At 45.5% G+C, this 144,179-nt stretch overlaps 4 protein-coding genes across 4 annotated transcripts; 2 read left to right on the top strand and 2 right to left on the bottom strand.

Moving 5' to 3' along the window:
• Window positions 1–33,616: 33,616 nt before the first annotated feature.
• Window positions 33,617–34,429, bottom strand: LOC148814355 (class A basic helix-loop-helix protein 9). The gene has a single exon (XM_088907245.1). The coding sequence runs from the start codon at window positions 34,427–34,429 to the stop codon at window positions 33,617–33,619; it is 813 nt and encodes a 270-aa protein (XP_088763371.1).
• Window positions 34,430–55,369: 20,940 nt separating this feature from the next.
• nufip2 (nuclear FMR1 interacting protein 2) lies at window positions 55,370–65,646 on the top strand. Its single transcript, XM_088906791.1, has 4 exons — window positions 55,370–55,669; window positions 60,573–62,168; window positions 62,961–62,993; window positions 63,806–65,646. The coding sequence occupies exons 1-4, from the start codon at window positions 55,522–55,524 to the stop codon at window positions 63,856–63,858; spliced, it is 1,830 nt and encodes a 609-aa protein (XP_088762917.1). The 5' UTR covers window positions 55,370–55,521; the 3' UTR covers window positions 63,859–65,646.
• Window positions 63,994–69,697, top strand: LOC148814353 (uncharacterized). The gene is made up of 2 exons (XM_088906793.1): window positions 63,994–64,183; window positions 68,680–69,697. The coding sequence occupies exons 1-2, from the start codon at window positions 64,087–64,089 to the stop codon at window positions 69,066–69,068; spliced, it is 486 nt and encodes a 161-aa protein (XP_088762919.1). The 5' UTR covers window positions 63,994–64,086; the 3' UTR covers window positions 69,069–69,697.
• A 3,706-nt stretch (window positions 69,698–73,403) lies between these two features.
• nlk2 (nemo-like kinase, type 2) lies at window positions 73,404–129,413 on the bottom strand. The gene is made up of 11 exons (XM_088906792.1): window positions 128,812–129,413; window positions 104,070–104,199; window positions 102,384–102,439; window positions 93,294–93,400; window positions 92,432–92,517; window positions 90,160–90,369; window positions 88,843–88,944; window positions 80,461–80,547; window positions 78,442–78,640; window positions 76,874–76,967; window positions 73,404–75,472 (listed from the first exon to the last, which is right to left on the bottom strand). The coding sequence occupies exons 1-11, from the start codon at window positions 129,267–129,269 to the stop codon at window positions 75,418–75,420; spliced, it is 1,584 nt and encodes a 527-aa protein (XP_088762918.1). The 5' UTR covers window positions 129,270–129,413; the 3' UTR covers window positions 73,404–75,417.
• Between the last annotated feature and the right edge of the window lie 14,766 nt (window positions 129,414–144,179).

Below are 144,179 nucleotides of genomic sequence, written 5' to 3'. Positions count from 1 at the left end.
AGTTGTGAAAGCTTGGTGTCAGTTTCATATTGAGTTGGATCTAAACCTTAGTGGATCTAAACCAAATCCCACTGGTGGGGACTGCTGCCTTTTTGCATATTTTATTACTTTCTGTGACTTTCTTCAGTGGGTGAAGGTGGGTGCTGACCACCAAGATAGTTATTTTGCTGAAGGTCTCGGGGAAGGGCTGGTATTGATCACGATCACTGGAAACTAATGGACTAATTGCCTGCCTGCAGACAGAATAGTTCAGCAGATGGAGCTACAGGATCCCCAGAGCTTTCATGAGGCAACTCAATCAATGCGCTATGATTTTCAAAGCGCAGCCAGCACATCCACTGGGCTGAGCCCAGGAGAACTCCCAGTACAATGCAAGCGACAACAGCCGAGGCAATTTACCTGCAGTTAAAGTGCAATTAGTAGGAACAAGCATCTGCAGACATGCTCAGCAGCTTGCAAATTAGCTGCAGCGCATACTGGGTGTTCAAAGATAGCAAGAGTGTGTACGTACCTAAACATAGATCTGTACAGAGTTTTGCTTGGGTATAATTAGAAGCAAAGAAAAGATGGTGATCTGGATGTTATACATAAATTGGTAATACTTGAAAAAGACTAAAAACACAGCTATAACTCCCTCATAAACACTACACAACACAATATAACCACATGCAAAAATTCCTCACAACCATTTGTTCAAGTGGCATGCTACCTGTATTATTTCAGATGGTTTACAACAAGACTTACTTTCAGCCTAAAGAGTAAAAATCCAGTGATGAAAGAAACCGTTATAAACATTTAGGTACTGACATGGACTTTCTTCTGATGCAGCCCAGTAACACTGATCCTGATGTGTGATTTGTTTTTGTGCTACTCGGTTCTTATGCATGTTGTTCTATTGTGTAGTGTATCTGACAGTTATGACAGTATTCTTTAGCCTCATTGAAGGAAAGTGTTTCTCATCAATCTTGTTGTTTTTTTTCCTCTGAATGTAGCATTATAATCTTGAAGGACCTGATCGCCAGCGCTTGTGCAAAATGTAATTCTGTCAGATCGATATCCTTTCGGTTTTCGCCGCCCAGCTGCGGTGCTCGCGCTTGCAGAGCTGGAGCGGGCTCTCTTGTGAAGAGGCCGCCGTTGTGTCAGCGGTTCTCAGAGATCACCCGGCAGCGAAGGAGCCCTGACAGCTCCCGATGCCGAAAAGTGAATGCAGCCTTCATGGCCCGTGCACTGCTGGCGAGAGCTCGCAGAGCGTGTCAGACACAATTAAAGTGCTGCATCTCCACTCCTGCTCCCTGTTGTGGAGACAGCCAGGCCCGGCCTCATTCTCATCATGTGCCATTAATCACTTTCTCTGGGGTGCCAGTAAAGACTGGGGCAGAAGCCCCCCCACACTGCTGAAATGGACTGGAAACATCCGATCTGATGGGAAGAGAGATGAACAGCCCCTGTGCCGGGAAACAGAAGCTGTTAATGCAGTCAGAACCTCCCTGCGGTGTGGCCTGGCTTCAGAAACTCCGCCACTACCAGCAGCTTTGCATGGCTCCTGCCTCTGTTTTAGACATCATAAATCTTCGGGCTGTATTATATACTGTATGGTACACAGTATATTACTTTGTAAAGCTAACTTTACATTTTCGGATTTCCCCTTCTCAGGATTTCTGATCGTAGTCTGTGTTGTCATGTGTGAGTATAACTCAAGCCTGCTGGAGGGAATCCCAGCACCTTTGGGACCAGTGGGGAGTGTGTATAAGTAGATTGGTAGCTGTTGCTTCTTGGCTCGCAGGGGTGAAGATGCAGTAAGCAGGCCCTGTGTCCTGTCTTATTCACTTGGCCACAAGGAGCTCATTGACTCATCCAGCCATAACTTACTGTTCTCTAGCACCCAAGGGAATCTGCTCCAACAGCATGCCAGGGCAGCATGCTCCAGACACCTGCTACCCTTGGTGCACAGAGGCGCTTCCTGTTCTCAGCCCTAACTCCAGTGTAGTGGGTCGTCCCTGTTTCTATCCTGCTATGTGGTCCATGTGACCGTGAGAATCAGATTGGCAAAGTCTTAGACCTAGCTGTGTGCATCTCGTAGATGGAAAAATAGAAGTTACTTGAATAAAATGAGCGCCTCTGTCATGTATGTAACATAGGGCACCTGCTTGGGCTGGTGATATGGCTTTGGTCATTAAAAATCTCACATGGGCCTCACAGAGGGTGTTTCAGAATAGACTGTACATGTGCTTGTGTTCAGGGAGGAAGCCGTGACAAGGAATAAATTGAATTCCAAACACTTGTCCCTTCAAACAATATATCCATTTTGTCATATTTACCATTTGTGTGGTTGGGGGTTGTTTCAAAATTCCAAAACGAAAAAATCGTTTCATGTTGTCAGGTGGGAAAGATCAAAAACTCAGCTTATACAGTACGTTCTGCCAGTACAGAGCTCTGTAGAACATCTGAAGGCAGCATTTCTAAAGCGAGCACAGACCATAGCAACACAGAGCCTAGGGAAATACTTCTGCATCATTGCGCTAGAGGAGAAATGTCTCAATTGCATTATTGTCAGAAAAAAAAAACAGATTTTTCTCACAACCGTGAAGTGAAGAAAAATTGCATTTATAAAAGGCTGCTGTATTAGCCAAAATAAAAACAAATGCTCTGTAATATATTGCAAGTCTGTCTTGTGAGATATGGAAATTGCTAACTCAGTCTCTACTGTACCTGTCCAAAAGGAGAAAAAAAAACCGTTTCTTTGTTGCATACAAAGGTAGACGTGATGAAAAGAGATTTTGGAGAGGTTTTAGCTGAGGAGATAGAAATGACACCGCAGTGCAGTGGACATGTCCAAGCAATCCTGTGATGTTGTGAAGATGTAGAGTCTACTGTATACACACCCATGGACTCGGCACCACAAATCAATGGTTAGCAGTGCACGTTGCCTAGTAGACTTGCAGAACTTTCCAGTGATCAAATCATACCCGTGAAGAGCAGATCTGTGCACAGTTAAGGGTTTTATTATTTTATATGCACATTTACCTGCTAACTTGATCGAGTTAAATGGAGCAGTTTTCCATGTCGGTGTCTTTTCACACTTCTTAATGAACTGCCTGCACATCGGTTATGTTCAGCTGATGTGCGCGCTATGCTCGGTCACACAAAACATATAATGAGGCTTTGATGGGAGACCGTGGCACAGAAGGTCAAGATGCATTGCCAGGAAAAAGCAATACTGTGCCTCAAACATCATACCTGTATCGTGAAAGTACTGTTGGATTGTGTACAGCCATGCACAGCACTAAAAGGCATTTGCTTAAATGTATAATGATTTGGCTTAATTCAATTTCATAGGCATGCACTGCATTCTTCTTGGGTGCTCCTGCTAACTGCAGAGCATGGATAACAGAGACACCACATACTGTAGCCCTGCCACACTTCTCCACACCCATCTAGCTCGTGTGGTAATGAGTAGCTAATTGATCTGAGGGTCTCATTCCAGACCTTTCTTGAGGGAAGCCAGGGTATGGTTGGCTTCATCATCACGGTTTGATAGGTTGTGTCATAGTCCTGCAACCCTTGTGTAAAGAAACGCCTCCTGTTCTCAGGTTTAGATGCACTGCCCTGTAGTTTCCACTTGTTTCACTGGTCATTATGAAGAAGTCAGGGTAGGATCATGCTTTAAGCTGGGGAGTGGACCTGGTTCTTCTTCTCCGGAGAGATCCCAGAGCTACAATGTGTTTTATTTTGTGTTGTGGTGACTGGGATATTGCTTACAGTTTGAATTGATGTCTTGCTAGTGCTTTGTACACTTTCAGCGCATCATCTCTTGCTTTCAGTTTTTGCAAGTCTCATAGAGGCTTCTGAAGCAGAAGCTTGCCGCTGTGCATTGAGACTCCTGTCTACTGCTAAACGAGAGGTCGAAGAGGCACCATTTAAAACGTTTTTCTGTTTTTTTTTTCTCTTGCAAAACTTTGTGCTGGCAGCCTCTGCCCAGGTCGTCTTCTCAGTATAACAATTTTGGTTGTACAGCAATTTGTAAGTTATCGCATCTCTGTGCTGCTGGACAGCTTTTCCTGACTTGGCATGTTTTGCTCAGGGTCAGTGTTTTTTGTTACGGGCAGTACCAGATCAGATTCAGACATGAAGCTCAGGAGTGGGTGAACTGCAGAATGGCAGCAGTGTGGAGCAGTGGTCAGGGGTCTGGACCTGTAACTGGTAGGTTCTGGGTTCAACAATCCCAGGTGAGACACTGCTGTTGTACACTTCAGCAAGGTGCTTCACTAAATTGCTTGAATAAAATATCATGCTGTGCTGTATAAATGGGTACATATGTAAATAGCTTTAAATAAAAGCCTCAGCCAAATAAATGAATGTCACACTACAGGATGTTTACTCTAAAGATCTGTCTCTTTGCAAGGATAATTTTGATTTTTTTTTATCTGTTCAGTGTCTATAACTTGCCATGCTGTTCCTTAGATGTTCCAGGGCTTTTTTTTCTGTGATCGGAGAAATACTCATTGATTTGGTTTCTTTTCAATGGGGTTGTGGAGGAGCCTAAGAGGATAACTTGAACTAAAGAAATATGGTCAGAGTGAGTTACTGTAACAATGCCAGGCCTCCATGGGATGGTGAGAAGGACTGTATTAAGATCAGATGAAATATGTTTTTCCTTCTTATTAATTTCCACTGAGCAATGATTTGTGAGCTGTAAGGGAAATAAAATGTGAGTCTCTGCTGATGCCGAAATGCTGCATCTAATTACTGTACTGTGAATAGTCTACTGCCCTCTCAGCAACGCAGCGCAGAAACTGCCTCTAGCAAGAAGAGTTGGTTCCTCTCAGATATTTAGAAGTAATAACACAACCATCTAACAACGTACTTTTACAAACCCCGTCCGTGCATTCAGACAGCCCCGAGGACTGTGGAGAGAGATGACATGGAATGAAGATACCTTTGTTAGGCACAGTTTTCAACCACAGTACAGGACAGTGGATAGTTTTGAGGTATAAATTTAGAGGGTAGTTGTGCAAACCTTTAGCCTGGTGGCATTCTGAACAGCCACTCTGACTTCGGATTCAGCTGGATTTCGAGAACCTGATTAAAAACAGTTTGCTTAATAAAAAAGAGAGTGAAAGTAGAGCTCGGATGTCTGGCTGTATCTGGTTTTCAAATAAGCATTTGGGATTAACTGTGTATTAAAAAGTTCTTAACCCACAGTTTTAATAGTCCCAGAATCCTTTGGGCATTGCACACCCTGCCGAAAGAGAGACCTGGCCCCGATGGTCCGACAAGTGTTTCTGGGTTGGCTGACCGAGTTAACCCCGTCCTGCCGAAGGCCAGCTCTCACACCAGGCCGCAGCCACAGTGACTGCACAGTCATCCGGTTAGCTGCTGCATGTCATCAGGTACATCAGACAAGAACCTGGCTCCGTTCTTCTGGCCCAGAAACCGTCCCGTGTGCTAGAGCTGTTTTCTCACATGAAGCACAAGGTCGGCCATTCTATACACCACGGCAAAAAACAAAGCTCTGTGCTGAAATAGGAGCTGGCTGTTGTGTAATGAACGCCAGTGTGCCCAAACTCTGTGAGGTGTTCTTTCACGGTCCATTCCCCGGTTTGAAAAGGTGGTTGTCTTTGATTTTTAGCGCAGTATTAACAAATTCTTTTTCCTTTTGCGAAGGGTTTAGTTAGTGGATTCGGCGATGGGCCTTGTCTCGTGTAGGAGGCATGCCAGCTGTTTGGTGCCCGTGTGCTCTGGCACCTGATGGCCAGGTGACCACGAGATGAGAAAGTGACAGGGCTTTCAGAGAGCTTAGGGGCATAAAGGCACGTATGTCCAGGTTCAGGGACAGCTTCTTCCCACAAGCTCTCAGATTACTGAACTCTACCCCTTTCTGAACTCTTTCTGAACTCTTTCTATGTTATTTAACTTGTTGTTGCTGCTGCTGCTGTTCTGTGTTTATGTTTTTGGTGTTTCCTTAATGTCTTTGTATTGTTTGTATTGGAGCATGCATGCAAATACGCATTTCACTGCACGTGTGCACATGACAAATAAACTGAACTGACTGACCTGAACTGACTGAGATGCTTTGGAAAGTTTCTCAGCCTGGAGGGGGGGAGTGTCTCTTCACTGACCTGTCCCTGTCCACCCTTGTCACCCCAGTCCACAGGGCTCAGCGATGAGTGAGGAAATACACTGCTGATCTGTAATGTAGGATTTGAAATGATTCCGCCCGTTTCTTCCATCTCTGTATCTACTGACGAAATTTGAGTGCAGCTGTAATTTATACATACAGCCCTGTATGGATAGACTGGCAGCAGAGCCCACCTGATGAAAGCTCCCCACTCTCTTACATCAGCAGGCAGTCCTTTTCAATTTACTGCAAACCTCACAGGCAACTGAACCGACATCAAATGGCTTTCAAGAGTAAATCTCCATTCAGGGATATTTTTCAGGTACAAATATAACGAAATATAGTTCTGTCCCCACAAAATGATCAAATTTAGACTTAAACTCATTGATGTATTGGTTAAATGGATACAGCTGTGGAATGAATTCGGAATGGGAAACAACACACAGTGTTTAGGACCAGTGTTATTGTAACAGGGTTATTTTCCAGCTCTTCACCCACTGAGACTGACTATCAGAACATTTGCATTCAGACAGGAGCTGGATTCAGTAAAATAGCTCCTGTTCACCAGCGTAATTGCACAGAGTATACTGTAGCTGGTGAAGTTTTATGAATCTTGTTTTTTTTTTCCTTTTTCAAGAAAAGGAGAAGACGATGTGATTCAAACAGCAGCAGATTGATGCTTTCCTCACACCACGAAGACTTTACAGGTGGAACAGAACACACAACAGTACAATCACCATGTGGTTTCTAAACCACTATGGGACATTATATAGGCTCTAGATTTATTATTTGTATATTTTCCAAACACTGTTTCTAAAAAACTAAACCTCCCAGAGGCACATTTTCTGTTACTCTTCAGGAAAAAAATAAAGGAATGGCATTCTAAGGAGCTCAGATTTACAAGCATGAGCTATTGTGGAACATTGTTTTTTTTATTTTTAATGTTTGATTATTTAAAAAAATAGAGGACTGAACAGACAGAAGGCTTTGATACATTTGTTGATCTGTGTGAATACAACCTGTACTGTCATGGTATTGTATCCCTGTACATCACACCTTCTTCCCAGCAGTTTGTCTGTTTTAGTTGAGAAAGAAATGTCTAGGTATTAATTTTTCAAGTCTCTGTGCAAATTAGTTTTACCACAGCAAATTCTTACAGCCCAAACTCCAACCTAACCTGAGCTACAACTCTTTAAAGGCTTGCTTTATAATTGGGGCTTGGGTTAGGGTTAGAGTTGGGGTTAAGGTTAAACTAGCTACAGTAGGTAAAGAGTTTAAGAGTGTGTTTATAGGCTTGTTAGAGCTAATACAGTACTTGGTTATATAGGTGCTATTAGGATCTCAGTGTTAATATGGGGTTTGTGTAAGTGTAAATGTAAGTTACTGTATACATTTCTCAGTTTTCTCTTGCAAGAAAACGTAATACTTTTCTCCGTTTTTCCTCGTACCTGTTGGAAGCTTTCTGCAGATAATAAAGTGAGCTGTTTAATATTTAACGCGATGGATAATTTGTACAAATAGCCACTTAGCTTCAGCATATTTGTTTTCTCAGTGATTTCTCAGTATGACATTTTCATCACTGCAGTCACTCAGGCAAGGTCGTTTTATTTGTTTGGCATACATAATAGTTACATGCAGCCAATAAAAGGGATCTGAGGAACTTTTTAGTCTTTAAAAAATTCCAGTGCTTTCTAAGGAGTGCGCTGGCTAAAGACTATTCTTCCTTTTTTCGAATGCAGTAAAATGTTCAGTACGTGGACTGGCGTGGTCTTGAGTTAGATTCAGGCTTTGGGTGCCCTTCTGTTTCTCCCCTTGTGGACCTGCAGTGGCTCCCCTTTTAAATCCTTCAATAACCCACCCTGGCGAATGTGGACTATACAAGAGAGTGAGCTATTATACAGTAGGAGGCCCTTCTGGATGAAAGAAGCATTCGAAGAATAATAAAGAACTTTGTAAGTAATTATGTGATTTAATATTCATTCCACCAAACTAACTTTTAATTTCAAACAGTTAATTAACATCTCCAGGGTTTAATCATAACCTTATCTGCATCAGCTTTAGTGCAGTAAGGAACAGAAAGACTGTAGATCTTACCTCTCCCTGCGTGCACACACACACACTCAGACACACTCAGACACACAAACACACTCAGACACACAAACACACTCACACACACACACACTCAGACACACTTTTCACAGTTCCTCCTTGCAATCGATTGTGGTATGAACTGATGCCTTTTTGAACAGTACAAATCAAACATACATCAGAGTCCAGGTGACTGAGCTTGCCTTTTGAAGTGAGATATTTTAATATTTCCACCAGAACAAAGCAAACAAAACATGGAAAGAAAAATTCAGAAGGGAGACTGTGGTGTAATACTCATACCCATGATGGATATAAACTGCAACAGCTTTGTTGAACTAGAAGGGTGGCTTATCACCATAAATTATTTGAGAACTCACGAATGGAACCAGGTGTAGCATTACTTGTGCTGTTGTTTTTATTATTTTAATAGAAGTGCTATGAAATAATTTGTTGTTTACCTCTAGAAACCCATTAAACTTGTCAGACCCCTTATTTGCATTTACCTCCCAGTCAGTGAGATTTCTATTTGCATGCTAAGAGAGGTCTTCTACAGGATCGTGCATACCTGTTTGTTTCTATAAAATCAACATCTCTATGAATATTTATAAGTCACAGTCTGCTGGTGACTCCCTGCAGAATAGAAATGGCTAAAAAATGGCTGTAGTTTGAAAGTGGATTCACACATATGTAAATGCTGTAGTCATACTAGATTAATTGCATTGATATGCTGGAGGAAGAGGAATGGGTTCTGTGAAAGGAGAGGCTGAAGAACGATGTAAAAGGACTCTTGACTGGATGCAGTGCAGAGGGCATTGGGCATTGGGCACTGTCCACTGTGCATCAGCCTGGCAAGGCGGTCATGCCAGGCCCTGGGTGACCCTCTGCACTGGGCATTGCTAAAGGCACTGCCCCAGGCAATATGCCACACTCTGCCCCTGGTGGGGAGTGCTGAACTGATTGATTGGCAGCAGTCAATCACCCTGCCAGTTCTCCCACCTGCTGTGGCATCCTTTCAGAAAGGGGCGGAGTCTCCCTGAGTGGCAGTGCGCAGTTGACTTCCGCCAGTCGGGGTAGTGATTAGCGCGCTGACAGCAGGAGTGGCACCGACTCTCGTGTACTCGGGTGCAGCTGGCGACTCCAGACTGGGTGGGGGTCGCAAAAGTGAGTCACTCAGACAGGCTCAGAGCTTTGTTGCCATCGCACGGCGGCATAGGAAATTGTGAGGCTACGGTGAGGCCGTGTTTGGGGAAAAACAGAAAGACAAATTTAGCTGGGAGGCCAACTCTTGTCTCCTCTCCTGTCAGTTTCCGTTGGGACACACAGGGCGCCCATCGCGCGGCCAGAGGCCCTGCCAGCCCGTGGCAGTGGGAGCGCGCCTTTCCACTCCCAGAGGCCGGCGCCCGTCCCTGGGGGTCCGGCACCGATACACACGCTCTGAGCAAACCCAAGCCCTGCCCCCTCAGTGGCCGGCTGCTGTTTTTCATGCTCTCCCTGCCTTGGCGCACGGCAGAGCCTGTTTCTCGTCCTTTTCACACATCAGTGCAGTCGCTCCTCCGCTGACAGCCCTTTTCACGCCTTCCGTCTTTTCCTTTTGCAGTGCACAGCCAAAGGCGTGCGAGTTCTTTTTGTATGTTCTCTTATGCCGCTGGAAGGCAACACTGCATTCAAGGTCAGCTGTTCTAAAAATCGGATTTTTCGTGCAGTGATCAGGACGCTGCTGAAAAAAACTGCAATGAAAATGACATTAATGTCATTTGAACTGATGCAGTGCAGTATACAATGGCACATGTAATCATAATAAAATAATAATAATACTTCCTTACTCTTATATAGCTCCTTTCCGGACAATCCACTCAAACTGCTTTACAGGTAATGGGGACCCCTGTGCAGCCCCACCTGAATGATGTGACAGCAGCCATAGTGCACCAGTACTCTCCCCACACACCAGCTCTCAGTGGGGAGGAGAGCGGAGTGATGAAGCCAGTTCAGAGATGGGGATTATTAGGAGGCCATGACTGGTAAAGGCCAGGGGGAAATTTGGCCAGGAGACCGGGGTTACACCCCTACTCTTTTTGAGACAAGACCACAGCAAGTCAGGACCTTGGTTTTATCTCATTCGTAGGACAACACCTTTTTTCCACAGTATAGCGTCCCCGTCACTATATTGGGGGATTAGGACCCACACACACCGCAGGGTGAGCGCCCCCTGCTGGCCCCTCTAACACCTCTTCCAGCAGCAGCCATCGTTCTTCCCAGGAGGTCTCCCATCCAGGTACTGGCCAGGCTCACACCTGCTGAGCTTTGGTGGGTCGTCAGTTGTGAGTTGCAGGGTGACATGGCTGCTGACATGCATACATAATCTGTATAATTATAGAATACATCATATATATTGATGATATATGCACATAGATTTAGTCTCACATATGTCAGTTTTTCTGAACCCAATTCAGGAATGTTTTTGTATGTCAGCAGTAATAGAACTGTCCTGACCATTTTTCACGGCTGATTGTTATCTTCTCAGTCACACCTGCTCAAAGAAAGCACGGTAAGTGACCCAGCTACTCTCCCTGCGGCAGACTCTGCTGTTTGTCCATTTTGCTGCTTTTTCAGGAGGTGTGACAATTTAACAAACATCTTGTTCAGCCGTGAAGTGAGAAATAGCTCTGCTAGTCGTCGCTTTCCAGCAAATGTCAGTCCTTTGCTGCATTGTTTAAAAAACACAGGTAGTATTTGTAAGGGACCCTCTGGGGCTGATCCTAATGAAAACCCCAAGGAGTGCTGAGCTAAAGTGCAGTCACTTCTGCGTTTCCTCAAATGCCACATGATTTATTGCTTTGCAACAAAAACTCGAGGTTCTGCAAATCAAGAAACATCCTATGCAGAATTATGTTTCTCTCAGGCTAGACATCAGTGCCTTTTTCTTCCAATGTATACTTCACCACTTCACTTTCAGTAACCGCTTATCCAGTTCAGGATCCCAGTGTCCTGCATGCCCTGATCGGCATGCCAGTCCATCACAGGGCACACACACAGATACACACACCAGGGCCAGTTTTACTGAAGCCACTTAACTTACCAACTCAACTGTCTTTGATCAGTGGGACAAAATTGAGCCATCTGCAGCACACAAACTCTGGGGTCCGATAGCACCCCAGAAATTGAACCCAGAGCCCCAGTGCTGCACCACCCTAAGGTATGCTTGATCAGAGCAACTCTTGTGTGTATATACATATAGTGCTTAGCATAAATAGACCTGTGTTCAATTACTCTTATCTGTGCTGTAGTTCAAAAAAGGAGTCAAGGGTACCTGGGACAGGAAGCAATATCTCCCAGCACCAACAGAATGGCTGCAGTCCTGGGGGACACTGCTCTTTTTCACTTGGTTCCCACTGTGCATGAATTGACCTTGCCCTGTGAAGGCTTTTCTGCGTGTCTTCCATACCTTGATGACTGTGGACTGTGATAACAGAGTCACAATTTCGAATAACGGCCACCCATCATTTCTGGCTGGATGCCTCATGAGCGCCCCCAATGACTGTCTCAGGAGCATGTTGGCCCACTCGCTGTCTTTTTCATGACTCTTTATTTTAAATCGGGACATACAGCAGTGATTTGAGGATTATGAGGACTGCGTCATATCACGATTATGAATGTTCACTGCGGTAAATCATATTACAAGATTGAAATCGCCATGAAAGGCTTACCGCAGTAGACTCTTAAGAGGGGAAGTTTCACCCCTTGGGCAGCTGTGTTCTGAAGACAGGAGACCAACACGTCTGTGAGGTCAGAGACAATCAATGTCATGTCCCTCCTTAACAAGATATTGGCATCTGTGCCGGAATAAATCACTTTTATAGCCCTGCCAAAGTCAATTGCCAGTCTCATTCAGAACTATGAGATCACCGCACCCCTAACAGTGCAATCCATTGAGTCGAACTAATGAAAAAATAATTCATGTAATTAACAGAACAGCCTTTTCTCGGAAGATAAATAAGGGGACAGTAGGTGGCAGGTGGAATTTTTCACATGGGCCTTTTTTTATGTTTTTGAAAGCAAAAGACCCCTTCCAAAACAAGCTAACCCCAAGAGCAGAACAGTATCTGCTTTCCTTTCTTGTTCATTTACAAGTTTCCAGTGTTTAACTTTTTTTTGCCAGAAACGTACTGTATCGGTGGCTTCTTCAGTTGTTTACAACTCCGGACACAGTAGGTTTATTTTTTGTATTCCCTGCGAAAGCGGTATACCTCAGTAAAACTACTGTGTACTACAGTAAAAGCACCGTGAATGTTAAAAGAATGGTTCAGCATAAGTTTGGTAAAACAAAGGGAGGTTTGAGCAATTAATTAAGTCTGCAAGTTAAACACATAATAGACTTTTGTGATTTTCCTTATGTAGAAAGAGATGATTTGTCAGTCCCTTATAATGAATTTTAATTGGGTTCATTTTCAGAAGAAGAGAACAACAAAGAAATAATGATCTTGATCTCATGGAAAAAAGCATTGGCAGGTGACCTTGAGTTAAGTCTGTTACTTTGAAAATGAATCCATTTGTGCAGACAGGGTGAGTTTAATAGGTACTACAGAGTTTCTGCCATAATAACCTCATTGCTCCCTCATCTCCCTGATAAAAAGCAAGAAATGGATTTAATAAACAGAGTGACACATCCAGCATTTTAAGTTAAGAAACCCTTTTGTTATCACAGCACAGAAAAGGTCTTTCAGTTGCAATGATTTGGATAAAAGCAAAGGGCATTGTGGGACTTGTCGGCAGCCCTGGATGGAGATCTAACAGAAGATAATCACTTGTGGTTATAATGACCACCGTGCTGAGTGTTAACAAGAGGTCAGCGCACATTTAAGGAATGAAAAAAGATAAGAGTGAGAAATCCAGAGATTGCTGAGCAATAATGCAGGCAGAAATTAAGTTCTTTACTGGTGAAAGTCAGAATGGGCTTGAGCAGTGCTCTCAAAGAGATCTGTCATGACTGTACTACTCCTGCAGCACATACAATACCTTCCACTAGACCGAGAAATCTCCTCGACAATCTGATCGCATAAATTAAAGATTATCTCAATTCCGGAGAACATTTACTTTGTAATGTTCCAGGCGGTCAGTCGTGAGAATGAATGTGTAGTGCAACATTCGATCGGTCAGCCAGTTGATCAGATGTTATTGTTTAGAGGGACGTTGTACTGTACTGCCCCATTTCCCAATTTGTTCAGTCCGGGGTTCCTGCGTAATTATACAGCGTGAGAGAAAGAGCAGGATCCTTTCACGTTGGGGTTGCACCTCTCAACTCTTTGGATCGTATCCAGAGTATCCCAAACGCTGGACTCTGATCGGTTGCGACTTTATTTCCAGCAGACTGGTTAATTGTAATACAAGCTCTCACCTATATGGGTTTCAATTTAGAGACTCGATGGGGAAATGAGAAAAACAAAGCATGAAAAAGGTCAAGATGAAAGCGGCGTGGTTTTGCTGCCAATGTTTGACATGTACCTCAGAAATATTGCTCCATACAGTAGCCTGTGAGTGGCAAATTTATGGAGAGGCATCTGTTTTCACAGGAGCAGACAGCTCTGATAGGCTTGTCGGTGCATTGTTTATTGCCTTGGAATGAAAATCAGGGCTGAGTACAGTGATCTACAGCAAAGTGTTAGTAGCAAGCTGCATTTGTGGTGACCTGTGACCTTTGCAATTCTCCTACCAGCCTGAATGGAGAGTATTGTGCTTACAGATGTTAGTTTGAAAATGAATCCATTTGTGCAGACAGAGGGATTAGGTTTTATACAGTTGATGCACCATCCTGATCAGAATTTCTGTGTAAGGAGGAGTTGAGGACTTTGAGGAAGGGTGATGCAATGGTGGGCATTTCATCTAGACTAAGGAAAAGCACAGAAGACCAGGTTATCAATATCTGTCCCGTTTCTTTCTAATCATAATCCGACCTTGCAGTGGTCCAAACCAGTCTTACTGCTTTGTTGGAGGGTTTGACAATGGGACAGATTCTGAATTCTGTACGTTATAAAACAGGCAAATTGTATTGGATTTGGTCTCAAATTAAAAGCCCCAGCTGTGTGAGGGGTGTCGGTGGAATTCACAAACAGAAAAATTCGAGAAGAGGAAGTCATGGGGTTCACTCTAAAACAGTTTAAAATTGTTTCTTCTCTGCTGTGCAGCACCACTGTGAAGATTTCCAGAAAGATCAATAAGTTCCCGTGAATCTGTGGGGGCCGAGGAAGAATTACGACTGGCTTGCAAAACACCCCACAAATTACCCCACTTATTTGACAAGACTTGCAATGGATGTTTAATATTCCCGAGCAGTATTATGTGTTTGCATTTAAATGACTCTTTAAGCCCAGACCAATCTGTTTTTGCAAAATTTGACCTTTTTAAGACCCCCAATTTCACCACGCGGTCAAGATCCTGAAATTGCGGCAAATGGCTTTGAAATTCCAATGCTAATGAAAATGTTTCCACTGTAATTAAATTTTAACAATCTGATCAATGTCCCTGATTGTGAGTCTGATAGGGAAACCTCAAGGGCAAATTAGAGCAGCTTCCAGAATCTCTTAGCCTCAGGTATTAATTAATGTAAAGATTAGCTGTCTCGCAGTGATATCAGAGGGGTCCAATAACGCTTTCAAACACAGTATTTTACTCCTACGTTGGTCTCAATCCCGGAGGCCTTGACTGATTCTTTGGCTGCCTGTCTGCCAAGAAACTTTGTGATTGCCTGCAATTTAAAGGACCTCTAAGCTAAATTTGCTCTTGCTGTTGTTAATTCTTGCAAACTTTTCACCTGCAAAGCAAAAGCTATCCAGCCTGATGGTGTGAATGTAAATGTGCCCAGCCCCTCTGTCGTACTTTTCTTTTGACATCTGTCTGCAGCTGCTGTCTGACAGATGTCACGTTGTGAAGGACTCTGGTCTTGAAGGTGTAGCATTTCATTTTATTTCAAGGTGGCAGCTTGGAGTAAGGATTAGGAATCCAGACTGGGTTGAGGGTTCAAATCCCACATGCTGTACCACTGAGCAAGGCGTGTGGCGCCAGGAAAGGCACTGCTGTATGTAAATCAGTCTCCAGTTGGTCTTTATAAATGTGGATCTGTTCTCTCTTGTCTTACCTGGTAAAATATAGGAAGCAGAACTAATGAAACATGGCTTTCCTCAGCACGTTCAGCAGGTTAAGCAAGAGTGTTTCTTGCTGTTCTTACTTTTTGTCCTCCGTGTTTTTCCACCCCGACAGTCTTTTTAGGGAACACTGTGTTCGGCAAAGCTCCGTACAGTAGCATATATCTGTTGGGATATTCGGAAAAATGGACCTTCGCCTGGGCAGTGGGGAGCGGGACATCTGAAAAACTGCCCGTTTTCACACGTGTCGATTTGGAAAATCCAGATGTGCCCTGAATGACATAGCCACGTTGGCGCACATGATTAATCCTCACCTTAGCGCAGGAGTAAGCGGATTACCGTGCTTAAGCAGATTCCTGATTCTGCGCCACACTCTGTAGGGATATACGCTAATGCCATGTGAAAATCACATGCTTTAAGTGCGACCTTTGTCAATTTAGATGGTATCTCATGCCAGCACCTTGTGAAGCTTATGGCTGATTTCACTTGGAGAGCTTTAGTAGTGCCATCATTCTGCCGTCTCAACAAATCCCACCCAGTGAGCCGAAGGCGTGGCCATCAGGACAGAGGCATGGCAGTGTAACAGATACCGCACGTAAGAAAGGCAATAAAGCGATGTTGGGCATCGCTGGGATTTTCCAGCCTTCGCTTTTTTGATCAGTACATTAGCTGCTGCCGGAATTGAGCCAGCGGTCACCCGTCTCAGACAGATACTGAAAAAGGAAAAAAAAATATGTCCTGTAATTTCATATCTAAATAAGACAGGCTTGCTACCCAGGCGCTCTTTCACACAGCTTAAAATAAAACAGCATTTGGATGTGTATCGTGAGTGTTTATATTCAAGACCCAGCTCCATGACCAAAATGCAGAGTGAATACTGGCTCTCGGGTCTTTGTTCCTTGGCAGCTCGAATGATTCTCACCCATGCAGCTTGTGCTCTAGGGTTGTGGAAACCCAGTTCTGCTCACTGTCTTGTGTTCGGCATTCGTAAATAGAAGGTCTGAAGACATAAAACCGATTTACATTGCAGTTTGATTGCTTCTTCAGCTGCGCGCGGCTCTCATTATCTCGGCGTTGCGTCCTTGCTGCCTTGGACAAATAAAATAGATGAGTTTGTGTGTTTGCCGCGCGGGCCTGCAGGATGCAGCGGGGAAATTGCAGTAGGTGTTTTCTGTCCGATCTCCTCGTTCGGCGGTGTAGCTCTGACCCTCAAGTTCATAATGAAAAGCGTGTTCGCTGCCCCAGCCCTTGTTGAGTACTGTATGTACAGCCGCTGTGGATCTGTCCTGTCGGAAGGGCATGTGTGCATGTGTAGACATGCCCAGGGGTGCACTGCTTTTAGAAAGGTGGAGCTTTCATCTACGTTCTGTTTCTGCAGCACAGAGAGATACAGTGACTTGGGGATGTTTTTGGATGCGTCCAGAGAGCTTGCAGCATCTGCCTTTTCCCTAGTCCAGCTGTCAGAGTGTAACAAGAGAGGCAGAATCCTGTATCAGTGTGTACCAGCGTTTGTTTCTGAGTCATGCTGCCACAGGGATGGGGAGAAGGGGGTTGTTGTGTTCTCTATTCAAATGAGAGGCTGGGCCTGTCTGCTCCACTGACTAATGATCTCATTCTGAGTCTCTTCAATGAAACATTATTTAAGCTTCGGCCCCTGAAACATTGTCTCATGGCTGCTGCTTCAGACTGAAGCTCTTTTCGTGTGTGGGAGGGCATCAACCTTTAAAAGGCAGGCTGTGTTGCTGAAGCCCGAGTGCTGAGCTCATGCATGAATAAACCCAACTATGAGGATCTCTGCCCCTGACGGGAGCTGAGATTTTATTACAGCCGTTTAGAATTCTGTCTCTGGGAGAAATTTACTGTGCGGCACACTTGTGGCTCTGATTGCACTGCGTTTCCACAGCTTTGTGCTCTTCGATGGGCCAAATTAGCGGATGGCTGCAAACATTTAAAAGGACATCAGACAGCTCTAATGTACTCCTTTCTAATGTTGGTCACATACCCTAGAAGCCCAACTATTGCACAGTATAAAGTGAATGCGGAATCAGGTCAGAAGCCTACTGTATATTCTAACTGCTTGTTAGCCTGACTTGACTTATAGTGTTCTGCATCACTAATTAATAATCACAAGTGTTATAGTAACACATCTCTGTTTAGGGCTTCTGGGTTGGGTTTCACACTACAAGACTACAAGTACAGCCTTAGAAGGGCAAGTGTTCCTCTGATTGTCCATTGCACAGTGGGTAGCTGAGAGTAATTGCCCGTAAATGATGATCTTATTAACCTCTTCCTAGATGTGCTGGTACACAAATCATCCATTTGTTCTGAGAACACAGTTTAAATTCTCCATCCGTCTTTGTCAAACGCAGTAACTGACCTCATCAGTCAAACGCACGTCGAGGCAAACTCAAGTCGCCCAGAGAGGCAAGCCCCTTCCCGAAATACCAGCAGTGCGAGTCTCTCTTTTATCCCAAACCTCTGGAAGTTTAAAGGGCCTATCTGTCAATGTGATGTGAGCTGGTCACGCTGTGGGAAAGAGTTTTGACTTCTCCATCTGTGGCTTGCTTCTCCATCACCCAGAAAGCAGGGGGAAATGGAAAGAAAAAGGTGGAAACACCTGTGCTTTTCGCTGTGCCGGAGACTAATATACGACTTGCCTGTCACTCACTGACGGAGCCGGGCTCCCTAGAGGATTATCCTCTGAAAACGGCAATTGAGAAAAAGACTCCAGGGGTAAATATCAACAGTGTGTCCAGAAAAATCAAAGAAATTGAACCTCTTATGAGAGGTTGAAAAAGGTGAAGGATTTCATTCAATTGAAATGATAATTAACCATTTTAGCAATTGTTTTGATCTAAAGTAGTGTCAGTGGAAAATGGCATAGAACATGTAGTTTGAACTGGCTGTTAACACTCAGGCAGTGTGAACAGTACCAGACGCCAGCCCCACACAGACACACAAAAATCCATTGTATAGTCCTCTAACTCCAGTGTTATAACATTTAAGCACTGGGTATTGCTGTAGCCAGCACTAATACTTACAGTTGTTAGGAAGTTGGAACCCACTGCTTTCTTATATGGTTTAATCAAGAATACTGTCTTTGGCTCCTCATAACACAGTATACTGTCTGCAACACCTGCAGCTTGAACACTCTCTGGAATAATTGCCTCTAAATTAAAACAGCAAGACCCTCATCTTACCATAGTGCACAGCAGGGCTGGATCCCCTGAGAATGTCTTCACAACACTGTCGCCTCCATTACCTCGGTGTTTATGAGCTTCTGTCTTCCAAGGAGCAGATGCTAGCTGGATGCTGATGCTGTTCTGTCTGGAAAGGAACAGAACGTTCTGTATAACGTGTTGTAATGTATACTATATGAAGATAAATTTAAGTGCTAAAGCCCTTTCTTTTGTTTCAAGCTAGAGAAGGCTTTCCAAAACCCTTCTAGCGGGGCCAGGCGGGGCTGAATGTAACCGAGAAGAGCATAAAAACAAGATACAAAAACACCAGCTTGGCAAGCGAGATCAGCTTTGTGTTTTGTGCCACAGAATGAACAGAGCAGGGCAGCCTTGCTTGCTGATTAAGTGTGGGGCCTCGAGTGAAAGTGAGAAAGACCTGGCACGGAGGTTTGGGCGTCGTTCGTTGCTTTAATTTTAACAACAGGCTCCACAGGGAGTGCAGCAGCTTGGCTTTTTGTAAGGGCGAAGTCGCCGTGCACCCCTGTGCCGCCCTGTCCCCACTGTGGGTGATTAAGCACACGCCACCGCAGAGAGCTGGGAGTCGGCGTGGCAGCTCTCAAACACAAGCACAGGAAGGAAGAACCAAGTTGCTTTTTTTTTGTTTCAAGTGTGCAAGCTGGTGTCGGACTAAGGACATCTGATTTGTTATAATTTACCGCCCTTTCAAATCCGTAGCACGGCACAGGGAGTGCTGTTGGAGCTTTTCCTTCTTTGGCAGAAGGACAGCTGTATGGGAAGTGTCCTGTACAAGTGTGGTCAATCCCCGTGTGCACACCCAGCACTGCTGCAGAGAATGGGCGCATACAGGTTCGAGGCCAAGGTCAGTCATGTTCTGTAAAGCGTCATGCACCCTAAAGGAAATTCCACAAAGCAGGTGGAGAGCTGGCGTCTGATGGCTTCATTGGAAAGTATGAATGCATTGATGTATTGTGATGTCTCACTGTGTTTAGCTGCTAGAAATAACCAATGTGTTGCATCAAACCTATTGCCAGCAGCTCTGTTTTTGTATTCAGTGGGCAGGCTGATAATCAACAACACAGGTAATGGAAATTCTTGTATTAGCATAATGTAAGCTGCTCTATTTCCTTTGAAGATTATGATTAATCATCATAATAATTGCATTAAAGAAGCCATCTGAAAAGTCTAGTTTTGATACAATTATTTTGGATTATCATGGCATCCTGTTTTCTTAAATAATGTGTGCTGCCTACCCGAAATAGTGGTGAGAAAAAAGAGCTCTGCCATGAAAGTTAATGTATCTTTGGCATCAGCTGAGCATATACTGGAAATAACCATGCTAGGGAGTCAGCAGCTTTAAACTGAGGCTGATTGTGTTTTAATGTAATTCAGGAGTTTTTCAGAGTGCTGCTTTACTGCAAGTGGCACTGCAGAGGTGTTATCTGTAGATTTTATTGGGATGTGTCCTGTTTCTATCAGATGAATGCCTGGTGTGCACTTAATCGGAACAGCCTTGTCTCCCTCCTGCCTTTATTAATCAATAGCTGAACCTGTGGTTTCATTTTACTGTAAGAGGGAGCTCAAGGAAGAGGGAGCTAACAGGAGTGCAATTAAAAATAAACACAGCTCTGCAGATGAAACTCGCAGCACGGGTCACAAACTTTGCTGAAGGAGGACGACGATGTCTCCTTGCCGAGATTGAGCCACTCCATCTTAAATTGCGCTGTAATGAACGGTCTGATTGCTTTTCCTAATGAGAAACAGACACAGGGAAATGGATTCTGCTCTGCTACAGAAGAGCAGGTCAAGAGAAAAAAAAATCCAACAGTCTGCATTTTCTATATATAGAATGTTGTTTTGAAGTACCCCACTAACCCAAGAATTACAGGTGTGTAATTGATTAATAAACAACGAAACCTTTGGCATGCCCTGGGTGCAAATTTCTAAAGATCTGAACAAAACTGCTGAAACAGCTTTAAAATGACCAACCAAGTTAAACTTAAACCCTTATTTCCTACTATGCTCAAACCATGGATAAATTGACCACTCTGCAGCAGGTGAATTAGATGGGCAGTTTGCAGCTTGAAAGATTTAGCCCTTAATGTCAGAAAGAAGTTGAAATCTTTGAGAGGGTGTTGCATGCTGTGAGGCCCTTGAGGGTGCTGTGCATTAACCACATAAGTCCAAACAGCATGACTATCATTTTTACTCACTTTGCTTCATTTAAAAGAACAAGCGTGAAGCATCATGCATGGTTTACTATTTTCGGTCGAACAGCTCATTAATAATTGAGAGTGCTATGATTAGGCATGCTTTAATCATGGATTGCTACTAATTGCACTGATTTTAATTAGATGGTTCTTAAAACCATGACTAAGGTGAACGCACAGCAGAGCTCAATTACTTAGCAGTTCAGTTTTAATAAATTCCTACCAATCCAGTTTTGCCACAGTGAGATGATGATGAGTGATTCACCTCATGTGTGCAATCTGTGCTTGACGCTGTACAACACCACGAAGGGCTTTAAGCACATTTCCTCTCCTTGGCTAGCTGAGTTATATAGATCCTTAATGACTGCCTCCCACAGCACGCCCCCACACTTGGAAACACAGGATCTGAATCATAGTTCTAACAGAAAACAACACTGGAGTCCTTCAGATATGTACAGTTTTTTGTTATCTGTTTTTACCATTCCACCTCACTCCCCCACTGCATGCAGATACAAACACACATGTATATCATAGGTGATTAGGCACCAGATATGCAGGCATGGCTTCAAGACCCTGAACTACACAGCTCATAGGAGCCTCAGACCTGCTCCTCTACAGATTTAAATGCACTTCAGAATGGAGTGATGTCACTATAACATTCTCATTGTACTGTGAACTCTGCTACATGTGTGCCTCTCTGCACACAGGAGTGTGGAAATCACACACACACAAACACACATATGCATGCTGGAACTGTATTAACATAATAATAAGGTGAAGTCCCTGGTGATGTTAACTGCTCTTGACTGGGGTTATTTAGCTCTACATTCATCATATTCAAAAGCAGATTTTGACAATGACAGCCTGAAAATAAACGATGCAAGGGCTGGTTTTCTTCTTTCCCTGCATTCGGGACCTCAACGTGTGCAATAAATACATCTGTGGTGGTATACGCCTATCCTGGAGTTAACCAGGGGTTCAAAAACACATTGATCTAATCGGCCACAACTTTCTCCTTTTCTCATTTTACTCTTTTCCTTATGTTTCTCATATTCTCTTTCCTCCTAATCAAATAATTCATTTGTTCAAGGAGCAATCCTTTGTAAAGATGCAAGTTACCAGTTGTGGGGAAATGTATTGTTTTTCCAGAGTTCTCTAAGGAAAATTCCAGAACGGAACAGAACTGGCCGCCCCATCCGATTCTGCCCCCCCCAGATCCCCCAGTTAGATACCCCAGAGAGAAAAGGGGGACGAGCAGGGGCAGAGCAGCATGCTGCTTCTCCTGGTTTGTGTGCTTGCGTATTTGAAAACAACTCTCCATTTCTTCATTATTAAAAATGAAATTCTTCAGTGCTAGATTATTTCAGTTCTCTGAAGTACTGTTTGTGTTCTTGGGGTGTTCCCTGGCTTGATCTTGATAGCACCCTCCAGTCCCCTCGTACTCTTCTGTGCTCGGGACTAAAGAGATTCAGTCCCTTTGGCCTGCGTCGATCGGACAATTCTTACAAGGCCATGAATGAACTTTTTCACACTCTGGTTTGGGCTCCAATGATACATTTCATTTCTGTCGACTCTCTTCAATGAATGGGTTTGCTAAACCTGAACGAAATGATTGATGGAGATGCTCATCAGTGCTTTTTTTCAGTATCCCTGCTAATGAGTTCTTTATGGGATTTCCGTTTTTCAGAATGCCAATTAGTCAACTAATCCCTATGGTAAAAGTAAATGAACGTACCATATATGTCAACAGCTAATCTGTCCTTCTCTGGATGGATCCACAGTGCCTTCCAACTCATCCCAGACACCTTTCTCACACCGTTGGGATGCCTCAGTGGTCCTGCTGCTCATTGTTTTGTGCTTCATTTGGCCTTATTTGTATCACCTAGCAATTTCCTTTTTTGTGTTTTTTTTAAGAAAATGCACTCATCCATCAAAGAAAGCAAAGATCATTGTCCATTCCAAGACTTCCTGCAGGAGATAGAATAAAGCATGCAATTTCAGTCAGCAGTTAATGTCTAATGTAGAAAGAATAACCTTTTGTCCCGGTGGTCAGGACTGTGACAAAGTGGCCACAAGAAAGGTATTGAACGGCAAATTAACTCAATTTCCTCCTGGTGTTTGTATCTTGACGAGGCAATTTGTGAAAGACAGACTCCTGTATTTTTAATAAGCACCGAAACCTTTTGAACATTGAGCATTTTGTTTCCATTTTATGATTTCATCCATAGCAACCCTCTGTTAACTTAGCTAACTATCGGTCATTTTTCAGTGCCTTGAACTAGGCCAGGGCTGTCCAGTCCCGGTCCTGGATGTGTGTGTCTGCAGGTTGTCGAGGTCTCTTTAAAGCAGCAGGGACTACAGAGCTGGGAGGAGCTGGTAAATTGGTCCAGTGAAGCCAGTAACCAATTGCTTTGGCTCATTAAGAGCTGAGTTGGAAGGGAAAGATGCAGACACACTGCGCCCCTGGCTAAGGCCTGAACAGACATAGGTGATCATGTGCTCAAGAGGGGAAGTGTCATTTGGACACAGGTTGCCAAACGGTCTAAACCAGGATCCCCAGCTAATCCAGCTGTGCATTTTAAGGGACAAGTAAAGATTAATTCCACACTAAAACAACCTTGGCTGGAGATCCTTCTTCAGGTGTGCATGTTCTTTTGTATTGATATACGTGAATATCAGTACTACATCTGACTAATAGATTTGCTTAATTAATACATTACATCTCACTCACAACACACTTACATTTATAAAACGCCAGTAAAAGGCTGATGTGAAGTGCTCCACATGTTCTGTCAGCAGTAGATCATCTTTAAACAGCCGGCAGGACTGACAGTAACAGATTGCATTGACACAGGTTATTTATCTCGATGGTATTAATGAGCTCTCATTATTAATATGTTCAGTGGGAGCAGGACATTAATATCTGTATCATAGAATTATTGATCTGTTTTACCAGATGAAATAATATAATGAATTCATTCTTGTCATATCATATAGATATCCAAGATATTGTAGACATCCTTCAAGTCAGTGACGTTTCGCAAAGCAATTTTTTTGAAGTATTGTCGTTCCTCCTAATCAAATAATACATTTATTCCAGGAACAATCCTTTGTAAGTTGCAAGTTGCCAGTTGTGAGACAATGTATTTTTTTTCCCTGGGCTCTCTGAGGAGTGCCGAAGGGACAGAATTCTGTCACGATGGCGGAAAGGGCTCACACCGCTGGGAAAGCTGCTGGTTCACTCCACAGATCGCTTCTGATCTTGCGGTTTTGGGATCCTAGCTGGAGAGCAGTGCTCATACTTGCAGGCCAGCGGGGAGACATCATGAAGAATGATGTAGAAAGGTGAACTCTTCTGATCAGTCGTGGCAGTGCTGCTCTGTAGTTCCGCAGATAAAGCTTGCTTGCTTTCGAAGACACGCTCTTTGGCTTTACAGAAAGGCGAACTCTTTCATTTTCTCTGAGGAACGACAGCAGGTACGTCCTGGCTTTGTGACGCTCCTGAGGGGCACAGCTGGCAAAGGTGCTCGCTCTGTGGCCCAGGCATGGCAGGGTTCGAGCCTGGTTATCACCATCACCGGCGGGGACTGAGATTCCTGAAAGGGTCGCACACAATCATCGGTGCGCCCGCTGGGAGAGGGCTGAGATCAGACAGAGATTAGGGCTCCTCTCAGCTAAGAGGACTCCTCTGAGATGCCAGTTACTTGCAAAATGGCAGTGACGCGCCAGCTTTTCAAAGTGATCTTGGGAGGTCATCTTAAAATGCATTCAGAATAACAAAAGTTGACTGTAGAGTCCAGGAAACAGTGTAGTAGTTATTTAGCATTGTGTCACTGCAGTCCTATGCTAATCTCCTACACATGAACGTAGTACAAGTGGCTTCACCCCTGCTTTAGTAACTGGACGATCAAGACCATTGGGGTGCTTGAGCACACACAGTGACCCTGGATTTGGCCCCTATGTGTCAGCATGAAACACACTGCAAGGAGCTTCGGAGGAGCTCATCCGGGCGTCTCAGCCTCTCCTGAGCAGCGCTGCCGAGTCTGAAACAACTGGCGACTCCAGATGAGAGTAAAAAAAAAAACATCCTGTCAGAAAAACTCACGCAGGGAAGGGAAACCCAGTAGAGCCCTTCAGCGAGCAGTTCTGGGCAATAAAAGGTCAGCACCACCAGCTCAAATGTCAGCACTGCCTGTCTTGCTAATGTAAAAAAAAAAATCAAACGGCGAGCCTGCAGTGTCAAGGGTTTAAGTAAATTCGCCCATCCAAATCCCTGACAGCTCTAAAGAGCGCAAATTGTCAGGTACAGGAAAAAGGAAAATTGCCGACAGAAGGAGCAGGGAGTGATGGGGATCTGCAGAGTCTCAGCCTGGGTTTTGTTCTCTGCCAGGAAGTACCTGTTTAATAGTCCAGATGAAATCTCCTCCAATCCCACCAGTACTGCTCAGACGTCAGGCCCGTCTTCACCCTCCCCCCCCCCATCCCCAACGGGCACGAAGCAAGAGCATGCTGACCTCAGCACACACCGGGCTCCCTGCGGCCTGCAGGGGAGCTCAGCTCTCCCGGAGGAAAGATGCATCAGAAAGGACAGGCCTCTCTCTCTCGAGACTCCTCGCCTTCGCTGGCGGTATTCCCGGGACCCCCTAGCTCCTGAGCTCCTGCTTCTCTTCACCTGGAAGGTCACCAGTCCCAGAGAAGACGGGCCCTCAGACCCGCGAGTGAGGGAGGAACTCTGCTGCTGCGGTACGTTCAAGCGTCACACGTCCGAGGGCTCTTTCTGCGGCCTGTCTCCAGACCTATCTTTCAGGAGTCGTACTCTATATTGCTGAGAAACTTCTGCCCCCTCCCAGCTGGAGTGGGAGAAAGGCAATAGAGTCGGTTGGTAAACTAAACGAAGAGCACTCCTGCTCACAATTTTCACAATTCCACTTTCACTCGTTTTCTTTTTTGGGTGGTCCAACAACTTGAGGTGAGCGCAGAGGCGACAACTGAGAGAGCGGCCGCGCATCTTCTGTGCTTCTTCTGGGGACACCCGGGGGGTATTTCTGAGGACCCCTCTTCTGGAGAACGGTGGAGGGAATGTTATTTCTGGTGTATTTGTTTTTAAAACTGCGCCATTGGCACTTTGTCTGTGTGAAGGCCTTGGTAGTGTTAGCAAGAAGAAGGATGCCTTCAACCCTTGGAGACGTAGGGAAGGAAATGTCACTGTGTTTATTATGCGACCACTTCAAGATCGTAAAATAATTCCAATGTGTTGTATTTACAGCCTGGCTCCCTGAGCTACTAGACTGCTTGTTTGATAAAAAAAAAACGAAACCGGTCTTGATTTCATAATCCTCCGCTCTCGCGTGCTCTTGAAGAAGCTGAGAGTCATGGCCCGAGACTGTAAAACCTACACTTCTCATGTTTGTCCGCCCCTTCAAGATAAACGAGGGTATTTTATCATCTTCAGAAGCCTGGTCCTGTGTGTCCACGGCTTTGCTGGTTTTATCCAGACGGGGGGGGGGGGTTGAAGCTGGGGTGAAAAATGACCCCCCATCCTCAGCTGTCAAGATCCGGCCGAAGAAAGAAGACTTTTTCCTCCGAGTTCTGTCCCCTAACTAGTCATAAATCACTGAGGTTACCGAGACAAGGGGCAGGGATAACTGCTGATCTGTCACGGGAGGTAAATGACAGGAGTGACTTTGAGCATCGCTGGAAAGGACGGACTCAGAGGGCGCCTGCGAGCCAGCCTTAATAAAAGACAAGCAGGCCGTCTTCCCAGCGTCCTGCCTCCAGATCCTAAGCCGAAATGCCGCGAAGAAAAAGATACCCCCGAAAAGGTGGAAGCATAGAAAAAAATGCCCGCTAAGCATCGGCCCGTAAAATATCATTTCCTATATTTTCGGTCAATAAACCTGCTGCTCTGAGATGGATTGATCCAGCCGTTCCTCTAGGAGCGGATGTGCTCTGAGTCTGTCTCTCGGCTCACTGTTCTCAGCAGGAGGCTCAGAAGACCAACACTGCCCTCTGGTGGTTCGGTGAGAGAATAGACGAGTTTCCTAAACCTTTAGGCAGGTACTTGTATAGAGAAAATAGAGACCGTTGGAGAAGTCCACCCCATGCTTCTGATCTGGAAAGTCTTAAATTACAGGAGAGCCCATCTTGGTTAGGTGCTTCAGTCTCATTCAGACCAGTCCAGTTCATTGTGTCGTGCTAGTGGGGTCTGCGGTCTGTGTGGGTCCTGATGTCCCAGTATATTGACGAGGACACTTTATTGTAAAAAGGCGCCGTCCTTCTGATTAAATGCAAAACCGAGGTCCTGACTCTCTGTGGTCATTAAAAATCCCAGGGCATTTCTTGAAAAGAGTAGGGGTGTTACCCCGGCATCCTGGCCAGATTTCCCCCTGGCCTTTACCAGTCATGGCCTCCTAATAATCCCAATCTCTGAACTATCTTCATCACTCTGCTCTCCTCCCCACTGAGAGCTGGTGTGTGGGGAGAGTACTGGTGCATCATCCAGGTGGGGCTGCACACTGGTGGTGCTGGAGGGGATCCCCATGACCTGTAAAACGCTTTGAGTGGAGTGTCCAGAAAAGCAGAATTATTATTATTATTATTATGATGATGATGATGATGATTATTACTACTACTAGATTCACTGTCTTGTCTCCTGGACAACACACAAATCTGAGAACACGCCCTCAGGCCTCCTGGCAGTCTTGCACACATTCTGCAGTTTTCAAGAACTGAAATCGCAGCACTTGGGTCCAGAGTTGAAGGCCAGACAGGGGGCGACGGGAAGCTCGCGTGTGTGTGTGTGTGTGTGTGTGTGTGTGTGTGTGTGTGTGTGTGAGTGAGAGTCCTGCAGGTGAGGCCCGTTCTGCCCCTGGAGGGTGAGAACAGGCCAGTGTTCTGGGAGAGCCAGCTGACGTCGTCGTCTTCTCTATGGGCTCTGGGCTGTAGAGGACTGTATGGTCCTGCTCTGTTCGCCCTGTGCAGTTTTGCTTGAAAGGCCAAGTTTTTTCAAAACCATGCCGTTGTACCTGTTGATTGTGATTTTTATGTTTTTTTTAAAGCACTAATTTTCTCATATAGATGATATTTATTACTTTTTTCTGTCTTAACGTGCTCTCTTGCTTGTTAAACGGACAGCTGAAACACTATGAGAAACTGTGTAAGTGTCCATGGCTGAAGCTGATAGTGTTTTCCCTGATTATCAAAGCCTTTTATTCAGAATAATTATTTCTGACTTCCATTGTGCTTATCCGATGTTAAAAGAACCAGGAAAACATATGGTAGTTATTAAAAGCTTTTTTGTTTCGGTGCAAAATTACATTTGCTGCTTCTAATCAAACCTCTGGCTGATTTTGCAACATTATGCTTAACCAGAAACAAATAACTTCATTTATCACGGCCGAGCCTACATTGTTTCGTTGCCAAAATCACGTTTTCGTCGCAATTATGCAGAGAGAAGCAGAAAGTTGGGTTGTTGCGAAAAAAAAAACTTTAAAACTTTTAAAACTTCGTACTGCGCTCAGGATAAGCGCCGGTAACTCGTTGTTTCCGAATGACCCGGGGTCGTGAGACCGGCCGAGAAGCAGCACAATGCTCTCGTTGTTATCCTGTACTTTGTCATCCGTCTGTGAGGCCGTGCTTTGTCGGGAGGTTTTACTACGGTAAACCGCAAGGAACGTGTGAAAGCACCTGTACGCGTTCAGTCATTATGTAATGGACGAGTCACTGATGAATGTCTGTGACCCCGTCTGCAGAAGGTTACTTGGCATCGGTGTTTCCGGTGTGCGGTCTTTATCCCCGCGTTGGCACAAAAGAGGGGCTCCGACGTGCCCCGGCAGCGCTAGAGAGAAGGGGTGACTAACGCCGCGGGCGTGGCTGGGAAGCGCTCATGGTTTGGAAAAGGTGTCGCTAGCCATTCCTTCGCCATTGGTGTTGTGATCATGAGGGTCGTTCTGTAAAGCGCTTTGAGAAGCCACCTTTAAAGGCGCTATATTTAAAATAAAGCTTTTGTTGTGATTATTATTTAAAACTAGGGTGAAAACTTTCCTGTAGGCTTCTGCGTACCTTGGCTGCAAACATACTTCGTCTCAATCCAAGTGCGGAGCTCTTCGAGAAAGTGGTTTGTTTGAACCCGGTGGAGATTCACTGCCCTCTAGTGGAGCAATGCCGTATCTACATCAGACGAGATTGTTACACCGGGTGCAGGAGAGGAAGGTGCTCAGGTTTGCGAGTAACGACATGGGGAGCCCAGCTGCCTGCTACATAGGGAGAAATTTAAAGTAGTCCCCCCCCCCCAAAAAAAAAACCAACAACAACACTGCATGTCTGTGGGAAAGGGGAAGAAAGAGGAACAGATGCAGACAGAACATTCGGACTCCTCACAAGGAGACACTGAAGCTCAGAATCAAACCTGTGATCTTCGAGGGGCGAAGGTTTTAAAGGTTCCGTTCTATCCGAAATTCATCTCGAGAGATACAGAATCTTTTCCGGGTGGCCTAAACGTCTGCTCTTTAGTTGAAACAGTGTGCAGAGCCTTGACAAGCAAGGGGGTTGAAATCTGTTTTTTTTTGGCCTTCTCTGCCAATCCAGTAATTTGTCTATTAAATCAGCATCTCAGTTCCGTTGTCCCAGATCAAATGAGATTGAAAGGGCCTTTTACTTTCTTAAGAAGGCGTAAAAAAACCTCTCCCCCTGGCTGCGGTCTGACTCACAGACAGACAGACAGAGCGGGGGGGCGAGGAGAGAGAGGCGCGTCCCTGCTCGCTGTTTTTTTTTTTTTATTGGGTCGTAAAGCTACGCCGACCGGCAGGGTTTCTCTCTCCGTCCGTCAGTCAGTCTGTCAGTGGGTGAGAGGAGACGCGTGAGTCAGGCAGCGCGGTTCTGATTCACGCTCTGAAGGAGAGAGAGAGCGCTCCGGGTTCCGGGTGAGAGTGGAGAGGAAAGTACACCCCCTCCCTAACTCCCACACACACACACACACCACCTCCCCCACCCCGGTCCTCCCCTGAGTTCCTGGAACAGCATCGCTCCGCTGCTCCTGTTCCTGTCACTGCATCCCTCCTGGGGGGGGGGGGGCGTGAAACCCGCCCACAGGCCCCCGAGCGCGCAGCTTTCGACGGCAGGCCTGTTCCAACGGCCCGAACCGCTGCCCGGGTCCTGGCACGGCACTTCAAACACGACTCGCGCCGTCCAGGGGGGAATTCTGGGGCTGGGCAGCCAATCTGCCCCTCCTGCGCCAAAAACAGAACGACTGTTAATGTCACGACGGCAGGCATCCCCCCTGGAAGAGCGTCGTCAGAAAGTACAGCTCATTCACGCGGGTGTTGCAGTGCTTTTTTGCTTTTGTCTACTGGTGGAGAAAGATGGTGTCAGCAGCAGGTTTAGTGTCGGGCATTTCAATTTCATGCTTCTTCGTTGGGCTTTTTGTGCTGCCACACTGAAGGCGGTGCTTGTGACGGCTGTTTCTTCTCAGTAGCCCTCTTCAATATCATTTCATTCGCTTTTCTGGGGGGGTTGTTTTTCACGTCTGTCTGTTTCCAGGCCAGCCCAGTGTGTCCTATCTTGTCAGTCCATTTCCTTCCTGTTTGTCGGCTTGCTCTTTGTTTGAGGCAGGCCAGGGTTTTCTCTAAACCACTCAGGGGTAAAGTTTTAATAGGGGGAGCATCGCGCACTAGCCAGAGCTGGGAGCCGGGAGCTAAGCGTCTCCCTCGCTGTTTTATCGGGAGCCCGCTGGTTGTCATGGCACCCGGGGCAGTGAAAGACACCGGTCACATGATCCAAGGGACAGGAGGAGGGCGGGACTCAGTCCCCAGGGGGGACCACACACTGTGGATCATTAGGAAGGTGCTGTCCTGGCAGATGATGACCAGGGGCCAAGAGATCGGGGGGCGGAGGAGTAGTAGCACAGCGGCTCACAGCTGGCCTCCTCCTGCGTGCACAGTAGCGCCCTCGTGCTGTTTGCCACTGCTGGAACACACACGCACAGCCAGTCCATCGCTTATTCCTGCCCATGCCTTGATTTTCTGTCCAGGTACAATTGGGATTCGAATGAAGGTGAGGACATGGCAGTGCAAGCAGGGCAGTCTACAGTGCTGTAGGTGCTGTGCTGATTAGGATGCATAAGTGTCAACTGAACGTGAGAAAGGATACGAACAAGAGGAGATGTTTCAGCCCATCTAGGCCATTTTGGGCGTTCGGAATTGACTGATCCATTTCGTCCAGCCGTTTCTTAGACGAAACCAAGATTTCGGCTCCAACAACACGTCTGGTTAGCTTGTTCCAGACCCCCAGAGCCCTTTGTGTAGAGAGGTGCCTGCTGTTGTCAGATTGCACCTCCACAAACCTGCTTGAACACCTTTGTCTGCTGGAAGGATGCCCAGGGCACTGTAAGGCCGACGCGTTGCTGGCGCACACAGTAAAATGTAGCTTCCGTGCACTGAATGAAATGAAGAAAGAGTCTTTCCTCTCCTGGGTCCTGGGCAGCTTTTGTTTTCCCTGGACTCTTTGTGTGCCTGTGCTGTGTTGAGGTCCAGATGAAAATAAAGTCGCTGTGAAGGGGGTGGTTTTGGCCTGATGCACAAGGAACAGACAGAAGTGTCTGAAATGTGTGCAGGTTGTTGACGTCAGCCACCATGCTGAATGCCTGTGTGCTCTTTTTTGAGTGTCAGATTATTAATTACATCATTATCATATCTCGATTCTGTATGGCTAATTCTACCGCTGTGCAGGATCATTCATATGTTCAAATTGCGTTGCAATGAAACTCTTATTTTTGGGAGCCTTCCTTCATGCTCGGCAAGGGGGGAAAATGCAGGGGCGAAAAATTATTTCTTGCAAGCCTGCAATACTTTAGCCACACGTCGCTGTCTTTATAAATCTGTTTCTCTGCTTCTGAGCGCGAAATGTCACTTTTCACCTGTATGACAAGCAAAGGCATGCTCCCAATTTCTCAGAAACTATGAAGAACATAAATGACAAGAATCTGTACTGTAAGAGCATTCCTGAGACCCACTCCCTAAGACACGACTATAAAATAGCTGAAACATAGCTGTGCTCCATCATAAATACAAACCGACTGCGATGCTGACAGCTCCTTCCTGACTGCTTGCAAGGGTCAGGGGTCGAGTGGTGGAAATACTGTATATTTCTTAACGCTGGGATCGGGCCTGCAGGCAGTCCATAGGTGAGCCTTCATGGAGGGATCTTACAGTACTTTATTGTGAGAGGGAAGCACTTTTCACAAGGCAATCCTCCTCTGCTCCTTAGAGCACGGTGCCAGTGGCATTGCCTTTCAAAGCAAAGGAGGAAAGAAGCATTTGAATTGCTTAATTTATGAAGGTATTAATTAAAAGCTGCAAAATGCAAACTCTAGAGGTATTAACATGCTGGTGGGTTAGCTGATTTTGCCAATCTGAAAGGCGTTTTAGTGCCTTTATATGAAAATAAAAGAATGTTATGCACAGTACAACAATGCACCATACTGAAATGTTTTCTTCCTATATTTTTTCATGAGAAGACGTGACAAGAAAAACCTGCCCTTCTGCAGGAAAGAACTCGTCCCCTTCGTAGTGAGTTCCCAGTGCAATAGAGGCTAGCAGGAAGTGTCAGTATTTATTAGGCAGTATCATGCTTTATTATTCACTTTGAAATCTGAAACCTTTACAAGCACCCTAATACTTTGTGAATTTAGCTAAGGGCATAACAAATCAATAACTGAGTTGAACTCTGTTGAAAGTTCTGATCACATTATCTAACTTTCCTTGATTCAAGGTGTAAGGACATTCATTGTATATATCCTTTGACCTTACTATATATACTGTAATACCATACAGTTGTATTAGCCAGTGTCTAGACTGTACTGTCAGTGTACTTTTGTTGTTTGTTATTTCTACAAACAAACGTTTGACCTATCATGACACTGAAACTATGTAATCTTAACAGTTATGCAGAAAATTCAACGGATCATTAATAAAGCATTGATCCCAAGTTGATTTTAAAAGGGAGTGCACTAGTTATTCTGTCCTGTCATATGAGGATACGTCATACATACCTTATCTTTGGCCTCTCACATTATATACATTTCATATAAAACATTATTAAAATCATTCCAGGAAAACTATTATTTGCATAAGTTTAACCGTGTTTACAACGGTTAACCCCAGTAAGCGTTTTCCAAATGGGTATTCCAGATGAAAAGTGAGAAATGTTTTGTTTTCGAAAATATCACATTTATTTCTTTACAAAAGAAAACACATCATCAACACAATCATGCAACAAAAATAAGAATCACAGTTAAAAACAACTGCTACACATCTGAGTTCCTTTGTCTTGGGACTGAGATTTCCAGATCCCACCTTTCCCTTTTCAGTAACTTAGGTGTCAAGCCTCCAGCTGGGTTAGTGCTGCAGGTTGAACTTTAGGGACTGTTCAAAGGCTTGTGCAGTTTCTTACCATGTAGTACAGGCTTTGACTTTTAACAAGCTGATATCATTCATTTCACAGCTTCATAGAACACTTGTGTGCATTGGTACTGCAGAACTTTCACTCTTTGTGTATACAAAGATTCAGTGGATACAGACTGCAAATCTTCGGTTACTTTTTTAAAAAAATGACTGATCGTGAGCGCCTGATTCCTCTTGCTACGACAATCTTAACCGATTTTCTTGTTGGGCTCCTGTTTCATTCATTGCAAGCATAACAAAAGGCGACCGGGCTACCTGTGGAAAATGTCTTAGCCTCTTTTTTTTTTTTCCCCACAGCCTGTGAAAATATGCACCACACATAACAGTCTCTGTCATTTTTGCACTTACATTGAGCAAACAAAGCGCGTGCCGGCGCCCTGGCCGCTGTGTGTGTGCGAGTCTCCTGCGGTCAGTGCATGGGGAGGGACTGCTGGTAGCCGGTGCCTTGCAGGTAGCTGAACTGCCAGGAGAAAGGCAGGGTGGGGGACGCCTCTGCGTAGCTGTCCATGTGGTTGTGGTGGCAGGTGGCCCTTACCCCAAACTGGCAGCCAGTGCCCCCGCCGCTGCTGTAAACGTTGGGGCTCCGGATGTCGTCTCGGGGGCTTCCGAAGTGTCCGTGTTGCAGGTAGAGGGGGGGCTCCGGGGAGTAGCGGGCGTAGTGGGGCGGGGGGGAGCAGGGCGGGCCCAGGTGGCCGGCCGCGTCGGCGTACAGCTGCTCGGGGGACAGCTGGAAGGCCTGGGGGTGCCCCGCCGGCTGCGGGGGAGTGGGGAAGGGCCCCTCCTCCGCCCGGGGGGGCTCGGGCCGGCCGTGGCACTCGGCGTGGCCGCAGGGCCGGCCGGCGGCCGGCTGGGCGCGCAGGAAGACGGACAGCGCGGAGATGCGGTTGATGGCCCGCCGCAGCGTGGCGATCTTGGAGAGCCGCTTGCCGTTGAGGTCGTGCTTGAGGGCCATGCGCAGGGCGTTGAAGGCCTGGTTGTAGTCCAGGATCCTCTTCCTCTCCCGCACGTTGGCGGCCACCCGGCGGGCCTTGGAGCGCACCGGCCGGCTCCTCTTCTTGGCCCTGGCTTCGTCCGGCTCGCTGGGGCAGCAGGAGGAGCTCTCACTGTCCCGGGACGGCTTCCCTGGCGCCCCCCCGGGGGTCTCGCCCTCACGGGCCGGGAGACTCCCCTCCAGCTCCTCTTCGGAAAACTCCGACTCCGTTAGGCTGGCCCGGCTGGTCATGGTGCCGCTCCTCTCTCCTGGACTGGGCTAGACTGGGCTGGGATTTCCTCTTGACCTGCGCCTGCAGTTAGCAGCTCTCTGGGATCATGTGCTCCCAGCAGCCAGGAGCCTTCTCTTCTGTGCCTGTACCGCTGAGTGCTCGCCTCTCCTTCCTTTTAAGATGTGAGCTGCTTTTTAAGGCTGGCCTCTATTGTACCACATGGTACAATTGCCTATAAAGAAAGGTGTACTCTGTGTTTATTAGTGCCCTCCAGGCAAACATGGGAGAACATCAGTTCACTCTTCAGACACGCCCCAAACTTTTTTTTTGCGACATATGAATTCAGGGCACTGTACAGTTTTGCAAATCTCATTTCAGGTGAGTACGTCATGAATGAAGAGTGGTTCGCGCAGCTCTGCTTGCACCAATGTGGAAAAGGGTCCTGGAGGTTTCAGTGGGGCTGAAATATGGTGCCATGAGTGATATGTTGGGTAATATGACTGTGGTGGGAAACTGGCTGCAATATTATTAACTGGACGTTCTTGCCGCTTGTCAAGGGAAAAGACCAGGCAATACTTTAGCAAAATATTAAAAAAGCATCCAGGATACCTAGCAGATACTCAGTGATCAGACCTCCATTAATATAAAAGTGCCTCTTGAATGGAGAAAAATTAGTGGGGGTGCCAAATGTAACCTTTTATGAGCAACCTCTCTGTTCTGGAATGTGTGTAATGGAGAATGGCTGAGACATGAAATACATTACCTGTAACCTTAAGCTTAATTGGCAGTTATTAGCTTGAAAAATGTCTGCTGTTAAAAATGTTAAAAATGGAGGAGTTTAAATGCAAGGATTAAGACAAATCTTAAGAAAAATAAGGATTATGTTTAATTTTGTATGCATAAACTTTTTCAACAATATGGAAAGCCACTGTATAGCTTGTATTGTTTCTGCTATCTGAAAAGGTATTAAAGACCTTCTGGAGCCAGCCGTGGTAGCTCAGACAGCAGGGGTGTCTAGCTCCTGCCCGGAAGATCCCGGGTTCAATCCCAGGTAGGGACAAGCGATGGAGCTTGCTCTAATTCCTTCCAGACAGCTCAGGTCCACTCAGCCTGCTTTCCAAGTGACTACCGGGGGTTAATCCTTCTTGGGGTGATAGGCCGGCCGGACTGTGATGCTGACCACATCACCTCCACCTCCAGTGTCGGATGGTCAAGAAAAATGGTGGTCCTTGCCCTCCATTCCCCATGGGCCTTTATGGCCTGAAAACGGACCTACCTACCTATTATAGACCTTATAGAAATTATAGGCTATATATTATAGAAGTTGTAGGCTCTTATAGATACATACAGTACTATATTTAAAGGGATATTATTGTGTTCCCTCCTGTCATCCATCATCAAGGTTTTTCTTATTGCAAAGTGCAGAACCTGCATCTACAAAACCCGAGTTAATGAAACACATAAACTCCCGTGCTTTCCAGTTGCCTTAAACTGAGTTCAGAAAGTCATCTGAAATGGGAGTTATCTTATTAAACATTTTTTCAGTTCTCTGGTTTCACAAACAAAAACTAGCATGCTTGTTTTATTTCACCTTTGAAACACACATTGCACCAAATTTAAAAAGCACAGCAAATATTTTCAACGATTATGATTTTTAGCCATTCGCACAGTTGAAAAGAAAAAAAGTGAAACTCGAATCTAATCACTTCCTTTTGTTACGAAAGGTCTGGACAGCATCAGTGTCTTCTGAGCTGATCGTGGGAGTCCTGTGAAAAATGGACGTGGGAGACTCATGACAAATTGTAGCTTTATCAGATAACCAAAGTTTTATTAATGTGCTTATACACCTTATACAAAGAGGGGAAAAGAACACTTATCTTGCATGATCTAGACGATAGATTTCTCTACAGCTGCAATTAGCAGCGTCCTATTTGCAGATCACTTCTCTCCTGTAGCTGCTTTGAAGGACAGGATAATTTGGGTGTCTGTTGTTGCAACAGCATCATAAATCAGGCTCAGATCTCCCTCGGGACAAGAACAGACATGGGGCAAGACTTCAAAGGTGGGGAAAAGGAGCAGAAATATTTTACAATTATCACCTGCGATAGCTGTTGGCTTAAGCGATCACCCCTGTGCATTAAATATATTTTTTTTCCCTGTGAATGTGAGCTGGTTTGAAGTGAGCGGAACCATTTGTCCAAATTAATAGATTACCATCCTGGCCAAATAAAAGGAACCTGGCTGAGCGTGATTTACTGGGACCAGGGCTGTTCATGAAAGGGTGCCACTTATCTTTTTTTTTAAGATCTGTCATTTTCTTCCCCTTGGAAATTCTTCCGCAGGCTTTTTTTTTCCCCCCCGTCCTGTGGCTGAGGGGTATCTTTTATTTTCCTGCCTGTCTTTTTCTCTGTTTTTTGGTGTGAAGCTCTTTGTGTTCAGTGCAGCGGGCGGTGCTGGTGTCCGCTGTCCTGGCTCTCTCCCTGCAGAGCACGAGTCTGGCCCTTTCTGCACTCGGACTCCAGCGGGGAATCTGCATCAGCCATCGCAAACTTGAACGGAAAACGAAAATGCTTTGCCAGTACCGTAGTTTCTCTTCCCGGCTTCTCCCAGTGCAGGGCATCGCTGGCTCTGAAGACGGTAATGGAAAATCAGGGGAGTTGGATGGAGTGGAGGTGTAAGAACTGAAGAACTAAAAAAAAAAACAGAAAAGCTTCTCTTTCTTCTCCTTCTTCTAAGGCACTGTCATTAAATCGGGGATTAGTGCTTTCAGGAACGTTTAAAATAGAATTTACAGCTTCACTCCAAAGAACATGGCTTCAAGCCATTTCAGAGAACCCTGCAATCCGAAGGGCTGATGTTAAACCATTATCTAACAATCAGTGCTCTAATCATGCCCATTGTTGTTCCATTACGTGAATAGCGGGTGCAGTGCTCTCCTTTCGGTGGGCTGCAATAAGGCCTAAAATGCCCTGGACACAACATCCCGAGTGGGCTGAGAGGATAGCATACTCCTGATTTTATCAGAGGTGGAGGTGCTATTACCCGGGAGAGAGAAAGAGGGATCTCCCATTGAGGACATTGCTTCCTGCCTGGTTAATAGACTGCTTTCGTTTTTATTACTCAAAGCACCAAGCTGACCATCCAGGCTATTGCAGTGTTCGTTGCAGGCATTTCAATTGAGAAGGTAATACTTGGAATATAATCAATTAAGACTCACGAGGGAACCCGGAGCTGCTGAGGAATTGTCTGGAAAAAAAACAACAACATTTCCTTGTGTTTGACACAATTCCATGCTCATCACCTCCTAGAGATTGAATTGGTCAGCTGAAGCTCTTATCCAGCCAGGGGTGGTCATACAGTCTGCAGGCAGCTTAGCAGAAGGGCTTGCAATGCTTGGTGCTGCAAGCAACATGCAGTGAAATGTGTGCCTTCAAGACACGAGCACATATGTGACATGGAAGCCATGCAGAAGCTTTGCATGACTTTTCAGCTGTGCTCAGGTTCACCTGTATTGAAACTTTATGTGGCCGCAGCACCAGCTCGGGGGTCTTCCTATCTCCTTCTGCTGCAACTGAAACTGTGAAAGATGGTACTTGTTTCAAACAGAATTCTTACTCCTTTCTCAGCTTTAGGGTCTTTTTAAATTTTTGTTCACTGTTACAGCAAAGGGCTATAAACATCACTTCAAGAACGTAAGGGGTCACAAAGTACTGGCTTCAACAGCATGGTTTAGCAGCTTGTTTCAGACTCCCACAACCCTTTGTGTAAAGAAGAGCCTCCTGCTCTCAGGTTTAAATGCACTTAACTACTTATGTTACTGTGTTTGTCTCCTTTTGTTAACACACTGTAATCTCGGCATTTATGCTTGACGGTTTAGCCTCATCATCTTTGTAGTCAAGTGGCTGTACTCTCTCACCGGGACACTGATCATCACCCCTGTGCAGAAGGGTGCACTGTGGCTGTAGGTTCAGGGTTGTGCTGAGTATTCATTGGCTGTAGTTAGAAACCCCTGCAAAGCCTTCAGCAGAGCAGTGATTTTGAATGCAGTGATTTTGAATGATCATAAAAGCATCTCGGTATGAAATTGTTCACTGTGTGTTTAAAAACATTTGGTCTGAGAGACAGTACTAAAGCATTTTGCACTTGAATCTGAAGTGAGAAAGAAAAAATATTTGAAGCCTTAAAATGTGAGGTAGCCTAACCACCACTGTTTTTGTTTGTTGTAGAATTTGCTCTTAAAACATGGTGTTTTTCTAATAACCATAGCAATTAAAATTCACAAGATGTAATTGGTGCTGGAATGTCTCTAGTCTGACAAGTAAATGATGGTGTATTTGAATTTCTCGTTACTTGTTGTACAGGATTAAAAAGTTAGCTGAGACATCAGGCCTTTCGTGATGTTTTTGTTATTGGAAGAACAGCGCAGTGGAATATTAGGAGAACATTACAACATCAGTCTTCCTTTTTGTTCTGCAATTAGAAGATAATTTGTAGGTCGGGTAAAATATACTAGTCCCTGCATTCCGTCATAGCATTTTCACTCTGTAATTTGAAATTAGTTGTACAAACCATAACCTTCACATGCTAATTATGGGTTGCCTCGTGGGCAGGAGGGGCACAGCATAAATGCAGTTTTAAATAAGCAGATCTTTCCCAGAGAGTTACTTGCACGTAGCAGCTGTGTTCCTAGCTAGCCTAACCTGAACACAGTTAGAAACAGAATCACTGCTGGGCCTCATTCAGGACACTAACACTGCTGCCACTTCAGCAGCAGCAAAGGCTGAACCTCAACACTGGAAAATGTGACCTGCCCTCTCCAAATCGTTCTCTTCAAGGGTTAACGCAGCTGTTTTAAAGTTCAAATGTGACCCACCCACCCATCCCACATCAGTATCATGAAGGGTTAATGCAGCCAGTGAACAGTTAGCAGGTGACCCGTTGCCCCAAAGTCTGTTTGTGGGTCACTCTCAAGATTGAGCCATTGATTCTGGCTCTTCATCCTGAGTTAATGGAAGACCATCTCTGCAAAATGGAGACAGAAATATTGGCGAGGGGCCACTTAAAGTTTTCTTTCTAAACTAAACTTTCCACTTAAAATTGAATGTCATCATTTTTTTTTTACATTTTTGTCTCATTGCTGAAAGTTCACATACAGTTATTATCATTTCGGGCATATTTTATACATACTGTATATTTCATAGAATCTCACATTTTCTTTGAAATACAAGAAATGGAAACAAAAGTCATTTTAATTTGCTACAGTGGTGTACCCTAACAGTAAACCATTTAAAAATGCAGGTACTACTAATAACATTAAATTAATATTGTGAGTTAAACTCCAAAATCCCAACTTTGGGAGGTCCAGTGATATATTCCTTGACTGTGCCCTCGTTCAGGGCTTTCAGCTGCTGAGAACAATGGAGTAGCCTGGCACATTCTGTGCGGCTTTTACGCCTACCTGTGCAGGAAACAAACTATGCAACAAGCAAAAGGTTGCTGAGTTGGTTTTTTTTTCTTAATTCCACTTGTATAAATGAAGACCAAGTCATACAATCCTAACAATGGAGTTACACAGGAACTGCTGACGTAGTTTGATTTGGCTCTCTGCCATGTTGGGGCACCTTGATGTCATTAAAGCTGATGTCAGAGGAAAAATATGGTGAGGCATTTATAATCCAGTGGCCCGGAGATCTGTGAAAAGAAAAATTCGAGTTATTATATTTTGCCTTGTTTCTTGTTGTCTTCAGATGTGCTCCTGACAGCCTGATCCCTGCAGAATATTTCTCTAGTGCCCGGGGATGACAAACGAGTTGAAATCTATTGTTATTATTATTATCATATCACTTTCTTGGCCATATACAAATTCTTGCATTAGGAATTTGTCTTTTCGCGTATCCCAGCTTGCTCTCCATGAGACACACAGGCAGGGAGAGAAGCTTGGGGTCAGAGCGCAGGGTCAGCCATTTATACGGCGCCCCTGGAGCAGTTGGGGTGAAGGGCCTTGCTCAGGGGCCCAACGGAGTAGGATTCCTCCGCCGGCTGCGGGATTTGAACCGGCAACCTTCCAGCCACAGGCGCAGATCCTGAGCCACCGCACCGCCGTTAATTATTATTATTATTATTATTATAATTATTATTATAATTATTATTATTATTTATTTATTATTCTTCACTGATAAAAATATTCCAGCAGCCGGTATGCCTGTGTTCCAGGTGGGGACCAGTGGATGCGAACTGGCAACCTTCCAGCCACAGGCGCAGATCCTTAGCCATCGCACCGCCATTAATTATTATTATTATTATTATTATTATTATTATTATTATTGTTTATTCTTCACTGATAAAAATACTCTAGCAGCCGGTATGCCTGTGTTCCAGGTGGGCACCAGCGGATGACCATAACCTTGACCCCGGAGCCCGTGTCCTCCCGCAGTCCGGGCGGGGCCCAGCCGCGGGGAAGCTCTCTGGAATGCAGGGGTAATGGAGGGTGCTGAAAGCTTCGTTCCTTCGGGAGGGGGGCTCGGGCGAGCTGCGGCTGTCTCCCTCGCCGTCTGCTGGCCAGGTAATTGCAGGTTGTGCTACTGGGGCTACAAGCGTGGGAACTGGCGGCCCTTGCCGGAGAGCCGGATTCCTCAGCCATCGCTGGGGGCCAGGCCGAGGGCGCTGGGCGCGCACAGGGAAAGTGGGGGCTGTGGCTTGGGCTCCACACCCCGGTTTTCTGGTCCCGAGGTCCAGCAGTATCTTTTTGATTTCGCTCGGCGTGAGATCTCAGTTATCTAATTGACGCGTGTAAATTTTGCAACTTCATTTTTGTTTTGTTCCCTTTCTTTCCATTTGCGCCCCCAAAAACAACAAGATACAGAGGTGTCTAAAACATTCTAGTGGACATGTACTTATAGATAGATATCTTGCATTCAATTCTCACGTATGTGTATTTTTACTATAGACAGACATAAAGTCATCACCATTCATTTCAATCATATGACAGCCAAAACCACCTATTAAAACAAAGAATAAAAAACATATACCTGTAAGATATACAGGTGGGCTTACTAATTATTACCTATATTCACATAATTACTTTCATATTTCTCTTAAGAATAACCATTTTCATATCTGCAGTGTGGTCACTTTTTACAGTTTTTCAAGAAAGATTCGCCCGTATCAATGGTTTTGTGCTCTGGGTCTGCAGATTTCGAAACAGGAATGAGGGGCAGACTGACCTCCTCTTGTTTGTAGCCATTCTGATGTTCTGACTCTGGGTTTCTCCTAACAGCACACAAGTAACTTTGAAAGCTGCACCGTTTTAGGAGCTGTGAGGATTTATTGTGGCTATATGAATATGCAATCAACATGCGAAAGCGGCAGTTCAAGCAGGACCTCATTTGGGGTTTTAAACTCTCTTTAATAAGAGTCCCACCCCTGCCATGAGGGAGCAACCTCAGACAACGCGCTTTGGCACTTGTTTATAGGAGGAATCGATTTCTTTGGGAGCTCCTGAAGGGAGGCCTTAGGACCCTGTGCACAAGACTCTCCACATTTCCAGTAGCCGCTGCTACAAATTATCTTTATCTCCCGAAACAGCTAACGCTGTGCAATTACAACCGTCTTCAGGGAAACGAGAGTGCTACCGGTGTAATGTGCAGTAATGCTGCCGTAATTGGCACATTGCTGCTACAGTATGTTTCATGTGGTTTTTGCACGGAGAGACGTGGCTTCGGCTGCCCTTCTTTATCTCCAACACAGGAACCCTGCTCCCTGCGCACCTGAGCAGCAGTCCTGTGAGCCCTCTCTACCGTCCAGGTCGGAAACGTATAAATCACCCAGCGAGCACAGTCACACCTCACACCTGTAATTATCACATTGATACTGAGCAGCTTCCTAGATTAATTCATAATGGAAAGGATTTCGCATTACAAGTCCATACCGCAGGATTGAGTAATCGGGCCCAGTGTGCAGACAGCCTACTTGAGAGACCGGTGATTTATAGCTGTGCTTCAGCAGATTTATGGCTTTGCATAGAAAGCTCAAAGTGTGTAGTTAGGAGCATCCTAGCCCATTCTTTTGACAGTTGACAAGACAGTAGTAATTATCAGTCGCCATGAATAAATCAAGGCCTTTATTGCACAGTCAGTGACATCCGTGAAGGAATAACAATTTTTAAAGACCGTGCAACCTTCTTAACAACCCTCGCAGAGATTTGTAAAGCTCTAACCCAAGGCCCAGTAATGAGTGGTTGTTAGCTGGTTGTTATTAGAGGTCTGTGCAATATTTTATAGATACATATTTCCACGGGGTAGTTAGTCTAATAAGTAAGCAAGGAGTCTGAGAGTCCAGTCTGCACCACATGCCTTTCAGTGGTATGTTAATAAGGGCTTTACCAAGAAAAGAAAATTGTTAACACCTCACTGTGGGTAGCAATTAAAGAGCATTTCCCCTCCAGTGTATGACATTTGTGTGACAATTTCTCCACATTTAAGTAATCATACGGAGGAATTTATAAAACCTGTAAAATCAGAGGAATGTACAATATTGTATATCCTGTATAACCAATATATATTATGAACCTTATATGTATATAACTTTTGATACAACTTATTTTATTTACTCAGAAACTGTTTTTTTCTCTAATTGACCCAATGGTTTGTTTAGATTTCTTTTTTTAAATTCAGTATGTAACTTAATTTATGACTCTTGCATCATCCATTTAGGCACATGGTCATGCATTTGTATTGTAAACTCTGAGCAAAAATGGGAAGTACTGTACCTGCCTAACTATTAGTGACAAACTGTAGGCAATTGATAATAATGGGTATGAAATGCCCTGGAAAGAAATTGAGTGCTTATTAAAATGTTTACAATAGGAGAAAATAGATCTAATGTTACCAAGGGACCCATGAATCAAGCAACAACCTACACAGTCCCAAGTGGAAAATATGTGTTATAAAGAGCACGCTAGGTTAACATCATGCTGTTACAGCTGGAACTGTCGTGCTGGCTGCTGGCAGTTTGTCTGATGCCAAGCACAGTACCCCTGTGGCAGACCTTTCTTTAAGGGCTCTGTTTATTCATCTGCCACTAGAGGCCAGTAAAGCGCTCTGTTATTGTAAATAGAAACACTGGGCGATAATGAGTCAATTAAGTTATTGGTGAAGATTTAAAGGGCACATTCTTACATGTTCAGGTGGGTACCTGCGTCAGCATGCGTAGGCTGCAAAGGAACAAGTAGGTTTATTCCATGCTGAAGAAAAGGGAGAAAAAAAACACGTTTCGGCCGTGGACCCTTCTTCAGGTGACACCTGAAGAAGGCCCCACGGCTGAAACTTTGTGTTTTCTTTCTTGTTTTTTTCAGCATGGAATAAACCTATTACTTGTTCCTTTACATTCTTACATGGGTGTGATGAATGGAATGCTGGGGTATATCAAGAGCCTCACAGTGTCGATTAGTGGTTGGGGGCGTTATCAGCCCGGAGAGGCAGTGGTTTAATATTTAAATGTATTATCTGCGGTAGAGTTTCCTGCACCATCCAGTATCATCCATGGTGGCTTTTGACATGTGCAGATTGCTTCAGCCACCTTGTTTAAGAATGGGGTCTGGTACCACCCCTTCGTATCTTAGACGCATTGATCGGCGTCTAAGGAGGAGGCTGTATCCCCCAGTCCTTGTGAAAACCATGTCCTTCAGGAATGTGCAACTGAGCTTTCCTAAACAGTCCCTTAACTGAAAAACGCTTTTGCTACATAGAATTGTTTTAGATTATTTCAACTCTATGCAGATTTTAACCGTTTTAAATGTTTGCTATGCTAAACAGCCCATGTGGGGCTATTTGTGAGAAAACCACCCTTTTCCATTTTGAAATTCTATTTCATATTTTCCTGCTTCACAGAATTACAGTATGAAACTACTGCATCAGTTAGTGGCTAGCGTGGCACTATGAAAATGAGCATTTTCTTTAGCCCTGAACGAAGACTTCATCAAGCACACAATCTGTTTCTTTTTCTCTTAAACTGCAATGGGATTTTATTTCAGAGACGCAGACACACGCAGGCCCGCCGTTTATTAACCACATCCTAGAAGCATTTCCAGAAAAACATGCTGCATGTGGCTACAATTTGTTTAAACAAGGGATTAAGGAATCGTGAAAAAGAAGGAGAGATAAACTGCGGATATCAGTCACTCTAATAAATCTATTAATCTAAGAGGCAGTAAATCCATAAGCAAATTTGTTAAAGCTCGTTTGTTTTTCCTTTATTCCCATACTGACTTGGCAGCAGTGCAGCTCCTCTGGCAGTCGGTGTCCCAGCACGATGCCGTCATCTGCTGGGCCAGAGCCCCGTCCTGTGTGGGGAGGATCCCCTGTGGCACACGCCCTGCCCCCCAGCGCGACACCCCCCCACTGAGTCACGGAGCTGGGGCTGTCTGCTCCCTGCTCCTCCGGCCCATGGAGAGAGAGTGCACAGGCTGACTCACACAGCCGTTACTAAGCGCACTGTTTATTTGTGTGACCCACAGACCTCGCTCTTCCAGAACTGCTGAAGGGGCTTAAAGGAAATTCTTCCTCTGCTGCTTCATCATCATCATCATCATTCTTCTTGGCCAGCACTCTCTTGGCCAGCAGCCATATCACTCTGTAACTCCCAGCTGGCAGCCCACTGGAGCTCAGCAGTGTGAGCCTGGTCAGTACCTGGATGAAAGACCTCCTGGGAAAAACTAAGGTTGCTGCTGGAAGAGGTATTAGTGGGGCCAGCAGGGGGCGCTCACCCTGCGGTCTGTGTGGGTCCTAATGCCCCAGTATAGTGACGGGGACACTATACTGTAAACAGGTGCCGTCCTTTGGATGAGACGTAAAACCGAGGTCCTGACTCTCTGTGGTCATTAAAAATCCCAGGGCGTTTCTCGAAAAGAGTAGGGGTGTTACCCCGGCGTCCTGGCCAAATTTCCCCCTGGCCTTTACCAGTCATGGCCTCCTAATAATCCCCATCTCTGAACTGGCTTCATCACTCTGCTCTCCTCCCCACTGAGAGCTGGTGTGTGGGGAGTGTACTGGTGCATCATCCAGGTGGGGCTGCACACTGGTGGTGGTGGAGGGCATCCCCATTACCTGTAAACTCTATGAGCAGAGTGTCCAGAAAAGCGCTATATAAGTGTAAGCAATTATTATTAATAATTATTCTTCTTCTTATCATTATCTTACGGAGACGGCATGATGACACTCCCATCAGTCCAGGACATTTATGACAGACGGTGCTTGAGGAAAGCTCTAAGCATCATCAAAGACCCCACACACCCAGCTACAGACCGTATGACCCTCTACCATCTGGAAAACAGTACCGGAGCATTTGGACCCAGACTACCAGACTCAGAGACAGATTTTACCCCCACACTCTCAAACTACTAAACTCCCAGCCTCTCTCACCCACGATCTGAACCCTTACGGTGCCTTCTCTCTTTATCACATCCCAAACACACACTGAAGTCTACCTCTACCTCACATGTCAAGAAGTTCACTCCCCATAATTTTCTGTCCTTAATTTTGTTCTGTTGATGTATGATTTTGCTCAGCTGTTTTTGTTTTGCACATTATCTGTTACCTGTTGTTTTTCACATTATCTGTTGTTGTTGTTGTTGTTGTTTTGCACATTGCCTGTTACCTGTTGTTGTTGTTTTGCACATTGCCTGTTACCTGTTGTTGTTGTTGTTTTTCACATGATCTGTTTTTGTTTAGAGAAGGGTTAAAGGATAATGAAAGTTTTTTTTTTAATTGCAACACTTTTTATCGTTAGGCCAATTTGTCACCTCTGACGTTCTCTTCAGATCACGTTTTTCTGGACTGGGTTTTTGCGTTGCCAAACACAATGAGGTCATATTTTACTCATCACTTCTGAGCTCATAACAACCGTCAGCGTTCGTCCCGGCAGATTCCTTTGTGCGGCGACAGCCCCGATCAATTGGCGATGCCCATAGAGATTAAAAGGAAGCTGAAAGAATATGACAGCGAAATAAACTCAAGCAGGGGGGAAAAAAAACGTTGTTGCTGTGGTTTCACCCTGTTTGTCAACACAAGTGCGCGACAGTCCCGACGTGATGCTGACACACAGGCCCATAAATCACCCGGGAATTATCTGCGCTTACATGCGAACTAAGTTAGACCGAGTACCACGCCGGCCATAAAAAATTCGCCTCGGGGCATGGAGCGTTAGTCGACGCTGCGCTCACATTTTAATACTCAAAACGGAGTGTCAAAACATCGGTTGTTAATCATCGGCGCTGGATGACAAACGATGACGCCCACTGAGCTCCAGCCTTTCCCCTCCGACGGCAGCTCTTCGCGGGTTTGCGCGCTCTCTCCGCGGCGATGCAGCCCGGGGTGCGCCGCTCGCCCTGCCCTGGAACCCGTGGGGGGAGGCGCACGGCCGTTCGTGTTGCGAAACGAGCCGGACATCGCGTGTGTTTCTCCTTCTCAAGCGGTCTCCGCGTCGCCTTTTCGCCCACGGCGCGGCCGTGACCCAGCTGCGTGCGGGACGGCCGGGGACCCTGACTGTTTTAGTTTTCGGGATGCGTGTGTGACATTTTACATTACATTTTGCAGCCCGCTCTGCAGCAACATTAATGTTGTTAAACGTCTGTATGAGTGCTGGGAAAACCGTGAACCAGAGAACAAGGTGCAGTGAGTGGTCTGAAGGGATTCAGAAAGGAAATCATTATTCTTAAGTCTAGAGAGGCACTTCACCCACAGAATAGAATTCAGTTAAGAGTGCTAATGGTTTTAGACAGTAGTTTCTTATCGATTGCATTGTTTGGGAGGGTACAGGGTAGCTGTTGTGCCTGTTTTGGGGTAAAATACTGATTGGGGTTGTCCATATGCTGTAGATTACCCCCTTCATTACTGTTCTGGGTCAAAGTCAAGGCACTGTACTTACAAAGGAACAAGTAATTGGTTTATTCCCTGCTGAAAAGAGAAGAAAGGTTTATTCCCTGCTGAAAATAATTCTATTACTTGTTCCTTTGTAGCCTATGCATGCTGACGCAGCTCCCCACCTGAACGACTTCATTGCACTCACAATACCATCCACCCAAAATGGTTTAGGCTGGTGTTTGCAAAAGGTTCATTACCAGACATTACAGTGCGTTCTTTTTATAAGTACTGGGCCATACTGGTTATAATTCTTAACTTGACTGGTCCCGTTCTTTGCCCGTCTGCTCCTACTGTATTCAGTATCCCCATCCACTGTCTCCTCTCCTTGTGCATGTCTCGAGTATTTTGTATTGTTGTTGTTTCCGTTCTGTAAAGCGCTTTGAGAATCCACCTTTAAAGGCGATATACAAGATAAGGTTTTGTTGTATTATTATTATTGTGAAAAATGCAGACCTGTAAAAAGAGCTGGAATAGCTTGTTGTTTTTTTTCTCCCGAGCCAGGAATCTGTGCCTCTCTCAGTGCCCTGTGCCGGGTTGGGTGAGACGCCACATTCCAGCTGAATGAGAAATGCCTGGGACCGGCCCGAGAAGCCCTGCCGTCAGCGCAGAGCGAGCTCAGCGTTCCTGCAGGCCCGTCCAGGTCCTCTTCGTGCTCAGCGCCAGCCCGACATCGCCAGTCCCCAGGCATAACATTACACTGACTCACAGCGTGCAATTAAAACCTGGAGCTTTTCACTCGGGGATGACATGACTAGACCCCTGATCTCCTGTGATTTATGCTCCTGCTGACACCGTGGCAAATGCCTACGTTTGTCAAGAAACAAAAAGTCGCTACATGTCCTGTAGTTACTCCCTGTCAATCCTGGAATGTAAGGAAAAATTTCCCGCGTCCCTCTCTCCCCCCCTCCAGCGCTGTTGATTCCTGCTGTCCGGGACCCCTGAGACTGAGATGGGACAAGAATTATACAGGCGTCAAGGCTCCCATCAGCCCTCACCCAGCTGCCTGTCTGTGATCTTTCTGTTCACCTGTCTGTCCGTCCATCTGTCGTCAGTCTGTATCCATGTGTCTGTCTGAGTAAAGGAAGGTTCTGCGATGGACACAGGGCTCAATTTGTATAAAAGACACCAGGACATTTTTCACCGATCTGTCTGTAACATGCCTTTCCATCTACAGTATCTGTCATCCGTCCGTCTGTGATCTGTCTATATGTCCATACGTCCATCAGACAGTTTAATCATCTGTCTGTATATCCTGGCCGTCTGTCTGAGTAAGGAAAGGTTCTGTGTTCTGTTAAGGTTGTCACACAGGGCTCAGCTGGTTTAAAAGTCATCAGGACATTTTTCAACACTAGTTCTGTCATTTGTTTAGAAAGGTTAACAGCTTTAATAATAATTTTGTACACCTATATAGCACTTTTCTGGAAACTCCACTCAAAGTGCTTTAGTAGTAGTGGACTAGTTTAAAGTGCTATACAGTAATGGGGATCCCCTCCACCACCACCAGTGTGCAGCCCCACCTGGATGATGCACCAGTACTCTCCCCACACACCAGCTCTCAGTGGGGAGGAGAGCAGAGTGATGAAGCCAGTTCAGAGATGGGGATTATTAGGAGGCCATGACTGGTAAAGGCCAATGGGAAATTTGGGCAAGACAACGGGGTAACACCCCTACTCTTTTCGAGAAACACCCTGGGATTTTTAATGACCACAGAGAATCAGGACCTCGGTTTTACGTCTCTTCCTTTTTACAGTATAGTGTCCCCACGCAGACCGCAGGGTGAGCGCCCCCTACTGGCCACACTAACACCTCTTCCAGCAGCAACCTCAGTTCTTTCCTGGAGTCTCACATCCAGGTACTGGCCAGGCTCACACCTGCTGGGCTTCAGTGGCTGCTGGAATTGCTTTCTAAGCAGCTGAAAGAGCTTTATCTGAAACATCTCAACAAATTACTTCTAATCACTTAAACTCTGTGCATAATACAACATAATTTTCTTTTTCAGGCATTTCTTTGTTGGAGTTTAGCAACTACTAGAAGGTCTGCCTGTGCTGGACTGTGAAGAACTAGGGATGTGCTGCTGTATTGCTGTTCCTCAGTCTGTGCGCCCTCAGGTGTGTTCTGCTGCATTTTCAACAAAGGAGCCTCCTGTTAAAAGTCCATAGATGGTTTTATGCCCGTATTGTAATTGTATTATTTAAATGGAATTTTCGTCCTCGCCAATGTAAATATCTGCTTACACAGCACTGCCCTCTAGTGGTCCTTTTAAATACAGTGTATTTAACTGTTGAATGGGAATCTCATCTCCATCACTGGTGCGTTTAGGTTTTAGTGTTAATTAATAATAATTAATTTATATTTGCTTACACTTATATAGCGCTTTTCTGGACACTCCACTCAAAGCGCTTTACAGGTAATGGGGATCCCCTCCAGCACCACCAGTGTGCAGCCCCACCTGGATGATGCACCAGTCCTCTCCCCACACACCGGCTCTCAGTGGGGAGGAGACCAGAGTGATGAAGCCAGTTCAGAGATGGGGATTATTAGGAGGCCATGACTGGTAAAGCCCAGGGGGAAATTTGGCCAGGACGCCGGGGTTACACCCCTACTCTTTTCGAGAAACACCCTGGGATTTTTAATGACCACAGAGAGTCAGGACCTCGGTTTTATGTCTCATCCAAAGGATGGGGCCTGTTTACAGTATAGTGTCCCCGTCACTATACTGGGGCATTAGGACCCACACAGACCGCAGTGTGAGCGCCCCCTGCTGGCCCCACTAACACCTCTTGCAGAAGCAACCTTAGCTTTCCCAGGAGACTCTCACCCAGGTACTGACCAGGCTCACACCTGCTGAGTTCCAGTGAGTTGCCAGTTGTGAGTTGCCGGGTGATATGGCTGCTGGCATAATGAAAAAAGGGTCTGGAGTTTCTGGATTGGAACCCAGCCCCTTACTTCCTGACCGCAGACCAGCACACTACACCACAAGCCACAGCGCCGTTTTCTTATCATATTTCAATTTCTTAGCTATATGTGGAGATTTGGAAAGCCAACGTTAGGACAATGAGAGGAAGCTTAAAAAGCTGCTGGCTTAAGAGAATTTGGACTTGAATTGAAACAATAAAAGACAGCTTTCATTAAAAAAAAATCATTACCAAAAAGATTGGGGAAGAACTGCATTCCAGCTTGTGTGAGAGACAGTCACTTTTCTCAAAGTGCTAATTATCGCCTGTAAATAACAGCGCAGGGAGAGTGGTCAGGGTGAGAGGCCGAGGTCAGCCGAGGGGAAGGCCAGTGATGTCCTGAGGCTGTTCTCAGGCCGCGGAGAAGCAGTTGACTGTTTCCTGGTTGATCGGCGCAGGACAGCAGACGGTAAGGATAGCCCTCTGCGAGTGCAGACACCTCCTGCATGGACTCTTCCTTTCATGTCTGCGTTCCTTCAGTCCCATCCTTGAGGGTCAGAGTTGTTAGCCTCCTTAACGTGTTGCTGATTAGGACCTCAGAAAAAGGGGTCAGATATGTTCAGTTAAGTGAATAATTAACTAATCTGGAACTCAAGTGACACGTGAATCCCAAAAGGCTTCTGGCGTGAACACACACAGTTAAATACTGCACCCACTGGCTCACAGCACCCAGACATTTGACCTGGGCCTGTCCCTGATCTTAACCTGTTGCTACACAAAAGACAGTCTCTTGTAAACTGTGTTACTTGTACACCTTTAGTAGTATTTTGGTCCGTCGTTGAGTTTGTGAGGGGGCTTGTATGATTTAGTACTGCTCCCAACAAGAACTACAAACACAAAATGGGTCTATACCAAAGTTTAAAGGAAAGATCGGTCTGGACTTCACTTGATTTTTCTTCTAATGTAGAAAATACTACTGTGCAGTAAACTGGATTTAATCTGAATAGTGTTGAACTGCCTTTTGTGCTCCTGGAGGGTAATACTGGAGAAATAGAGACCAATACTGGAATCCAGCACTGTTAAGGGCTCAGACAGTATTTGGAACTGGGGTAGTTGCTGGGTTTTGCTAGGATTACTCTTAGAGTTCCATCCATCACTGGAATATTTGTGTGACTGAAGTCAGGGATGTGCAAGGTTGACCGTCAGGAATCTGATACTCAGAGCGCCTCCCAGTGGACAGTTAACTTCCTGTCCCTTGGACCCTGTTTCCTACAAAGGTTAAACGATTAACAGATAAAGGAAAATGGGCGAGAAAGAGTGAAAGTACAAAAGAAGCAATATCATTTGCGAGCAACATTGAGCAGTGAGCTTCAGTGGGCTGTCAGCTGTGCGTTGGTGACCTCAAATTCTCTCTTTTCATTCTAACTTTCAAGCAGATGCTATAGGGTGAGGAGAACAGAGGTAAAGCAGACCTCCCTCTCATGCCCTGCGACTCTTACACCAATGTCTGTCTGTACTGTCATCTTTCCTAAATTCAAGCACCTGTGCAGCGAATCGTGACCCTCTGTGTGATGGAAATCACTTTGTGCAGTTTGCAAGCTGTTGTGGAAAGCTGCAGTGCTAGAAGAAAAGTTCGGTGATGATGGGCTTGACAAACCAAAGGGAAAAAAATCTCACCACTTTCTTGTGTGGAGCAAACGACTCCAATACAGAAATTCTTCACATTTATTCGGTGCATTGAATTATACATTCAGGGCACTGTGGTCCCTGGGGACTGAGAGGAAGTGAGTTTGTATGCAGCAAAACACCAAGCTCAGAAAGGGAGACTGCAAAAACACCAGTGTCCTGCGAGGAGGCCTGGATCTGAATATGTTGTGTGAATGCCAGAATTATTATTTTTTCAAAAACCATGTTAGATGGTTGTGATTTATACATCCTTTTTATTTTATTTTGTAGTTGTTCCTCTTCTTTAATTACAGGCGAAATCAGCTTCTTCTACAGTCCCCAGGATTGTGAAACCGCCAGGAAGGCGGCACGTCAGCAGGTTCCGTAGAAGCGAGGGGGGGCCGCCAAGGAAGCGCAGTTACAACCTTGGCCAGCAGGGGGAGTGTTTCAGTCATGCAACAGTTTTTCCATCCGTCCTTCTGAAATCTGAAATCAATCCTTATTTCTGGGAAAGATTGCAGCTGCTGGAGCTTATCCCTGTTTTGGGTTGTTTTTATTATTAAAAGCAATTATACCTGTCATTTCTGGTGGTTATAATAAAGAGCGTGTGATGTTTTTCCGAGTTAAACTGTATCAGACAGATACAAGGAAACTTCATTCGAAATTTCGTGCACAAATAAAATGTTTAAGAAGTGAATATACGCTAAAGTTACCTATTGTGGTGCAAAGCTAAGTTGAAGTAAGTCAGGTGATACCGGGTGGGGCTGCACATTGGTGATGGTGGAGGGGATCCCCATTACCTGTAAAGCGCTTTGAGTGGAGTGTCCAGAAAAGCGCTATATAAGTGTAAGCAATTATTATTATTATTATTATTATTATTACGATTACTTTCTCATTCTGATATCTATCAAAAATCTTCGTATTACAGCCTCTAGGAGGCAGTAGAGGGCAGCAGAGCTGTTGGACTGCAGGGGACAGGTCCTGTACCTACAGCGGTGATTCATGTGCAGGTGAGACCGTACTCTGGGTGTGATGAATGCGGGCGCCGCGGAGAATGGAGATTGTGCCTAAGGGTTTTTGAAAAGCAAACAGCCAATACGTGCTGTATTCCAGGATGTTCTGTGTGAATCACGATTGTCCCCTCGCCATGGAAAATGCGCTCTCAGTTTCTTTCCTCAAAACGCCTGTGCTGCTCACACAGTATGAACTCGGTGAAGGGTGACTCGTGGCGTGACACAGTATACAGGATTCGGCTGCTACCACTACTTATCTTAGAATGTCTTAGACCCTGCTTATGTGTTGTAACCGCATCCTTATGATTGAACCTGGCTATAATGTACTAAAATTATAGGCAGGCAAGACCCACATTTAAATAAAGCGTGGATTTCCCTCTAAATGATGGCCCTGGCTATGAATGCCATTATTGCACAAGAGCGTCTCCTGCCGTTTGGAAACGCAGCTCTGCGGAACTGGGTGTCGGACTTTACAAAAGGGGCGCCCCTTCTAAAATTGCCCCTACATTCACGGGACGCGCCCCCACTTCCCATTGAAAACGCCGAAGAGTTTGTTCCGGCATAAAGAGGGATCTTTAATTAAGCTTCGCCCGCGGTGCCCCAGCCCGGCATTCCCCGAGCCTGACGACCCCACTCCTGATTGTGTGTGACAAGCAGCAGGTGCGGGCTTGGTTATAATGGGAAAGGGTGTGTGGGTGGTGGCGTCTAAGATGTCTCTACAAATAGCTGTTCCGGCGGACCGGACTAGAGCGGCAACTGCTTCTGCAGGATCGTCGTCCTCGGTATCCCTATACCTTCCTAGCGCTCTTCAGCGGCTTCTTTAACATAGCCCCGAGCACTTGAGGCGTTATTAAACTGTTCGCTCTATATAATCGTGCCTTTTAAGTTTGATTATTGGATCATCGGTTCATAAGGGCCAAGTAATAGGTTTATTCATAAGGGTTACTGCTAATGTAATACCGCCGGACCGGGGCGTATTCGGGACAGATATTTACCAAGGCAAAAATGTTGTATACAAAAACCTGTATACCCTGTACATTTACACACGTGTAACAAACTTTCTCTTACTGGAACTGCAGAAGCACCCTTAAACTGCCGCTTCATTCATCACATTTCACTGGTATATAATCCTTTATTCTACTTGAAGATTGCCTTCAGTAATCTCATTTTGCGCCCTATTCAGAATTGGGGGGTAGCGTCATTTTTTTTAAAGGATGTTTAAAAATGCTGAACTGAACTGTTTTTTTTTTTTGCTGAAACATGCATCTTATTGCTCTTTAAATAAAGCACAGCAGTTTCGCGTAGTTACTTGCTTTCAATTCGCGGCGTCTTACAGCACCTGGGTGTTGTTTGAATCTAAGACTGTTCATATACGTCACAAGAGGAGAGGATGAGCTGTTTTTTTTAAAGATTTTAATAAAAGAGGAATTCTACCTTAAAAGCATTGATAGAGGGATGATTGCGCCCATTCTGCATGTCATTAGCAAACCACCTGACTTCCAAGGAGCTGCCGGTGTTCGCTTAGTCAACCACACGTGCTTAACGACACCCGAGTGATCTCTTTTCGTGGAGGAAAACCAACCTTTCTAAAACTAAACCAGCATCTCTTCTCTGCGCTATGGCAATTAGCCTATATTTTAACTTCGGTCACCTTGTCATCATAGTCCTTAAGTGCTATAGGTTGGAGACTGATTAATATACAAGAACATAATATTTAGAATCCCACGTATGGGTAATAAGTATAAATGCATGCACGCTGAAACACTTGTTTTTCAGGGCTGTTTGGGGGGGGTTGCCCAGCGTGAGCGTCACGCTCATGTGACGAGAGACCGGGTCAGAAGGTGCCGGGTCTTTGTGAATACTGTACAGTAAAAACACGTTTCCGGAGGAGCGGGGCTAGTAAGTGAGTTGTAAGCCGGTCTATAAGAAGACGCCGAGACAGCCTGGGTCCCTTGAGTCACATACACGTGACGACGAGAAGTTTAAAAATGGGTTACCGTGTAACAGGCTGAAGTAACGTTCTGGAAAACTCGCTACAAGGGGTGGAGAGAATGAGAGAGCGAGAGAGAGGGGGGGTTCAGGCAATTAAATTTTACACTTAAAATTGGGTGAAATGCAGGAATGCGGACTGGGTACATAATGCACCCCCTCTCTATCAAGGTATTTAACTGCTACCTGCGTGTATGACTTAAGTGTCGAAGTAAAAAAAAATGTTAAAATGTTAATATGACTCCGCCACCGAGCACTCCAAGACTGAGACGAAGGGGTATTTATTTTATTTAAAAGCACGTACAGTATGCATGTTCGGCGGGGAAGACCATGAGACTGGGGAGGAACGTAAAAGCGAAATAAGCCCGTGCCTGCACACGCTACACGCACGGTTCGCCTGGTGTGTGAGGAGAGCGGTGCCGACGGCGCTACTTCCACCGGCTGACTGCTGACGTTGATCCTCTCGCCGGAGAGCCAGCAGCAGAGACCAAGCGAGGCAGCGCTGGGGTCGCGGCGTCGATTGGGTAGGGCCGCGGTCCTGCACCCCCCCCCCCCCCCCGCACTCTCTCTCGCTCGGTGAGCCCGGTGAGCAGTGCGCACTGGCCGGAGCCGGGGAGTCTCCTGTTACACTTCAATGGAGGAACAGCCCAGCGTGCGGGCACCTCAGCAGCGCTACCACCATGGAGGAGAGAGGAGCCCGAGCCGGCCCAGGAAAACGCTGAAAAATGAGCCGAGCCACTGCCAGCACCACCACCACCAGGAAACGCAGGCGAAGAAAACAGGTCGGGTTTGCTTAGCTAAGGCCAGAAACAGCTGAAGATGGGGAATTATGTGAGCTGGAAGTTGGGTGCATGAGTCTCCACTGTGAGACGGCGGAGGGTGGCTGTCTGTAATATGGAGATTGACCTTGTGCTGCCGGTTAGCAGCGATTCCTGGTCACTTTTTTTAGACGTATCCAAGGAGGGCGGACGCCGCCTGGCCCGCTGGTTTACAGTAAAAGACTCTTTTCTCGAACTGTCTCGGGGTGGGTCGTGCGAAAGGGGCCGTTTTAAATTGAGTAAACCGGGGGTTTTGAGTGCTCGTCTCCCCCCCTTACCGACACAAGCCGGCTCCGCTGGAATGTGCTTTTCCTCAGTTTACTCGGTTGCTATTTCCTGTCCGCCATGTTGGCAGCGAAAATCCCAGCACCGGGCTCTCAAGCCATGACTTTCTACAGCTGTCGGTGCCGTCGTGGCACCCCCGGGGAGTTCAGGGGATTGATTTTTCTCGTTTTGTGCGGTGAAAGTGGGCGCCAGCGCAGTATTTGAGTCCCCGGATTGGTCTCCTCGAGTCTGTGGGCCCTGTTGCTCTCCGCTGTTCCGGAGGCGGCGGCGGCGGCCTCCCATCGGAGAGCCGGTGTTCAACAAAAATGCAGCATAATACCCGCAAAGACGAATCTTCCAAAGATCCGATCAAACCAGTTTCGTGTTTTTAGTGTCCCGGGACGGTGTCCCTTCCGTGCAAGGCCGCGCCGGAGACCCGTCTCCTCTGTCGGCAGCAGAGCGGACTTGACAGCCGTCCGCCCGGAGAGAGGGTGCCCAGTCATTTTCATTTTTCACGTAAAATAGAAAAACGGAACAGTAAATGAAAAATGTGTTTAAAATAAAGCAGCGAGTGACAGATGCGCCTCAATGCTTTTAGATGGTTTTTTTATTTAACTTAGGGAACTGACCCACTTTACGTTTTTGTCCAAAATTGGTAGCACATACTTTTTTTTTTATTTTTGGGACGGTTGTTGTAGTCGATAAGGAAATACCACGGGTCTCAGCTACCCTCTTTCCTCGTATAGCATCTTCATTTTCCTCGGGATATATGCCTATGTACCCATTTTCGTGAGGCTGGTTGTGCTCTTATTAATAGTGGCCATGCTTTTGAGCTGTAGGTACACATATATCATTCATAGGAAGCCGTGTGTGTGTGTGGACACTTTTGGTATTTGGGCGGCGATTATTCTGTTTTAAATAAGCGTTTAGCCGACCAGGGGAAGGAACGTGTTGAGGCGGAAGAACTGCTGCTCGTGCAGTTCGTGTAGATCTCGCGTGCCCGAGAGCCCCGGCAGCCGGGGAAGCGCCACGCGAGGCGCAGCGAGCTCTTCCACGCTTCTGGGCAAAGCCCAGCAACATGTTGCCGAGTCGCCTTCAGTCGCTCACAAAAGCCAAACCGACGCGTCATGGGGATGGGGGCGAAGCGGGGAGGCCGAGAACGCTACGCACCGTGTAGTTTTTTTTAAAAAAACAAAACAACAAGTTGGCATGAGGGCAGGTGTCGAGTTCGTGTGCATCAGTACCACAACTCCTGAACCGCGGCGTGGAGAGGGTCCCACTGCGCCACGCGAACGGCGGGGAGAGTTGATCACATGGGGTTTTACTGGAGCGTTGCGTCTTTTTGTTTTCAAGGAGAACAGTTCTGGCGCCGTCACAGCACAAGATCAGTCAGATTATCATCTTTAGATCGCACATTGTTTTCAAAGACATCACAGGCCCTCTCTCGCTCCTTGAAAGCTGCTTGTGGTGGATAGACTAGGGCCGCTTTAAGCGCAAGCGTGGGGTAGTTGTTCTCATTTCTGCCTTCACCTTAGTCTTGCATTTGGCCTGCTGGGTTGGAGCGACCTGTTCTACAGGGAAATGTAGCGGCTGGCTCACTCTCCTACCACGTCTAACACGTGTAGCGTGCCTGTTAGCTCACTGGACAGCACGGTAATGGAACAACACCACGTTTGCACAGATTCGTATTTCAGTGCTAACTGCCACTAGAAAGATCCCTTGTGTATTGGATGTGACAATCAGGTGAACTGCAGGAGAGATCATTTCTGCATCTTGGAAAGCTTTGATTTAAAGTCTAGAAAGGCTGCGTTTTAGTAACCTTTTTTTATGGCAAGTACACCTGTGTAAGCCTGTGAAAAGCTCGGGTGCGTGTAATAGGCACAGTTAATGCCTTCATGCTGAAAACATAGTGCTCCTTTTACCTCAGTACGGGGTGCCCACTGTCATGGAAATCCTGGAAGAGGTATGGAAAATGAAATGTTAAAAAACATCCATTAAGTTTTGGTGAAAAGTCATGGAATTTTTTTTTTTGAATTGACCCAAGGTGATCACGGCTGTATCATATGAGTGTGTTAGCAAACTTTTAAAAAGAGGCGGCGTGCTGCCCTTGCTAACAGTACACCGTGTCCGTCCCTCTCGCGGGGAATTTCATAGTGAGCCGTAAGCTCGCCTAGCACCCATTTCAGAATGCCGGGTAAATGTGTTTTCAGTGACCTGTGGTTAGCAGATGGAAAAAATACAAGCTATCGCTCCAAACGGTAAAGACCCAGGACGTGCGTGATGTAAATTGTGCGGGAAAAGAAGTTATGGAGAAGTTTTGGGATCTTGCTGGTAAAAACGCGTGGGAGCCCTGCTAGTCGTGCTTGTCAGAGCACCTGCATCGACGGGTGTTAAAAATCCCGATGTCTTTGCCCGTTGCGCACGGGAGATCCTCGCGCGAGCAGTTCAAGCGGCAGTCTTGCCGTCGTCTCGGCTTGCTTCGCCTCCCGTGTGGTTGTCGGCCACAGTGAAATAGCTTCTCGGAGGACGTGTGTGTGTGTGGCAGCTAGGTCTGTATTCCAGACGGAACCCCTCCGATCCTCTTCTGCTTGTGGGGGGCCCCCCGATTCCGCTAGGAGAGGGGACCGGCTTTCCTGAAACTCTTCCTGCTGGGCGTGTTCATGTGGGGGGCAGCAGCATGAGTTGATTTACATCCTGGAAAAAGAAGGGAAATGGTTCACCTGGAACACAAGCACTAAGGGTGGAGGGGAGCTGGCTGAATACTGCCCCTTCCACAGGCTTGCAGTGCAGGCTAGTCTTCATGTTTGTGCTTGGACTGGCTACCGCAGGCCTGGCTGGGCCAGTCTCGTATGGGCGGAGCGGTGGCTCTGTGGCTCGGGATCTGCGCCTGTGACTGGAAGGTTGCCGGTTCAAATCCCGCAGCCGGCAGAGGAATCCTACTCCGTTGGGGCCCCTGAGCAAGGCCCTTAACCCCCAACTGCTCCAGGGGCGCCGTACAATGGGCTCTTACCCCCAGCTCCTCTCCCTGTCTGTGTGTCTCATGGAGAGCAAGCTGGGGTATGCGAAAAGACGAATTCCTAATGCAAGAAATTGTACAGGGCTAATAAAGCAAGATTACATTAACATCTCGCCATGCTGGAGCTGCTGCAGTGGAGAATACAGGAGGATAGACACTTGCATCTTCTACACTGATATTTTAAGGGTCTCTTCTTGCTGTACAAGCTAGGGGTCCGAGGGTTGATGGTGACTCACCGTATGAAACTGACTTTGACTTTTTCTCTGCAGTGGGAGTTATAAATGGGAGCAGACCAAGCAGGTTAAAGACAAGCTCCGAGGATGGGATGGTCTCTCAAGCTTGTTTATTTTGATTGTGTTTGTGGGGTTGTGCAACAGCGTAGCTTACTAGGAGCTCTGTTTGGAGAGCTGCCGGAAAGAGCTATATTTGCCAAAATGTTGCTAAGCTAATATTTGATAACGAACGTGTTATAACAGTTCTGTGGGATGGCAGTGTTAATGTTACCAAGTTTCATTTCTAAAAAATATTGCGCTGAGCATTGACTTGACAGTGTCTCCTACTTAACATGGCTTCTGAACTCGAATTAGATTGTAACGTGCTCGTCTTCTTCCTGTTCCTCCTGTTTGGGGAAAAGAAAATGCTTTTTTGTTTTGCTAAAGCCAGACCAGAAATATAACCGTTCATACATTATCTAAAATTCTTAGAACTTCAGTTTTGATGCAGAAGATATATTAGAAATCTGTGCTTGAATTAGAGGTATACCTGAGCCTGGCTACCGCTTAGTCTCCACATCCAGCATCACTTTGCACACTCCTCACTCCTGCAGGGCCTCGTCCTGTGTGAACGTAGCTGAAGAGTTAGACAGCAGCACCCAAGACCTGACTGAAGCTGACCTTGGTGACCTCCTCATATTCTTTTAATGAGGAAGATGTGCGCGTGACGGCACAGACCTCTGCTCAGACCACTGGGGTTTGTCAGCAGCCTTTAAACTGATGGCCAGCAGCTCTATCACCTTGTGACACACAGCTGACTGCCCACTGAAGCCCAGCAGGTGTGAGCCTGGCCAGTACCTGGATGAAAGACCTCCTGGGAAAAACTAAGGTTGCTGCCGGAAGAGTGTGTTAGTGGGGCCAGTAGGGGGCGCTCACCCTGTGGTCTGTTTGGGTCCTAATGCCCCAGTATAGTGATGGGGACACTATGCTGTAAAAAGGCGCCATCCTTCGGATGAGATGTAAAACCGAGGTCCTGACTCACTGTGGTCATTAAAAATCCCAGGGTGTCTTGAAAAGAGTAGGGGTGTAACCCCAGCATCCTGGCCAGATTTCCTCTGGCCTTTACCAGTCATGGCCTCCTAATAATCCCCATCTCTGAACTGGCCTCATCACTCTGCTCTCCTCCCCACTGAGAGCTGGTGTGTGGGGAGAGTACTGGTGCATCATCCAGGTGGGGCTGCACACTGGTGGGGGTGGAGGGGATCCCCATGACCTGTAAAGCGCTTTGAGTGGAGTGTCCTGAAAAGCGCTATATGATTGTCAGCAACTATTTATTATTATTTACTCTTGGGTTTTCTGTGTGGTTATTTTGTAGGAAATGGCAAAATAAACGGCAGCGCAGCGGAGAGAGAGAAGATCCTGTCTGCCAGCGACTCCGCCGAGCTCCTCGCTCCCGGGAATGGCAGCAGGCAGCTGGTAGACCCTCCCCCCAGACCCCGCCAGGCAGCCAGGGCTGCGGACACTCTCGCGAAAGTGGGGAGCAAAGCCGGCCCTGGTCATAAGACCAGTATGGACAGCAGGAGTGACAGGCCCGCGGACAGAAAGGAGCCGGCGGCGCTCCTGAACGGAGTCGTGGCCCTGAGCTCGGGCTGCGTCGCCAACGGCTACCCCGGCGGCGGCGGCCGGCCGGCGGCGGACAACGACGGCAGCGGGTCGGAGAGCGGCTACACCACGCCCAAGAAGCGCAAGGCCAGGCGCAACAGCGTGAAGGAGCCGCAGGAGCCGGAGCCCGGCCACCCGGACAGGTCCGGGGCCAGGCCCGACGCCCCCCCGAGCCGGGCCAAGCCGGGGGCCGCCGGGCCAGCAGCGGTGGCGGTCCCGGCCGGGCCGGCGGGCGAGCTGCAGAGGAAGAACTCGGACAGCAAGGCGGCCGGGTGTCCCGGCAAGAAATTCGAGGACAAGCCCGGCAAGGTCAAGCTCGCCAGCTCGGTGGCGCCCAGAGAGGACTCGTGGACCCTGTTCAAGCCCCCTCCCGTCTTTCCAGTGGACAACAGCAGCGCTAAGATTGTTCCCAAGATCAGTTATGCAAGCAAAGTCAAGGAGAACCTCAACAAGGAGAGCCAGGCCCCCCCGCCGCCCGCCCGGCTGTCGCACGTCCCCATGTCCGCTGTGAAGACCGTCGCCTCGGCGGCCTTCACCAACGGGCCCGTCTCCGCGGAGGCGGCCTGCTGCTCGCCGGCCGGGGCCCTCCTCGCCACTGCTAGTCCCGAGACGCCCGGCCCCGCGGTGCCGGCGGGCGAGAATGTAGCCTCGTCGCCCGACAGCGACAGCAGCAGCAGCAGCAGCGCCGCCGCCGCCAGCGGGGAGCCCAGGAAACCCGGCCTCTTCGTGTACCCTTTGACCCCTGCGCATATGCAAGCCGCGCTGCCCAGCGCCCGCCCGGTGGACCTGCCCGCCGCGCCCACGCAGCAGAAGGCCCTGGGGGACATCTTCCAGAACCAGTGGGGGCTGTCCTTCATCAACGAGCCCAGCGCGGGGCCCGAGGGGGCGCCGGGCCGGCCCGCGGTGGGGGGCGGGGCGGCCGAGGTGACGTTCCAGGGGCAGTGCGCCGCGCGGGGCGCCGATGCCCCAGGGCTGGATCGCCCGACCTTCCCAAAGGCTTCTGACCTCGACAAACGGACTAGCCCCCATTCCCTCGCCAGTGTTTTCAAAACGTGCCCCCCCGCCCCTGCCGCCGAGGGCGGGGCGCCACTTCAGCCTCTCGTGCCGGACCCCCAAAAGGGCGAGGCGGGGAGCCCAGGTGCAATAGAGTTCGCTTCTGCTAAGGACCTTGGTGCCGAATCGCCTCAGGCCTCCCCAGCCAATCCTGTGTTGACTGCGGCCAAAGAACAGGGCCAGACGAAAGCCTGTGACAGGAGGTGTAGCTGGGGCTCATTTGATCTAAAAGCTGCTGTAATTTATCACACTAAAGGTAATGCATCTCGGGCTTGAGGGCAGTGCAATGTCGTTTTCCACCGGGCAGCGCGGGTGGTGTTTAAAGAGGCCTGCCTGGGCACTGTCGTCCCTTTTCCAGTCTGTAGAGCTGTGCCTCTAGTGGAGTTGAGAAATGAGCCCAGGAAATGTCTGGGGATCATGAGTGTAAGTCGAGGGGGCGGGGGAGCAGTTAAGGTAATCAGTGTTTGGGAAAATTGGAGCTGCGCAGCTCTCTGGAAAGGCTGATGATTCCAGGGAAGTACCTGGCAGTGAGCAGTCTGCCTGCGTCTCCCTGGTGAACGAGTCTGAGAGCCAGCCCTGGGTTCACGCGCATGCAGTCTAGACGCCAGCTCTTCCTGGAGCAGACCTGCCTGACGCTACTGAACCTCAGAGGGTGGATAAGTGCTGAGAGTTTTTTTTGTGGTGGGGGGGGGTTACTTGTTTTTAACTGAGGTGTTAGAAGAAAAATGTGCATCTCATGTACTGATCTGTTTTATCTCTTTAGTTTTTTTTTTTCCTGTGTAACCTTCAACACTGTCCTGTTATGTTCTTTCTCTCCTTATGCATCTGTACAGTGTTTATTTTTAAAGAGTTTTTTTCTTCAATTTTGTAGGCCTGAAACCTAATGAAATGTGCGCTGAGACATGTAGAAAAGACTAAAACCACTGCACTAGTATTGATCTACCAGCAGAAAACATTTTAAGGATTAGTGTCTATCTTGTGTATTCGATGCACGCACGTGTTCAAGTTTGCATTTATTTTTAATGTGACTCTTTATTTTATTTTGCAGAAATGGAATATATTTTGACTTTGCAGAAACAAGGTGAGTACTGTGAAGTGTGAGGGGTTTTGGTTGGGCTCTTTTTGGAGAACCATGCTCAAGTTGCAGAACAGCAGCACAGAATGTGGTTGGAGATCCCTGGGTAGTCAATCAGTCTCCAGGATCAGTCATTAGTAGAAAGAAGTTAACAGACTGGTCTCCTCAATCTTGGAGGAGTTTTAGTCCCTGATACCAAAGGGGTTTTTGTGGCAATAGCTGTACTGAGGTACCCCAGCCTCAGAATGAGATCCTGAAACGTAAGGCTTTGCCAGTGAGTTGGCTTCTTTTTGCACTGTGATACTAAACGTAATCTATCTTGTAAATGCTTCAGGTTCTGCTTTGAGGTTAAGTGAATATTTTAATAGGCAAAAGTAAAATCATGTTAGTTTTTTTTTTAGACGGATAGTACCAGAGGTTTTTTTTTTAACTCAGTTTAGATTTCTCCCTCCAGAATCATTATCCTGGTTAGAGCTGAATTAGGCAAAGGAGTTCTGAGCTTTCCCAGTTATAAACCCAGATGAGTGTGTCTCTGCTGTTATGAGCGTTTAGGTTCTTTTTTTTTTTTAACAGTGTTAAGGAATAAAAATCCATCTTTCTAACCCAACAAAAGAAAAGCAGTCCCTAACAAAACGAGAGCTTTCTGGTGTTCTGGTCATTGGAGTGGTTTTAAACCTGAGAGGTGTCAACTGCATCAAACACAGTGGCCCAATAAGACCAAGGGAAAGTTGTACAAGAGCAGGTTGGATCTGTTTCTTCAATATGCCTTCCGCACTGGGGAAGTAAAACCTGCTTCTCTCTCAATCTCTTCCCCGTAGATCCAAAAAGAGTGGTGGTTTATGACGAATCCAAGGACAGGCCTGACCAGTGAGGCTGCGACAGCCAACGCTTTGTACCTGAACACTGCTGCCCTTGCTGGCTTGGAGGGTCGAACACCTCCACCGCAGTGGGGGGTTGCAAAAAACAAAACAAAATCAATCGTCACTTTTGTAGTGGAACTGAGAGAGGGAGTGCCCTGCAACAGAGACTTCGCTGTGGAATTGAAACGGGGACGAGGGAGAGACTAGGGGGAGACGCGGACCAGCCTCCCCGCGTCTGTATGGGAGCCGCTTTGCGGAGACCTGCTGCGCGCCGGAGAGACTGTCTTGGCTTCCGGTACAGACTAGAATATCTCTGCTCTTGGACGCTGGCCGCAGGTGAGCTGGAAAACAGCTGAGCCTCCTGCACGAGCTTTGGTTGTGACAGCCTGGGACTCGCAGAGCCACCCCTGGGGGAAGTGGGAGGGGGTTTCATGTGACGGGTGAGGCCGGGAGGCTCGATCTCTCTTCCTGAGCCTGCGGTGATGTTGGGACTGAAGCCGATTGCCGATGGGACGCCTCAGCCTTGTTATTTCCTTAAGCTGATCCACACACATGCAAACATGTGCGCTGTATGTATGTGTATATCTGCTTGGTGTGTGCAGTTACGAATTGGGTGTATGTATACATACACGAAAGCTGAGGAAGTTTGCCTTGAAGTTTCTCAACTAAAACAAAAAACCAAGAAATGGCAGGAGACGTCGAGCATCCTGTCTTGCTGCAATTTCAAAAAAAAGCCAGGCCTTGAGAATGAAAAATTGTCTTAAATGTGCTGTGGGAAAAGATCGCTCAGTACAGTACGGACTTTGCTGGACATCTTTCATTAGCGATGCTTCTTTTTTCGGTTTATTTCATTTCGTCCTTGACTGAAATCGGAACCCAGCCAGGACTCGCGGGAGGTGGAGAAAGAGGGGCGCCGGGTCTCCCCCGAGTCCGGCGGCTCTTCTGCTCCCGGTCTCTCTGCGCCAGCACTGCAAGCACAGAGCAGCCTTGTCTCTGCTTGGGACGTCACCAGCGTCTTCACATATTTAAATGGTTGTTTTGTTTTTTTCCTCCTTGTTCAACCCTTGTGAACCTCTCCGCTAAATTAAACCCAGTGTTGAAGTCGTGCGGAACAGGAGACTCCCCTAACAATCCCGTTGAGTTGTTTTAATGAAGTGGAGCGAGCTGGTGACGTTGGCGGACCTGGGCTGCGCGAGTGGGGAGTTGGGGCTTTGGGTTTTTTGGGTTGGGGCGGGTTAGGATCTCTTGTGCCTCTTTGGGTCGGTCGAGGAGCCCTTGCAGGGGGGAGACGGAGCGGCAGCTGGGTTTCTCTCTCTCGAGCTTTCGGTCCGTCTCCGTGCTTTGGCGTTCATTTTTTCCGGGGGTCTTGGAACGTTTTGGAGGCCTTAACTCCGCCGGCTCCCGCTGTGCGTCGCGCCCTTGGGCGGTGACTCCTTCCTGGCTGCCTGCCCTCCTCTTCCTCAGCCGCTCCTGCTCGTGGCTGTGAGCCAATCCGACTGTTAGTGCCGTGAGGGATGAGGGGCGTGTGGAGCCTGAAGTCGTGTCGTTTTAATGGAAATCGGTTCGGAGAATTGTCGAAGCAGCCCCGTTCGTGGCTCGGACATTATTCTTGTGTGCAACTCTTTCCAGATTGTAGCATGTGCAAATGGAGCTGTGAAGTTCCGTTTTTCATTGTCCCCTCTACACTAAAGAAGCGTTTAGTTGAATGGCCACCCGTTGCTTAAGAACACGTACAAGGAGGTAGTTTGAACTAGATAATAACTCTCCTTTCTCCTTGACAGTATTCAGATTCTGCTTCTTTTTTTTGAGCAGGGGCATTTTTAGGTTGTAGATTTTGTTTTTTCCAGTTAAAATGATTTGATTAAAAATGATTAGCACTTTATATAAACTAATTTTTTTCTAATAAATATATATATGTGAAAATATAATGCTGTCCCCTGCTAAGAATGGCTTTGGGTTTTTAAAAAACAAAAAAAAACACAAAAAAAATAAGTCACTCAGGTAGAATTAGGAAAGCCATGATCTGACCAATAGGAAGTTTAATTGCCAAAAATGCTAATTCTAAACCTGCTGATTTTTAACATTAACTTGCCCTAAAAGACTTTTTAATTTTGAATTTTTAAGACATTAAAATCGTCATTGAACTTTCTATATCAATTGAATTAACCTGTAGTGCTGTGTGATACATGATACCAAAAACATATATATCTATTTTGAAATTATATATATCTGTATTTTCGGGGGTTTTTTTTTCCCGTGAAACCTGCGATGCGCCCGTCTCGTAGTGTGAGGTCAGGAGATGTTGAGATTTCCGGAGGCGAGGAGTGTCCTGCGGGCCTGTGCCAGTCTCCGTTCCTTTAATACGGAGCTATGCTCCGCGGTGCAGGTGAGCCTACGCGTTTCGGAGGGGAAAAGTGTGGGGGCACCCCGTCCCTCTCGCGTCTCCTCGGACCGTTCCCCCAGAGTTTTCTTCATCCTTCCTTCTCTCCTTCTGCCATAGCCTGGCTGCGTAGCTACGGCCCCCACCGGGACGGTTATGAAGCCGGTGAGGTCCGCAGCCCGGCGGTTCAGCCTCCGTTGGCGGAGACTTGGGATTGTCCCGGACCGCTTTCTTATACAAGAAACTGTAAATGGCCGATAAAGTGACCTGATCCGATCTTAATTCCACTAATTATTTGGTAGACTTTCGGCATAGTTTCCGGGACTTCTCCGATTGCGTCCCGCGGGACCGGACCGGGTCTCTGGGAGTGGGTGTGGGCGCGGCGTGCGGTTTTTGAAACGGAGTTCAGAGAGGCCGCCTGCACTCTTAAGCCAGCGGTAGGGTGGGAAAGTGCTGCTTAACCCTCAAGCTCATCTATTCCTGGACGAGGGCGCAATATTACTTTGCAGTATTAAACGGTCCTTCCATGACGAGAGAAACGCTGGTGCGCCGTGTTTCCCCGTTTTGTCTTCAAAACATTTCGGTCGTGTTTAAAACTTGCTCCTTTCCTTTAACGTCCGAAGAGTAGTCACCGTGTGAGGGTGGGGTCCAGGAGTTTGTTGTTTGTTTGTTTTTTTTGGTGGAACAGAAAGGGCATCTCGTTCTTGGGATGCGGAAAAGAGCGGAAGTCCCATAGGATGGATCCGGACGTGTGCCGAGCGTGCGTCACTGCTGCGCCGGTGCGAGGTTGTGGAATCAGCTGTCTGCAGTGCCGGGGTGCTGTGTGGTCAGGAAGAGGCCCCAGACGGTTTCGTGCTTTGTGCCCAGTCCTAGAATATCGAATGGCCAAAGCAGTTCAGCCTTGCGGTTGAAATTCGCACCCGTGTGTTAAACTGCCCGACACGGGGAGCGGCAGCGTTGAACGCAGTGAACTCGGGATGGGGCCGGGTGGGGGAGGGAGCTCTTTTTAAACATGTTAGGAAGTCTTTATGATTATGAACTTCGTTTTGTTTTTGTTTTTTTTTTAAAAGAAAAACCTCTTAAAAGCACTTAAACCTTGTTCTTCTGTGTCTGTGACTGAATCGTGAATTGGGAGCACGGGAGTTGAGTGAGATGCACGCAGGGGGGTGGGGTTAGGTCATTTCTCTGAGAGCACCGCAGCCTGCTAACCGAGCCCCAGCCGCGACCGGTCTCCAGTGAGACGGTGCTGGTCGACAGGACCGTGTGGGAAGTGTCGGCTGATTCCTCACGCTGCTCCCTTGATATTTATGTACCTGTAAGTTTTCCCGGGAATGTCCACAGACTATGGGAGGGTTAAGGGAAGGTGCCGTTGTGTAGCTGGGCTGCCACACTGGTCGTTATTCCTGGTCCTGGAGCCAGGTTATTACATGCGAGTGCTTGCGGACAGCAGATGGTGAGATCAGTTAGAAATGGCCTCTTCCCATTGAGAAGATCCCCCCCCCCCCCCTATACAATGTACAGGTCACCGGTGTTTAAAGGGAATAAAAAGTGATCAACTTTCAAATCCCCAGACATGCAACTGTTTGTATATGTTGTTGGTTTGTTTTTGTACACGACTTCTTTTGTGCCATGTTTTGAGTTCTGAGTTCTGCGTTCTGTTGAACAGCAGGTCGTTCTCCAAATGTTCTATTTCAAGGTGGCACTGTTATTCAGCAGATCGATCTCTTAATTTTGCTTTTATAAGAGGCACTAGAAAACATTGATCGCTGTCTATACAATTGTACAATCAGGGCAAACTGTAAAATGAATATTGGAGTATTTCACTACATTTGCACAGTTGTTAGCATTGTAGCTTAGAGAATTACACTTGGTAACTCCAGATTTACAGGGTCTTAATTGTTACGTTTTCATGGAACAGTTGAGCTCTGATGATCAGTATCAGTGTTCAACAGTCGCTGAAACATTTTAATTAAAATAAGATGGGGCTTTGACCCGAGCTCATAGGGTTTAAATATATAGAAACTGCGCATTTTGCTTTTAATTTCTTTGATAGGCACACTGTTGATCAAATTGCAATGCTCAAGGAGGAGTAACTGGAAGTGTGGTTATGTATAACTATGCTACTATAGTTGCTATGGTTCTATATATAGTTGTAGTTCAATTTTTCTCTATTTTTTTTAGCAGGATATGTCTCCGTTAAAATATTCACACTGTTACACATAATTGGGCCTGGGATTTTTTTAGTTTTATAAATGACTTTAGTGGTGGTGCTGTGAATTCGGACCCAGGGGCTCGAGGCCTCCCTGCTTGGACACGTCGTCCGGTTTTCCTTTTGCACACCCGAGCTTGGCCAGCTCGGCGTTCCTCCGAGACGGGGGGGGGGAGGAGGAGTGGGTTTTCCTCTGGGACTAGATTCCGAGAGATTTTTCTTTTTTTCTTTGTCGCTTCCAAGGAGGAAAAGGAAAAAGCGGCCCAAATCCGGGCATCTCTGGGGGTTGCTGCCGTTCCCGCCGCCGCCGGCGATGGGCCTGGGTTCCCGGAGCGTCACGGCGCACGGCTGTCCGGGAGCACTGCCTCGGCGGCGACGGGGTCCCTCACTTTAACGCGCTGTTCAGGGCTTGCAGCCGGTACAGGGCAAGTCGCTCCGAACCCCTCCCAGACCGGTTCCCCCCCACCAGTCGGCGGAGTCGTTCCTGGGGCCGGTGTCGCCGGAGGTGCTTCTGCCCGGGCCCTCGCTGTTGCTCCCTTCTGAGGGCATTTCGGCACCGAGGACCTGGGGCTGCTGCCATGGCGGCTAGAGAAACGTGTCTCGAGGCCCCGCGGGAGATGCCGGGGAAGTAAGGTGCATTCTGCATGAAGGGCTGGTTGAACCACCTTTCAGGAAGACGGGAGGAAGCAGGGTTGGGCGGAGGGCTGTGGCAGCAGTTCCATTTCCTTGTTGCGTTCCGAGCTCCTGCGGTCTGTTTTTCCGTCTCCATTTAAGTTTGGCTTTTGCCATTGGATTTAGGAGAAGCTGTCCTGGGGCGTCAGAACCAAAAGCATCTGCTGTCCGGCTACTGCAGCAGGTGTATTATTCCAGAAGGGAACAGCAGCCAGGAATTGACTTTTTTTTTTTGTTCATGCATACATGTGATTGATAGCCTGACTTCAAAGTTCGAGAGCACAGAGAGAGTCATTCGTGAGCTGTCTTAACCAGCCTGCAAAACTGGATCTGCATATGAATCTTATGTTCTTTTCTTTTTTTTTCTTTTTCATGGAAATGTCCTTAACGTTTCAGACCAATGTAACATTAAAATTCATTTCTGTTGCGCTTATTAAAATGGTTAAGGATCATTATCGAATGGAACGCTTCAACAGTTGCGTCCTTATTTTTGTGTTTTAGATGCGATTGTATTCCTGACCGACTGAAGTTTTGATTAATTTATCAGTTGGGTTCTTTCAGTGCTGGTTTGCTTTTTGTTGTTGGAAAATTTATTTAGGTACAAAGGAGGTGTCGTTACGCTATTTTAAAATGTTTTAAATGAGCATTCAGCCAGATGCTATAGGAGAGCCTGGTACTGTCACACTATCAGACTTGTGTTTTGTGCAGGACTGTGTGCAGAGAGGGAACAGAGCTACAGCCTGTCGCTGCTCCTTTCCAAGTTTGTCTGAAGCCGAATTCATCTTTGCCTTTTGCCTCCACCTGTCCTGGGTCGGCCCGAGCCACAGTCTTTATAAAAACTGCCTCAGCAGTGTGACCCGCGGCCGTGCCCAGCCCGACCCGGGTGCGACAGGAGGGGGTCTCCAGGGTCCAGAGCTCAGCTGTGCTGGCGCTGCGCTAGGAACTGGTCCCTGTCTGTCTTCATGGGGCATCTCCCCTGGGTGCGTTCGCTCCGCAGCTACTCTTTTTGATCTCCGAATGAAATTCAGCTGAAATCTGAAAACCTTCCCCACCCCCTGAAATTTCTCCATACTTCCAAAATCTAGTTTTGTTTTTGCACCTTAAATGTTTAACACTTAACGCTCAAATGATGAGAAGAAAAATGTGCTCTACAGTAAAAACGACTGATGATGAAATCTTGTTTTGTGTTTTTTTTAATGCAAACCTGGTTCTCTCCTTCACTTTTCATACAGAGAGCAAGGAGCTGGAAACATCGCCACTCATCCTGATGCTTGTAGGTGTGGCTGGCAGGGTTACAGAGAGGGTAGAAGGTTGGTTTGTTCTTTCTGGTGTCTGAAATTGTGCTTTAAACCACAAGCTGGGCTCCTTCACGGTTCATTGATAGCATAACCATGATCCCACCTGAACTTGTAAAACAAAGTCCTGGGTAGGCCCGTGTTTGGCCATTCTGTAATTGTGAGTGTAGTAATTGAATGAAAGCAGCTTATGAGGCTTCATGGGAAATTGGTTTCAAAGTGCTCCCCACCCTGTTCAAGTAGTCTAAACACAAAATAGTCACTTTTGTGAAATTTGACCTGATTGGCTACAATCTGTCAGACGCGTTTGCTTGTACATTGGTAACGGTTGGTATAACATAAGGTTTGATAAGGGCTCCAATTCGGCCTCTTGGGACAGCCACTTACATCTCTGGATGTATTTAGCTTTTTGAAGTTACAAAGCAAAACTGAAAGGGCTGCAGCGTTTTCAGTGGACATTTGGCAAATGTTAGGGAAAAGACTTTCTTTTTTGGTTGCAGACAGTTGTTGAGATGGTGCAAAAGTGTTTTTTGTTGTTGTTTTCTTTGGTTTCAGGATTTATTTTGTACTGGCCAGTCTTTAACCTTAAGAGCCATTTTTTGTCTCTTTTTTTAAGAAAGGTTTTGTAAAATTCCTAGCACTTTGGTTTTTAAATAAAAACAGCTAACAAAGTCTGCAAACTGTCTCAAAACCAGAACCTGCTCAGTTGGTTTCTGAGTTCTTGGCTTCTTACGATGCAGGTTTCAGCTGTGTTCCTAACTAAAACCTTGTGATGGAAAAAGCACTTTCTACTTTCTACTTCAGTAGTACAGGTAGTGGACTGACCTTTTTTCATATGGTCACAGGTAACATGCTTTTACTTGAAGTAAATTATTTCATGCTGATGTGCCGGCAGCCTGTGGGTTGGTTTTGAATATTGGATGAGGTCACATGACCTTTTGCAAACGGTGCATTAGAGTTCAATGACCTTCGGTAAGTGCTGCAGCAGAGGTACTTGTTGACCTCTGGCGAGCAAGAAAGTTCATGTAACAAGTATAGCTTGCACATGCCTTAGTTTTTGCAGCCTGATGACCAGTCATGTGAATTTTGCTAATTATTGAAGGTCTTGTCTCGGCCAGATCCCTTGTTTCTGTTCTAATCTCCCAGCAGTGAATACATTTCCTTTAGGAGAATTGTTTTTAAGAAACAATTGGGGAAAAAGTTAGGAATGTGTTTGGAATGGACACTCAGGGTGGTGACCAGAGGTGTTTTTGGTTCAGTAAATTGAATGCTGTTAAGGCTAGCGCCCTTGACTATGGACATCATGATGTTTGTATTGCTCCTTTGGTAAAAGCCTTTTACCCAACAACCAGTTATTGAAATTTTTACATATTCACATGACTGGGCACTGGAGGGCGCCATTTGACTATGAAAGCTCACTGCAATAGTTCATGGTCACAGTTTAAATCATAGAAAGGCAGAGGCACTGATATGCAAGTTAGATGCACATAGCACAGGTTGTTTTTAAAATTTGCCATTAAGTGTACCCTTACCATTTAAAATTAAACTTGATGAATTAATTGGCTAGCCAGAAGGGGAGAGTCCCTTGTGTATTTAAGTAAGTTACATCAATAAAATTGATTTCCTCTGAGCCAGCCAGCCAGCCTCAACAAAATGTATGTTAGAAATCCTTCCCTGGAACTGTGCATTGATGAAGGCTCGAGGGAAGGAGAAGTTAAAGATTGGAGCCTCATCCTCTTCGCTTGGTGAGGGGTGTGAGCAAGTAGCAATTAACCACAACTCTAAATAACTGTCTGGCTCGTCAATCTTCTGCTGGAAGGGGGAGAAACTGACTATCCTATAAATTCTGGCCTCTGGCTGAGCACTGTGCCAGGTAGTGGAATTGTGCAAGTATTGATTGCGATTGAGGTATACATGAGCCAGGGGAGAGGACACCCAGGCTCTGTCTCTCTTTCCTCTTTATTTCCATTCTTCCAGCCTGGCACTCTGACCAAGTCTTATGCCCATTCCTATTCTACTTTTGAAAGAGTTTTACAACAAGACAGACAAAGGTTAACAATCTTGACAGCATATGAATCTGCATGAGAATGATCAGAGAAAATCACCACAACAAACTTTTTTAAATGTCACATTTAATGAGTTTTCACCACTGTACTTCAATTCTACATTTTTTTTAAGAACGTGACCTGCCATTTTTTGCCACAACAGTAACAAACCAAGTTCCTTCTCTGGTATTGCACTGTCATTTCCCAACATTTTTCATCTTCAGTTCCTGAAGCAAACAGGATTTGTTTTCAGTTTTAAATTACTTCTTAGTATAAACTTCAAATATTTTGTAAAAAACCTTCAATAGCACAAGTACCGGTTCCGTTTCCTCCAACACATAATTCATAGTATACAGTCTCTTTTCCAGCACACGTCTTGTGTGATTAACTTTGTTGTACTTCATTCAAGTTTAAAATCCCTACCAATAGCTCTTCACCCAGCCTCCTGTTCAGGTCACACAAGGGTCAAAGGTCATCCCTAAACACAACTATGCATGAACTTCTAACAGTCCAGAATCCATGACCAGCTCTGGGTAGGTTTTGCCTGCATTTTTTTACACAGTAACCCAATGGTTTAGGTTTTTTGTTTTGTTTTAATCCAATAAGAGTCTTTGTACAGGTGAAAAAAGGAAAAAAAGATTCTTTCTTAAATATAAAAGCTGGAAGGGACATTCAAGTTTTAAATCTCCACAAAAAAAATTAAACGTGGAGGTAAACAACCAAGTTATTAAAGCCCAGGAGGTAGAGACCAACAATGTGAGTCCATTATATACATATACACACAATAGTTCAGTGTTTTTCTAAAGCAGGAGAAATTAAAAATAGTAATAAAATATTATAAAGCAAACCAAAATAAAAAAACGCTTGTATCTACTGTGATACACACTTCCACAGTTCTGTTGTAAGGACACAAGACAATTAACATAATTGGTTATGTTTTTTGTTTTGTTTTTTCTTTTTATTTTTTTACACTGTCCAGTGCAGGGAAGAAAAAAAGTCACAAAAATAAAATTAAATTCACAGCCCTAAAAAATGTGCAGGCTAAATTCACCTTCTATACAGCAGTACTGTTTAAGGATTGTATTTTTTTTGTTTTTTATTTTTTTATTTAAATCTATCCATTATTAACTTATTTACATATTATATTCTGTGGATCATGAGAATGCATGCCATAGAATGTTAAGAAATAAAAAAAACTCTAAAAATATATTAAATAGTTTTATTTAGAGGGTCTCTCAGTAGGTGTAGAGGGTACGTTATATGTATATGCAGGTATGTATGAAATTGTCTAAGCACTAGGAAGGGAACTGAAGTCTACTTCTGCTAGACATAAATAAACCCAATCTCACTCTACTCACTGACATTTGTGTTTCCCCAACAACAGCAAACACCACTGCTACAATTCTATGAAGAAGAAAAAAAAGAAATGTGATTTCTAAGACGAGTGACACTAGTGCCAGTGTCCACCAACTGCTGACACCATTGGTCACACAAATGTCTTTTGCCTTCAGTCAAGTTGAGAATTATATATATAATTAAATATATATATATAATTTTAAAGGAATGGCTCAGCAACACTCTACTCCTCTACCTTTTAAAATTACTTTTCGTTTAGTTTTAAATACAAGTTAATTCTTTTGGTTTGATTCGCTATCGTCAGTGTATGCTTAAATCCGTCTATATCTATATGTATATAAACATCAGTCAAACAGATATAGATATAGTTATAAATACCCATACAACTGCACTGCCCTGCCACTGGTGCCTTGAAAACTATGCTCTGCAAAGGGTCTAGAGACCCAGGACTGTTTTGCTAGTTCCTCCCGTCGGCTCAGTCAGATCACCCCTTTCCCCAAACACCCCCGATTCCCCCCAAATGACTCTGTTCTTGTGGAGGACAAAATGCTTTCGAAAAGAATGAGATCTGTACCCACTCAGCCTCGCCCCCAGCTGTCTCTTTGTCTAGTGCCAACATAAGGTCCGCGTGGGCCTGAAGGCTGTACGATGCGGGTGGTGGGGATCGGGCACCAGTCCCACCAGTGACTTGCAGAAGACCGGCAGAAATCCGAAGCGCTGGGTCTACCCTGCTGGAAGAGTCCGCCTCATGGATCCAAAGGCAGGGCAGTGTTGAGATCTGAGCCACAACATTAAAAGCTGGCAACTGGCACAAACATTATGTGCAGCAGTTACTAAAAACTTACTTCCTTTAATTAGGCAAAACAATACTATTGGAACAACCACCCTCTTCAAACCTGTCGGACACAGTGACACCCCAAAATACTGATGCACCCAGGAGACCTGAATGTATTCTGAAAGCGTTTACTGTACAGCTCTTTTTGCATTCCGATTACCAAGGCTAAAATGTGTAGATTGGCAGATTATTATTTCTTGACAAGAAAAAAAACATACCTAGAATTACTGTGTAGCTGTAAATAAAAACTTCCAATCTCTACCTTCACACTGTAGACTAATGAGACAACAGTAATTGTATTTCACTCCTGTTCCCCCCCAATAAAAAACAGGCAAGTGTGTGCTACTGCTATTCACTGCTTTCACAAGCAGAAGAAACTGAATGACCTCATCTCGGGGTCATTACAGTGTATTCCACAGTGTTATTTTTAAGATTTCCATTGCGTTATAAGTGGTTTTAAAATGATTTCTAAACAGCTCCAAAAATGCACTCAAGACCTCGACAATGGGTGCCACACTATTTAAACATCACTGTGTGCCCCAGCGTATGAGTGTGTGTATACAGACTATATTTACCTTTATCTGTACACAAAACACACCAACATTCGCTGAGCCCCCCCCCCCCCCCCATCCCAATCAGCAATGGTTGATCTTGTAAAACTTCATTAGTAAAATTACAGTACACACATGATAAAAAAATCCAAAATCTCTAGTCCTAGACTCCAGTGAAATGCTACGTTGTAATGATGACTCTTCAGTAGTCAGGCGTCCTTCCACAGTTACTCCCACACCAGCGGAGACGGGGGCATCTCGGAGGGCTGGGCCACTGTGGAACTGTGGAGAAACGGAACCACCTTTTATTAATCAGAGCTTGCGTTTATGATGTGCATACCTGGTACGTTACTATTGTTTGGGATATCCAGATTGAGAAGGACATTAACTGGCCTTATTATTATTTCTGCCCTCAGGGACTGGGCATGCATCAGGTCCATTAGCTGACCACATCCCCTATCTCTCCTGGTTGCGTGTTGTTGCTTAGGTACGGGACTCCAGGAGCCCTAAAACTGAATTCTGCCGAGAAGATTGTCTGATGCAGGGGGCATCCAACCCTCTCTCGTTATCAGAAAGGGTTATTGTAGCACCAACCTGAAAGGTGAACTGCAACGCTATTTTTATATTTTGGGGTTAGAAAGAGCCAGCTTTGATGAATGCATATTATACCACAATAAAAGTATTGTCTTGAAAAGTATCTTGTCAAAATAGACAAGTTCCAGGTATGCACAGCACCGTTCTGCGATTCAGAACAAGGCAACACAACGTTCGGTGACTTGATGCGACCTTATTACATTGTATTCACAAGCCTGCTTCTTTACATGTCTTTTAATCCAATAGAAACATTGCTCACGATTTCGAGATGGTTTTGCCGACAAACACTGCTTGTTAACTCAGCGTGCAGGTCTCCTCGGAACATTGCTGCAGTGAAATATTTGCTGCACAACCTGTACTTATCTGCGTCGCAATTCTTGGGATTTCAAATGCACGTTTGCAACATGGCAACTTACAGTAACAACTTCCACAATTATGTGCTCAATTCAGAAGTTGTACAATTTTTTCTCTAACGTCAATGAATTTATTTTGTTACCGAATCCATCTGAGAAATTGAGACTGCAGTTCCCTTTTAAATCTACAGTGCAAAGCTCATAAAATGTTTGGGTTTAGTAATTGCAGCTGTAACCCACTGTCACCGATTCATTCAGATACCTGTAGACTTCAGAGAGGGTATTCTGGGTCAGTTTTACCAGAAGTCAAAGCCGTATAGCATCAGTTCGTTCGTAAAACAGCCTACACTGTCAATCACAAATGTAATTAAATTTGTCGAGCCAGGACTGTGTGCAAGTAGAACTAAAGCAGGGATCTCAAACTCGATTCCCAGAGGTCCTTGAGTTTTCTAGTTTTTGTTTCACCTCACACTCTCACTTAGTTAATTATCCTCATAACTATAATACTTCTAACCAGGCCCTTTGGTCATTTATAAGCAGGTGTACCTTTGATGATGGAATGCCTTGTGTAATTAATTGTAATAGACTTGAAGAAAGGTCCTATATATGTCTAATGCAGAAAATGAATGAGGTTAATTAATTGACTTCACCAAAGGCACCAGGTCCCCCAGCAATTGGGCCCGAGAGCCCTGGACTCTGGCATGCATACTGTGGAGCCAAGCCAGGCGAACTGTACCTGATAAAGCTTTTAAAAGCAGCAGACTGTGGGTTGATGCAGAGTGGCACGCGGTTCCCTTTCTGCTGCTCCAGTATGAACTGGTGAATGATCTCTGTCGGAAACAAGGAGCAGGACAGCATGATTAATCAATCGTCTGCTGACACACCCAGTGTTCTCTGGCATTTGGGGCGGCTGTTGTCTATCATGCAGATGGCAGCATTGCATGGTGTAATTCCATTTTTAATTCTTACGCAACAGTCATTTACTGAATTTTTTGCTTGACTTAAAATAGCACAGTCTGGAGATGCTTCACAATGACTCACTTGTCTGAATAAGCTCTGGAAAAGCATGGAGAGCAGAGGGACAAAGTGAGGATGCAAAGCCCAGCTGCAGTAGTTAAAGGACAGATGACTTGCAGTCTAGGGTGGGGGAGGGGTGACAGAGATAACATCACAGTGTGCAGGGAGTGACTCCACAGCCAGGAGACGAGAGAGTGTGAAGCAGTTCACCCAAGGATTTATGCAGAAAGGTCACAAAAAGTGTTAAAAGCTGATGGATGGTTTAATATTTCTACTTCATGATCAGTGAAGCTTCATTGAGTTATTTTTCTCTCTGGAAGTCAGTATTTCTGTTCCCTTCATTTTGAAGTTGAGCTGGGAGTTCACTGACCTAAGACACACTTGTAATAAACTTGGAAACCTGGTCATTAACACCAAGAACCAACAAGACTGAGTGTGTGAGCACTGCACGGTACAGTAATAGTGCTCAGCCTCACAATTCATCTTCAAAAGAAGCCTTGTATAGTACTTGAACGCAGGAGAGCAGAACAAGGACACATCAACCCCTGCCACCTTCACCTGGAAATGAAAGATTACTCTTTGCCCAGTGGAGCAGTAAGCACTCCCTTTGAGCAAGTCAGAGAAAATCTGAGGTAAAATAATAATAATTAATAACTCCTCACACTTATATAGCATTTTTCTGGACACCCCATTCAAAGCACTTTACAGGTAATGGGGAGCCCCAGTTTGCAGACCCACCTGGATGATGCCCCAGTATTCTCCCCACACACCAGCTCTCAGTGGGGAGGAGAGCAGAGTGATGAAGCCAGTTCAGAGATGGGGATTATTAGGAGGCCATGATTGGTAAAGGCCAATGGAGTAACACCCCTACTCTTTTCGAGAAACACCCTGGGATTTTTAATGACCACAGAGAGTCAGGACCTCGGTTTTACGTCTCATCCAAAGGGCGGCGCCTTTTTACAGTATAGTGTCCCCGTCACTATACTGGGGCATTAGCACCCACACAGACCACAGGGTGAGCGCCCCCTATTGTCTCTCTAATACCTCTTCTAGCAGCAACCTTTTCCCAGGAGTCTTACATCCAGATACTGGCCAGGCTCACACCTGCTGAGCTTCAGTGGGCTGCCAGCTGTGAGCTGCAGGGTGATATAGCTGCTAGTTATAAAAGGCTGAGGGAGTCCAGATCGGCTCAAAAGGCACAGATGTCTGTCCTGCTCCAGACTGAAAGAGCACGACTGTGGACAGTCTGGGGCCTCTGGGGCACAGCTGCAGACCCGCGCGGCTCACCTTTGACCTGCCGCACAGAGGAGAGGTTCTTCTCGAAGCCGTCGTCGAACTTGGGGTTGGTGACGGGCTCGAAGTCGCTGGTGTAGACGCGACCGGAGGAGGTGGTGTAGCAGCACTTGCACATGCAGGTGTGGTAGCGCAGCCGGCCCTCGTCCAGGTAGGGGTGAGCCAGAGCGTCCTTCGCCGAGATGCGCTTCGACTGGACAGACCACAACAGCGCGCAGATCAGCAACCAAATCCATCATTTCACGCATTACCAAATCTCATTTCAAGTGGAAAACCATTTCTCAACTGCAAAGTCTTCAAATCAGGGGGGGCAAAACAATTTCAAGCTATACAAAAAGCCTTTACTTCCCCCTTCTGCAGAGGACAAAGCAGGTGCATTTCAGGTATCACACCTGAATGAGGTTGCCTCATGTAGCACAAACACTGCAGGTCCACTAGGGGGAGCTGTGGAAACCAAACCATGGAAAAAATCACCCTGTTTTCTCCCCCAAAAGCCAACAGGCCCTGCAGGGCTGTGAAGTGACCAGAAGGAGGAGCTCCGACAGTCCCAGCTGAGCAATTTTATTGCTGCATCTGTCAGGGAGAAACAGGAAGAAGCCTGCACCAGTGTGCATTGTGCTGTTTTGTTCAGTCTTCTGAAATTTAAGATTTTGATTGTTTCCTCTGTGTACAGCTATATGTATCTATCTAGGTACAAAACTGTGCACAAAGGAAATCTATAAATATCTGTCAACTACGACATATTAATCACATAAAAAGTGGAATATATTTTTACCATTTTTGTTCTGGAGGCCTGAGCCTTTATTTCTGCCCAGGTCCGGGAGAACAAAGCCCATTGTAATAACAGACACGCTCCATAAATCTTTTGGCGATTTATCTCGAACAGTATTTTTTAACACAAAACAATGGCCACTACATTTGAAACCCTTTGAGTCACTTGCATCAGCAGTTTCTAGTTCACTTTGTCGGGAGAAACAAAGTGAGGCAGGAACCCCCCTCCCTCCCTGCCAAAAAAACACACACAGAAACAGAATGAGGAACTAAGTGCTGCAAGAGCACAGAATACTGTTTGCACTTCCACTAGACAACTAGAGCTTCCGAGCAGTGTGCTTTGCAGAAACAGGACACAGGCCAGGCATCTGGTGGGGGTGTTGGTAATACACTGACATGACTGCAGAGAACAGCCCCTGACAGTGATTTGGGGTCATAAAGAAAGATTCAACAGCCATTTGTGTGCACACATACTGTGGACACCTGGGGGAGGAATGAATCCAATTACTCTTTTGGGTTTTAAGCTGTTCTATTACAAAACATTCATAACAGGGCTCATAGTCTGCAACTGCGCTGTCACTTGTCTGGAGTTTTCAAAAAGCATTTAACAAACCACCCCCCAGTCGCACACACCCCAGTGTCAAGGGGCCAGTCTTCCAATGAAGCAGGTTCGAGTCTAGTCAGCAGGTGGACTGGGTGCTGTGAAGGCAAACCAAGCCCAGGTTCCAAAGAGACAACCTGCACCTGATCTGAAATGAGCCAGCTGTTACATGGCTGCCGTGCAGCAAGGAACCGGACAGCTTAATATGCACAGAAACTTGGGCTGCAACAATACGTCTCCCCATCTGCTGGTTTCGGCTGTGAAAATGTAAAAGGAGCACTGGTGCGTTGGTTCTATCGGAAGATAGAAAGATGTCTAACCTGCGTAACGTCTATCACAATCCAAAGTCCCCCCCCCATCAGGTGTCATGGGCTCTTATTTAGCCAAACCAAAGCAGACAAAGGAGGAAGGGAGATTTCTGTGAAATTCCAGACAGCAGATCAAAATTCCTAAGGAATGTTGGTTACCTGAGCCGGTTAGCAGAATTGACCAAGCAGGGTGTAAACAACAACAACAACAACAACAACAACAACAACAACAACAAAAAGTATGCTACTCCAGTTTCAATCTCGAGCCCGTATTTCAAGAGAGTGGAGTCCAGCATCAAGCTAAACCCTCATGACTGAAAGGCTCTCACTCACCGGATCAAAGACCAGCATCCTGCACAGGAGGTGAACGGCTTCATGCGTGGCCTGGCTTGACAGAGTGTACAGGACAGGAAGAGATGGCTGCAAAGACAGAACACAGTGCATCAGCCACCCAGGAACACCACCATTACCTGAACCCCTAACAACCGAGCTGAATTTAAAAACCTTTTAAATCTTTTAAAAAACACCCAAGTCATAAGCACATCGGTGTGTGTGTGGTGGAGAACACTTTTTAGATGGAAAGGTGTCGGAGGATGATAACTGACCCCACTCCCTTCTCTCCTTTCAGTGCACAAACTAATTTCAAAATCACCAGTTCCCCATCATAAAGATCACAAGAACACATAACAGCCCTGTATGGGGATCCATGGTCGTCAGAAGCACCCTAAACAGAATATCTGTAACTGACAGGGCACGTGGGTCCCACCCACAAAACGGCATTTTGCTGAGGCCTTTCTCTTTTGCTTTCAGACTGCAAAGAGGAAGCATCTCTCAGCCAGTGCAACACCACTGCACCGCACGTGCAGGAGCACTAATGCACGTTAACCCTGCATTAGCAGGCGGCCTTCTCTCCAGACAGATGAAGGAGAGGAAGAGCCACCCGCCCTGATGGAGCAGATAAGAATTATACTCGTGATGACTCAGGAAGGAGGGACTGGCTTGTAGAGAGACCGTATCTGGCACGCAGAGCCTGTTTATTCCAAAACAGGACACAGAATTGTGTTCGGAAACCACAAGCGGCACTGGAAGCAACTTCGTCTAGTGCACAAGCTTTTGAGGAAGAGAGCAGCACTCTCAGATCACCCACAGGAAGCCCACGTGTATGGTATTTAGGAGTGAGCCTGCTTTGAAATCCGTGCGCACAGATCGAGGAACAGGCTCCCCGCGCCAAGCGGCGTGGATGTGGTTGCATCAAAGGAAACAAAATACGTCTCTTGAAAACCAGAAAGGCCAAGAGCTGAATCACATTGACACTGGAGCCCATCATTACCGCTCTCTGTGCTGCAGCTTTCCCTCATTACTGCTCACTCCTGCCGTAAGCGCTTTTCCAGGCAGCATGTGCCACCTCATTCACAACCTTTACATGCCCGCAGTGTGGCTCCAGCACAACAAAGGCACTGTTTCCACTTCCTGTAAGAGCCACCAGGGAATAGCAGGGACAGCCTGTTGCCAATATGCCCTGCACCAGTGTTGCATCATGCTTGGAATACAGGGGGAAGTGGACAGGTGGGTGAGGATTCATAGAAGATCAGTATCAAGTCTTCATTTATGGGAACCGACAGACACTGCATTGATGGAAAAATGTGGGAAGAGCCGCCGTGTTAAAGCAAGGATTAAGAATTGCACAGGTCAAAAGCGGATGATCCTTCAGGGTAGTTTACTGTGTCTAGCAAGTACAATAAACCTCCAGTGCCTGCCGCTGACCATGTACATGGTTTTGAACAAGTAAATTACGAGGTGGAAATGACCAAACCTCACAGATGAACATCTGGTCATTAGACCTCAGCATGGATGTGTCCAGACAAGCAGCAGAAAATGCTGTTGGTTACTCATACATCTGTACTGAGCTTTTAGTGCTAGAAATGGATTGTTCAAGCCATTTCTTTAAAACTTGCCAGAAAAGTCACATTTAATGCTATTAGAAGGAAAGAGCATATTTCCACAAGGAAGTCAACAGTCTGCTGCCCATTAATGTCAAGATCACTTCATTTCTCATTTTTTTTCCTGAGTGCTCATTTCTCAGAGCTTATGGATTGAGCTATTGTGTTGCTCAAACCACTTATTAAATTCTGAATGTTATTTTAAAATAGCCATTGGCACTCTGAGACACCCCTTCTATGGAGATCAATTCAAGCGTACCCCAGGATGAGCACGTAAACCTGGTCCAGATCAGTCACTTACGGGAGGTCATACAGAGTAATTCTGCACGTCTGGAGGAACAGGCTGATCTATATCACGTAACCGGACGATACGCCTGTTACGGTAACTACACATCTGAAAGAAAAATTTTAAAATTGTGGATCACTTGTAACACAGCCTTTTAATGCCTTGTATTGACATATATGTGGAAGAGGAAACATGAAACCTCAACTGGATATTGATTCATCCAGCATTCCATAATGCAGAAATGACAGTTCTCCATTCTTTCCTTTCTAGAAACACTCCAAAGAAAACGCAGATTAATTTTCTTTTCTTTCGGTCAAGCAGTGCAGCTACAGCTCCTGACCTGAGCACCTTGAGTAAGTGAGTGACGCTGCTGTGCTGTGCAGGTCTATCTCGCTTGACAGCCAGGCTCAGTTTCCTGTGCGGTGTTCTAGGTCTGACCTAGATACAGCAGGGGAGAAGGCTTCGGCCCTCGCACACTGCCTTGATGACGCAAGCAGCCAGCTCTCGTTGCTCAGCAAAAAAAAACTGGAACGAGCAGTTTTCAAAACGAACGAGACCTAACGAAGGAAGGATGCCAGGCAGGACTGAGCGCCTTCTAATCCTTCATTGGGTGTCGATTTTTTTTTACCAGCTAGTCCTGCTGAGGAAACCTCAGTGTAATGATTACTTAACCACAGAGCACATTTCTGCCAAACCTGTCACCATGTGCTTGCACGCTCCTTCTGAAGCGCAATGAGTCACACGTGCAATCTTCAGCTCCAGGAAGATGAGAGCCGCAGGGGAGGACTCCACACCTCCAGCCCAGATCTTTTTCACGACTGAATTCCTCACATGGACCAGTGTGACTGAAACCAAGGCAGACTGGGGGGGGGGGGGGGGGGGGCAATAGGAACATCGGTGTGCTTTTACAAACCAGCTTACTCCCTGGTGGCAGCTATCACTTTCCTGGTGGAACTCAGCAGCCATGCAAACCCCACAGCTAGCCAATTCATTTCAAAACCAAGTCAAGAGCATCGCAAGTAAATATGACGCATAAGAAGAGTCAGGTCAAACCTCCGAGCAGCGCGAGACAGATCAGCAGATCTCTTGCGCAATGTGAAGCAGAACCTGGTCGGCCACTCTGTACACCTCCGTCAGCACAGAAAACTCAGAAAGCCAAAACCAAGAAGCAGTTGGCATTTATTTCTTGGCAAGGCAGCTTAAGTGCATATACAGCAAATCTACACAAGAGCATCCTGTTTAGCCAGAAACTAATGACAGCCTATAGTGATCCTCGCACAGACAGCACCCTTGATCCCACCCTCACAATCTACAGTTCCCACTGTTCTTCTGAGCTGCACAGCATGGCTGGGGCACAGTTCAACACAGTCACTAGCAAGTGTAATTAAATAGCTTTCTGTAAACATGTTAAGCAAAAACACAAATAGAAAAGACATCCTTTAAAAGCACTGATGGGCAATATCATCCAATGCAGACTAGATAAGAGTAAACTACATACGAATGAACAAATCAACTTGCACTCCCAAGGCATTTTAATTATACTGCCTCCCCTGAACCAATGCTGACGATTAGTGGTCACTGCCAAGGTTGAGACACTGCAGTAATTCTGCACCAGCACATCACATAACACCAACTGCACTAATGCCCTGCAGAACATCTCTAAATGACGTTTATGTGAAACCTTCATCTGACTCATAATAAGGACGATGAAATGCTGTAAAAGCCTCATGAGTGTTCTTTCATACAGTCAGTGCATGCCATGAGCACAGCGCACTTCACAGCAATGGGCAGAGTGGAGGAAGCTACCCGAGAGCAAAAGTATTCAAAATCAACACAACCAGACAGACAAGACAGCAGTACTACACTTCCTGCACGTGTCTCACATGGCCTTTCCACATAAATAAGCCCAGAGAGCTGTGAGTTCTGGCGATATTTTACAGTTTTTAAACTCCTACTCTGATTGGCACCGGGTTTACAAACTTTACAGCATTTTTTTTACGCCGCAGTTTATTTAGCAGGAGTCTGCCAACAAAAAGGTTTTACTGAATTTACTAAAGACCATGTTCTGGCAAACCTAAGTTCACAGACCTAATTCTATTTTTTCCATTTCGGCCAACCTGGTCAATGAAGGTTTATATTCTGCATCAAGAAGCTGAAGGCTCTCTCTAATTTTGACCAAAATTATCATCACCGCGAAACAGCCAACAGCTGGTCTTTCTATTAGACTGAGGATGCCGTGTTGTCGAGACCTGATACAGTGTAAACAAGCAAGTACTTTTACGAAGGAGTTAATGAAGTGATGATTACCGAGTGATACTCTAGCCTCACACTCCTCCCCATGAACACCATCACATCCACACGTTTATGTACAACTATCTCTGCCCCACGCACCGTTACTCCAAGAGAGAGAGAAACAATCGGGGACGCTCGCTCACAGAGTTCTTATTTCAGCTGCTAGCTGGGAGCAGCCATCTGTCCTGTGCTTAGCTCCGATGCAAGACTTTGCTCGCCAGCCTGAAGAGCAGGAGAGGAGGCAAGCGCAGCCCCGCGGGGCCCGACTCAAACCAGAAGCTGCGCCACGCTAACGAGGATGAAGGTGGGGAATAAATCAGCAGCAGCGATAGCATCCAGGGAATCTTTCCAGGAGCTTTTACTCCACCGAGCGCAACACAACTGCTACTACCTCTTCAAACACAGATCATGTCCCACCAGCTGGAACGGATGAAGCTCACTTTCGCTCTACAAAAAGGCGCACAAGGAGTCTGCAGAAGATCTGGGTTTTAATTAACAGAGGGGACTCTGCAAAGCAAGTCAGTAAATCTCTTCACATGCAGACGAAGGAAGAAAGTATTTCATAGCAGCACAGACACACTATACACAAGGAACAGTAACTGTAACTCATTAGCTAATGAGCTTCATAAAATAAAGCTAAAATCTTTAGTATCTTACCCCATTTATGGTGTTTACAAGTATAGGCACCTCTGCTCAACACTTTTATCTCACCCTAAATATTTGCTACTTCTGTGTTCAATAACCTTCAAAATAACAGTGATAAAAGATAAGGCTTTAATCAGTATACACAATACTAAATGAATGAATGCATAAAGTCTAAAAATGACACTAACCTATTTACCTGTGACTACATTACATCAAGACAGTGCGACTGTAACAGTAACAAGAAGCTTTTGCAGCAAAAAAACAGCAGTACACAGGGAGCACCAGTAAGAGCACTTAACCCTGCACACAGCATTTATCAGCACAGATACCTGTACTGATGGATGGAAACTTGTTCGGAAAAAGCTGACAGCTGTGATTCAAATAGCAGCTGACAGAGAGAAAGACGGAAAAGGCAGTGAGTGACAAATCACCTCCATGTGCTGCGTGATTCAAAATAAAAAACCCAGATGCCAATCTTGGAATTCAGAAATCTGTGCAGAACTGAAAATACAGAAATATCTACAGTGATGCATGTAGACAAAAGTGCCTTTAACCAAATAAAACCAACTAATTTATTATGTTTACCTGCTGCTTTGCTGAACAGGATAAAAAAAAGAGAACCCCACACGCACGGTAAATAAAACAGCCCATCTACAGAGAACCTTGACTGTTTGGCTTTTCTGGGGGAAAAGCACATGAAGGCCACAAACCCAAGTCTCCTCTGACAATCTGGAGACCCAAGGCCCCCAAATCATGCCATTCAATGACAGGGGGTTTAAACACAAATGCTTCTATAAAGGCTCAGTGCATTAGTGCTGAGCCACTTGTGCCACTGCATAAATTGGGAAATAATCAAATAGGTCCGGGCTCAGGGGCAATTAGTGGAGCCCATTTTCACAGCTCGGCACAAATGTATCCTTACACTGCTGTTTAAAACAGGAGACAAAAGGGTCATGAGGAGGCTTGAAAAAAAACTACAGTGGGATCTTGGGAGTGTCAGGCCCAAGCATCCATTGGCAGTAGGAGCATGAAGGAGAGAGAGCAATAACAGAGCTAAGAACAAAAAGCCAGACCACTTCTCACACTACGTTTAATAGAGTATTCGCCATTGTAAAGTTCGAGTTTCAGCACATTTAATATTAATTTATATAAAAAGGAAAAAAGAAATCCAGAGCTGGCAAATTTGATTTTGGAATTTTCCGTTTGACTTGCACCAGCCATGTTGTGCCTGATTAAGCCTCCCTGCACCCCTCCGGGCAGGACAGTGTGCGTTAACTGAGCCCACCCGTCCGTTCTGCTTCAGAACAGCGCAACCTTCACGTCCAGACCTCAATCTGCACCAGAGCCCTGCTCTCCGATCAGAGGGAAGGAACGAGCTATTCCGGGGATTCAGACAAGCTCAGAATATGAGAGACAAAAAGGTCCCTCTCTGAGACTTATGTTTAAATGCATTTCAAAATTAAAAAGGTAATGAGGTCCCCAGCGGGAGACAGAAATCAGTATCTTTAAAGTCCAGAACTGGGCTGCTCTCATCTTTTTTTTATTCCTCTTTTTCTTCATCTCGCAGACCCGTCTCATGAGGACGGAACTAGTGTTTAAGCCTTGAACTTTCCCTGGCTGTTCCTCTTGTTTACACGCACCTAACTCAATTCCTGAAATCCCAGGCACTGCTCCGAGCTCTCCTGTGTCCTACCTCTCTTTCTCATCCTGCTCTTCTCTTTACCTCAACAGGGGAGAAAAAAGAAGCTGATAAGCTGTGCCTAGGCAGCTGCAGACTCTGATTATTCCACTTTCTCTGCTTTCCCAGGAACATACTTTCATCTACAAGACTCCTTCCTTCCACACTGCACTCTGTTAACCCTTCAGTGCTCCTAGTGTTTGACACAACTGTACATTAGTCCCTGGGCATACGACCCAGCCACAGGACATTGGGAATATACACAGTGGTCTTTCGTTAATGTTGATCTACATGTCAGTGTCAAAGGTAACCCTTGGAAAAAGACGCAATAAATATAACCTATCTGTAACTGAATAAGAAAATGCCAACCCGTTTCTTTCTCTCCTGAACTTTTAGTTTGATGCCATGTGATCAGATCTAATGTCTGTGTTGTTTTTGCCAGCAGTCAAAAAAAGATTTTCCATTTCCAGAAATCACATTTTAGATCACCACATGCAATATATCAAGTTGTGACAATTCCAAACTGTACTCCCTCATTTGTAGAAGCCCTTTAACACTTAGTACTAGTAACACAAACTCCCTGCTTCTCCCCTAACCCTACACCCCTGCAGTCAGTGTATCCTGTCCTCACCAGTCTCACGTCTACACGCCTGTCAATAAGATACGATTAAAATATCCTGCTTCCAAATGGCTTCATGGGGAAGGAACTGCAAGGTCGGCCAAAAGTCACTAGCAGGAAGGGAGACCCATTTCAAGGGGCCGGGGGCGAGATATGAACGGGCAGAATTAATTTGCAGAGCAGCCATGGGGCCCGCAGAGGAAGACTGCCACTCCGACCCGACTGACGCAGAGACTCTTTCAGTATGGGAAGAGGAACAGCTTTAGCACAAATCAATGAGCGTCAGGAGCTCTAACCACAGTGCTTACGAAGCGTTTACATACAGCTCACCAGACAAGCTTGACCTTTGAGGTCGGGTGTCCGGCCCTGCAGAGCACCCTGACAATGCGATCAGCTGACGCACTCCGCTGTTTATAAACAGGAAGAAAGAAAACCAAGACCATCACAAGAGCCAAGCCCAACGTAACGAGCAGCCTCCACAGCACCTCGCACTAGCAATGTGAATACAGCACCTTATCTTTAGAAATGCATCTATTCACTGGAAACCCAAATGCCACCAAATTAAGTATCCCAGATATAACAATTAGGGTGATTTTTGTTTTGACATAAGTGGGAAAACATGTCGTATCTCGGACATATATAATTTAGGGATTTCAAATGCGTAATAAGTGAAACAAAAAATGTGGAACCATTCCTCTACTTCATTAAGGTGGAATCCACGTAGACAAATCAATTAGGGTTTTAATTAAGACATCACACCGGCAGTGTCTTGCATTGCGGTGCAAAAGCTTCACTCCGAGTGTGATGAAACCCCGGATACCGGGTAGACCACTGACGCTCATTAAGACGACGAAGGACAGCAGACTCCGTCCAAAGCACCATTTGGACAGGAATCAAGCTGCTGCTTGCTCACTGTGCTCTTTGTGCTGCTTTTTAAACACTATTTATTATTTTCTCCAATGGGGAACAAATAGACAGTTCGTAACGGTCACGACTAGTCACGCAATGTGTTGCATTTAGATTTAGCTGTATTTCTAGTTTACACCAGAAATCCCCGGCCGAGGAGAAGAAAAGCAAATACAAAACAAATACAGATAAGCTGAAAAACAACCTAACTAGCTGGCCTTTCCACAGCTGAGTTGCACCAAGCCAGACAAGTTCCTTCTTTTTAGAAAGCCTCCCCTGCGTTGGAGAGGAATCTAAGGCAGGCACAGCTGCTGACCATGTGCTGCAATTTGCTGCTGACAGTATTTACCTGTTTATGGGGTCCCCTGAGGATGTGAGCCTTGGCCCCTTCACACGCAGTTCTCATGGCTTCCAGAGATGGCGTTCCAAGCAGGTCTGTGATCAGATCCAACTGGAAAGCAAAGACATAGGATCAGGAAGGCCCCACTGCCATGCGCTCACTCACCCTCACTCCTGATAGGGAATTTGGTTCTGGATTTTATTATTTCAAAAGACATTTAAAAGCCAAATCACTACAGAACATCTACAGACCAAACATTTAACCACATACCCATGTAGCCTCACATATAATGTACTCGGGTCCCCGTTGCGCATTGGTGACATATAAACAATTAGTAAATGCTTTCAAAAATCAACATTGCTGGAAAATAGACATAATAAATGTCTCATCCCACCCACATGAAATCTGCCTGTGACAAACTAAAGAAAATAACACATCACGCAGAGCAAAATATGCTGCTACAAAGATCTTGGGTCTTGCTCTTGCTACACTACAGATGTACTGCTGAAGACATGCTGCCGTGAAGAATGGGCCCGTTGCAAAATTAATACAGTCAATCTCCGAGTAAAAATACAGTATAATTTCAAGGCTTTGGCTGGAAAATTTGCGTGACAAATCTCGTTAATTCTCATTTTTGGCTGGACAAAAAAATGAGCCACGGCACATTTGTTTCACAATATGCTGAGTGAGTCTCTGAAAAGCGTGTCCAACACTTCCCCGGCTGAGCCTCTGCGATATAAATAGAAGAGAGGGCTTCCTTCCCTGAAAATCCCCCCCGCATCAAAGATGAGGCTGGGAGGAGAGGAGGAGGAGAACGAGACGTCACACCTATCAAGGGCACATAAGCGCTGGATGCATGGTTTAATAGTTTAAAAAAAACGGTTTTATCAACCGGCAGAACAAATGAGAGACATTAGCAGGGATGGGAGAGGGGGCTGTTCGGAAGCAAGGGGGAAGCTTCAAGATCAAAGCAGGCTCCAAGCAGCCCTGCAAGCATCATGGCCTCCACTCTGGGCGGAGCGGTGGCTCTGTGGCTCAGGATCTGTGCCTGTGGCTGGGAGGTTGCCGGTTCAAATCCCGCAGCCGGCAGAGGAATCCTACTCCGTTGGGCCCCTGAGCAAGGCCCTTAACCCCAGCTGCTCCAGGGGCGCCGTACAATGGGCTCTTACCCCCAGCTTCTCTCCCTGTCTGTGTGTCTCATGGAGAGCAAGCTGGGGTCTGCGAAAAGACGAATTCCTAATGCAAAAAATTGTATAGGGCTAATAAAGCAACATTACATTACATTACTCTGGCCCCCCGATGTCACCCAGGGGGGCACAGCCTCACCTGCTGAATGGGGCTCTGCGCCTGGAACAGGATCCGGCGCCCCAGCAGCTCGGCGAAGATGCAGCCCACAGACCAGATGTCGATGGCGTTGGAGTAGTGCCGGCTGCCCATGAGGATCTCTGGCGCGCGGTAATACTGAGTTACCACTTCTTGCGTCATGTGCCGAGATTCGTCGGGCTCCTCCACTCTCGCCAGGCCAAAGTCGCAGATCTACGCAGGCAAACCCAGAGACAGCGTTAAAAAAAACCTGGGATCCAGAGCAACACAATTTCAGGAATGTTGCCGTCCATATCCTTCTCACCCAAACACACATTTGAAAATGCAGCTTTTACAGTGCCATTCTTTTTTACTCCATGCTTAGTTAAGCAGTAAAATATACAATATTTTATAGAAGTCAATCTGGATTATAAATTGAGATTGACACAAATAATCACATCTTTCTATTGAAAAGCTATTACAAAAACCGTTCGTTTCACTGTGGTTTCAATAAAGCATATTAAAAATGTGTCAAGAGGTACAATGCAGTCATTTTATAATTCAGATCAAAAGGGCAACCAACAATAAGAGAGATGCACTGCAGCAGAAGTAGCACACTCCGAGGGTATAAACTATAATACATTTACATTTTTCATGTCAAAGCTTTCATTTGGCTTGATTAGTTATGGATATGATATATGGAAGCATTGTACAAAATAATTTTGTTCTACAACAAAATCATGAAGGGTAATGCGAGCCCCAGTCAAAAACCATACAAATTTAAAGTGTGGAATCAAGCGTTAAAAATCACAAGATCACAAATGTGAAGATGAGTCGACCATGGTGATGATGCATCTTCAAGACTCTTCCAGGGTGCTTGATCTCTCTTACAGGAGAGCAGGGACACCCACAGACAGGCCTCCCAAAGAAGGGAGATGAGTAGGCTAAAAACTGAGAAGGTGCATGACCACAAGATTTATCATCCTACTACTTTTATGCCCGCTATATCATACATCAGAAAAAAAAGGCTTGCCAAAAGATGACAAGACACGCTTTCTTTGTATTGGCTCAAGAAGCTGCATAAAAAAAAGCTTTGTTGATTCCTGTCCTTTCTTGTTCAACATCTCAGAAGATCAGCTCTGTCCTGATTTGAGGCAGAAGCTTTTAAGAAAAGTTTAATCCAAATCTCAGGGTGCTATTTAATTCCTTCTAGTTTCACAAGCGAGACATTAGAGGGATAGATGGCGCATAACTAATGATGCTCGATGCTGAAAGCAAAGTCTGAAATAGTCAAGCTACGGCCAGTCACGGCAAAATTATTCTGCAGGTTTTTAAAGTACTTTACGTCATCTGAATGTGCATGTACTTTTAAATTCCATTTGATTGTGTACACAATTAAGTGAAACCATAGTGACTTTATGTACTGGCTGTCTAGTCTGATGATTGCACTGCAAGTGATGTAATGCCTAAATGATCTTCTGAGCTTAGAACTCTCAGAAAAAAAATAATTTTTGAGTTAACTTTTACCCAAGTGTCTTATTTCTTACGATTTGACACTGACAAAAAAAAAAGATTTGTGATGAGTTCAGATTTGAATAGTGACCCCAGGAAATTGAAACCAAAACATGAATTCTAAAAGCCCTGTGATTTAACCATGGAAGTGAATCTCGGATTGGGACTACAATTAAGCACCTTATGGTGCTGTTATGTTAAAGAAACAGATTGTACTTGTCACTGATTAACGCTTCGTTGCCAGGTGTTCAAATTAAGAAAAAAAATAAATGAATAAACACATGCAGACGATTTCAGTCCAGCTGACACCCAGAGTGCTATACAGAAAGTCTAATAGAGGTCAAGAGGCCAGCTGGACTGCTCCACTAATTCCTCAAAAGCTGACATGTTTTTGCAACAACTGATTCCTTGTTGCTGATATTTTAAACACCCTTCTTTTGAGGCTAATATGTACTATATTCAACCAAGGAAAAACAAAATGATTGTTTAATCTACTAGAAAAATCAAATCTGGCTGTATGCAGGGAACAAATGTTCCAGTAAGGTAACAACATGAAATAGTGTGGTAACAATAAAACCACTGTTCTTGAACCTATGATGAGCAAAACAAAAGAGAGAAACAAGAGTGGACTCATGCTTTAGATGACCATATTTTTAAAGTAGCATTTGGAAAGCTTAAATCATTTCTAGATTCTCGAGGGCACAAATAGAATACACACTTATGATCTGTTCAGACTCAGAACAGCACTTGCATTGAGTGAACAAGAAAAGGCAGAAGAACCAACCTTGAGGACACAGTTGCTGTTTACAAGTAGGTTTCCCGGTTTTATGTCTCTATGCAAAATGCCGGCTGAGTGAAGATACTTCAGGCCTACAAGATAAAATTCAAAACATCCCAGATCACACTGGCTCCTTTAAAGACTACAGGCACAAGTTAAGTACGTTAGGAAAAGCAGCACATTTTGAGATATCCTACATGAAACTGTAAAAAAAAAGGGTGACCAAGTGCACTTTAATGATAAACCCCCCCCCCCCTCCGCAGCCTGTCGTAACCAGCTGGCTACATGTGCTCCCCTCGCTGAAGTCTGGTTAATACAGGCCTCTGTCAGAATAAAGGAAATCTGGTTAAAAGCAGGAGCTTACTGGGTAGATAAATAAGGGCTGCTGAGTATGACAAAAATAAAAGTCACCTGAGTATCAGAAGAGAGCCTTCAACAAAGGTTTAAGGGGCACACATATGGTTTTTGCCATGATGGCGAGTAGTTTTAAAAATAAAATCTGTAATAAATTTGAATATTATCCATTTCAATTTCAGTATAATATCAGATCCGGTGGTTTTGTTACTCAAAAAATGTACAAAAATGTAAGTCCATGCTAAAGTAAAAAATTATATATATACACTAGTTAAAATTGAAGATAACTGACACTGTAGAGCAACAAAAATGCTACAATCATGTCAAAGACTCGTGGGGACATTTGTTTTGGTATGAAGAAACGTAATGTTCTAGAAAGTAACAATCTTGCACTTCTACCTGCATTCAGGAGATTCAAGTTACCCCAGAAAAATCCTCATATTTCAAGTCTGGCTGATTGAATGAATTAAACATCTGATCCAGTTCCAGCAGGTGGGCTTGTGAATGCTCTTACCTCTCAGTATCTGATACAGAAAGACCTTCACGTGGTCAGAGCTGAGCGGCTGGGGGGACACGATGATCTTGTGGAGGTCACTCTGCATCAGCTCTGTTACCACGTAGCTGGGCAGGGCGCAGAGTCAAGGAAGAAAATTAAAAGAAAAACAAGGGAGAGGGGGAAAAATAGCCTACATGCAAATCACAAAGAACTGTTTTAGAGAACCAATAAAGCAGGAAAAAAAAAAGGCAGAGCTCTGAGCAGAAACCATGGCTGGGAGCCCAGGAAGAGCAGGAACAGCGCTCTGCTCCTCTCACTAAAGCTGGCAGCTTGACGGAATATATATTACACTGATCGGGATGCAGGTGTAGAATAATGGAGGGAGCAATTAATCGCCATCATATGCTCTGATAATTAGGGCCCTGCCTCTTTCTTTCAATCACATCTATGTGCCCACAAGGAGCCCAGAACTGCCCTTCAAGCAGTCCCAGGGGGGATGGAGAGCAGGAAAAGGTCAGTTAACGTTGGTACTTTGCATTTATATAGCGCTCTTCCTTCCTGGAGGATCTCCAGGCACTGAAGTGCTGCACACTTAACCTTCTACACAGCAGACGAGAGGCGAGCAGTTATTTCACCAGTGATGCTACAACGAGGAGACGGTCACTCTCTTAGTAAAGAGAAGGCGAGTCAGATGCCACAATAAGGCCAGGTCTAAGACTCCTGTTGGTGTGAATAGTTCAGCAACATCACCTGATTTCGTTAGCTGGTGAAAAGATCTGGTGAGGTTCCCCGAGTGCTGTGTGTACGAACATAGGTGGGGTGAGGAAGAAAAGGAAATCTAAAAAATATATATACTTCTTAGCAATATTACAGGATCTGAAATGAAATTAAGACCACTGTAAAAATACTCACAGTTGATCACTGCTAAACACATGTATGATTAAGCACGCTGAATATCAATTTTTTTATTTTTTAAAATCACAGCAGCAAATGTTTTTTTTTTCCCTGGGTTAACAGGTTGCAACAGAATACAGTACCTGGGCAAGACATCACAGATAAAAACACTCATCAACTCCAGCAATTAGAAAGTCAATCTGCTCCATTTTTCACACCCTTTTCCTTTTAGTTACATTTATGCCAGAGGACAAAGGAACCACCCATTACAGAACCCGCCCAGCTGGCGTCATGCCGATAGGTCATTTGTTTGGGAAGCTATTTCCCGATCTAGTCTTTGCCACGCTCGGAATACGATAACACCTTCAATGACAACCTGTGGCACAGCTAGAGTACGTCGGCTGTTCTCCAGTCGCAATGTCTTTATCCACCCAGCCATCTTGCACTGTCGGCAAATGATAACATTTCCTTGGCTACAGGCTCACACAGCCGCTGAGAGCAAGACTGAACTGTAAACGCATTTTGGCAGCAAGACCGATTGGTGCCGATCTCTCACCATTGCATAATCTGCCTATCAGTCCCACTGGTGCTTCCAATTAGAACTTATGTCGTGAAGGTGTTAAGAAAAAAAAAAATTAAAAAGTGGCCAGGAAAACCACAAACTAGTGAAGAAAAAATGATCCTTCAGGGGTAGATTTGGACACACATCGGAACATGTCAGTGACACTGGGAACAGACTCATCTTGAGCAATCACCCTTACATTTTAACATCTCTTCAGGTTACACTGGATATCCATTCACTACCTTGCCATGCTATAGTGAGCGAGATCTTTTTTTTTTTCCCATACCACATCAGCGTCAGGGCTTTGACTTGCAGAAAGCCAAACAGCCTGGTACCACATTATACAGAAACACGATGAGCAGCTGAAACCGGCCTCTTCAGGAGTGGAGTGGAAGCACAGCTCTATCCCAGCCTGCCAGCTCCCCCCCCCCCCTTGCAGGTTCACCTCCCCTATCAGCAGCAGTGAGCAGAACAAAAATGCCATTTCCCCTATGGATACAGCCTGCACTCACCTTTCCTGCTAAGTGCAGCAAAAAAAGAAAAGAAACGTGCAACACAAACACTTCAGTTAACTGCGCTTGCGATTCCTCTCCCTTTCAGCCGAGCACTTGCCACAAAGCGGAATCGCAGCTCAAGGTCCAGCTCCAGGTGTTTCACTGCAAGCAATAATGAAATGCCAAGGCATGATGACAAATATTTCAACAGAAATACTCCGCTTTGCCTTGAATTGCTCACTCCTTTTGTGCCTTGTAAGGCACATCAGAACGTCTTGTCATCTGCCTTTTAAATGAAAATAAACAGCCTGTGTTTCGATAAACATAACACATAGGGGTTAACAAGCCTGGTAGTTGAGAAGCAGCACAATATTCTACTTAGGCTATTTGCTTACATATTCAAATTCGTCAGGAAAGAACTAGGTTAGGGGGAAGTCTGTACCAAAATTTCAGCCCCTTCCATTTACTTATTCCACACCAATTTACATACTCAAAAACAGTTTAGGAATTGAAAACTGGCAAACCACTAACAAATAGTTTGCATTTGATACGACTTTGATGCATAGCCTTAGGAATGAACAATTAACAAAGCAGCCTGTAATAAGGCTCTGGAAAGCTGCTCCCCTAGAACTAGCACTGCATACAATAAAAACTGCCCGACTGCCCTGAAAAGCCACCATGCAGTTTTAAAATAAATGGACACAAAGCATCGCGCTCGTGTGGGCAGACACTTTGACCCGACAAGCTCTCTTCTTATTAAGGTTTTAAATCCTCCTAAATTTGAATCCCTGGCATAACGTATCCCAGATGTCTCAACCTGTCGTTGCCATGCCAACGAAAGCCGCTTACAGGGAACGAGAGGCGGAGAGGCACCTGTGCCGCGAGGTCAGGCTCCACACCAACCGGAGCGGCTAGGAGGCGTGGCCAGCACGCGCCCAGCTCTGCAATTTCACAAGGGCCTGCAGAGCCCACCGCTGAGGCCATGCTACCCCTCCACTGGACAGTTACACAATGAGAAAACCAAAACCAAACAGGCACGCGCACACGCGCGCACAGGCATGCACACACAGGCACGCACACACAGGCACCGAGAAAGGGGGCAAACAACCTTGTACGATAACCTCGCAAACAGATGGCAACCCCTAAGTAGGTCATTCTCTGCTCTCAGGCCCACTGATCCACAGTTTGGAGAAGCACTAACCCAGGTTTAGTCATCAGCCCGGGATTGATTATCTTACCACTGCATCCAGCACTGAGGGTGAATCCCCAGTTGTGCTCATCATATTATTTCCCCAAATTGGGCAAAATAAAATCCGACCCTACTGGCCTTCATCCAGTTTTTCCCATCCACAATCCTACTTTCCCTATTTCAATGCCCTACCGTAAACTTCAAAACCCTGCTGTTTTAATATCTGAAAAAAATTCTGGGCTGCATAAAAGCATACGTTCAATAAAAACCATATCACCAGCCACCTACCCAGCCTGCCTTCCAAATTTGGATTTTAACACATTGGAATAAACTCCCATGGCAGTTAGCTCCTTGGCAGTGTGGTGCAACACATGCTACACGCTTCAACACCCGATCAAACACTTGCACAAAAACAACAAACAAAAAAACGAAAGTGGCCTTTTACAAATAAATATTCAACTACAAGACTCCGACATTCCTGCTGGTACTGACACGAGGCCATGTTCCTTTAACCTTTGACAAAACGCTAAGGCCATGAAAAGTTCATTTAAAACTTACCAACCCACTTACCAGTTGCAAATTACAAGCCCCCTGGGTGCAAGTAAGAAGCCTCTGTCAAACAAACCGTTCTCACGGACTGGGGTGGTAATTTGCAATTGGCAAGAGTTAAAGCTTTGATTTAACATGAGGCCAAGACTGTACGTTAATTTGTTTTTCCTTCTCTACTAAGACAAAGCTATGTGATGCAACAAAATAATTCAAATATTCCAACGTGTTTCTTTATGGTTTTGCACATATTCCCTTCTCCAGGAAAGTGCTGCAAACTGGGAGCGGTAAGCACTGTGTTAAGTATACATCTCTAAGAGACCTGGAGGCAGTTACTTTACAATAGAATTCCTCCTCTTTCTTCTCAGGCTGGAAAATGTACTTATACACCCCGTTTTATGGTAGCAACCCTGCTTGTCAGACTCTGTTTACAAGACGCTAAGTCTTGCCACAAGGAATTTCACTGGACTCTGCTGCAAGAGCTCCACTTTTTATTATCACTGCAGAAAATGTTCAGGAATCAGCAGTATAAACAGGCGTACTCAGGACTAGATCAAACACAAAGATCTCATGTTGTATTCCATACAAATGTTCTCCTACATATGCTTGAGTTTCTAAATGTTTTTGTATTCTTTAAGGCAATTGTGAAATCTTTTCATAGCATTATAAATTATCGCAAAATCTGCTTGTGCCAAAAGAGCTCTACAGTAAAAACTCTGGCAACCTGAGAAACTGACGTGCATGGATAGCTTTTCTTCCTTGTTTTATCCCCTTTCTCTGTATTTCACGTCTCCTCTGTCAAACTCAACTGATCTGTGCTATTTTACAAAACACCCCCGTGGAAATATTTAATCAAAACACTCAGAGGATTCATTTGCAAGCTTGTGCGACTGAAAGTGGAAGACAAAACAATCTCAAATAATGATAACGCAATATGAAAACCATAAAACAAAGACAAAAAACTGTATAATGCCTTCACTATACCAGTGGTGCACCAAATGGGATAAGAACCAAAAGCACTTGGTCTCTGACCCTTGAACAACACTGTGATGTTTTGCTAGGAGGTGAAAAGGCCAGCAGATTAGTCTCTAAGGCAGAATCACAGGGCTGGCATGCAGAAACAACCTCCTCCTGTTGCTCAGACACTTGAGCTTAGTTCAGCTAGACTCAGACCAACTAGATAAACATAAGAGATTCTTGTATGTCCCACTGATGACAAACATACTCACTGCTGCTGAAATTTCTTATAAGTAAAGCAATAGCTTGTAACTAAACAAAACGCAGGGAAGCAATTTCCCGTTCCCCCTTTTTTCTACCCTTGTCAGCTCACTGTATAAGAAAGGACCTAATTCACTGTAGCTGTTGTATGAATGCAATGGACAAAAGGAGGAAAAAAAAGCATTAACACTTCCATATTAGTCTCTAATTTACCACAAAGCGTGCACAAGAAAGAGGGGTGTTCTACAGACAAAACTGACGGTTCAAGCAAAGGATCTCCACTTTAGTGTAAATTAAAGTGAAACAAGTACTTCAGCCTCAAACTGCAAGCATTAGATCTGTCACCATTCGAAACGAGACTAAATTTCCTGAGCTGCCCGCCATCCGACCCCAAGAAATCGAGCCCCACGCAGAAGATCAGGGGTCAGAAAAGAGAAGAGGATCTGTGCTAACACTGTGGGCCTGGCGGCACGCCAGCACTGCAGGAAGAGCCGTGAAGGCAGCGCTCGTGCCAGCATGCTGATGGCATTCTGCAACGCGCATGCACTTCCCTAATTACAGCACGGCTGCCGAAATGCAAATTTCAGACCTTTCCTTGTCCCTCTACCCAACAAACTAATCTGCTGCATTTGCTCAATTAATGTCTAGACAAGGCTTCCATTCACTGAGAATGGAAGAGCTCTAGCCTCGGTTTGGCTTCCATATGGCTACAGAAACACAAAGACGGAATCAGTGCAGATGTTTGCCTATACAAGGACAGAAATTAATGCACATACTTTTTAATACGGTGTTTTGTGTGTAAGAGAATAAAACAAATCTGCTGTCAATATTCTAAGGAGATGCATTAAATGTGTCCTTTTGTGTAATAACATTTGATCATAATTCTGGGTAAAAGGGTTGTTTCAGTTTTTGTAAAAAAAAACTAAAGTCCGGCATAAAGCTATGTTTACCATTTTGAACCGAAAGATTTTGTACATCTTTTTTAGAAACAGTTTTCTGAACCATAAAGGTAGAAAATACTATTTTCATACATCAGAAGGGTCTAAACCTAAAGAGCGATTGACAACTAGGAGAATTTCACAAAGCCACAAGAGTATGTCACCACAATTCAGCTGTCGGGTTTGCTTAAGAGGAAAATAGCAGGAAAGTCACTTTGCAGAATCTCCATATAAATCTGAGGCACAAAGTAAAAAAAAAACAACAAAAAACACAATGGATATCTGAGTTCTATAAAAACTCACACAGAAGAGGGGGAACAGTAAACAATGATAAAAAGCCGAGGATATAAATCTTTAATTCCAGCACCCCCTCCTCTGCCATGAAGAAGTATGTGCAGACCCCCCCGGGGAGGCACAGAGCCCGCAATCGTTATGAAAGTGGTGTCCGACAGCGATATCCTGAAAGAGGTCAGTGTGCTGAAAGCGCAGCTCTCTGTATACGTTACACCACATCCCCCCCCCCCCCAAGCCCGTCTTCTGGAACGCTAAGCATGGCTTGCTCAAGCCGAAGAGCTACAAAAGAAGAAAAAAGAAAGAGGGGGGTGGCGGATCATGTCCAGAGATAATGCATCAGAAGCCCTGCCGAGATCGGATCTGAAAAACGGAGCAACTAATGCATGAAGCCGCTAAACGCACGCCTCTGCAATTCAACTCAGGAAGAAGATCGCGTTAACTTGTAATACAATGGGGGGTGGGGGGGGGGGGTGGAAAAATAACAGCTTTATACGATTAAAAAAAAAAAGGAGATAAAAATCATTCCTAGAAAAGAAACGAACAGATCGATTTGGCGGATTTACAGTTCAGTGTGCCGGGTAGTACAGCTCCGCCTGTGAGCATAGGATAGCAGGCGCTGTAACAGGGTAACATGGCTCTCGACTATAACAACCATGTGTGGAATGTAATGCTGCAGCTAAATGGCATAATCAGGCCAGCAGGGCCCAAAAGGGCAAGGCAGAAAGAGAATGGGGTTCACATGCAATCAGGTTACATCTGATCAAAACAGGCACGTGTGGATCCCACAGGTCCTGCGACGTGGAGCACTAAAACACCACCGAGCCCTTTATTGCTTGGCTTCTCTCTGGGGGGGGTGAGGGCAATTTTCTTCCAAACGTTTAAAAAAAAAACCAAACAAAATAGTGCTTAAAAAGAAATCACAATGCAACACAATAGACTAATACTGAATTGCAGACACAGACTGTGCAAACTCCACCCAAGAGCCCAGCTCTTAGAAATTAAATGAGCACAAGCCCTACAAGACCCAAAGCAACATTTTTCCAGAACAAAACTCAAGTGCGAGAAGTGACAGGGAACTCGTCGTCACAGAACATAAACAAATTCTCCCACCACAACGAATTAAGCGCCATCACAAAAAGCTGGCGAGCCCTCCTTACATGAGATCACAGGAAGCAGAGTTCAACGTTCAGCTTCTAAAACCAACTCCCTCTTGAATTTTAAAATCAATGCAAAATCAAGTTACGTCAAAATAATCCAGATCCCACTTCTTCCTGAAATCGAGAGTCCAGTCACAAAAGTCCAAGGTTAAAATTCTGCAAACGCTGTCAAATCTGTTTTACTGGAACAAAGCCCTGCCAGGTTTTGGAACAGGTTTTATTTTCGTTTTGGATAAAACCACACGACCCCCGGCGGTTCAGCCTCCTCATTGTTGCCTTCTGCACTCGCCCTGACACCCTGCTCTGGAGACCACACAGCTGACAGAGCCCTTGTGCCCGGGGAGAGATTCACGGATTGAAATTTCAACAGAGCTGCACTTTCTGCCCTTATCAAAACTGACGTGACAGTTGTAATTCCATCTTGCTCCACACATCCTTACTCCCTGGTTCACTAAAGTGTAAGATATCTACTTCCTAGCAGTCCGATACACACACCCTTCTCAAGAGATCCTGTCAAGTATACTGTATTTATAGAAATATCCAAAGATTTTGATCACTTACTATTTTTGGAATTTGTTGCTTAAACGATGAAGGACAGCTTACATAAACCTGGAGACATGACAAAAGCTGTTGGTAAAATTAAGCAAAGCTGAGAAAAATGTCATAACGAAAGCTTAAAGAACTCCCTAATAAAGGAACCAGAAAGAAGTGCTCATTTTATGATGAACACAACTTCATAACATAAAAAATCCTAAATATCTGCAAAAGCAAATGGTAATACATTATACTCTAAAAAGTTTATTAACTAAGTGATTTGTTAGCTGGTCGTCAAATGTGCATGAAGCAATTTTTTAAATATCTAATATTAGAAAAATGTTCTAATAAGGAGCAAAATACAGCACGCCTACTATATCATAAATTAGATTGTATTGCTTTTCCAAAAGTTATATTTCTAGGTATTAACATGTCACCTTAGAGACATTAAATTGTTTTTTATAAATCAAATTTTATAATCATACTGTACTTCACCATAAAATGCATTTCCATGGTGTGATCTACGAAAGGAGAATAACCACGTCTCCCACAAAAAGAGCAAGCTGCCTGAACACCCTGAGAGACGCCAACAGGGACCGGGAGAGACAAACTCGTTTTTTTAGTGTTTCAGCACAGGTCCCCCCCATCACTTCTACAAACAGACACCAGCACGAGATGAATCTTTAACCAGACCTACCAGCACTCACTCACACTCCGTCTGTCTCTCTGCGATACAAAACAAGGGAAGATAATGTATCTGCAACATCCTGTGCACCCACAGATCCCAGCTGCCCCTGGCTCTCTCTGACAGAATCTGCAATTACAGCACTTTTTCCCCTGGCTTTGGGGGAAGAAAAAGAGCAGGCGATCCTGGCCAAGCAGAAATTCGTGCAGTCTCAACCCTGTCCAGGTGGACTTCAGCAGGTGGGGCGGAGCAGCCAGGTGGCCCTGACAGACACCAAGCTTTATTCCAGAGATTTGTTATTTGTTACAGAACTTCGCATACATGAGCGCTGTGAAATTAAACGGCTTTCTGCTTCACAACATAAAAATAACAGAAACATAACCCAACGACAGATTACCAATGTACTCTGATGTACTGAACTGAAGATAAAGAAACTGGGAAATATGACCAAATATTCTGGGAAACTGGGTCATATGACCCCATACATATTGAATAAGTACTACACACACCCCTGGGCCCCAGACCTATACCTTATTCACATGAAGTGCAATTGCAAAGTGATGTTTCTGCTTTTTTACTAAATCAGAATGAGGATACATTTCTTCAAAGTAGTCAATGTGTGGAGGCTGCAGAATGTCAAGCGCAGAGAGGACCTGGGGAAATAAGACAGTGTTCAGTTCAGCGCAGGCAGAATGGTAACACACAGACAACGACGGCAATATCAACACCATCTATCAAGAGCAGAAAACAGTATAGAAATTAAGATATCATCCGAACTGAATGTCTTCTAGCAATCTAAAACGATAAGGCATTATATGCCAACCAGTTTTCATCTTCTGCCCCTTTTGGTGAATGAATGGCAGCAATTTCTTATCAGTTCTGTGTCTTGCATACAGTATGTCTCCACAAAGCACACACTGCCTCTGCAGGGCTGGTAACCCAGGCTGGCCAAAGCACGGACAGGCCCTAGCGCCACCCGTTTTGCACTGCTTTGGACCAACTGCAGCAGTACTGCAATCTTCTTCCATCCTGACCCTCTGCAAATCGGCTAACCTTTCTTGTAGCTCATTACTCACATCGAAACCTGAGAAATGCATGGCAAGCATTAAAAGCTCATCAGTATGTCTAAGATGTATGTTCTTTAGGAGCTGCACAGTTTAAAAAGGTTTTTCGGCTTTTCTTAAGTGAGCCTAGAACACAAGGCGATGGGAAGAGAGCGAGCGGTTCAGCAAGATAAGATTGATGACACGCTCCAATCCCGTTCGACAGTTTAAACCAGCAACAAGCAACCACTTAAACAGCACGCAGATAAATCTGCTGGTGCATTTCAGACGGTCAGACACGTATGGAAGGTCTGCAAGAGTTAGAACATAAATCTGATACGCAGTTACATAATTTTTTTTCACACATGCACCTCTAATTTGGAACCTTGCACAGTCTGCGGCTTCCACACAGGATGAGACTCCACATCGCAATGTTAAGCACACCTAGGTTAAATGGGCCAGAGGCCATCTCTGCAGCCCTATGGAACTGGTGGGCCTCACCGGGGGGGGCACTGCCTCCTTACAGGGGTGACTGGCTGCTGGGGGGATGTGGGCAATCAGTTCAGAACAGACGACCAATCACAAGCAAGGGCTTATACGCTTGTGAAGCGCATAAATGAACTCCCTGGCCACAGAACAGAGCGGGTAATTCTTTCTTCGGTCAAGCAAACCTATCGGTTGAAGAATCAACCTGTTAATAGGGGACTTCTGAGGCACAGCTCATGAGGAGCCCTCAGGCAGAAATCACCATGTCAGGAACAAGGTCTGGCGAAATGTTTAATCTCTGATACCACGCGGGAGTTTGACTACGGTTTAATAAAGTTCTTAACATTGCTGGGGTACCATATGGAGACATTTAGAAGCTATCAAAAGCTCTAAGCCAGGAGGAAGAAAAGAATAAAGCCAAGCTGAGTAAATGAGGCAAGAGAAAATGCTTCTAAGGTGAAAGGGCTGGCCGAGGCAATACTGCTGGAATTACTCTGGGGGGGAGAAAGGAACTCCCTTTACAAATAGGAGGGGCATTAGCAGACCTTCAAACTCCCCAAACCGAACAAGCGATTAAACAAGCAGTATTGGCATTTTTACTGAGACTCCATACAAGAGACTCATCCGCACGTTTTATATGGCGATCTCAACCAGCAGAAACTCGGCGCTGAATATCCGATTTCCGCCTCACTCGACCCCAGCGCTGCATTCGTCACTGGCAGGGCGTTAGCAGAGGCCGACCGGGTTCACTCACATTGTCGTGCTTGAAAAAACAAAGCATCTTCAGTTCACGGAAGACCCTCTTGCAGGAGACGAGGTTCTGGAAGACATTGGGCATCTTTTTAAGGGCAACCCGCTTTCCATCTCTGGGGTCTGTAACTGACCTGCAAGGGGGGGGGGGGCAAAAAAGAGCAGGGTTTAAAAGAGGATAAAGCAGATCGATACAAAAAAAAAATCTCCTTCTCAGCCCTCTCTGAAGAGATAAGATAAAGTAAGGGGCTAGAGGAGAAGACCCTGATGAGGAAAGTCCTAATTCTTTATTTTTCCACCTTGAGACAAGCTGGCTGGTAAGGACTTAATGAAATGTACTGTAAGCAGTGGGAGAAACCAATAGGCCCTTGAGAGAAGGAAACAAAGTGGAGAGTTTGGGTTTTTTATGGGGGTTGAGGGGTTACCGAAGACCCTATATTAAATTCAGGACCAAATTTCATTTTAAAAGGACCCCCAGGATCAGCAATGAACACTGAACTATAAAACATACTACGGCCACTCAGACACAGATAAAAAAGTAACGAGGGGGGGAGGAGTAAGCTGAAACACCATGTGTCCTAGTTTTGTGCCGGTCAATGTACTGTAGATTACCAGAAACTACAGGGTCAGAGTCATCAGTAAGATACAAGCATAAAAGCCTCCTGTGTCTGCCTACCATACCAAACAGTCAAAAGCGATCAAGAGGGTCAGCACAGGGCAGTCCAGGAAACCATTAAGCCCTGGTGCTGGAAAGAGGAAACACGGGTAACAGATTTGTTGAATAGATAAGGCTGCCATTGATTTTTACCTTCAGCATTAATACAGACACTGTTTACGAGCTTTAACCTCTTTCCTGCTTGTGCCAGCACCTCAAACAGATCTGCAGAGGAAAGGGCCCAGACTGTCTATCACAATAGCAGCATTTGATTCACAAGGCGGATTAAAACACAAACGCACACTGGCAAACCACAAGCATGGATCCACATAGAATAAGCACTTGCTTAGAGGCCTCTGAAGGGGAACTGGTATCCTCCACCCACTCCAGAGCTCTCTCTCTCTCTCCACCTGAAGCAGCAGAGGCACCAGTACATCTATCTTCTGAACACCTTTTAAAAGCAGTGGCAGCATCCGCTAGAATGTAAACCCTGTCTAATGCTGCGATCTGTCAGATGGAGAAATGACAGGCAACACCTCTACGACACAAGCAACAGCAGCAGGTAACCAGGGAACTCCTGAGTCAGGCCTTGCTCTGAAGCCTTACAGTCTGGGCTGCCTGCATTCACACATAGGCGCTAACTGTCCAGAACATAGTTGAGTGCCATACAAACTTTTCACAGCGCTAATCTCAAAGTCCCTGGAGGAGAGAGGCTCCGAAGATCCCGCCTGTAACGATTACCTAGAGGAAACCCTGCAGGCGTGACGGAGATAAGGACGAGCAGAGAACCGTGGCCATCCCGGTCTCCAAATGAATGGACACTTCGGGCCGTGATGTCCCTTAATCATCAGCCATTTTTACAGATGTGAAACCAATTAAAATATGAATCTTATCTGACCGGCTGGGTTAAAAATAATAAAATAAATTAGCACCTTACTGCATCAGAAGAAAAAGCCTCAGAGCCTGTTTAGCCTCAGAGGAGGACGGCAGAAGGGCGGAAAGGAAAAAGAGTCAATTATCGCAGATTGGAGAACAAACCTATCAGTGCCCAGTGGATTTTTTTTTTAATTTCCTTTTTCCCCTTTAGTCTGTTAATAAGGTAACTTAAAGCATTTAATTAAGTGTTTGGTTCATAAGTCTGCTGATCATATAATCCAGAGCTTGGTATTGCAGGCACCAGCTGAGTGGGTGGGGGTCGCTACAGAAGTGCCACTGGAAGCAATGCGACAGCAGTGCTGCGATTTTCCGCTTCCTTGGACAGCATTAACTCGGATCAGGGTGCGAAGCAGCGTGCCAGCAGCTACACTCCTGCTGGGAAGCGGCTTGCCGTTAACACTGTGCCAAGTAGATGTCAGACCAGGGCATCGGTCGGCAGCACATCCCACAGCCCACGTGAAGTTCAGTGCAGTGAGCTGGCAGGCTAACTCACCTTCAGGACCTGGCTGTTCCCCTGCCTCCTATCTACACAGGCTTTTTAAAAAATGCTCATCACTCAGGATATCCGCTCAAGTGTACCAAAACGAGCATGCTAACACAATAAAACCACAGTAATAAAACACTGATGTATTAAGAGCTGGGCTATCCATTTATAAAGTGCAATTTTCCAATTTCTAAATGCAAAGCGAAGACTAAAACTTCTCTGCAATCATTAAACACTGAAATGACAATACATGTTCCCTCCTTTAATGCTCAACTGCGTGTCCTGGAATTTCCAGCTTCACTGCTGTATCTGTACAGCTCCTCTACAAAAGCAGCCAGACAGAGATGGAAAGACCATAAAGCTATTACTCACCCACCCCCCCACCCCGATTTAAAAAAGGGAAAAAAAGTTTTCTGCCACAAATGCTGTAATTTAATTCCAGATGCCTGTTATCCAATTGACATAATTCTAGAATGTCAAGGTATATTAAACCAGAGAGCAATTTATACACATTGGTCTATGTGTTAATGAGAAACTCAAGCCTTCAGAAAGTGACTTTCCTTTTTTGTTTTCAGCATGTGAAGCACTCCAGGGATGTAAAGAAAGCTTGTTTAGTCAGCAGGTTTAGTTATTTAACCACTCCAGGGTAATTTGTCCTCCCCATATGATACATTTTTAAAGTGCTGGGAAAAACAAGAGAAGTCAAAAAAGAAAAGGCAGCTCGCCTTTGTTTATTATTAATAGAGAATCTTCAGCTGCAACTCTAATGAATGGGACTGGTGGTGCAGCAATTTCACGCAGCACTGAGCTCTTTTTTCCCTGAACTCTGTGGAGCAGCTGCTATATATCTGCCCCAACACCGCCAGCAAGCAATACCAAACGAACACAGAAATGCTTTTATTGTCTTTGCACTCAAGGTGCAGAAGTTTGCAAACTGCAATGACCTGTAACTTAAACCATCAGGTTGCTCAGACTACAGAACTGGAGGAGTCCTGAACAGCGCTCATCTCAACCTGAAATACAGAGCCACCCCATCTTGAAAGCTGCATTCTGCAGGCCCAACTCTTCCCAGCATTCATTATCTGTCCAGAACTAGAATCATGCCTATTTTTTCCCCATCTTCTCAATGCAATGTGTGATAGCGTGCCATAAAACCGTTACTGCATACAAAGTAACACCTGTATGGACAACGTTTCTGCTGTGGCGATATACTTTGAGCAGGCAAACTTTAATTGTTCGCCAACTGTTTTCATTTAATCATGTATGACAATAGAAGGCAATTGAGGAAAAAAGACCAATTAGGACAATTATGATTTTTTAACAGCCTGACCACCCTTTTTTCCTCCAAAATGCACATTCTGCTCATCACAACCATCATTCTGAAAAAGATATTTGCATAAATGCTAAAATGCACACAGCTGGCCCAGGACTAATGACAATTTGCATCGAGTAGGTTTTACATGATATACAGAAACGCACCTTAAATATTAACCCAGAGGATTTTTTAAAAACAAAATATACCTCGAGGAGTAACTTCAAGGAGTACTTCTGATGCTACGAAATTTAAAGCTAGAATTACTCCTTCAACAGCTTACGGGAACAGAATCAAAATAGAGATTTTTACAGCTATTATACTGGTTAATAATCAATGCCTGGGTTCATAGAAAGTTTCATTTCTCAACCTGCCTAAACTCCCAAGTTGAACAGCTGCAATGCTGCAGGAACAAAGCAGTGTGGAGTCCGGAGTCCACTGACCCCAGTTCTCGCCTTACAAAAAACCCTACCTTTCATTACTTTATTCAAATAACGTAATTTACATGCTACCTAGTAAAGCTTTCCAAAAAAATTTCCACCCATATTCTCATTTTTTGAATTAGTACTATCTGTAATCCATGTCCCCCAAAACACAGCCGATCCAGGATGTGCACACAATATACTGTAGTTCAGTAGTGACAAAGGTCCAGCGATCACTATTCCCACAGAAATCCAATGACTACTTCTGTTCTACACTTCTGCTAAACAAATGCATCCCAATTTTTGGTAATAGAAAACTGTCAGTGCAAATCGGCAGCTACTCCTGGATCACACTGCGAGAGAAGAAATTAATTCACTATTTAGAATTATGAAAGAAGAGGGGACAGTCATTTTCCACTTTCACAAAGCATTTTTAAAATGCAGTGTGCCAAGGGAGTTCCACTGAACAGGAACACGAGCATCACAGCAGGAACGTCTTTTAAATCAACTCTGTCTAAAGCACCTATTAGCAGATTTTTGGATGCAAATTGTTTCAGATGTAACAAAGCGCTGTGCTCTGCATCCGCTACAGGCAGGAGCAGTGTGGTTATTACTTCAAGATTTCAATTACAGAGCTACAGTCATTCCTGACAATCACCAATTACTGTAACAGAACACTTGAATAAGCCACAGTGCTACACTGCAACACCTGATGGGTTGCTATGTAACCAGCCATTTGGCTGTTTAGTATTTATTCCTAATTGGGGAATTAAACTGGGGGAATTGGGGAAGTAAACACACAGAACCAGGTCAAAGGGTAGAAAAATTCAGTAGCACATTATGACTAAGCATTTAAAAAACCCTTTCTACACATAGTATCCAAGAGACGACCACTTTTCAGACAATCAAAAACTGCTGTAATTAACCCTCCACTGTTCCCATTACAAATGAGCTTTACATACAAAGACTTGATTAAAGATGTGCCATTAAAAGTACTGAACTGATTCTAAGTCACATCTAGAATTCCTAAAAAAAAAAACTGGTGTGCCTCTTCTTTCAAGGCTAGTATAGTTCATTCAGCACAAAATACAAACGCAGTGATTTTTTTAAAAATGGGAACAAAGTGCCCTTTATTATACAAATACATGTTATGCCCATATTCCCAGATATAGCAAATTCCCAATAGGAGCAATCGAGCTACTAAGCTTCAATCAAAAATGCTAATTTACAGTGACAGCATGTAAAACAAATCAGGATGGTTTTAATATCCCCGTTGTTGTGCTTGTAATTAAAGATTTTAAAACAAAAGCACCAAAGTGCAGAATTCCTATAGCAGGACTAAAAGATAATGTCTCTAAAAAGCAAAGAGAAAAGTCTGTTCTATTAACCCAGCAGCAGCTGGAGGGCACCATCCCAGCCTGCTACACCTGGAACCTGCACACAAAATGCCACATTGGGGTGCAGGACCCCGACCTGGGGAAGCCTGAAAGCCTGTGCTGTATCTAGCACACCTTCAAGGCGTTTTGACTGGGATTGTACAGCTTCTTGGTTCCAGTCTACAGTATGGACGGAGCAACACAATGTTAAAAGACACCAAAGTTGTTCTCTCTCATGTCTCACTCTCGTATAAAGGAAACATACTACACAGTACCCACAGTCCTCTGCCCCGACCAGTACTTCCATCGTACAAGTGTGCTTGTGTGATGGGGGAAGGGGGGTTGTGAATGGGAGGGGGTGTCACATTCTAAAGTCACAATTTGTTCATTTGTTCTTTTAACTACTAATTAAAATAAACAGCAACTATGCAGATCAGACAGTTTACACGGTGAACAGCAAGTGTGAAAAAGATATTGTTGCCCCACATAGTGCGACTGCAATTATGATTACAGCTCAGGTCTTCCAGAAAGCTGGAGGGCACTGCCCTGGCTGAATTCTGTGGCCAAATCTCACATGCCCGTTTCTCATTTAATCAGAAACTCTGAATTTCAAATGCTTCAGGCATACACACGGTGGTTGTGATAAACATGCCGCTTTGTGAACAGTGAATCGTACCACAAAAAGGATGAGCATTTCAAAAGCTCTTGCACCTGAAAACTAAATTCCGAAAGAAAAGCAGATATTGGCTAATGTTGGCGTTGGTCATTATGGAGTGTTCCTCCACTCTGCTACAATACTTCAAGAGGAAACAAATTGCTGTAAATCACAAACTTTTATATAACCTTTGCATTGCGACTTCCCCTCCCAAAGAAATTTAGCAGTACGCAAGTGCCTCCTTTATACAGTACAGTCGATTTCTTACAAAAGGGATGATTTTTAGAATTGAGGGGGATCAGACTAAAAACTAACCGGAATAATCGTCAGAAATTGATCGGCATGAAGCCAACACGGATTCCATTCACCTCGTGAGGCAGGTACATCCCGCGCACATTCAACGCTATCGCAATTGTACAAAAGGAAAGTGCAGCAATTCGGCCCAGAAACTCCTGTAGCACTAGAACTAAGCTAGATCCTGTCGGATTCGCGCACGGACCCCTTCCCGGTGTTTCCAACAACGACCCGTTTACACAACGGCAGCAGTCAGGTTTCCACCGAAGGCCAAAGCGAGAGCAGAACAGTAAATTCTTGCTTCAAGGTAAACGGATGAGAAAGTACAGGGAATTCAATGATAAAGTAAACCCGGTGACGTCAGACCAGCAACAGCTAGCAGAGGACCTGAAGGCTAACCGCACATGTGGAGCTGAACCATGATCTTGTCACACACCTAACCAAACAGTGCTGGCTAGGTCAGCGCAGCGGAGGACACCCAATGTCTCCCAGCAGTGGATTTAATGACGGGCGAGCACAGGGCTCCGTTTTAGTCTGGGAGCCATCTGATGACATCCAGCACCAGAGATTTGTCTGGGTCCTCCGCCGCACATCTCGTCACGCATGTGTTTGAACTTGAAGCTGACAGCAAAGGCCAAACTCCCTATCAGCCGACACGAAGATCTGTCAAAATAAAAGGGGGACGCTTTCGTCTTAAAAGCCAACAAGAAGAGCTTCCCAAATAGAACCCATCAGCTTTGCTTGAGGAACTAAGAGCATGGACTTGAGCCTGGGTCACATCACTAGCTGACTGTGTCCAGGATTCCCAAAGCTATCCCAAGGGGTTAAGGTGGGATTAGTTGGTCGGGGCTCTCAACTCTGAGTGACCCCTGTGGTCTCCAGGAACTTGCAGGCTCAAGAGATGCTGTTGGTAAAGAACACGCCTCAGCTCCAATAAGCACGGAGCCTCTGAGATGTGGGCGGTGCTGCCCGTGATGTGTTAAAAGATGATTGGCTCGAAGGTGGGCAGGTCCAAGGAGTCCGCCTCTCCTCACACCCTTCCTCATGCTCCCTTGTGCGATCACAGAGCTCTTATCTGTGAGCCTAGAGCCAAAAAACTCAACTGTCTATTCCAGACCAACTGAGTAGTGCAACGTAATTATCCATTCTAAAACTAAAAAAAGGAACAAATGGGCGACCAAAAAAAAAATGCCAAGAAGAACTGAAGATGATTTGATCATGAAAACAGTCTGTCTCTGAGAAACCAGGACACTCCTTTTTTTCCTAACGGCTAAACAGAGACTCCTCACAGCAGTTACATTTTCTGCAGAAGTCTGATGTCTAATTAAAAGCCCCTGATTTCCTTCTTACATTTTTAAACACCCCACCACCACTTCTTTTCCTCGACTGTAGCTGCCGCACGGCAATTAGTGTATGAAAAGGAGGGAATCTAATGGGACTTTAAATAAGTATTGAAAAATGGATCCAACACAAAAGAACACGCCATTCGTTAAATCATCAGACGACTACGAGGCTGTGTAAAAGGCAAGAAAAAGGAGGCACTGTCTTTGATATCTACACCACTGAGAACAGTGGCGGCACAGTCTGGATGTGGCATCTTGTTAGCCATTCCCCTGACTGCTTTCATTTCACTAATTAATCTACACATTTTCACCTCATCACCCTCTCACATCAGCCATGCAGTAGGGCAACGTGGTGCACATCCTGCAGACCAGTCCTCCGTGCTGTCATTTCAACAATCGTTAACGTAACGAGCTGCTATATATTTGATAAGGTTCACCGCAGCGTCCAATTGCTTAAAACCACAAATCAGCATACAGAATTAGCTTGTTAAGAGAAATCTTCTTGAATTAGCATCAACACAAATTACCATACGCCTGCATAATGAATTAAAAATGATCAAACATCAGCCCCAAGAGACAAACATTTTAACCTTGGATTGATGAGAGGTCTCATACTCGGGAAGAAAAGGTTATACATCTCATTTTTAGTCTCAGCTGTCGGCGCACCCACTTCCGAAATAAAATCTAACAAACACGCAATAAACGCACTAATGCGTCAGTCACAAACAGACAGATTGCTAAGAACTACTTTGACTAAATCTTATTTAATGCCTCACTGACACCACAAAAAAAGTCTTATGAATATTAGAAGCTGACTGAACTGTCCAAACATAAACGCACACTGATCCAAGCAACATGAAACCTACACAGACATGAACAGAGTCAGCGTTTACTGTACCTGCTGACCTTTCCGACTTGTGGGTACGGGTAACTTTACAAGCAAATGTATTTTTCTGGAAATTCGTGACCGTTATTAATAGGTTTTAAAATAGAGCTGGCAGCTGTACTTGACAATTTTTAAAGCTCCCCGCAGATTTAGGCCAGTGACCTACTTATTCTTAAATTAAAAGTGCAGCCCGCACGCAAGCGCCGTGATTTTGACATGCTGGGAGCAAAACGCAGGGGGAGAGTAAAAACGACATGGGCGTCCATTGTCCTTCCAGGACAAAAGCATTTCACTGCACAACAGATTTCGAGCCAGTCCGCCTCGCCTGCCGTTTCCATCGCGCAGCTCTCGCGGCACACAGCGCTGGAATCTGAAAGACTGGATGGACAATGACTTCTGGCGGCGGTCAGCGTTCTTCAGAGCGGTCAGCGGCCAGGACGCTCAAAATCTAGGGGGAGCATTCCCTGAGATTTTTGGGCTACCACAGCACTGTGCGGTGCACCTTCGTACATTTGCTAGGAATAAATGGCCTGAAGAAAATGAAATGACTGGGTATGGGGTAATAGCACCCAACACTGATGAAGTGCTCACAATCCTGTATCTAATTCACCTCCCCCGCCCCAACATATCAATTTGGCTTCGTAACTGCAAGGCAGGGACATGCCTGTGTGTAAGTGCAGTGCTGCCTCTTGCTGTAAATAACACTCCAACAAGAGACTCTGAAGTCATTAAAATAATTACCTTATCCCTTTACCCTTTTAGTTTAATTGTACAAAAAAAATAAACATTTTATCCTGAGTACTATGCTACATCACAAACCATTTTTATGTTGTTTTTCCTTGAGACACTGACTGATGGCGGAACTGCATTAAGCAAAGAGGCAATTGTGATCTTGAGCAGGATTAAGGCCTTACATCAATGCACTCATTGTATAATGAAAATTAATTGGCTTAATCACTGGAAATTAATTATAAATGTCACAAATTTGAGAAGCATGTCAACCACAGGAAAAGAAAATGCTGCTCCTTTTTTTCAGTGCAGAACAGAACTCAGATTCTTCTTGGATTTACTTGAAGTGGGAGACTGAAATTTGCATTGTTCCATTTTTTCTTCACTATAAGTCAGTCACTTGACAGGTTTTGAAACGGATTAAAAGCGTGAAACACTTCAAGTACTACAACACCTGAGGAAAGCTTTGCCTTAAACTGGTCTGAGATCCTTCTTGTAGGAATCTGAAACTCTCAACACATTTAAACCTTTCATTAAGGTGTTCTATCCAACTAAATCAGTGAAGTTTTAGTTGCTTTTTTGCCACATATATTTAGATAAGACAGAATAGATGGCTCTCTGGAGTCTGAGTCAAGGACAGCATGATACAAAGACTTCGAAAAACCCTGGCTTTTCCCTGGGATGCTCTGTGCTTATGCCTCATGCCTACTATTCTTAAGAGTGTTCGTTTTAATTAATGTCTTTGTCTGACATTTATGTTCCTGAAACAGTCGTGACAATTAAACAAAATCTGACTTTATCCAAATAGTTTAGACTAAAAGGCAATAGAAACAAGGCAGTGTTACTCTATTGTACTCTTATCTTCACACTGGAACTCTGAAAGACTATTGAATAGAATATGCAGTGAGGAGGGAAAAAAGCCCATCAATACGCAGTAATGACTCTTCAGCTACAATATTTACATGAAGCTGGCTATAAGATATTGTATTTCTCCTTCCAAAAACAAAGCCGCAGGGCTGAATTTCAGGCCACTGACTTTTAAAGCACGGAGAAATAGGCAAAATATAGACATCAAACACGATTCTACAGGCAATTCAGTCAGAGACTACAAAGAGGAGAGGGATTCTGGGCAGAACCTGAATAATACTGCAAATTATACTAATACAGTGAGCGAAGTGGGGGAGGGCAGGGAATCCTTATGATGAGACCGCTTCCCTTTATAATAACTGTTTGTATAGCTGGCAGACCTCTTTCAGATTCATGAATATGGAAATGAACAAAGCAATAAAGACATAAGTAACCACTTCAAGAAATCTTTTAAATGAGAGAGACAGAAAAAAAAATCTAGAAATCTCTCTCCCCAAAGACCAGCCCATGATTCAAGAATGTGTATTTAAAAAAAAATGCACAGAGCAAATAGTTACAGAGATCCCCATAAGAAAGGAACGCACAACTCAAGGGGTTTCTCGCATACAAACCTGCCCCCGAGTGCAGGAAGACTTTGACGGGGAACAGCTGAGTGTGCAGAAAAGCCCAGAGCTGTGCTGCACAAGAGTCTTCTTGGTACCGCTGCATCAAGGAGGCAAGAACTGACTTTGGGATGTTCTCAGTGACTGTTGGCGTTCACGCACACAAAAACAGGAAAGGGAAATGGAGGCTGGGGGCTGCAAAGAACAAGGAACCCAAAACCCATGGGCTTCGACGGCCTTCACCCCAGTCTTACAGTACTGCGAGCAGACATCCCAATGCTCAGGACATAACTAGCAAGACTGCAGATAATGATTTAGGACCCAGAGTTGCAACTGTCTTTGCAAGTCTGGGGATGCAGGCCAGCAGGTTCATGTCCCAGGGTTAGGGGAGGGGCTCTGGACACGGAACTGGAAGGCTGGGGGGGGTTCAGTTCCCAGGTGGGGGCACTGCTGTTGTACCCCTGCATAACACATCACACCGACTGGGTCACCCAGTAAAATGCTCAGCCATATACAGTAAGCAGGTACAAACGAAGTACAAGACTCCTGGGATAAAAGCGTCAGCCGGATGAATTATAAAATGCGTAATTATAGAGGAGTCTGCAGGGAGCAGATGCTTAGCCACTATTCTCCCAACGGGCAGAGGGTAGGGTGCCAGGTAGGCTGCCAGCGATCAGATTAAAGAGGACAGGAGCGGTGGGTGAAAGGAAGGAACGGTCGCCGTTCTCCAGTCACACCCACAATCCTGAAATTTAACCTGACAAATGGCAATGCGGATATGCTGCATTTAACCCAATTACTAAAAATTGGTTTTATGAATTATGATGGCATTTTTTCCCCCAGCAGAACACCAGTAATTACAAAAATGCATCCCCCAATTTTGATTATTATTATTTTTTAAGATCTGATTTACGACTCTAGGAAGGCCGTAGAACCTCACGAGGAGTACTGTACTGCTGTCAGGATCGATCAGTCAGAGACACTGGAAACCCTAGGGGATGATGGAAGATAATGGATTAGCAGAAATCTTTTGTGTCCCTCCTGGCTCTCCAACTGAAAAAACACGCATGGGCAACAGGATGCCTGCTGTGATTTGGAAATTCAGAAAAATTATTTTGAAATAAAGCTTTTCTAATCCAGTTTGCTGCAGATTTCCTCCCTTTTAAAACAAGAATAAGGGTTTTTCACATCCAATATTTTCAGCTCTTTCCAGCCACTCTAGAAACAAGGGAAATCTGCATTTAGATCAGTCCCTTGAGATTATGTGAAACAACATTCCTGTCTTTGCATCTTTGTGTATTGTGCGAAAGCGCGGGCGCATGTAGCAGGTTCCTCTGCGCCCTGCAGTAATCATGACGTTTCAGACAAAAGGCTCTTCTGCCCTTCAAGGAGTAAGTGCTGCTATTAACTCTGACAGTGCTGCTGTGCTGAAGACACCAGGCTATCTACTCACACAGCCCTGCTTTCAGAGCCTCTTCCCTGCTGTACAGACCTCAAAGCTTAGACTTGCCTTACAAGAAAACAGCCTCAGGCTGAATCTGGAAGACCTCCACCAGCTCTCTTTTTATCCCGTCTAAGTACTGTTCTGTGAAGGGGCAAAGGGTATCCCAGAAGTGGTTACCGGTTGTGTCATTAGAAGAAAAATAATTCCTCTTCTCTCTCCTCCCTAAGGTAAATCTTTTCAAATAGGATCAAAGAGGGAACCATATGGTGGCCTAACACCATTAGTAATTAAGGATGAGGACAATTTTGTTAGGACATACGACAAAGGCACACAAACGTTTCAAAGACCAGACGGCTCAGTGTATAGTTACCTGAATCTTAGACATGGCTGCTTTGACGTGAAAAGAAGAAAAAATAATTAACACTAAACTTTCCTGCAATGCAATACCCTGTCTGATCGCTGTTGCCAGTTTTGGTCAGACCAAATTTAGAGTGACCTGGGACCCTGAAAATAGCTTACAGTTATTAAAAAAAATGCAATTAAGCTAATTTTAACTTCATTATATCTGGGTACATAAATTAGAGCAGATCAAGCATGGCTCTGTAAAAAAATTCAGACTGGCGAGAGAACTGCATCTATGGTGTGAATATGGTTATCGGCGGCAGCCACTCTGCGCACACAGTCAGGGGGACAGCAAAAAAAAAATGCACAGGACTGATAACCCCGCTCTCTCGGTCAGAGGACCACACCCAGGGATCATAGGGGTTGCTTTTTTAGAAAATGTTTTCTTGTATTTTGCAGAGCACAGCAGCAATAGGATGTAGAAAAAAACATGAGCAGATGCCTTAACTCAACTCCTCTCGTGATCCAACCGAAAAGAGAAACAGAAAGAACCACCCCCCCTCCAAAGTCTGCAAACACCATTTACAGTGTTAGATGCAAACCCAATCCATTCCTCTGATTAATCTCTGAAGTTCTGGTAGTCATGTGCTGGAAGGCAGATCAAGTCCTTTCTAGCAGACCAAAAGAGCCAGTCATTTCTCACTGCAAGGGGAAATTGCTAAGTTTATCATCATCAGTGGGGGGGACTACCATTTCTTAAAGCCTTTAAACAGAAGAATTAAACTATTAAACAGAAGACATGACCGGCACATCTGATTCACAAAGATTTTAAAAAGAATATTCCATTGCAAATCATTTCCAGACCTGGGCGGTAACTTTTTTTAAAGGAAAAAGTAATAGGTTTATTCCATGCTGAAAAAAAGAAGAGAGAAAACACAACGTTTCGGCCGTGGAGCCTTCTTCAGGTGTGAGGTATTCAGACCTTGTCTACTTTTTTTAAAGTAGACAAGGTTAAGACAATGAAACCCATCAGGACAGTGTATGGAGGCAGACCCCTCAACACCACAGCAGATTCTAGGCAACACAAACCGCAGGAGCCAGGGTAAAGGTGAACACATCAAGCTGTTTCACAAATGCCCCTGGATTAATATGGCGCTGGCCAATGATGTCCAGTGGGTCCAAACTAAGCCAACAAGAAAAAGGGCAGAGGTGCTGCACCCTTGGAGCACTCCCAGAAAACATGAAAACCAGGAATAACTCTGGGGGAGAGACCCGCTGGCCTCCCTGCAGCCTGCAGCTCCCATGTTTGCACTTTATGATCTAAATGCAATTCCATGTTTTTTTGCAGCGATTTGAAACTAATGGGGGTATCCTGCTACTCTGCTTGGTTCAATAATGGCACTGACTGATTGGTTTTTAGTTGCGTGATAGAATTCCCTAAAACCTACTTTGCCCCCAAGGCTTACAGCAAAGGTTCACAACAGGAGGCTCATTAGTTGCCATCGTCCTGCAGACGAAAGCAGCAGCGTCACCTGGGGCTACAGTTAGAAAAACCACTGGACTGCAGTGTTTACTCAGTCTGCTCTGATCCTCTGAGAATTTAAAACACTTTCACGTAAAGAAAGCAATCCTTCCCAAGAATGACAAAGGTCCCTGTAACTCCAAACATGATTCCGAGTTTCTCTATAGTTTGTAAGGCAAAGCAACCGAAACTATTATGCAGCAGTGCTGTCTTTCACTGCACAAGCCTGAGGATGTCTCGGTTCCCTGGCCAGCTCTCTTTTCAAAATAAAAGAGGCAGCCAAGGTTTGCATAAGCAAAGAAGACAACTTGTTTAATACAAACCATCTGCAATTAAATTGCTGAGCCCGAGAATCGTTCTGGTGACTCGTAATCAATGGCTTTATCAGTCCTCTCCCCATTTCCTGAGGATGCTTTAATCATCCACACAGCTTTGTGGTCCTACAATTTGCTGAGTGATCACAGCAAAAAAAAAAAAATAACCCATTGAACACTGTGCGAAGCAGATTTCGGAGCGTATTCAAAATACAGACAGGACAAACACTGCCCTAGAAAATCAAGTAAGGTGTTAGTTTTGGGAACGCAAATATGCAGCACTACCTTCATGTAACCATCTTATGCCTGTACAGTGGGCTGAAAGCAAAGCATTTTCTGAAAAGAATTAAAGCAAACTCACTTAAACGAGATCAATTTCCAGACAAATATCTTTCTTCCGTGTAGACGTTAATCACTTTCTGGGGTGCGTTTCCACAGAAAACCGCAAAAGAAAAAAAAAACAGGATGATTTTCTAATCACCTGGTTTAATTCGTATTGTGCTCTCCACTGGTACCCTGCTGTTTCTGCAATGAGTCACGCGGTACTGATAGATTATATCTGAAAGACTGCTCTTAGCACATAAATACCTCCAGTGGAGAACAGAAGAGTCCTGTTTTTTTTGACACGCTGTTCAAATAGTCCTTTTTAAAAAAACAAGCTGATTAAATAAGAGATTAATTTAAAAAATGAACGATTTTGAGCCAAAACAGTCTGTCTATAGGCCTGTTTTGTTTTGCTTTACTCTGGTGTTAAAGCAGACTAACCCCTTCTTTCTCTCCTCTATGTGATCCTCAGTAGCATGAGAGATTACTAGTATAATGTTCATTTAAAGCAGCAGTGAAGATATTTGCATGTGTAGGCAGAGTCCAATTTTTTCAAACATATTTGCATCGGATGACAAGGCACATTGCTGGCTCGGATCATTTCAATCACAAAAAAGAAAGCTAACTGAATGCAGAACCCAAAACACAAAATTCTTAACCTTCAATCTCTATTTTTCTCGAATCCAATGGTTTATTCCATAAGGACCTTGAAACCACCAGGCTCTAGAGTAGCACCAAATCACTGGTTTTCTCAGGTATGCTGCCAGTGTCATGCAAAAGTGAACAACTGCTGATGCTATTCTGTCATAAAACAAATATATGAAAGACAACAGTGCTGAAGAAGGCTTCAGTCCTCTCAGTCAATGGTAGCTTTTATATGGCCAAATCACTCAGGATAAACACAATGCATAACACGAATGAGAGAGTGAAGTCAAAAGGGGACCTCAAGTGAAAATACAATACCAAAGATCATCAAGTTCCGATAACTGAATACCAGACGAATTAGGAAAAAATTGCAAGAGATACAAGCCAGTGCACCACCATTACAGATTCAGGGCTACAAAAAGTGAAGGTGACAAACACTACATCAGAGGACACCTTGAATTTCCTAAACATATTCATATATTGGCCCTTACCAGTCATGGCCTCCTAATAATCCCCATCTATGACTTAGCTTCATCACTCTGCTCTCCTCCCCACTGAGAGCTGGTGTGTGGTGAACAGTCTGGTGCACTATGGTTGCCGCTGCATCATCCAGGTGGATGCGGCACATTAGTGGTGGTGGAGGGGAGTCCCCATTACCTGTCAAGTGCTATATAAGTGTAAGCAATTATTAATTATTATACATAAACCAAGGGTCTCAGAACTATATGGGTTAAACTGTGAGAAATGGTCAGCAATTATTTAAATGAGGAATAAAATCCAGTTAATGGACAAAAATTGATCAAATGAAAGGCACCATTGATGTTATACTATATATTTTAGAATATTAACTCTGCAACTGACTCATTAAAGTAGTGTAATGAGATAGGGACTTTGCTGCTGGGCTCTATTTAAATTGCAAATTATAACTCAATGAACAACATGACCATTTACATTCTGCAATTTATTCAGAAAATGCTTATAATTCTTTGATAGTAAGCTTTACAATATGCAAATATTCTCACATAAAATTAACATATGCCTATTTTTAATATTACAAAAACACCTGTCCTTATCATTAGGTGGTTAGTAAGTAATAAACATACCTGGGGCAGGCTGGCCTGTGAGTACATCTGAGCACTTTTTTTAATCAGTAGTGGGTAATTATCAGTAGCTTGGTTTCATGTAAGCTAATTAGCAGTATTAAAGTAACTCGGTTGCTTATCCCTGATTGGTTTTAAATGGTTAATTTTAGTTGTACCCAGATGTACATTATCCATTGGTCAGGTAATACTCAGAAAAGACGATAGTGCAAGATTTGCTTTTTAGCATTTTGAGACAGTACCTTTTATTTCATGTGGCACATCTTTTACACCAGGAGTTTGGAACAGCTAACCAGGCATGATGCTGAACCTGAAGCCCAGACTTCTTTCAAGAAAAGACTGTATAAGGGCCTTGGATCAATTAGCTACTACCCTTCCTTTGGTCCTAACCTACGAGATTAAAAAATAGATAAGAAGCCTATGACTGCCGAAAGAAGACAAAGGGTTAACCGCAGGGCTGCACATCACACATGCCTGCATTTCAGAGGTGAGCTGCTCTCCTGTCTTGGGCTGTGCATCTGCCCAACGCAGACTTCTTAAAAGCTGCTTCTGTCTGCTGCTGCCACTGTGCTATTAAAGTCTCCTCTGTAAGGCTTTTATTCTGGGGTACTAAAAGCCCAAGAGGCATGTGTGCCATTAACAACAATGCTCTAAAATCAAAATCAAAGAACAATAAAGTATGGATCTGCAGAGTAATGTTGCTAGGAGTTTGTGACATTCAGTGTGCAAAAAAAAAACAGGACATTGGAAAGCCAGACAACTCACTTAAAATTTGTCTTCTGTTGTTTTTGCACTGGAGTCAAAGCAGTCCAACCAGAGGCTTTCTGCCACAAACCACTAACCCCTACTTCCAAGGTCACAATGAAGACTTCCCCTCTCCCAGAGGTTCAGAATTGTACATTTTCTGCTCAAATGGAAGAAGAGAGAACTCTGGACCAAATCTTTTTTTTTTGTGCCCAAACTGGACCACCCACATCAAATCTTGCCTTAGTGCTGAAACCACAAAATCCTGCCATGCACTCACACCAACTTACAGGGCGTGAGCTGTGAAAATTTAAAACACATGCAATTCCAGCACGCAGCTCAGCAGAGATCTTAACAGCTTGGGCAAGACCGAGCTTCGGGTTCCAGCGCAGTAGGCTTCACTCCTGCAGCCCACGTGCAAGAGAGACGCTAAGAGGATTCTAGCCTCCTCCCCGAGCCAAATCTTCTCTTCACCAGAGAGACCGATTCATTCGAATGAAACCCACTGGGAAAGAGCCTGAACACCGCAGCCTCAGCGTGGACCAGCACAGCTCTCCGTCCATGCCAACACCCAAGCCCAGCCCTTTCACCCCCCAGCTCAAGGCAATGCTATGGCCAACAAGCCCCTGCCCAAAACCAACGTCAGCTCAGCCAGGACTCAAACCCACTTCCCCCTCCACTAAGACCTTGTCATACCTTGAAATAAAAATGGGTTCTCAGCAATGCCCATAACCGCATGAGCAAAGTTTTACAGATGGGCAAAAATTAATCAAGAAGAAAAACGAAAGACTGCATCACTCACTCAGTGTTACAACAACCTATAGAGAGCAGAAAAACATGGATTCTCGCAGACCGACTGCTAAACCAGTCCTTTAAATACCCCTCCCCATCCTCGAACCCCTGTGTGAGGCAGGAATGGACATCGGACTAACATGGCTGCTCCATTGTGGACAGGACGAGGACACCCCCTTCCCAACAGGGGGAGGAAGAGAATAAAAGGGCAGGTCTGAGGAGACACAGAGGCAGGGGAGAAAGCCGGAAAGAACGCCAAGTCTTCCCAGCGGCAAAGCGGAGAGACTGGCAGACAAGCATGGCGGCTCATGTTGTGTCTACCACCATGCTACACCCCTGGCGCCTCCCATGTGTCCAGAGCAGGAGGAAGAAGAGAGGCTAAATTTAACTTCCGAATAAAAACACATTCTATTCCCATTGCCCCTTTCACTTTTATTTAAGACTGGCAATGCGCGTTTATGAAATTGGCCCCAATTTCCTTTCTCGTGATAAAGACCAGCGATACAACACTGACCCATTGTTACCAAGGTTAAGGATGCCGTTTGCGTTTTAATGGTATAATTTAGTCAGAGCCTCCAGCAGAGGATTAAGCAGATGCGTGATTAAATGGTGGAAGCAGCGGTATTAAAGACTCTCACATACAAACGAATAAAGGCAGCAGATTAATAGTCACCTGTTCCAGGGTTTGGTTTCCCTAAATCACCTGTATCAGATGACCATCCCCAGGCTTCTGTACACACCTCAGCCTGTCTAATTTCACCTACGATGGATGTGGAAATCTGCTGCTTCAAAACGGCTCCTGTACAAATTAAAGCTCCTGAATTGCACCGGGTTTCAATGAATAAGGAGAATGGGCCAATTCAGAAGCAATATTACTGCTAGAGCACATAAACTGACAAAAGTCTATTTCCCACAGCAACATTGAGAAGGGGGAAAAAAAGATGAGCTCTTGTTTAAAGGTTGCCATTGCTTGTTTAGATTTTTTGATGCACGTTTAAAATAACGACCCTGTACCCCTGTACCGAGGAGGCCCATTCATCAGTGCCAATGATGTTCTGTTATCGGAGAGGGCAATTTAACAACTGGGTCCACATCAGCTGTAAATTATGGCATTTTGGGAAGAATTAAAGATAAACCAGACTGCTTTCATCTTAGACAGCTATAAATACAGTAAAAAATAAGATCACCACAACCATCATACGTCTCACTGTCTCTTTCTACTGGCAGAATGAAGACTGCATGAGGCAAGGGTATCGCCACTCAGTGAAAAGGGGAGATTTTCCCCTATTGTTCTAAACAAAGCTCTAAAGCAATAATTACACATTTAATGCAGACGTACAGATCTTTATTTAGCAAAATGTCTTTGTCCAACCCAGCAGACTTTTACGATGAACTGTCAGACACAAACCAAGGGATAAAAGTGAAAACCACATGGAAGAGCATTTAAAACCACGAACGGGACAGGAGGTGCTTTTGTAGCCAAAGAGTTGTGGGAGTATGGAACAAGCTACCCAGGCATGTTGTAAATGCAGATGCCCTGGATTCTTCCCAAAAACAAAGGGGTGAGATCCCTGGTTCATTTACTTGCACGAAATACCACCCAGACCAAATGGGCCAAATGACCTCTTCTCTTGTCTAACTGTTCATATGTTAGCGTTTCCAAAAGGCGATTAAAAAGACGGCTCTGAATAATGTATTTGTCAATAAGATTCTGCAGCACCGCATAGGGCTCTTATACCGCACAAACAAGCTCAACGTGAGCGCATGAGTCTCCTCGCAATGCTCAGCTGGCAAGCAGCTACCGATCAGGCACAGACACAGCTGGGGGAACCTCAGGATGACCACTGAACATTACCTGACCCTCCCTTAGCAAACAAGCTGTCTAAAGCGACCGACTCCCACCCCAACAGGCTTCACTAGTTGAGGGTCGCAAGGGGATAAATTAAATCGGTGTCTGCTGAACCCTTCAGATTCAGGGAGTAGAACGGAGAGGCAAGATGCTTGGCTTGGCTCGAGCACTTGGAGTGATTCTGAAACTGGCACTTGAAAATGTTTATTAAGGTATTTTACACCAGAGTGATTTAATAATGCTGAGCACACACGAAAATGCCAGAAGCAGGTTTGCGGCTAACTCGGATTATTAAACCCTCTTCATTACGGTCAGACAAGTAGTAGCGCAAGCCTGGATTTGACATCGGCACGGCGACGAGCCACAGTGCCCCAGGTCCCGGCTCGGTCACCCCAGGCCTGACTGCCACATGCACATGGGCTCTCCTCTCCAACCCCATCACTGCTGGTGCTCAAGAGGTTGGTTGTTTTTTTTTTAAAAAAAGAAAGCGACAGCAGGGGTACAATAGTAAAAAAAAAAACCTGAAACCTACACCTAGCAAAGGTCAGAGCAAAACTGCAGGCATAGCAAAACCAAATGCTATAAATTAGACGGGTCAATAATCTCTCTGTCCAAAGCACAACTGATGCAAAAAGGGTTAAAAGACCTGATGCAGTTAAATCCCCTGGCATACCCTCTTCACCTTTCTGCAATATTTAAAAGGTCAAGAAAGCAAGATGTAGATAAAACACAATAAAAAGGGGGAGATTTTGGATTCCCTTTCAAGCTTATTTTCGAGGCTGGCCTTGCTGGCCACTGTAGCTCAATTCGACTGTCTCTTCCTCGCACCCCCCACCTCAGAGAGCCACAGCTGTCAAGGTCTTGATAACAGCTCCATCATCCATCATATCCTTCCCTTTTGATCAACCACAGGAAAAGAATCTTAACACTTTAAAATATATTTCTAGAGAGGTCCGGATTTATTTCTCTCAAGAGTAGTTGTACGGGGGAATCTTGTGGAGTCTTTTTTTTCCCCCCCATTTCGGGAACTTGGAGCCTTAAACAGATTACAGCTGGCAAGCAGGCTTTCGGCTATTGTGCATGTGCCATTAGTTGGAGAGCTCAAACACCACATAAGGTTTTATAGGCCTTGCCTGGCTCCAGACAGACTAGGGCATGTGTAAGAAATGATTAGAGGTTACAAGGCTCCCTGAATTGCTTCTATCTCCACCACAAATGTTTCTACCTGCAAATCATCAAATTGACATGATTAGTACCACAATCTTTGCCCTAAACACTTTATTCGGAAAACATATCCTCATATCGCCATCCAATATAAGCAAGCAATGAAAAAACATTGATTTTCTGAGTCTTAGTTTTAGTCTTAGTTTTAACAAAATGTTTGCCAAAGCAGGTGTAAATCCTGAGCATTGTGTGAGAAAAGCTCATAAAAATGACAGTCTAGGCACTATTTTTATGCTTCACCACTTCACAAGGAAACATTAACAGACACCTGGCAATTTGCATTATTAATGAGTATCCAGGAGACCCTACAAATTCAAAACGCTGCTCCAAACCCATGTAGAGAAAATTCACATTGGAGAACAAAAAAAATACTGCCCTCTATATATTACAGGTTACACAGACTGCTCAGAAACAACTGCAGAAAAAAAGTGACAGATCAGTCACAGAGACGGCCTTTCATATGTGTACTGCTGGAAATGAATCACATCGGTCAAGGGTCCCCAGAGTTGGTCCGGGGGGTCGGTGTGTTTCTGTCCAACTGGACTCTTAAACGGAATCGGTTTATTGTCTTAATCAGAAAAATTACCAGCGTCTCCCAGTTCTTCAGGCCCTACTGCTTTAAAGAGAACTAAAAATCCTGCTGACATCCAATCCTAGTTCTGGAGGACTGGAGTATCTCCACCCCAAGGTTACATAGTGAAGTCAATATCTGAAGCCGAATGTGAGGTTCCTTAACTTATTAACCATGTGTAACAATCATTGTACACTTTATATCGCTCAACATTGCAGAATGAAAGATCAAGTTCATGGTCCCATGGCTAAATTTCAATAATAATTAAAGGTTAAATGTAACTGCTTTTAAGTTAAAGTAGGGAGCTGAATCAGCATGCATAGGCTGCAAAGGAACAAGTAAAGGTTTATTCTATGCTGGAAAGAAGAGACAGCCTTCTTCGGGTGTGAAGACACCTGAAGGCAGCTCCACCACCAAAATATTGTCTATTTTTTCTTTCAGCATGGAATAAACCTTTACTTCTTCCACTGCTTCTAAGTGATGACCTGTTGTAGAGACTAAAACTACTTTAAAAAGTGGCAATGTTAACATTAAAAACATGTCTGCATAAAATGCACAGGCTCACAGCTATTTTAAGGTTATTTAGCATAGCACCTAAATGTCCCTTAGAAACCACAGGTTTTTTATTCTAACCTGTAAAAGCACAATTCCATCTTTATGTACTGAAGTACAGAGCACGTGCTTTCTAAGAAAGAGCAAACAATTTGCTTCATTATTTGAGCTGTGAAACATCAATGAGCAGATCGTGCACAAGAGTACTTTCATAAAAAACGCCCTGGTGAAACACTGGCTCCATCTGTTAAAAATCTTTGCAAGGAATCATGCTTCCTCTCCCCTCAAACACATTTTTCCCCCAAACACTCACAAACTCCCCACTTTGAGTTTTTTTTACAAAACTTGGAGCATCAGCAATGGTTAAGCTTCAAACCATACTCAGTGTCATGCCTCTGCAGTGTGAAATCTGTAAAGATCGTTTGCTCCCAGAGTCTCCCTTCAGAGTTTCTAAAAATACGCAGAGCCACAGATTAAAAACAGACAATGAGCAACAGGAAGTGATTTTCAAGAAAGGTCAGCCTAAGATAACGGCAACGGCTTCCCTGCATGAAACCGAGACACGCCAGAGTGCCTCTTGATTGTTTTGATAGCCATTAGCCCCCAACTTCTTGTGCTAATGAAGCCAAATGCTTTTTGTCATAAAAGAGGAAGCTGGAGAAAAAAAAACAACATGTACAAGGATATTAACCCTTTGTTCACTGTCACAACTCTTGCAGCAAAACTACCACTCTCTGCACAGGACTGAAATCACCTCTGCAGTGATTTGGAGAATCATTTGGAAGAAATGTAATCTGGGAGAGCATGCAGCAGAGAAAGAGGGAATATTACCTATTTCCCCCATTCTTAACTCAAAAGCAATCAATAACATATGGAACTCGCATTTATTTTAAACAAACAGCCCCAAGCTCAGCACTAGACTCTCACGAGACTTGAATGCCAGTCTCGTGAACACTTTGCGACTAAACGCTCACTTTTTAAACCTGACAGTCAAGGTGGGCTAAAACAGGCAGGTGCCTTTGCGCTTGACCTTGACTGCTCAACTGGGATCGAAATAAAATAACCAGTGTCATGAACCATAATTCCTCAGGCACCTTCAGCCATCTGCTGTATACCGCCACTGTTTCCTACAGTAGATGCTCTCTTCATTAACACCTGCCACCTTAGCCACCTGTAAATAAGCCCACAACCTCAAAAGGCACCGCCCTGAAACTAACCAAGGGAGATTTCTTGGTATGCCACAGGAACTTCCAAACCAAGCAGATTCATAACCAACCTCCCTTCTTTATATACTATAACTACTGGGTTTGCGTGATCAAATCTCTCCGTACATGCTTTGAAATCAAGCTGCTAAATACGGCTACTTTCGAGTGAAAGAACGCGAAGCAAAAAACGCCACTTCAATTTTTTTATCAGGGTTTCTATTTTTAAATGTCATTACCTTAATTAAGCCCAAGGACAGTGCTAACCAGGATGGATTTTCAAACGGTGCGGCCCTCTTGTTACAAGTTTTTAAAGATAAAACCCAGTATTTTAGGTCAGCGATTACAGATTCTTTGATTTGCCGTGCAGATGGTATAAAACACTAAAGCGGCTGATACAATCTTTAAGAAACACTTCAAACAAGTCTTTACCGATAAATATATTCTGAAGAGCTGGACAGAGACCCAGACTCAAGTATGTCATCACTGAAACAGACTCTGGGAAAACGCAGGCTGTACCGATTTAACTGTCAAGCTGGTCCAGAGCTTGATGAACACATTAATTGCCTATGAGCTTGAACAGACAGAGCCCATTAGGAGACGAACAGGACAAAACCTGTTTCAGAAGGGCTAGCATCTCCAAAGATCCCACCAGCAGCCATGTGAGGTTTCCAGCATTTCCTATCATAGCTAAATGCATAGAAACAAAACTCCAGAAATTCTCCTGTTAACAAAACAGCACATAAAGCACAGCAATGAAAAATGTAGATTAAATGAGTATCAGTAGGGCGTCAGAATCAAAGCCTTTCTACGACCCCAGGTCCAGAACAGCATGGGCACAGAGCAGGACACTTCACAGCTGCCCTGCAATAGAGGGCGATAGCGTCTCCATACAGCTCCCTAGTTACGAACAGCAGCCAGACCCATCTGAAAGTTTTACCGAGTGTGCAGAACTGTGCCAGAGAGTCTGCTCTCAGCCCTGGGCACTGCAACCACCACCTATAAATATCCATTGCACTGGCACTGCCAAACTGACATCATCATGCAGCAACGCTGCAAGCCCTGTCGCGCTGACAAGAAGAGAAAGGAAAGCCCTAGGTGCCAGAATGACGTCCCAGAGAGAGAGGAGGAACGGGTCTCCATCCCCGCCTGGCCAGATTACTACAGCTGTTCTCTCTGGTTGGTTCGGCAGGTCCCGTTTTTAACTCGCAGGAGAAACGGAGCTAACACTCCCCCCCTTCCTTCCCAGCACAGCTCAGCACAACGAACTCCGGCTCCCCCAGTGAGAGCGCAGCTTCATCAACACAGTGTTAACTAGGTGCAAGTTCACGCAGGACCGTTCTCTGGAAGATCTGAACATTGAACGAGTGGTTTTCTTTTTCCTGTAACTCAGACCGCCAGGCTACTTAAGCAGAACTTACACCCCGCCCCTCTCCTGCCTGGCACCTTCTCGGAAGCGGTCCGGGGAAGACCAGGCGCAGACCCCTGCCTCACATGTGACACCGCGCTCGGGAGGGTGACCTGGCCACAAGGCGGACGGGTGACCCAAAAAGCTCTTACCAGACCACTCCGAAAGCTCCGTATCCGATGGGCCTGTCCGGCTCGATGTCCAGCTGCTGCTGCGGCAGGTGGTGCGAATGCGGGTGGTGGTGGTGCGCTTTGACGGCCGCGGCCTGCACCTGAGCCGGGGCCGCGGCGGCCGCCGGGCCGGGGGCCTGTCCCGGAGCCGGCGAGGGGAAGTAGGGCTGCTGGCTGGGGTTGAGCATCACCGCCGCGGCGGCCGCGGCAGCGGCGGCGGCGGCGGCCGTGGTGGAGGCGTGCTGCTGCTGCACCGGGTGCACGGCGGCGGCCGAGCCCGGGTGCAGGTGGTGCTGGCCGGCGTGGTGGTGGTGGAGGTGCGGGGGAGGCAGGTGCTGGAGCTGGTGGTGGTGGTGGTGCGGGTGTTGCGCCGAGGCGCCGCCGTTGTACGCGGCCATCATTTTTGCGGCGCTGGTAGCCGTGGTCCCGCACAGAGCCATTCAACTCCGCCGACAAACGACAAGCCGGGAAGAAAAGCCACCCCTCTCCTTCCTTCTTTTTGTAGTATTTTCGTGTGTGTGTGTGTTGGTTTTTAAATTTTGTTGACGAAAAAAATAAAAGTAGGGTGAGTGGAGAGCAGGGAAGAGGGGAGAGGGGGCGAGAGGGGACGAGAGGGTGGTCAGACGGGCATTGGGCTGTCACCCCACCAGGCACGGCACGGAAGGAAAAAGAAAATCCAAAAATAAAAAAAAAAGTGAGGAAAATAAATTAAATAAGCTCGAGCCCCGCCATCGCTTGTCTGAGAGGACGGCTCACTCTCCCCGGCACCTCATCTCCATGCAGGAGGGGCCTGACCCACTTCCCGGGGTAGGGGCGACTTGTCCCGGCTCCGGCCCAGCAGCGTCCCGGCCGGGGGGACAGCGGCAGCGAGGACACACACTTGCCGTGCCCGGCCTCCAGGAGATAGCGCGCACACACACACACGCCAACAACAACAACAACAAAAGAGGATGATTAAATTCTCAAAACGGTATACTCCTCCGGCGGGGAACGACCCGTTTCTCTCTCCCCCCCCCACCCTCCCACCCCAACAATGCACAGACGCAACGGCCTTCAACACTCCCTCATTGTGGACGCCGGGGTACCCCCTCTCTCTCTCACTCCTCCAGGGGGGCAGGATCTCGCCCGTCTCAGGGCACGAAACAGCCGGGCTCCCGGATCACACGGGGTGGGGGGCAATCATCTTTTTAATTTCCTCATTTTTGACTCCTTTGGATCAAACCCCCCACCGCCACCACCGCCGCCTCCTCCTCCTCTCCTCCTCCTACAGCCGCACTTGTGCACCAGACAGCTGCGCGCAGTTTCAGAAGTTGGGAGGATGGATGTTCTTGGCTTGCCGGTCTCGGAGAGAGCTGGTTTTCGCCCCGCTTTTATTTCTCGTTTAGATTTCGTGCTGGGGGTGCCGGGGTTGTCGCTGTTGTTGTTGTTGTTGTTGTTCCTCTTGGAGACACAAAACCAGAATTGCACAGCAGCAAATCCGACAGCGGGGTCTGTTGTTGAAGGCAAGCCGAGAAGATGGGGTTTGGCTGAGACTGAGTCGGGCGGCGGGGGGGGGGGGGACAGCCGGCCTGGAGGCTCTCCCTCGCTCACCCTATCTCTTCTCCCCCCGTTACTGTGTTTTTTTTAAAACGACGGCGATTTCCGCGCCCCCGTGTTTCCAGAAATCCGGATCATTTTCGTGAATAACCCCCCCTCCAGGTCTCTCGCCCTGGCTGCGAAGGAAAAGCGAGTCTTCCCCAGGCACGGAACAGTCAACTTATCTTTTCCATGGGCGTCCAGTTCTGCCGGCTTTGCTAAGCCTGTCTGCCCCCCCCACACCGCTTTCACAGCATGAAAACAAAAGTAACCTCCCTCCCGAAAAATTTTTTTTTAAAATTCAAATAAAACACACCCCAGGCCGGCTCCGCCGTAGAAACAAAAACAAACCGCCACACTCCCGTCTCCCCTGCGCCGGACAGAGCGCTAGCTGCACTGAGGAAGACACGCGCCGCCTAAGGTTCGGGCGACCCGCCCACTGCTCGCGTCATCGGCGCCTCGCAGCCAATAAGAGGGCAGGCTGGGAACACCGTGACTTGTGACAGCCAATAGGTGTGCCTCCTCCGCGACGAGGCGGCTGAGTGACAGGGCCGAGAGATTTAAATCGCTCGAAACAGCCGCCATTGTGGCTCAAGGCGACCCGTGCGGAGCGCTACCTCGCCTGCCACCCCGTGGATCCAAAATGGCAGGCGGAGTGAGCGCAGTTTCAATACGTCATGGACGAGACTGTACACCAATCATTGAACGCCAAGGGCAGAGTTTTCCTGTCTCAGTCAGATTAGCCAATCGTTGTTGACGCAGCCAGACGAGACTGGGGTTTTCGCTCGGTCACGGCTAGCTGTTGAAGGCGTGCTGTATAGGGATTTTAAAATCTTAATCGTCTGGTTACCTGCACCGCGGCCTTGTTTTCTAAAGGCAGAGAAGGGGCCTTTATGAGAAAATATAATTAAAACGCCGAATTCCTCTGCGTATACAAAAGATGATGCGCCCCACACGCGAGGTCTACTTAATAAGAGCAAGTGCGTGTTGGCGCCCCCTGGTGTCCACGGTTTGTCATGGCAGTGAATGGTAATACACAGTAAATTGTATCGGGTCATCCCGGGTTCATTAAGGAGTACTACCACGAACAGGTGTTTGCAAGGAGTTGCCTTGCAAACAAATAAAAGCTCCACTTCTCCTCTTGTGTTCTGGTTGCAGATAAACCACAAATTCCCCAGTTGCGTTATGTTTATGTGAAGAGACCATTACCATCTCATTGCAAGCATGCCTTCTCATTAAAACAGACCACTGGGTCCGTTGAAATGGACCCCATGCATTGAAAGAGGGAGGCAGTCACAGGGTTAGTCCTTCAAAAATATTCTAACACATCATTGCAGGAAAACACTCGGACCTGCATTAAAATTCCACACAGTGGAAGTGTTGGCACTATCAGTAGGGAATAAATGGCAGAATACATTAGCTTTATTGCACAGCCTTACTGTGTATCCAAAAGAGTTGTGCTACTGTAGAAAATAAAGGCACCCCTATAGATTTCTGAAGCCCTGAGTAGGTCTCTTGGTAGAGCATGACGCCCATAATCTCAGGGTAGTGGGTTTGTGTCCCATGTCAGGTGTAAGGTTCTCTAATAACCCATACCAGGCAGCAGCAGTATGGGGCGGGGTTGGTGGCGGAGGGTCACATATCCATGACAACGGCAACAACATCACACTGTCTGCGCGGAAGAGAGGCCTGGCGATCTACTTCCGTATCCTCCCATGAAAGCTCTGTGGATAGTGACGGTGGACCTGTCTGTAGGGTAGCCATGAGTCAATACTGAGTTGACAACCATAGATTTCTGAACAACAAACACCGTCTCTCTGGTTGTCTGGCTAGTCATTACAGGAGGATTCCTTCAGGAGTGGTAAGGTGAGGAATCCATGACAAAGTAAGAATAAATATGAGGGAAAATACCCCGGTCATATTTTGCAATCCCTCTGACAACAAAACCTAACGAAAAGAGCATTACTTCACAACATCACAAGGTGGTAGGCGCAGAAAAAGATTGAGACGTTTCGTTATTGGATGTGACATGTCGCATTAGCATGAAAACTACATATTAATTCGTTTTTTTTTGAGGGGGGGGGGGGGGTTAGATTACTGGGTTGCGAGATTTAGCAGTGGTGTGAAGGCAAATGGGCTACCTTCCTGCCGCTGGTGTGTTCAAATATCGAACGAGCCGCCCAGCTGCTCTCTCCTGGTCAGCGTTTTGCGGTAACGTGAGTGCGCGGGCACCAGCTGCGCATTCCACGTCACGAGACTGAAGTTCAGGCTCTCGGCCGTGTTGTGCGGGACGCGCTCTCCCTCTTTTTTTCCAGCCGTCAACAGTTACCCTTCTCCCCTCTCTCTCGGTAGAACAAGTTGCGATGCGAAGGCCTCTGCCGAGGTGGCCCGCCGATGCTCACACAAGCCCCACGCTGACACATCGACTCAAGATCACTGCGATCAGCTCCGTGCACGCCAGGACCCAGCCCATGTGTTTCTGCTTGAACAATAACAGCTGAGGTCCGGCAGGAATGGAGTCTCCGTGGGAGGTCTATTATGACCTGATCAGGGGTGTGGAGTCGCAGGAGATGGATATAGGCCTGCAAGGTCTTTGTCCGAAGCCCGGAGTCCTGTGCCTGTATACATCTGCCATCAAACTGCTTTTGTCCTCCCTGTGTTCCTTCCTGCCACCAACCGGGAACAGTTTAGCAACTTACAGAAAGAGTTCTGATGTCACACATACTGGAAAACAAAGGCTGCTGAATTTTCTTTTTTCGCCCTGCTCAGTCAGTAGGAAACAACGGAGATGCACCAGACTTTTAATCCTATTATCCTCTCTAATAATAACAGTGATAATAATTCCAGGCATTTTGTGTGATGCTTTTCACCTCTAAGGGTTTCCAAATAGCATTTTACTGTACATACAGGGGGGAACCCAGTTCATCTCACATTGAAGCATTCTTCCCAAATACCCCCCTGGCCTTTACTAATCATGGCCTCCTAATAACCCCCCTCTCTGAACTGGCTTCATCATTCTGCTCTCCTCCCCACTGAGAGCTGGTGTGTGGGGAGAGTACTGGTGCATCATCCAGGTGGGGCTGCACACTGGTGGTGGTGGAGGGGATCCCCATGACCTGAAAAGCGCTTTGAGTGGAGTGTCCAGAAAACTATATATAAGCATAATTGTAATAATTATTATTACATGCCTACGATGGGTCTCTGTTGGTGATTAAATTCACTGTGTTGTGCATTATTCATTCATTATTCAGGTATAACATTTTTTCACTGGAAGAGTCAGAACACCCTTGATAGATGACATTCAAAGATTTTTCCTTCAGTGCAGACTCTGGTCAACTTGGCCTAAATTCCCAGATCTTCCTAAACCGTTCCCGTTTTCAAGTGCACACTGTGGGTTTCGGAAAACCCGAGAGCAAAAAAGACTTTGAAACCCAGGCTTCTGGTACCACTTACGCCAGAGATCTGCAGCCCAAAGAAATTATTTTTTTTTCTAGTCTTGAGATGCACTAATTATCAACAATTAATTCATCCCCAGCTCAACCTTGAAATAAGAGCACTGTCCTCTTTAACGCAAAGCCTGCTTTCCCTGTGTGCTTGGAGCCTGCTCCAGAAACACTGCCTCAGTCCCACTCTCGTCGGCTGGGGCAGTGGGGTTCTGTGGCTCCTGCACTGATTTATACACTGGAGCGAAAGAGGCTCGCCGATAATCAGGAGAGTGGCACAGGCGTAAAAGACAAGGTGATAAATTATCCGAATAATGGCATCGACCTTTACTTGTGCGCCTCTTAATTACCTTAATTAATGATTCCTCTTGACGAGGGTAAATTGGGTCACAGTGTTCTCGTAGCATTGGAGCGCATTCCTCTGGACTCCCAACCCTATCACCATTGCATATTTCACTTTCAGATATAAGTTGTTTCCCAAAGGAACTCCTAACACCACTGTAATCACCATAGAAGGAACTCCTGTAAAGTAAGAATCCTTTCTATGAATCACCCCTATCAAGCACTGTAAGCCATCTATACTTTACAAAGTAAATTACTGGCATAGCACATGATTTGTTAAATTTCAATGTCATTTTCTTTTAACAGGCATTTTATATATTGGCAGAATATGTGGTGCATTTACTCTATTTGTTTGTTAAAGCACATAATCTGGTGTTTATTCTTTTCCTTGGACAAAAATATAACCGTCAGAGTGTCGTGCATTCTGCAGGTACAGTATACAAATGCATATGAATTGTCATATTAACAGCAAAACTTCAGAAGCCTGAATTTCTTCATTCATCGTTTAAATATGTCATACATCAACAATTAAATGAGGGGTCTGAAATCAATAAGTAATTGTGGTGTGTGTTTAAATTATAGGAATTAGGGGGAGATGAATCAGATGCTCTTACCCAGTTAGGCTGGGGTTGGTATGGTGTTGACCAGGGCTCAGTGAGGAGGGGACTTCCCTGGCAAACAGCACCTTGCCTATTGATTCAGTTTCACCTCATTCATAAGGAACCCCATTAATCATTTCCTGCTTTTAGTATCAGATTGGTTTTCATTTAATTACCTTTCTTCCGGCCACAAGCCTGGAATATTTTAGACCGCCTGAGTTTGGCATTTTACTTCTGATGCCTCCTCTGCTGGCAAATCCATCAGCTCATTCTGCAGGTCCAAGCCCCTCCATCTCTGTGCTCTGCTCAGGCGCGCTGTCAAGTAGAAAAAAGTGAGTTTGGATTTGACCGTTCAATCATATTGGACTCCAGGGGCACTCGAATCCCATGTGAAGGAGCTGCTGGTTTTTATATTCCTGTTGCAATGTGCTTTGTTACTGAATGTTCTAATTTCATTCTTTAATTAGGCAAATTAAGCGTTGTTTCCAGGTGGTATAAAGTCAGACTTAGTGGCAGACATGGTCCCAGGAACCAGATACTGTACACTCTCCCATATTACAGATGTATCAGGTTATATGCAGTGTATGCAATACAAGAGGTAAGTGTATTGTGTATTGTATTGTGAGGTGTAAAACCACTCAGCAAAGTGTAGTAAAGCACAGAGAAATCATGGTAAACAGTGTAGATTTCAGATATACACAATCCTGTAAAGCCATGCAAATTTACAGTAGGAAGTATTTCACAAGGTGCATACTGTACAGCTTTTATACAATTAATACTCACAGGAAGCATTTAGGTTCTTCTAGTGTCTTCTGCACCTCTCACTAAATATAATAGTCATGCATATGTCATTCATCAATTTCCCTTCGGGATCAATAAAGTCCTATCTATCTATCTCAACCCAATTCAAACTGCCGAAACTCAGAAAAGGGTTAAAGATCTCTTGCATTGCCATGTGTTAGTGGCACACTTTCCAAAGACAGCATGGCTCTTGTCTGAAGACTGGTACTGTAATAAAAAGGCTCAGATTAATACAGAAGATTTACAACTGGAACTCAGTCAAAGGGGCCCCTCCGATCTGCTTGCCCATAGAGGCATTTAAGGCATGCACGCAGGAGTACTGCTCAACACATCCTGCATGTAAGACATCAAGTCCAGCTACATGAGCATAAAGATGATTACATTTCTCTCTACATGCCTCAGAAATGGCCTGTTCCGCAGTGACCCAGATCATTACAGACTGGAGCTCCAGGAGCATTGCTTGGAGCAACCGAAATGAAAGGAGGAAAACAGAAAAACTCACTGCCAGGGTTGAAACGATAAACTGTGGAGCTATTCCTCCTGCAATCCTAAGATTACAGCCCCTAGCCTAGTATTAATTTTCCTCAGGAGCCCCTCAGAACTGAATTTCGCATGCTCGTGTTTCATCCCAGATGCCTTTCAACCTTCAGTACTTTTGGTTTTGAAGGCTATCAAAGTCACTTATGGAGTCTTATGCTCTGCAACCTCTGCTGTACGTATCACATACTGAGGGCACAGAGAAAAATAGAGGACTTGTGCACATGGCTAGTCCCATGCTTTATCTTTAGTCGGTCCTAATCCTGATCAAACTGTATTATGCCTGTGACTCCGACGTGCTGAGGACCCAGCCTGTGGCCTATGTCCCCTGAGTGCAGCATTGGAAAGCCATGTAAGAGAGTTTAGCACAAAATCAGTGCTGCACGAAATCACCTCAAAACGCCGCATAGCAGTTTCATGCACCAGATCCCACTCCTGCCAGCGTTACGGCTTCTGAACGCCAGCATTTTGAGAAAGCGAGCCCAGAGCATAGACTGACCACTCTAGTGGGCGCTGCTCGCCAGAGCAAAGTGGGTGGCGGGCCGGCCGCGGAGGTCCACATGCCTGACCAGCAGCCCGACAGCTGTGCCGGCTCTTGCTTTGGGCGGGGTGGTCAGCGAGGTCAACCGCATTTCACAGCTGACTGACAAACTTCGTCTCTGCATCTGTGTTAACAACAGCAACATGGGGCTTCACAGGGAGTCTGCTAGCGCTATGATGTTCATGTCTTAGTATTTCCCTGGGCACTATCGCTACAGTGGAAGGTATATGTTGTATATACCTTTATATACCTTATACACCAGCTTTCATTCAATGGACATATTATAAAGTTTTTACATGATTAGTTAAGACGTATATTGGGGGCAAAACTTCATCAGGTGGCAGGAAAAGGTTATTTTTAACTTCTACTCTCGCCCTGTTATTCTGGTCCCTGGGGCTGCTTCTGAAGTTGTCGCACTGGTGTGTGATTTCATTTTGTTGGTCTACGTCTCTGTACCATGGGGGAGGTCAAAGAAATGCAAAAGTATTCATGCTTGCTTATTCTGTCCTTACGAAGAGCGCTGTGGAGGAATCAATGTGGTTTATTGATTAACTGAAATGTACATCACTGCAGAGATTGCTTCATTTCGTCTTCACCAGAGTCACATGCAGGGCTTGGTACAATACCTCCAGGTAATTCTGTTACAGTGCAGCTGAAGCTAGTTGCTCGGTGACATTTATTTTTTGCAACCCCCATGCATTTTCCTACCGCAACGGTGTCTGAACTGTGATGTACACATACTGTGCTGGATTTGAGTCCTTCAGCTGTAGTGCGTGATGCACTGCTTCTATAATTTATGCTATTCTTTTTGCATGCATAATATTCCCACTTGATTTAGTGTTTGCCAGAATAAATTCACCCTGAAGCCCAGAGAAGGGAAGGGGAGGGGGGGAGGAGAGGGAGGGTGATGATTGTAATGGAAATCCCAACTTTTCGTTTAGCTGCTACAGATTCGAAAAATTGCACCCCAGCCGGGAATAACCTGCAGCAGTACAAGGTGTATACTAGACTAGAGAGAGCAAAAAGCAAGGCTAGGGTGATGAAATGATTTAAAAAGTGTCAGTCATCCTTCCTGTTTGTTCGTAAATTTATAATCTGTTTAATTTTCCTTCCAGAGACTTGAAACCTCTACAGAAGAACATAAGGCTACAAGGAAAAGAAGGTCATTTAGCCCACTGAGCTCATTAAGTAACTGATTGATCTGAGGATCTCATCCAGCCATTTCCTGGAAGAAGCCAGGGTATTGCTTTTGACAACATGGGTAGGTAGCTTGCTCCATTCCCCCACACGCCTTTGGGTAAATCAGTGCTCTACTTACTTTTTTTTTATTTTTGCAAACAACCAATCCTGTCATCCCATTTTGTCACTCTTGCCACCACCTGCGTTCACGCTGTGCGAGCCCCACAGAGCCCGCTGCAGAGTGAGCATTGAATCCAGTACTGAAACAGCTCTCACACTATACCAATGCACGCTCACAAGCATCCAGCATGCCACAGGAGGTCCAGTGGCACAGCAGACTGGAGGTGCCCTGGCCCACGCAGGCCTGCTCAATGCTCAGTCCTTCTGGCACTGCCAGGTGGGCAGTCAAAGTTACCTTTAGCTCATAACAGAGCCTAATTGGGGGGCTCCAATTGTGTTGCAAACATTAGCTGATTCAGCCAAGCAAGAGACACACTGAATTATTACACTCGTGGGGCGTGAAGCAGGGTAGCAGTGTTGTACAGGGGTCAGGGCATCTGGGCTTGTAACTGGAAGGTTGTGGGTTCAAATCCCAGGTGAGATGCTGCTGCTGGACCCTTTGAGCAAAGGTACCCAAATTGCTCCAGGAAGACACCCAGCGGTGCAAGTGGGTGCAAATGAAAGTTGCTTTGGATAAAAGTGTTGGACAAATGAGTAAAAGAGAAGGAAAAACAGCATCCCTTGAGCAAAGGATGCCTGGGCATGGAAACTGTGGTCAGAGCTGTAACAGAAAGCAGATAGTGAACATGCACACATTAAATATATTGGGCATACGGTGGAGGATGAGGAAGACAGTTTGAGTGACCTAAATACAGCCCATTTAGCACCGTTCTGCAGTCTGCAGGCGAGCTGATCAATCAGTGTACTCAATTGTAGAGTGCTGTACATAACAGAGATTAATAAACAAGACAGGGCAATCCAGGATCCCATGTTTTAATTAGTGCAACCCACTAGTGCACTGGAGGCAGAGAGCTGCTCGGTAGCTCCAGAAACTCCACACGCCCACTTCCAGCACGGCTGAGAACGTTATTAAAATGAATCAATCACGGTCAATTTGAGCGCAAAGGAAATCTGAAAGACGTGCCTCTTAAAAGTGATTTGCTAATCTGATGTTCTTTTATCTCTACCTCGGAGCGTTCCGCTTCACAACCTCATTTGCTGAATCCCTGGCTTATTCTTCATTCATTTTCTTTTCCCCAGTGAAAATGTGAAAATGCTCTTGGTGATTGGATTGTATGTCCCCCAGTAAACACTAAAGTTGCTGTGTGTAACCTGTTCTATGAGTTAGACCTGTGATAAGAAGGTTGCTTCGCCAACATGTAAGAGAGGTTAGTTTTGACATTCCAATAAAAGGTTGACAGACCACTAGAAGATTGTATTGGACCACCAGTTAACTCCATAGGTCACTGGTGCCCAGTCCTGGTCCTGGAGGGCTGGGTAGTGTGTCTCCAGGTTTTCCATGTCCCCTTAAAGCAGTCTGCACTGAAAACCTCGAGACAAGATTCCTCCAGGATCAGAATTGGGGATCCCTGCCCTAGCTCATCATTTCAGGCATTTTTCTACGAAATTTCAATACATGCACGTGCTAACAGAAGGAAGCTTGTAGTTTTGGGGAAAAATTGTCAAGGAAACCAAGGGTTTCTTGGCTGACGTAGCTAAACCCAGGAAATAATACTATTTGATTTAGATTTATCTGCAATGTGAATCGCATGTTAAAATATGTAAATGTGGTCCAACCACAGCAATCATAATTCAGATTCAGCCTGTTTTTCCCACGCATGCAGTCTGCAGAATTGTAAAACTGCACAATGAACCCTTAATCCGTGTCTTGCCATGAAGAGACAACCCTAATTATCCCGTTCATCTTTTAGAGGCTGTGACTGTTCTTCCACACTCTGCTGACAGCAGTTTTCATCTCGCTGACATAAAAGTATCGCACAAAAGGACACGTAATCTACCGCCAGAGAGCAATAAGCTGCAATGCTGTAGAACACTGTATATGTATACCAGCATGAACAGATGAATGAAAGAAGCATTTTATATGGATAGCTTTACTGTATACATGGAATGTCATTTAAAAAACGAAGCACAGAATTACTCCGTGATTCTGACGAGGTGGTTATGAAGGCAGCCAGGGAATTTCTTGCATTCAGCTACAGGTTTCAGCAGGTGGCATGGTGGCTCAGTGGTCTGTATTACTGCCTCACTGCCCAGGATTCAAGTCCTGACCTGGGGTGCTGTCTGTGTGGAGTTTGCATGTTCTGCCTGGGGGTTTCCTCCAGGTGCCAGAACATACTGGTAGGTTAATTGGGAAAACATACTGGTAAGCTGGGAAAACTGGCCCTGGAGTGAGTGTGTGTGTTCATGCCTGTGTCTGCCCTGTGATGGACTGGTGTCCCGTCCAGGATGTACCCTGCCCTGCTCCTGTTGCTTGCTGAGATAAGTTGTGGCTCCCCTGAAACCCTGTATCGGATAAAGCAGTTGGAAAATGGATGGATGGATGATCTCCAAACTACTTGATTGCCCGAATCACCCACTTCATTGAACTGTACTGAGCAATTCAGAAACTGCCCCTTTAGGAGTGATCTGGAAAAGCTGCTGGACCCGGGTGGGGCTCACCTGGAATGTGTTGATAGCAGTGCCCCTTCCTCCCCACAGCCGTGCAGAGACAAACAACTCCAGATCACTGTCAGAGCCTAGGAAGAGGAGCCCAGCTGCACACGTAGGTATTGCTGCCTACCTTGGTTCACCTGTGGCTTACATGTAAAATCCTTTAGGATACCTGAGAGTAATGAGGCAGGCTGTACAACTGTGAGAGCCGTGCAAAACGAAAATAATACTTCTGAAAACTGTTACCTTTCTACCACTCTCTCTGTCCAAATGAGTTCTCAGACAGATCCAAGGTACTTTGGATTTCCAAACTCCAGGTGGCTGTTTTCCTGACAGTTTAAATTCAATTGTGGAAACTTCAAATGTCAGATTTAATTGTTCTGGAGTGAGAAAGCTGAGTTTTGTAAACCTTAGACAGCGAGACGTGTTATATTTAGAACATGGGGAGTCATTACTGAGTGACAGTAGGAGAGCTGTGCTGTTTTTAGAAACACACCTGAGAGTAGTTTCTGCAGGGGAGTAAAAACTCAACTATCGTTATTGCTTCACAAGCTATTAGCAATCACCTATCTGTCTGAAGCATTTATCCAGAGAGAATTACATTGATACCACTGGGTGTTTTCCTGGAGCAATCTGAGTGAAGCATTTTGCTCAAGGGAACCACAGCCATAACAGCCATATCACAGCAGCCATATCACTCTGTAACTCCCAGCTGGCAGCCCACTGGAGCTCAGCAGGTGTGAGCCTGGTCAGTACCTGGATAGGAGACCCCTGGGAAAAACTAAGGTTGCTGCTGGAAGAGGTATTAGTGGGGCCAGCAGGGGGTGCTCATCCTGTGGTCTGTGTGGGTCCTAATGCCCCAGTGTAGTGACGAGGACACTCTGATGTAAACAGGCGCCGTCCTTTGGATGAGACGTAAAACCGAGGCCCTGACTCAACGCGGTCATTAAAAATCCCAGGGTGTTTCTAGAAAAGAGTAGGGGTGTTACCCCGGCATCCTGGCCAAATTTCCCCCTGGCCTTTACCAGTCATGGCCTCCTAATAATCCCCATCTCTGAACTGGCTTCATCACTCTGCTCTCCTCCCCACTGAGAGCTGGTGTGTGGGGAGAGTACTGGTGCATCATCCAGGTGGGGCTGCACACTGGTGGTGCTGGAGGGGATCCCCACTACCTGTAATGTGGAGTGGAGTGACCAGAAAAGCACTGTATAAGTGTAAGCGATTATTAATTATTAATATTATTATTATTGAGTTTCACACTCTGAGGGAGCAGGCGACGTAGCTATCAAGAGAGAAATGGCTGAGCTGACAAAGGGAAAGACACACTGCAGGATACTGTTAGTCATCGTTCCACAGTGTGTCATCAGTTCCAGTGGTCATAGCAATAAAGCTTGTCGAATTTGGTTTTGAAAAGAAGTGAGGTGAGTTCACAATGTTTGCAGCAATATCTCCCAGAAGTTAGACGTTTGTGGAACAATATTGGGGAGATCTTCAGCCAGCAGTGAATCGATAAGGACTGAAGAAATGTATCGATAGGCAGTATGTATCTGTATAGGTAAGCAAGCTCTATATCTAGGCTACAGTGGCCAGAGCTCATCCTGGCTTCTGTAGAGTTACTGGACTAGAGAGCATGTGACCCCCTTCCCCTCTGAATGGTAAACCAGTCCAGCTTGGGGATCCCTCCCAACACTGCAGGTCCCCCACTCATACAGCTGGGTGCACTGGAGCAACTGGGGAACAACAACTGGTCTGCAGCGGAGACTCGGACTCACAACCTGTCAGCGATGAGACCAGAGACTTACTCACGTATATAAGTGCTGGACACTTATTAAATAGACTGCATTACAAAATATTGTCATATCAATAGTACTAGTAATATAGAAAATACAATGTATTTCGACTGAAAAAGGAGCATTGAGTGTTCTGCTTAAGGTTTAAATACTGTATAAAAAATGTTTCAATTTGAGTCATTTGAGCACTGTGCACAACTGGTTGGGAGCCTGAAAGTTGCTTGCAGTAGTCTGACCTCCTCCGAAACCTATTATGCCGTTCAACAATTTAATACAACAGTATTAAATGAGTTATTAAAGACGTCCAGGTGGTGGTAGGTAGCAAATGAAAACCTGGTGGGCTCTTTCCATGCTGCCACCAAATCCCTCGTCTTTGACCTCATGTGTTATTGGGCTCAGAGGGGGACATTTGAAAAAAAAAGATCCCAGGTTAGGAAGAACTGAGGGAAAAAGAACAAACACGAATATTAAAATTGCAGCCGCCTCTTAATGAGTGTGTGGATTTGAACGTGAATTTAAAGTTATTGAGTCAGACACCTGTGAAGGGTGGAACAGACGAATGCCTCATAAAATTGAACTTCAAAGGACTAAAATATAAAATGCAGATTGTGGCTCAGAATAGGTTTGCATAATAATGGCGTGAAAGTGATTTGACTTACAAATGATCTCCTGACTACACTTTTCACAGGAGTTTGTTCCAGCATACATAAGGGGGAAAAAAAAGTCTTAATTCTCATTGTTTTCATGGTGTCCCACTACACAGGGCAGGGGAGGAGCCGAGTTAAAAAACACGGTCAACTGCCTTGCTTTTCTTTTAAAGACCCCAAGCAGCATCCGGAACAAAACCCCACAGAGACAGAGTCGAACCCCGAACCCTGGAGCTGAGCCCTGACCTCAGTTCTGCTTCATTTTGCACCAGAACTTTTTTGTATGCATTCACTGATTTAATATTACACTTCTTTTTCAAAGTCAGCTGAAAAAAGACAAGTTAAAATGCCATTTACCAGCACCACCAATATACAACTACACCTACTCCTTCACAACCTAAATTCTTACATCCCCAGCTACAGTACTAACCTGTGACCTCATGCTTTTCAACAGATAGGTGGACATGACAGCTGACCAGTGCCTCACCAAGAGGCCAGAGCCTTTTGTTAATATGGTAGCGAGCTTGACTGCAGCCTGGCCTCCATCCCTAGTGCAGAATGTCATGTTCTCTAGGCATGTTTCGGTAAGATAGATACGTCTGATGCAGGGGCCTTTCTGACTCGTCACGGACTGACAAGCTCTGTCAATGACAGATATCATTCCATTTGTATATCTTCAGGGACCTAGGTCTGGGTCTTCGTCTTCTAAATATTTGTGTGTGTGTGTTGGGAGCGCAGTCACTGCAGGAGGTTCTTGATTGTTGATTGTTATCTGTTAACGAGGGTCTGTGTACTGCGACTTGGGGGAGGGGCACCCCTCTCTGTAGGCTTGCTTCGCTGTGCTGCTGAATAATGAGACACAGTTTAGTGCAGCTGTGTTTGGATCAGAGCCAGGCCAGTCATGTGCTGCATCCCTACGCTGTTCAGCCTCCTGTTTGCAAGCATCTCCTTTTGTCAGAGGGCTTCCAAAAGCAATGAATGAACAGCAGCCCTGTGCTCCGTGCTGTGCCAATAAAAGCATAAAGCCCCACTCCTTTCATGTGCTGCGTTTATCAGTAGCATCCTTGAGCGTTCAGTCACAAAGGCACAAACCCAGCCCTGAGAGATGTAATTTGACATTCTTCCACTGCAGAACTCTGTCTATATCTCCATTAACAGCCTCTTTTCAAACTCCATGCTCACGGTCATAAACATCTGCAGAATAATGACAGCTCATTGAGGGAAGA

Source organism: Atractosteus spatula, chromosome 27, assembly GCF_055471065.1.
Source record: "Atractosteus spatula isolate fAtrSpa1 chromosome 27, fAtrSpa1.hap1, whole genome shotgun sequence".
Taxonomy (NCBI): domain Eukaryota; kingdom Metazoa; phylum Chordata; class Actinopteri; order Semionotiformes; family Lepisosteidae; genus Atractosteus; species Atractosteus spatula.
This window is presented reverse-complemented; position numbering and strand designations above follow the sequence as displayed.

Bases quoted from the DNA above. Each gene is read 5' to 3' on its own strand.
- LOC148814355 (XM_088907245.1), bottom strand. From the start codon at position 34,429: ATGACCAGCCGGGCCAGCCTAACGGAGTCGGAGTTTTCCGAAGAGGAG.
- nufip2 (XM_088906791.1), top strand. From the start codon at position 55,522: ATGGAGGAACAGCCCAGCGTGCGGGCACCTCAGCAGCGCTACCACCAT. The intron at 62,169-62,960 runs GTAATGCATCTC...TTTATTTTGCAG, and splicing joins TGTAATTTATCACACTAAAG to AAATGGAATATATTTTGACT. The intron at 62,994-63,805 runs GTGAGTACTGTG...TCTTCCCCGTAG, and splicing joins TTTGACTTTGCAGAAACAAG to ATCCAAAAAGAGTGGTGGTT.
- LOC148814353 (XM_088906793.1), top strand. From the start codon at position 64,087: ATGGGAGCCGCTTTGCGGAGACCTGCTGCGCGCCGGAGAGACTGTCTT. The intron at 64,184-68,679 runs GTGAGCTGGAAA...GTCGCTTCCAAG, and splicing joins CTCTTGGACGCTGGCCGCAG to GAGGAAAAGGAAAAAGCGGC.
- nlk2 (XM_088906792.1), bottom strand. From the start codon at position 129,269: ATGGCTCTGTGCGGGACCACGGCTACCAGCGCCGCAAAAATGATGGCC. The intron at 93,401-102,383 runs GTATCCTCATTC...CGCCCTGCCCAG, and splicing joins ATTGACTACTTTGAAGAAAT to CTACGTGGTAACAGAGCTGA. The intron at 75,473-76,873 runs GTACAGTTCGCC...GTTTCTCCACAG, and splicing joins GCTTTTAAAAGCTTTATCAG to TTCCACAGTGGCCCAGCCCT.